This window comes from Anas acuta, chromosome 2 (assembly GCF_963932015.1).
Source record: "Anas acuta chromosome 2, bAnaAcu1.1, whole genome shotgun sequence".
NCBI classification, from domain to species: Eukaryota; Metazoa; Chordata; class Aves; order Anseriformes; family Anatidae; genus Anas; species Anas acuta.
Window position 1 is genome coordinate 150,936,591 of NC_088980.1, and position 144,179 is coordinate 151,080,769.

General features: G+C 39.2%; 1 protein-coding gene across 1 annotated transcript; it reads right to left on the bottom strand.

The window, feature by feature from the left end:
* Positions 1 to 26,242: 26,242 nt before the first annotated feature.
* Positions 26,243 to 118,159, bottom strand: ZFAT (zinc finger and AT-hook domain containing). Its single transcript, XM_068672699.1, has 16 exons — positions 117,833 to 118,159; positions 107,023 to 107,193; positions 99,707 to 99,967; positions 91,016 to 91,189; positions 77,446 to 77,596; positions 75,706 to 77,171; positions 74,291 to 74,523; positions 64,941 to 65,028; positions 61,134 to 61,283; positions 58,402 to 58,575; positions 53,929 to 54,017; positions 49,222 to 49,360; positions 44,102 to 44,220; positions 42,259 to 42,385; positions 40,706 to 40,836; positions 26,243 to 28,000 (listed from the first exon to the last, which is right to left on the bottom strand). Exons 1-16 carry the CDS (start codon positions 117,849 to 117,851, stop codon positions 27,761 to 27,763), a joined length of 3,732 nt encoding a protein of 1,243 aa, XP_068528800.1. The 5' UTR covers positions 117,852 to 118,159; the 3' UTR covers positions 26,243 to 27,760.
* Positions 118,160 to 144,179: the final 26,020 nt, after the last annotated feature.

The window sequence follows — 144,179 nt, forward strand, 5'->3', positions numbered from 1 at the left end:
GGTTACCTTTTATTTAAAATTACTTCCTTCTCTGTCCCTCTCTTTTTTTTTTTTTTAATTCTGGAGTAGGAAGATTAAATTAATGCAGGACAAAAAAAAAAAAAATGGACATGAATATATTTAAACAGAAACTGGGAGAAAATTTTCAAATCTCTGTGCATTGAAACCCTGGAACAACCCCAGCAAACACCGATAACAAAAGCAAAGTAGTTTTGAGACAGCTTACAGTCAGTTGATCACAGGGATAAGAAACTTAGTACCTGTAATAGCAGGAGGCGGAGTCTGATGATCCCTCTAGTCTGGCATTCCAGTGAAATAGCACAGTGTGATCTTCCAAGGTACCAAAGAACAGCAAACCCCGACTAAGGAGCTTGTTGTTATTTGTGAGTGACCTGAAAAATATACAGGAATTAAGTATCTGTTTAACTACTAGAGTGAGTTAGAGCTCTAAAAGGCACTGTAGGTTAATGTAGTTAATTAACAGGAACTACTTTCCATGATACTACATTGTGGTTTTAATAGAAAAAAAAAAAAAATAACCATCCTAAAGCAAACTGAATATACCACCTAAAATAAACTTAAATTTAAATTTAAGATTTAAATAATAGAATAATTGATGCAGTACTGATTTTATTATTCTTTTTCATTGTATTTTATTGATATTTAAAAATGAGCAGGCCATATCACGCTCTCTGTATTTAATCTGGTTGTGCGTTTTATTGGTTTTGTGTTTACCCCTGTTTTTAAGCATACATGTATACTGTTAAAATTGTATGCCACTTCCATGGTGCTGTACTGTTGAAAGCTAGCCCCTTATTAACACAGAAGATGAAGGGTTTAACCAAGTACATTACTACCAGCTCTTTAAAGGTTCATGAATATCTACTTGCCATGGATTTTGGTGGAAATAGAGACATTACTGCCTAGTATCAAAAACAGATTACCAAAACAGTAACTAAAGAAAAAAGAAAAGGGAAAAAGTTGGATGCAGTTAAGGAGGAAGGTCATTCTTTCCAGTCTCAAAGCACAGATTCCAGTGACCTAAAGAGTTATTAATACAGCCAGCACACTGATGATCAAAAGAAGAGCTTGAAAGATGTAAAGATTTTCAATATCATGCTGTTTTCATGGCCGCAGGCCTACAACCAACATAGTTATTTCTTCTGATTAAGTGCAAAGCAAGGTTAAAGCAATGAATTTTTTATGGAAGAATGTGCTTTCAGTTTTGGAGATGCAATGAAAACCAGTTTGCATTTGGCATTTCTGAACAGGTTGGAGCAGAGAACTTGGTTCAATTTAATTATTGCAACTACTTAGATATTCTTTTATAATGAAGTAATTTAAGTCAGTTCTAACCAGCTACGTGCTGATAATCTTCAACACTTCATTTTCATGATTTACTTGAAAAATCTGATTTATAACTGCCCCATGGCACTGTGCTGTCTATCGGGTGTACTGGATTGGAAATGAACACTCTTTTATTGCTGCCATTTTTCAGCAGAGAAGCCCTAGATGAGTTTACATAGAGACAGAAAGAATTGCCACAGACTTTGTATTTTGACTGAAGGAAATGAAAGGAGTGTTGGGTGTCCTCTGGTTTCCAAGGCATGTCTATCTGTTCTCAAAACAGCAGCTTTCTCTGAAATTCAGTGCTGTCTCAAACCCAAAATATTCACTCACTCTGTAGACACCTTTGGCATTCAGTCTTGAACAATCTCAGGTACACAGCCAGTAATATTTCATAGGAGATAAGTCTAAAAGAGAGAAAATCTGAGGATGATTGGCAGTTGCTTAGAGAAATTACAGCAAAAGTATAAATGATCCCTATGGAAAAGGAACATAGAAAATGGTCTCTCTGCAGAAGAACAGGAAACAGGTCTACACTAGAAGTAAAAGGAAGACTGAAGAAATTGAACACTTCTCAGTGGAGAGGGAAAACTGCTGACAAACAACGGTAAGAAAGTTAAAAGATGGTATTGCCTTTTTTGCTGAACACAGTGAGCATTTTATGCAAAGGAGAGAGAGCAGAAGGCAGGAACATACATCTGGCACTGGTGGCACTGCTTAGCCAGAGGTAGCTAGTGTTATTTTAGATGCTCTCCTCACCTCCAGCTGCTGGTACAGAAAGATGCAATATCCTCCACATATCATGCAGAACGTCAAATACTCAGGCATCCCAAATGGCACTCCATGTTTAAAAATATATATTCATTTGAGCCTCTGATATTCTCAAAGCTTGGCCTTATGAGGCTAAACTTGGGTTCCCTAAAAAAGCCATCTGAAAAGACTCAGATCTGTTGCTGGTGAGCTGAGAGAATTTGTAAAGGGTGAACTGACTACCAACAGAGTGTGAAGGTCAAAAGCACTGCCAGTCCTGAAAAGGTGGAATAGAAAGAAAAAAAAAAAAAAATGGGGAAAATGCAGACCTTTCAGCTTGGCTTACATCCATAGTGAACTTCTGGATAAAGTCATCAGACCAGCCACGTGTAAGAATCTGGAAGATAACACAAAGTTGAATAACAAATGCCAATGTGCCAAGAATCTAATCATGACCAAACCTAACTAATTTCCTTCCACCACCAGATAAAAGTTCACATGACAGCAAAGAAGTTTTGGATTTCATACAGTTTACTTGGCACCATTTTTGATACTAATTCCCATGACTATTTTATAAATAAGAAGGAACGCAGTCTGGATAAAATCATATTTAGAAGGTGCAAAACTAGTAGGACACCATATCGTGTTTCAGACCAGTGTTGTTCACACTATTGATAACAAGGCTGTTGTTAGTTGGTCTTTGTCATTTTGAGAAAATGTACTGGGTCAGGTGCCATTCTTCTGCTTGGTGTTTGCTTCAAAAATTGCAAATAGTGCAAAGGCCCTTCTGAGCCTCTTTGAGAACAAGGTCAAAATCCCAAACAATCGTGATGCTGTCTGCAACAGGGTGAAATTCAATATGAAAGCATGCAATGCAGGAAGAATCCATTGCACAAACACAAGGTACAGACTAACTCCCCAGGCAGTAGCTACTCAGAAAAGGAGGTGAGGGACACAGTGAGTCACAAGCTGGAGATGAGTTAAGAATGTGCTGGTATGTGAAAAAGCAAACATAATCCTGGGAAGGCTGAGAAGCAGCATTCAGCACAGGGAAGATGTGAAGCTGCAGACTGTACTGTAGACATTGATTAGTGTTTCCAGCCATATAAAGGTTCTGCTGATGCAGGAGTGAGAACACATTGCCCAGAAGATGTGATCATAGATAAACTGTTTGCCTAAGACAGTGCTAAGGAGTTCAGGAGGTTGTCGCAAGGTGAAAAGCTCCATAAAAATGGAGTAAGGGAGACAAATATGTTGAAATCAGTACATGGCATCCCTTGGCAGGACTGGAATCTGCACTTTTCTAGATTATACAGAATAACATAGGATCATTTAACCAGCATATAATATTAGGTTATATGATATAAAGTTCATCTTCACACAGATGTGAAGGAGCCCAGAGACACAAGGGCACTAGGGGAGCCCCAGTAACAAAGTCAGAGACATCAGTAACTTCCCCTGCTCCTGCCAGGCTGTCCTAGGAGAGTTCTGGCCCCATGAACCAGGGCTGTGGCCCAGCTGTGAGCATGTGTGTAAATGTGTGTGGGGTGTGTGTGGCTGTTAGGAACGTGCTATTTTTTCACTGCTGCTGGAGCAGGAAGCCGCAGCAATTTCTGTTGGGCTTCCAGATTCAGCAACCCCTGACTTACACAAAGGACACAGAAAGTTTGTTAACTTTGTGCTGGCTTCAGCGTGATGTGATCATAGCCTGTTGTACTATGTGTTGGTGCCCAGGTGCTGGCTTGGGGCTGCAGGGACTCCTGTGGTTGCTCCAGTGGCCCCATGGCAGGGCCCAGCTGAGTCCAGCACCGAGCTGGCGGCGCCTCGGGGAAAACAGATTTCCAAAAGGGGAGAGCGGGCACAGGCCGAGGAGGAGGCCCAGGACAAGGGAGAAGCAGCAGAAGGCCCAGGCCCCAGGAGGAGGAGGGCAGGAGGGGCTCCAGGCCCACAGGCAGCAGGGATTCCCCAGCAGCCCTGCAGAGCCCCAGCTGGAGCAGATCTCCACCCTGCAGCCCGGGGAGGGCCCACGCTGCAGCAGGGGGACATTTCCTGAGGGAGCTGCGGCTGTGGGGAGCCCCTGCAGGAGCAGGGCCACATGTGAGGAGGAAGGGGTGGCCAAGAGGGCCTGCGGGGCTGAGCACAGCCCTCATCCCATCCCATCCCTATGCTGCTGTGGGAGAGGCGGAGTGTTTGGACTGGGAAAAGGGACAGGGATTGGAAGGAGATACATTAAGAATGCATCTCTTTTAATTTCAGCATGAATGGTTCAGGCTGGAAGGGAGCCTACAAGAGCCATGAAGCCTATATTGCCTAGAGATGTCCACAAGCAGGTTAGATCTATTGCCAGGATAGTTTGACTAGAACTAATCATCTCTTCCTTTGGTGAGTCAAAATTCACTAAAAAGCTTTTAAGACTCCCAGTCACTGACAGATTACACTGGATAAAGACACCAGTTCCCTGCAACAAGCTTTCACAGAAAATGCTGATAGAAAAATAATCATGCAAAGAGCCAGGACTGACTCCTCCTGATGGGAAACATTCCTAATTATATCTGGTTTCAGACCTACCCTGCTTCATGAGGCAGGCTGCTTCCTTTGCCAAAAGCATTTTGAGAGCTACAGTAAATTAAAGCAAAAGTCTCTGAAGTTTAAACAAAGCAATTTACAAAACCATATTTTATGTACATCAAGCACTTTTCAAAATCAGTGACAACCATCTAAAGCAGACAAGGGATCATTCTAAAACTCACTAGTGACTGCAGTGGATTTATTAGCTCAAAAGCACATTGATAAGGAAATAACATTTGATGTGGTATAATATATTCTAGCAGTTTAATTTCTGAAGAAGTATATTATTTAAGTTCCAATTTCTAAATGTGAAAGAACAAAATACATAATAATAGATGTATCCCAATATTGAAACTAATCTGGCTTTTTGTCTAGGACTGGAAAGGCACATCAAAAGATGTGGTAAACGCTAGGGCAGCAGATCTTAATCACAACAAAGAATGGTCCTTTTCTTTAAAGAGTATTTTACGCATTTTAGAAGCAGAGTCCTGCTGCTACTTCTTTTTTAATCTTATATATTACAAGGAGAAAATGTTCAGTTCCAGCCTCAAGTGAAGTGATAGATGCAGCTCTAGAGACAGAAATATTAGTAAAATAGCATTACTGAGGTAGGCAGCAGGTAATCTATTTTTTACATAGTGAGTTAGTACCTTCCATCTTACAATGCAGTTACAGACTGATGAGGCTTGGAGTTGTCGAGAGGATTCTCTAGCCCTGTATCAGAAAGAAAAGGTTGTAGAGATGGACAATGAACTGTTGTAAAGGGGTTACTGTGAAATAGCCTGGAGTATCAGCTGCTGGAAGGGTCTCTGTAAGAGCGATCAGGACCCTGCCAGGTGTCTTTCACTTAATGTCACTGCATGAAGTAAGGCCTCCTGCTGTTTGCTGTCCCATGTGGCTCAGTGGCTTTAGTTGTGAGACAAGTGACTTTTACTGAAAATGCCACATCCACGTGATGAGGATGCAGGTTTGATTCCTCTCAGTCTGGGAAAGGAATTGAATGGAGGTCTCCCAGCCCCTGGATGTGCTGTGCAAAAGATAGTCAACGTTATTCCTACATAGGTATCATCTCTGAGATACCTGTGCAGGAAACCCAAATACTCTGAGCAGGCAGCAGACTAAGGAAATGTAACATACAACACTGTGCCAAGCACTTGTATTTCTTCTGTTTGCCTCCAGGCTGCTCCCACTCAATGAGAAAAACACCCTGCATTATTTACAAGAGATGCCCACCTTGTTTCACCTCTCAGGCAGGAGCCTACTCCCAGAAGCTGTATTTTGTAGTGTCAGAGAGTGATCCCTACCCCCTGGCCATACAGATCTTAACAAATCTCTAACTATCCCATCCCTGGAGGTGTTCAAGGACAGGCTGGATGGGGCTTTGGCCAACCTGATCTAATGGGCATGGGAGTTGGAGTTAAATGATCTTTAAGGTCACTTCCAACCCAAGCCATTCCATGATTAATGGAATCATTAATCATTCATAAGGATCATTCCATGATCCTTAAAGTGGCTAATCACCACAGATGAGGAAAAATCTAGTAGGCAGGTAGTGAGGATGGGGATGGGTCAGAACCTGGAGTGAAAAGAGACATATGCCAAAGCAGCAAAGCAGGCACATCCCGAATTGCACTTTGGAAATAACCTGCTTTCATGTGAACTTGGGTGTTTTTTACATAAGTCATTTGCCCAAGGTAACATAGAAGCTGTGTTGCAGAGCAAGGATGGACACAGTGGAGCGAGGCCCTGTAAAAAATATATATTTGTTAAACAAGGTCCATCTCAATTTTGCTTATGGGTTTTGCTTGTGTTAATATTCCACTGCAGCCATCCGAAGCCAGGCACAACACACAGGTTACCGAGCTTCAGGAAATAAACCTTTTTAGCAATGCCTGGCAGCAAGTTAGGATAAATGAAAGTTCATCCTCTGTTCTCACCCACCCAGCAGAGAGAAATGGTGGAAATACAAAACAAAACACATACATGCTAAAAATTGAGATTTTTAAAATATCAGTACACTTTTAGTAATCCCAGGTGTTATTAATAGCATCAGTAGAGGCATTTATTTTCCCCGCACTAAAACTAGAGTTTTAATCCCCTATTGATTGAAGCCGAAGTGCAGGACACACTGCAATTTACGTGATTGATTCGTGTACCTTGAGGGAATCAAGTCATCTGTAAACCAAATTTTTTCTTCCCTTAGAGATCCCTGTTAGATAAATGTCTCTGTAAGCAAAATATGTTCTTTAAATTAAGGGCAAGAGGTCAAATATACTGCTCGGAAAAGCAGGCAGAACTTCACTGAAGTCCAGATGGAATACTTAACATGACAAACATATTTCCATAATTTATGAGAAGGAACTTGGATTAGGAAAAATAATTTTTTTTAAGACTAGGAATGTATATAATTCCATATAGAACATACATTTACCCAGAAAGTGGTATTTACTTGTTTATGTATATTAAGAATGCGTTTTTTCCAAAAGGAACACATTGTTGTGGAAGTCTAGTCTAGTGTCCAATTCAAACACACAGGATGTGTTCTGATTTTCAGACAGCACCAAACATTTTCCATATTAAAACTGCTCGTCTTCACTCAGGTGTAAAATGACAAGCTGGAATATCCCCGTTACTTCATGAAAGGAAAACTGCAAACCTCTTCAGAAACCACAGATAAATCACCTTAGGAAGAAAGTCAGGAGGAGACAGCCCTGGACGTCTCTGGTGCATGTGCTCCTGATTGACGCCTCCTTAAGCATTCTCTTTAAAAGCTTCATGTCAAAGTTTCTCCAGTCTCTTGACAAACAGAATTTTTGCTACATTCATCCCAGCGGGGGAAAGTGTGATAACTTAGAAGGATGAAACTCAAAAGTATTTCTAGCTCATTTGAAATATCAGCAACCATGAATAAAAGCAAAAGCAAAGCTTTTTAGATATTGTCATTGCTGTGGATCTATATGATGCCATCTCAGACAGCAACAATAACATTTGATTTTTCTTCTACATTTGTCTTGCAGGGACGAAGTGCCTTGGGGAGGGAATGAAACAACAACTCAGAATTTGTACATGCAAATATTTATTTATATGCTGAAAGACACAGCTAAGGAGTTGAGGATGTACACATTAGCTTTCGGATACCCAGCATTCAAAGCCAAGAGCTAAGTAGTTCGCTAAGGCAAGGTGTTAGATGTGGTTTGTGTAAAAAACTAATTAATATTTTCTGATTTCTTTATTTTGGGGTGACATTCAGTCTGGACACTGCATGTTTAGGTTGGGAGGAAGCTACTGTGGCCACATTTCTTTCATACCAATGGTTGAAATGGGTCGTTTTGAGTTGGCTGCTATGTAAGCATCACAGAAAGCCTGGGAGAATCACAACTGAGATGAGCCTGCTGCCTTCTCCACACAGGTAGGAGCTAATAGCCGGGATGTCCTTGCACTGCTTATCCCTTGTTCACCTCCATCATCCTTAGCTGGTAAAAGCAGCGTATCGGCTCTCAAACCAACATGTTCAGGTCTCTGGGGTGAGTGTGAGTGGGTTACCACCACCAGCCCCAGGAGTGGCAGCTTGCCTTGTCCTAACAGGTTGGCCTGTTACCATCCTGCAACCAATACACCACTTCAAATCGATGAAGTATGCTGTCCTATTATAGAGACACCTCTCTGAAAGCTGCATAAGGTTGGTATGAGTAAAATGTTTGTTATTATGGGCTTTTTTTCCCCTTTGTTTTGTATTATTGATGGCAGAGGTAGAGAGATTCACATCTCCCCTGTGCACACTGTCTTCCCAACAGGGTAAGTTGTAAGGAAATTATTATTGGAAGACACCTCTGTAAAACAAGGTAAATGAATCACTTCTTCCCCACAGAGAATGGCTTTTACTCATTAGGCTATTACAAAGCTCTCATCAAATTTAGCTCAGGCAAAACAATGAAGAGCATGAACTCTCCTTACACAGGGCCAGCAGGGAGGTTTGTGATGCAGTGTTTGGAAAACTACTTCTGTTTCCAAAACTGCAGTGAGCTGTTGGAATGAACCTGGATATTTAGTTCAATACCTTCCTTGTTGGCTTCCTAAATACGTTTTTGTTTTCATGCATTCCTGTGCAGCCACATCTCAGCTGGATCTAATAGCTCCACCAATTTGAAAGGAAAATTGCTTTTGGTTTCTTACGATATTTCATGCATAAAGCAACACTCACAAACAGAAGATGCAATTGCTCAGCCTATGAAGAGCAGGGATAGTTACTGAAGCCTCAGCAAACGGATGGGCTGAGGTCTTCTCTGGTTTTCCAGTCTCCAAACAAGCCCAATCCATGATCCCTCATGTCATGACCAGGGACTCCAGACTACACGGACACAGGAGACGACCAAGGAAAAGCACAACTATATTTCCAGATTTGCTTTCCAGACTGAGGACACATCAGATTTTAAAATTATTTGGAAAAACAAACAAACAAACAAACAAAAGGTTTCTGCAAATCTAGTGCAGTGAAAACTAAGGTGTCAGATGTTTCCACAGTTAGCTGCAGTGTTTGTACATTCCTGCTTGTTTGCCAGTCAGATATATGCAAGGAAAGGTTTATTATCTTCTACCCAGAATAGTTTATTGTATCTGTTTAAACGGCTATGAAAGAGCGTTTGGAGGAGCAAGAAGCTCTATTTATGGGCTGCATTGCGGTAGCTGAAGACATATTTCTATTCACTTGTGGGAGGTGAGGATTTTATTTTTCCTTTTAAGACGTGTTTGTACATAATGCTGTCGGAAGGTGCCAGACACCACCACAAACACCAGTCCTCTGTTCGTCTGTCCTTAAAACAACTTGTTCAGTGCCCCATGCATAAGGGACTGCTCCTCCTGGGCTCCTAGACCTGGGGACTGGCAGCGGGAGGGCTGTAGGGCATCATGTCCTCTGACACCGAGAGCCTGTGATGCTATTCCACCATGTATCTCGCTCTGTGCATCGCACTGTGAGGTACAGCCGCTGCCAGCTGCTCTTTTGTTAACGCGGATATTTAGCTCACATTTAACCTCGCTCAGATTTATCACAGCCTTTCTTGAAACCGGTGGGAAGTTTATCTTCGCTGTTTCTAAGGGAAATTAATCAAAGCCCAGTAAAGAAAAAAAAAAAAAAAAAAAAAAAGAAAAAAAAAAAAAGCCTCAGAAGACTACTTAGTTATGAACCTAATAGTGAAGCATCACACCCAGCACTTCACTACGATCTCAGGTAGTGACACCAATGTCCTTTTTCCCATCTTTTTTTCCCATTATGTTACACGAAGGATGGGCTCAGCTGCCTATTGATGTACAGGGTACGAGGTAGAAGGAGTTGGAGCCAGCAAATTGTTTAGTAAATTGAGGACCAGATAGGGCCAGGAGCAAACAAGAGCTTGTCAGAAGAACAGCATGAACCAGGACACGTGAACACAAAGCCCCAAACCTTTTGCACCCCAGAAGGGTCCCAGCAGCTTCTCATGTCCTACAAAGCCACGTTTATGGGAACGGTGATTCAGAACTTCCATTTCCCAGTGCTTTGCCGGTAGCCCGCTTACAAATCATCTCCAGCTCTAGAAGTGCATCTCACACACAAAGGAGGTGGAAACGGGGACTAATTTTAACCCATCAGGAATGTGTCCAGGCTGTCAAACCCAAGTTGTGTGTCTTTGTGAGGGGGGAAATAAAAGGAAGGGACCTAAGAGCACTTGAGAAAAAATTAAAGGCTAGCAGGAGCACATCACTAATTCACAGAAATCGTGCAGACAGGTTTTAGAAGAGCACTGGTACAAAGTAATAGGGTATAAACCCTTGATTCCTTTAAAAATGCTAGTGCCAATCATCTCAAGTTTGTTATTTACTGCCTCTCTGTAGAGCGGCCTTTCATTTTGAACACTGAATGAGAAATTTCTCTGGACAACAGGCCAGCAGCGATTAAACTTTAAAATCCAATTCATTACCTTAACCCCACTGCCTCTTGTGTTTTGGGAAAGGAAAAATAGATTTTCCACCTAAAATTAAACAATGGAGTAGACCCCATCTTGCGACTTTGCATGAGGATATGAACTTTTCATGGGAAGGGAAAGGAAGGGAAGGGAAGGGAAGGGAAGGGAAGGGAAGGGAAGGGAAGGGAAGGGAAGGGAAGGGAAGGGAAGGGAAGGGAAGGGAAGGGAAGGGAAGGGAAGGGAAGGGAAGGGAAGGGAAGGGAAGGGAAGGGAAGGGAAGGGAAGGGAAGGGAAGGGAAGGGAAGGGAAGGGAAGGGAAGGGAAGGGAAGGGAAGGGAAGGGAAGGGAAGGGAAGGGAAGGGAAGGGAAGGGAAGGGAAGGGAAGGGAAGGGAAGGGAAGGGAAGGGAAGGGAAGGGAAGGGAAGGGAAGGGAAGGGAAGGGAAGGGAAGGGAAGGGAAGGGAAGGGAAGGGAAGGGAAGGACCTACATGACTTTGAGGAAATGGGGAAATAGAAACTTCACCTTTAGCATTCAGGGATTTATTTAAAGAGTTCTGTAAAGGGAAGAAGACATGTCTGAAATATTTACTGGGAAAGAAAACATGCAGGCTCTCCTCAGAGTCCATGCCGTGTCACTCCAACCCTGCTCGCTTATTAAATGGAAATAGAAGCAACCAACCCCAAATGCTCCATCTTCTGATTAAAAAGAGGAAAGAAGAGGGGAGGGAATTGTTATCACTGTATTTGCAGCATGGCACACCGGTGATTTTTTTTTTTAAACTTACTTTTACAAGCGCTCCATTAATAATTCATGCTGTTCCTAAAGGGCAGGGCAGCCGCTGGTTCTTTGTGGCTTCTCACAATGGCTGAGTGACAACGGTGGCTCTGGCTCCAGGCTGCTATCTCTGACTATCTGCCGGAGAGACACAGCGCTGTCCTTCCTTTGTCATTCAATCTCTGACAAGGCTGTGACAAATGCTGCCGTGCCCTGCCATTCCCTTCACCCTCCGATAACAGAAATCTGCCACTTCTCAATGTGCGCTCTGTGCTCCCGTCCCCCAAAGAAGAAGCTGGATGTTAATGACGCCTGGCGATGTGCAGGTCAGCTTCTGCTGGGTGCTTTTCCTCTGGTATATCTTTGGCTTAACCGTGCTTCAAAGAGCACGGCTTTTAAAGGCTGCTCTGGGACCAGCACCCAGCTAAAGCTCGTGTGGTAATGTTGTCTCCATGGGAAAAAACACAGGCTGTCTTTTTTAGCTACAGAAACAAGAGGCAAAGCCAGATTTTAGGGCAGACAGTAGAAGACCACGGATGGAAAGAAGTGCATCTGTTGGTGCTAAGGAGTTTTGGGGCCTGAGCTAGCAGAGTACGGGGTAACCCCCAGCATTGCGACACCTGCATGGGAGAGTGCATGCGGGACATGCCGCGTATCTTGCTTCTGTGCTGAAGCATCACGCGCTGCTTTGCAGAGGTTCCTAAAAGAAAACACCCCTGCTTCCCACCTCGGGTGCTTTGGGAGCAGTGGGTTTGTTCCTGACGGGCAGCACGAAGGAGTCTTGGGCTCGCTCAGGCTCTGACAGCAGCCTGCAGCCCCCTTCCTCCTCCTCCTCCTCTGCAGGAGGGGGCCACACATGCCACAACGACCCTATTTGCTTAACATGCAATATCCATCACAGCACATCCAAGCACCTGCTCAGGTTGCTGATTCCGGGAAGGGGCTGGGAGCCTTGATGAGTTTCCTGTTGCCCAGCCCTTTGATCTTCCCAGATAAACGTGTGTAGGTAAGTGCAAAACAAGTATTAAGCCATCAAAGCTGGAGACGCCAATAGCAGCCTAATGAGTCCCCCCTGCCCTAGGAGCAGGCTGCAGGGCCTTAATTCAGCCATTGTACCCTCCAAAAACATTCGCTACATGTTGTTATTACAAACACAGGGGACAAAGATGTTACAAGGGCTTTCTTTTTTTCCCATAGAGGCACTGAAAGCCGCTTCCTTCATCCGTAGCTACGGCAGCGCTGCTACCGATGGCAGTCGCTAAAGGAGAGCAGCTGGCACTTGTTAGAACAGAGCACTCTCTCCAAAGTCCACTGAAGCCGATGGAAAAAAAGATCTCCTTTCTTTCATTGGATTTTGGATCACGCTCAAAGAGACCTGGTGGTTTAGAAAACAGCCTTTTTTGTGAGGTTTTGGGTGTTTTTTATTTTATTTTTTTTCATTTCTTTGTTACTTCTCCATCTCATGTTTGCGACTAGTAAACATTTCTTCCAAGCCATACATCCAGTGACAGGAGGTTGAGTCAGCGTTACACCCACCATTTGTGTAAAATAAGAGATGTTAATTAAAAAGCTGCACAGCAGGGCTGGAACTATTAGAAACTAGAAAGGGAGAAAGAAAGAGGCAGAGCAGCAAACAGGAGCAGACTTTTGATGTCCTTTGCACATGATGTTTTTTTCCCATTAAAGCACTTTCATGGCTGTTCCACACACTTCTCAAAGCTCGATTCGTCTTGCGTGCAGGCTTTGCTGAAAGGTAATAAGCAACTCCTAACAAGAGAATCAATTAACATGTAATCTTTGACATTTTGAATCATCAGCAGCTGCCAAATGGTTTCTCCCTTATACAGAATAAAACCTATTGCTGGAGTGCTGAAAATTTGATTTTATGTTACATTTTTCCCTATTCAACCAGGCTGCTCGGCTTTCCAGTCCCATGGTGCAAAAGTGCTCTGAGTTGGTCCAACCCTTTTGATACTGAAGTTGTCAACAAAACTCTTATTGATCTCAGGCTGGTTATCAGGAAAAAAAATCTTTACTGTGAGGGTGGTCAGGCACTGACACAGACTTCCTAGAGAGGTTGTCGATGCCCCATGCCTGCCAGTGTTCAGGAGGCATTTGGGTAATGCCCTCTTTAACATGCTTTTACTTTTGTTTTGCCCTGAAGTGGTCAGGCAGTTGGGCTAGATGATTTTGGAAGGTCCCTTCCAGCTGAACTACTCTATTCTGTTTTATATCTGTCAACTAATAATGTGCATATATCTAAATATAGTAGCTGCAATAAGCTCCATCTAGCTCACCTTTCTGCCATACCGTTGGATCCCCACCAGTCTCAATGAGGCTGAGATTCTGTGCCAGTTCAAACAGTTGTAATTATCTGTGCTTGAAAGATTAACAAGGGAACAGGAGTAGATAAAAGGCTTAAACATGCATGTAAAAGTAACAGATTCAGTCAGGTAAGAAAAATTGCAGGTAGACTAATCTCTAAATCACCTGTGAAGGCTGAAAAGTTGTAAATTTGCCCTCTCAAAGAGCTGCATGTATTTTACTTCTTGATAAGCTATGTAGAGCTACAGAAATAAACTCTGTCACCTGTAGCCAGATGAAAGGCTACAACAAGGTTATAATTCTAACATCAATTATTCTGGTCCACTTGCTATAAACAGTCACAGCTCTGAAGGTTTTTCAGTTCATCTGAAAGCCATGCATATATATATATATATATATATGATGTCTTTGCTGTCTTCTCTTACCTCTTCTTAAAACCAGGCAAGATAACAGCAACACTGCCATCAGCGTGTGATTATCATCACTGTACTAACAATGGCTAAGGAAGAAAGGCTCGTGTGAGCTCTGAACTGGAAATGACTTTTGCCAAAGAGGTAAGAAAGCATCTGGAACCAAAATCCATGAGGAAGTGATTTTGTGCAAAGTTCTGTGGACTACATAATCTAAGTAGAACAAAACTCAAGCCTTTTAACAGAGATCTTTGCCACACTACAGGGGGCAGCATCACCAGCTCAGAGTCGTTCTTCCCACTGGAATACACTGATCCCAGTCAGATGAAATAGTTCACACCTCAAGGTCACTAGACAGTTAAATCAGGCTGATGAAGCAGATGAATTCAGCCGAAGCACAGATTAAGCAGCACACCACTGGTGAGGCCACACCTCGAGTGCTGTGTTCAGCTTTGGGCCCCTCACTACAAGAAGGACATCGAAGCCCTGGAGCATACGAAGCTGGTGAAGGACCTGGAGCACAAGTCCTGTGAGGAGCGGCTGAGGGAGCTGGGGGTGGTTGGTCTGGGGAAGAGGAGGCTCAGTGGAGACCTCATTGCTCTCTGCAACTACCTCAGAGGAGGCTGTAGTGGAGCGGGGGTCAGCTACTTCTCACAGGTAACTAGTGATAGAGGAAGAGGGAAGGGCACCAAGGGGACGCTTAGGTCAGATATTAGGAAAAAATTCTTTACTGAAAGGATTGTGGAGCATTGGAACAGGCTGCTGAGCCACCATCCCTGGAGGTATTCAAAAGACTTGCGGATGTGGTGCTTAGAGAGTTTAGTGGTAGACTGAGCAGTACTAGGCTATAGGTTGGACTTGATGATCCCAGAGGTCTTTTCCAATCTAAATTAGCAATTCTGTGACTCTGTGATCATTTTAATGTTAAAAACTTAATGTGGAGCTTAGAATTGAAGTTCTAGCTTTGCATGACAAACCTAAAAATTGTTTTGGAAAACAACATTCAAATGATTTACAAATACACATAACAAAGTTGGGATAGATGTGCTTGGCTTGACTTGCATTTGTGCTTTACAGCTCCATAAAGGCCACAGAGAGCATGCTTATATGATCAAAATGATTACTCCTAAATATTCATATTGCAGAAGCACTCACAAGCTCCAGTCACACACTAAGTCCATCTGATTTATTCAATTTGATAAAGTTGGATTCTAACATTAAGAGGCCATAAAGCCTCTCCTTTTTCCTCAGAGAAGGATCAACAGCACTTGAGTTGTCTAGCTTGTTTTTGAATTCCTGCACTGATGAAACCCTTTCCCAAAAAAATTACTTCTGTGAAGCTTTTCTTATGTCTGTTCTGCATCTTTCTTCCTGATATTTAAGCTCATTTCTCCTTGTCCCTTTCATCGCTTATATGCAAACTGCACTGATACCTTCTTCTTTATAGGAACCTCACTGCTTTGTGGGAAGCTCTTACATGAAAAATGTGCCCAGTTGTTCTCTTCTTTGTATTAAACAACCCCTCGCCTTCCAGTGGTCTTTTCTTAAAGGAAATATTTACTGCACCTTCAAAGATCAGTTCTCCCCTGGATTCTTCCAGGCAGTGCACAGCAATGTCCAAGTGCACTCCCTAGGACTGGACACACAACGCCGAGCACTCAGAAGGATCACATTGTGGCTTTTACAAGTTACCAGTGAGTGGGTCTGAGGTGGAAGCCAAGTGAGACCCCAGCTCTGGTGGTGCCTTTATCAGTGTGCAGTCCCACAGAATCTCAGCAGTGGAGGAGAAGCTGAGTACTGACAAAAGGGTCCATCAGCTGTCCCAGACAAGGCAGGTGATGAATATAGGGAGTCCTGTGTTCATCTAGGAATGCCATGAGGAACAACAGACAAGGCTAGAAGGTCCAGACTAGTAGGTCTGAGGTACATCCAGACGACAGGGATGTAGGCAGGTCTGGAAACAAGCTACCTGCATAAGAGGTCCAAAGTCTTTTCAGGAAATAAGGTCAAAGACAGAGCTCTACCTACAGTAGATCCATGGGCAATGAGTGTGGGTGAGGGTCCCAGGTAAGGCTTGTTGGGGACATTAAGGCCTAGCAGTGCCCTCAGGACACCAAAAAACATACATCTTGGGATGACTTCTGCCTTTTTTCAGACCAATTTTCTAGCAGTGCTTTCTGATTCAATACCATATACAGATCCTCTGCTGTATGACTTCTACCTAGCACATTTGCCCCTAACCAAAGATGTCGTACAGATGACTCCTTCTTCCTTGCACTTGATTGTTTTGAATCGTATGCTATTTATTTTGGAGACATCAGAAATATTTTGGAAGCTGGGGTCAACATTCAAAATGTCATCCAAACATGCCTCCAAAATACACATGGCATTTTTAGCGTTGATCCCAGCTTCCAAAATACTTGTTATGTAGATTTAATAAGCATGCTGTTATAGCAGTCACGATGTCAGCATGTACTCTGATACCCATGTTAAGAAAGGGGAAACTAAAACTCGTTGAGGCCACCATCCTGAAGCAATAACTTTGGATTCTGTCATTGGTGGAAGCCCAGGTTGTTACATACTGCTTGATTTTCAAAATACTTCATAATATTCAAAAACCTCAGAGGACATGCCAAATACTACTCACCTCTGAAGACCAGCCCTGGACATCTCACTCTGCTTAATCTTCAAAATCATCGTCCTCTGAATTTCATTTTTAAGATTACTGAAAATTCATCTATCTATCTAAAGGAATTGCAAAATTGCAACCTTATTAAAGCTGTAGTTGCCTGTCACCAGCTAGAGAATGATATTGGTTTCACCTGTACTATTTTTATCCTACAAATGACAAAGAAGGATGGCAAGAGTAACCCAGAAGGACTGTAACACTATTTCCAGTCAGCAGATAAGCTTTGCAAGTTTCATGTAACTGAATGTAAAAGACAGTTACGTCTAGGGAGAAATGCTGTATTACCAGCTGCGGATTTCTGCTAGATGATGTACGTGTTACTGGTGAAAGTTTTCACCTGCATCTTTCGCTGGACTGACTTCCTAGAAGCTCAGCCCCTGCCCACGACACCATGAAAACGGCAATCACGAGGGCAGCCAGCTCAAAACTCACTGCAGCTCTCTGGGATCCCGGTGGGCTGCGACCTGCACTGAGAGCTGCTGCGATGCTCTGCCTTATGCTAAGCAGACTTGACCTTTGGACGCCAAGAAACTGGCAGTGCAGCTCTTCAGCAAGTCCTGAGAAACTGCTCTGCGTCTATTTATACAGCAGCTTCATCTCCTGTGCCAGACAGTGCCAGAGTCCTCCAGTCACCCGGTGTGCCAGGAGTGCAGGAATTACTGCCCAGCTCCCACCTGAAGGCACGGAGCCGTTGAGCACTCAATTAGCGGCGATGAGCTCCTAAATTCCTTGGCATTGGAGAATTAGTCCTGTTGTTTAGGTGCTGATGCCTTAAAATCTCTAGCTATGCATAGCTAATTTTGTTTTTAACCACTCTAGCTGTTCCTCGCCATCTCTTAAGCCTCCCGAGGAGCAGTATAACCCCATTGGTTCCCATTTCCATGATACATGCTCCTAACACGTGCAATTACCACATCCATAATTGCCAGTGCACATAGGCTCAATTATTAGTTTCTAAATCAGGTATTTAACTAGTCCTTTTAAATCACCGGGAGGGTGATTTAAGCACAATTTCGTATACCCTTGTGGTGTCAGCCTTAGTGAAATGGTTTGAGCACGCAGTAAATCACCCAGTATCTAAGTCTTAGCACCTTCTGTTTTATAAGCAGGATCTATCATCTCAGAACAAGTGAAGTCCTTCAATACAGAGAATCCTTTCCCATTTCTGAGTATCTGGATAAAGCTGTCTTGAACAGAGGTTGAAGAGCAGACCAACATATTCAGCATAACAAAAGAGCACCAAGAGCTCTGAGCACATAGCGAAAGCGGTAAGCACGTTCTGCCGAATATATAGCACAAGGGAGTAAGCACAAATGTCCAGTTCGGACGGATCTTGGCTCAAGGAGGAAATATGCAATTACATGACAATCTGGCTTTACTCTGAGCTCTGATATAGGACATTCTGACATCTAGTGTAGAAACCTTACTGATGCCTCGCAGCACTCAACGCCCTCAAGTCTTTCAGGAACAACTTAAGCATAAAGTACCAGCACTAACAGCTAATGAATGGGGCTGTGAAAAGACAGAATAAAGTAAAAAGCAAACCTTGTAGCTTAAGACAAAACACTTTGATTCCTTTGAAGAATGGGCATGGGGACAGGAGTTTGGTGGCTTACCCATAGGATAGTGTAAATTCAGAATTTTGCTGCTAAACACATAACTCTTTTTAAAAGAAAGACTTGCTTTTCCTTCTTGTGATGCTACAAGTCTGGGCTTTTTGAAAGTATTGTGTCTTTTATATGTGGCTTTGCAGGCTGTGTTCATGCTTACCTTGGTGTTACACTCCTGTCTTGGTATCTGCTAAGGCTTGACAACAGAAGCTAGACTAGCCTCCAGCGGTAAGCCAATAAATAAATAAATAAATAAAATAAAATTAGAAAATAGTGTATCTTGCTTAGTATGCAGTATCAGGAATAGATTTCACCCTGCCTCCTTTTTTTAACATATGGCTAAATAAACACTAAGTTTTCTCAGAAGTAACATCTTGTATCTTTGTAGTTTAATGTACTGCAGGGAAAGCTGGAAGTTCTGCTGCAGCTTCAGGAAAAAGCAATATAAAATACAGTACTAGACTAAACACCAAAAGCATAACACTGTGGCAGTCCCTCTGTTATTTACTTTCTGCTAAAAGTCCATATGCATTTAAATTTATTGTCAGCTAGCATATTTTTTATTTTTTCCTATTCTGAACCAGGCAAATTAAAGCACTGAGACTGGTTAAGGACATTATCTAGAGCTTTGTCCATGTTTTTTGTTTGTTTGTTTTTGCTTTTGTTTTCTGGTTTATTTTTTTAATCACGCCTTAAGAAAGAGAGCTATAGTGGATCACATTCCTAATGTAGATGCTGTTAAGTCAGCATAAGTCATTTTGCCAGGAAAAAAGAAATATATTATTCAGGCAGATGGGAAAAGAACTTTTTCAGCATAAAAATTATTTTAAGTAATACAGAACTCTGAAACATTTTACCATGGCACTCCCACCCTTAGTTATATGGTGCAGAGTTTCTCCTGTCCCCATTGCAATTTTTCCACAGCTAACCATAGGGATTGATAATAGTGAAGTTCCTAGATGCTCATAATCACCAGCCTCCTTGATGCTGCCCAACAGCTCTGTGAGCAGAGGGATGAGGCGAAACCCTCAAGTATGACCCAAGGAGAGGGTATGGGGTTAGATTAATGCTCCTGTTTCCTTGGAGATGAGAGAGCTCCTAGGAAAGCACCTCTGGTGCTGAAGTAGCCTCCAGCAAATGGAAGAGAGCAGCACCCAAGGCCCATGCTGTCTTGAACACCACTAAAAGTGAAGCTCAAAAGTGAACCTTGTGTAGTGCCTCAGGAAGTCAGCGTGGATGTTTCAAGTGTTACCGTCCCCCAGCCTCTCCTGACCTCACAGAACAACACAGCTAAGACAGCAGGACATACAAGGTGTAGGAGCAAGTTCTTGCACCATGGTAGTGCCCAGAAGTTCAACTCAACACCTGAGGTGCTGGAAGCATCAAAGAGGAAAGGAAAGCTCCAGAGGGACTGAACTCTAAGCAGACATGGCTCCACATGCAATTCATTGTTTAAAGGTTTCAGATGTGACCTGAATCCGAATAACTAAAACCAAATTTTAAATAGAACATCACTGTCTTGGCTACATTTATGGCAAGGGAAGGGTGGCTGCTTTAGCTGGATAAACTAACTGAGCTTTGATCAAGGGATAAGGCATGTGTACCAAATAAGTAAATAATCAAAAAAAAAAATCCAGAGTTAAAGATAGGGGATTGATCATGCAGGCTTTTTTACATGAGAGGATTACAATTTGCTGGTATTTCTGAATATCCATCATGTCATAAGTAGAGGACTGGTTAGCATTAGGTCAGAGGTTGGACTAGGTGATCTTGGAGGTCTCATCCAACCTAGATGATTCTGTGATTCTGTCCTTTACTTCTCTTGAGCCATGAACAGGCACCTGTTGTGATGAAACAACACAAGCCACAAATTGAAATCAGCAATGATTTTATTTTCCCCTTGAAATTCAGGTGTGTATTGCAACTCCTGAGGTTGTTTCATGATGAAAACTGACATGACGACAACAAATTTAATTTTTTGATTTGACTTCCATTCTTTCTCCAGTCTGAAATTGTAAAATTGCCCTGGCATTATTGACCTCCCACTCAGACTCCAGTTACACCAGTGAACTCTTATCAGCAAAATGTTCTCTTACTTATTTTTTCCCTAAATTCTAATTCTGGCAGCTTGGGTTGGTTGGTCCTAACACAAAATATCTCTCTACAGGGGGGTAGCTTTCAGACCAAATAAACTAAAAAGCCAATACCTGACACTTGTGTCATCACCAAAATTGCAAATCATATATTCAAAGAAAAGAAGTGTCACAGAACTTGCATCACAACAGCCAGAGAAACTTTCCCACTTACTTACTAATGTATTTTTCAAGTGCTCTGGAGATGACCTAAATTCAGGCCCCACATGGCTGTTAGAAATATTGCTGTTTCAGCAAAAACTGATGTTACTTCATTTCCAATGACATGGTGAATTTTTGACCTGGACCTTTTCTATCAGATCTTGAAACTTATTTAATTACCATTAGATGATCATATCTTGAAACTTATTTAATTACCATTAGATGAAGGGAATACTCAATTACAACCATTTGAAGATGGATTTTAATAAGCTGTGTAGCACCCAAAAAAAGGTCTGTATGTTGTTATTAAAACAGCATCCAGCTTTCAGGTTCCAGAAAGTATTTTCAGTCCCAATGATAGCAGAAAACTAAATGCTCTCAAAGCCTAAAAAAAAGGTGGGGGGAGGTATTTCCAAAACAAATTGTACACATATTGACTAGCTCTGTAATCTATGACAATATTTTGTCCTGTATTTCATTACTAGCCCATAAAGAATATTGAATATTATGATTTAAGCAGCTCCTATAGTTTCAGTGTTGTAGATCTTAAGTAATTCTGTAAAATATATTTACACTACATTTTGTTCTGGGTGCACAACACAAAATGACCCCTTATTTTCCAGAAGATTCCTTGAACTGAAAGAAAAAAAAATATAACGAAGCTTGCTCTATAAATTTCTGGTTGATTTCATTCCAAATCACTGAAGATCTTTTGGTCCTTTCTTATTTTACCTAGGCTGATAAAGTTATTTTCAGCTTTTCAGAAAAATTCACAGCATTGGAAAAATCAAGCCAAACTCTGTGTGATGTTTTGACTCCAGTTTCCCTCTTCATCCACATTTAGCAAAGAGGACTGTAAAATATTTTATAGAGAATAAAAAAACTCATTTATAGCATTGCCAGAACTGTTTATTTTGTGTTTTAATATTTTATTGGTAACCACTACTCATTTCAAGCCCTGCACTGGACTTTTCATAAGTGGCATAAGAAAATGTAAGCTGCAATCTTGCTCTTATTTAACAGCCCACCGATGCCCATCCCATCAATTACTTCAGAGTAAGCTCTCTAAAGCATCCTTGTTAGGTGTAGCTCGGAATATAAAACAGGTCATTTTGTTCTCCTTTGTTGTTATTAAATGTCTAGAAATCTGAAGTGTAAGAGAAACCTTTGAGGTCAGCTGCCCTACCCTTCCCACCAGGACCAGTCCCACTGTCTGGCTTTATTTCAAGTCAGGGCAATAATAAAGGAACCCAAGAAGGAACCTCAAGTGTGGAGGAAGGAGCAGCCGAGAGGGGCTGGGCTGGGCTGATCACCCCAGCCCCTGTGTCACAGGAGGAAAGCAGTCGAGTTTGGGATCAATCAGCATACAGGAGAAAGACTCTTTAAATAACTAGGATAACTATTGTCATTGCTTTCCTTCATCCTCACAGACGTGAGCTTACAGATTTAAGATGTATTAGGAACCTTAAACTTCATTTAGAGAGAGGTGAGAGGAAAATATGTAGCTGCTCTAAAGCAGCTCGAATTCTTCATCTGGAGTCCCTGCCTGCAGACAGTGCGGTCAGAGCAGGAATTCACTGCCTTCCTGGAGTTACTTGCTGACCAGATGCTGCCGCAGCAGCAGTGGTTTCCTTCTAGCATTCTTACGTCGAGCTTTTGCTCCTCTGTAAATGAGGGCTGAGTCTGTACCCCTTGAGAAACACATCGCAGCTGATGGCTTTGTATCAATCTGGCTCGTCATTCCCGTAAGCATCAACAGGCTCCATGGGCTAAAACCTCTGGCTGGTTAATTGGGTTGGTCATTGGTATCTCTTTCTCAGAAAGAAGCCATTCTGGGACGGCGAGTCTGCGGTGATCTGCTTCATATAGGACTGAGACGAATTATGTTCACTTACAAGCAGTGCATTTTTATCCCTTTGTGTTTAGCAAGAGAGAAACTGGCATTGCTTTCCTTTTTCTCTGCCTCATCCACCTCGAGGAGTGACTGTGGAGAACATAACAGACTCCAACAGAAGCTTTTGTTAGGAACCTACAACAATGGCTCTGCAATTTGTGCTGCCCTTTGAAATGTGTGGTGCTGCTTGTAATCACTAAAGCCCAACATAGGCAATTTGAGCAGGGACACATGAAAGATCACCTAACCAATTACCTGTACCTTGTGGAATTATTCCCGAGATGAATATGATGCTACATATTCATGTCATAATATCAAGTTTGATGCTCTCAGGATGTGCCAAAATATAACTCTAAGTGAACATGAAAGTCTTCCAGGATGAAAAGTTGTCCTCATTTCAAGGAAGAAAAAAAAGACAAATGCAGTCGCACTGCTATTGATGGAAATGATGTCTGCTAATGATGTGAAAGCTGGAAATGCAAATTGAGAAGCTGTCAAGTCATGTGCGGTACAACTCAGTAACCTCCCTGTGATCAGATTATAAAAGGGAAAGGAACATCTGCAGTTTGTCATGTTAGGAGCAAAGACTGTATTAGCAGCCTTTTAGCAGCATTACCTAAAGAAAGTTCATTTTTGCTAATGATGCCGTCTGCAAACAAGCTCATGTCTAAAATTTCACATACAGCTCAAACACGCCTACAAAAGGCAGAAGCTGTACTGTGGCATCAAAAAAAAACATAAACCAAGGAAAAACAATCTCTGTAATTTTGTGTACAGCATCTGCTTCACTCTACTCTACTACATGCACTCTGATAGCAACCATCGTTATTCTCACATCAAAAGAACAGCAAAATAAAAATCAATATTCTTTCCAATTCAGTACTAGTTGCAGAGGTCTCAGTTGAACATCACTATTCTTACAGAAATAAAACCCCACATTTAGGCAGGGCTTGCTGTCTTTCAAGGCATGAGTGGTTGACAGTCCTACCTCCATGAATTAGGTGCAACTTTGAGAAAAAAGTTCTCCTGAAGTGAGACTTGGGTGTTCAGTATGGTTTTATCCCTAGAGTTTGATGTTCAGAAAGGCCAAGTACTTAAAACTTCCTCCTGGGTCAATTTCCACATCTCCATGGACCTCACTGAAGCTTCAACAAGCCGGTGCAGCAAATGACAAAACTTTTCCATGGGCAGGCACAAAGAGCTCAGGCCAAAAGTCAAATCCTGATTTTGCAGTTGAACACAGCTTCAAAAAGATCCCTTACATACCAAATTCTCTGTCCACTAAGAGTTCATTTCTTTGAAAATTTGAGTATTTTGCAATACTATTTCCTGTACTTTCTTTCTTTCTCTACTGTGGTAACAATACTTGCTTATTCTTGAGATGCAGGTTTGGTTTGTTTGACATTTGTAAAGTACACATCCATATGGTGAGCAAATTTATTGCAACGTGAAAGCATTTTCATTTTCATATAGACTAAATTCTACATGGCATTGCCAGGGTACTGTGAGAACTCAAAACTTAATAACTTTAGGAGATTATTCTGAAGAAATTCATTAAAACATTTTGAAAATCTCAAACTTGCAGCAATGTCATTTCCGTAAACTTGTTTAAAAACATGACACAAAAAGCATTTATTTCAAGTACATTTACATAAGGAGTGTTATTCCTTAACATTGTAGGAGCAATTTCCAGGTAAGTGATAAAGATTCAGCAAAAAGCCTGTATTGGTACAGTTCCATGTAAGCCAGGATGCTACAAAAGCTGGTTAAAAGCTCGATCACTAATATCCAGCCATGGTGCTGGGATCAAGGGGCACCACAACTGGCCACAGAAAACAAACCATCTGCCAACGAATGGCAGATCCCATCCTCTTTCTCTACTAAGGAAAGACAAACTAGTCTCTATGGATATAACTAATTAGAAAGGGATGAAAAAGAAAACAAACAAACAAACAACAAAAAAAACCCTTGGAACACCCAATTCCCAAGCCTTCTCCTCTGGCTTTTGTCCTTGCAGGGCTCACATTTTCCCCTCTGTGTACAGATGGTTATTCCATTCTGTAACACAAGCAGAGATTAGCTTCAAGCATCACCCTTACCTTTCATTGAATAAGACCTCGATGCCACTAAAATTATTTGTAGTTTCCTTCTTCCATTTTTTAAAATCTTTGCACGATTCCAAGACCTATCTCCCCTGTGCTCAACACCTTCCCGGAACCATTTGATGTGTTCTTAGCCCTGCACATCAGTTAGCCCAGTTGCTCGATTTGCGCATGCATAAACTTTTAAAGAGCAATACTTGCTAAGTGTTAGCCTAAAGCTAGGATAACTCCTCAGTTGTCAAAAAGGAAAACCAGAAGACTGCATAGAGTAGCAAATGCTAATAAAAATTAGTAGTGTGGGGAAGAATGTATAATTTTCAGGAGCTACTCAACTAAAAGCCGTAACTCCTCGTCTCCCCTGAACAGGAAAGGTCATCTAATCCTCACAAAAGGAACTGGATAAAAGGATTTGAACCTACATTGAAAACAATCTGTGCTGTTTAGGTGATAACAGAAGCAGATCTTGTCATGCAAAAGAGTTAATTCTTACCTTCTTAGTGGTTCCCAGTTCAGACAAAAGACAATTGGAACAGCTGGGGCCTCTCCAAACAAACGACTGGTATGGACAAAGCTCTCTGTTTTCTTCCCTCCAGCAACCTGCTTCTGAAAGATAATTCTTTGGATATTCACTTTGTGAAGTGCAGTGACTTACATTCAAGAAGAATGTAAGTCACTCCTCATAGTATTACCACTGCATATCCTAGAAAGATGAAATCATTCTAATTATGGCAACAAGAATTTGTACTCAACACAGTCCAAAATCTTTCCTAATTTAGAATCATAGAATCATCTAGGTTGGAAAAGACCTTCAGAATAATCATGTTCAGCCATCAGCCTGACCTACCAAGTCCCATCACTAAACCATGTCCCTTTGTGCCACAATCACACGTCTCTTAAATACCTCCAGGAATGAGGACACCATTTTTCTGGGCACCCTGTTCCAATACTTGGCTGCCCTCTCTCCATGAGGAAATTGTTCCTACACATCATATGTTACTTTTCAATTCAGGTGCTTAAGTTATTTCTAAAACAAAAAGGTTATAGAAAATTAACACAAATATTTATGCTTTAAAGTCAGAATACGTAAAATTTAGTAAAATGAACTGAAGTTTCTTCCTCTAACACAGCAGGAAGTATGGTACTTCCAGTGCTGTATAACAAAAGCAAGTCAAGCCTTAAATTACAGTAGGTATGCATGGCTATGACTTAGTGGAATTAAAATAAAGAACAAAACAAATTAAAAAAACACCCTAACCCTTCCTCTGGAAATTATTTACTTCAGAATTCTTGGATGATATATAGCAAAATACTTTTCCATTTTCCCCTCACAGTCAGGTAATAATACAATACGTTGCTGAATTGACTCAGAAAGGTTTTATGTTAAGAACACAGCTGTTACTACATACAATCACAATGCTTTTCTGATGCTTTTCCAAATGTAGTTGAATAGCAAATGGTCTATTTTCAATAAATTCTAAGAAAAGCATTTGAGACTGTTTTCTTCTCTTTTAGATATTAGAAAATTGTTATTGCATATCGACACTAAATGTTAAGCAGTAATTACAAAACCAAGTTTCTGTTGCAGATTAATCAAGTTGGTATGTTTGGTGCATTATTCTCTATGTTACAATTATTATTGAACACTTCACGGCTCATTTTATATAAGTTTAGTGAAATCAACACTGATATTTGTGACCAGGCCCAGAGTAAATGGCAAAAAGGTCTCTGTCCTACAAACCAAATGTCCTCGGGACATATAAATTTATTATCACCACAGATAAGGGAGAAACTAACACTAAATGTTTGCACTCTGATTTTGTATAACATTGATAAAGAATGGCAGAATTACAAGAGGTAGGCAACCAACTCACTGCATTTCATCAATGCATTTAAAAGCTTTTCTTCACTTGTCCACTCAAAATGCCCATAAATAAGCTCAGTCACAAAAAATTCCTCCTAGATTTCTTTACACTACTTTCTTGATTAGAAACTACTGAGTGCAGGAATAATTTGTCAGAGCAAATGCAAATGCGAAACAGCATTCTCTACTTAGCTTTGAAAGGGAAGTCAACACTTAAAAGAAAACAAGACAATTTTGTTATTAATTAATAACTTTTATACCTCAAATTTAAAAATATTAAATCAGAAACAATTCAAGATTCATGGAGAAAAAATCTGGAACTATATACATGCATAATTAAGAATATCTAAATTTTTGTCAATATTAATTTTTGTACAAGTTCTTTCACACAGTCATATTTACAAACATCTGTTTAAAACATATGAACATACATCTTTAATAGAATTTACAAATCATTTGAATATATTTTTTTCTTAAAAACAGAAGACCATTTCACTGAGTTGACAAACATTTGGTTTCATCATATGGTGGGATGGAAAGTTATCATTATCCAATCATTTAAAAAATAATTATGCTATTGGTACCCGAAATTATCATATATGGCTTTAAATATCTCCCAAATGATCAACTCACGAACACAAATGAAACTCTATCTGTGGAATATTTCTAAGTGTTGAGCCTTTCTTTGGGTTAGGTCCACAACTCTGCAAACACATTCTAAGCATATACTCAAAAATAAGAAGTCCTTCTAATTTTACAAAAATAAAAAAATTAAAAAATCCCTGCTTCCAGTAAAGTCAAACACATACTTAGTATCTGTAAGATGGGATGAATGGGAATGAGTTTTCTAGACATTCTAGATTCCCATATAGATATATATTTTTTTTATTATGGTATAACACTTTTGAACAGACAATATTTTGGGATATTTACAGGAATCAAATGACAGATTTCTTAAATAAGGATGAATATTTATTCCTCAAAATATGTACTTTTTCCAGAGGAAAAAAAAATCCAAGGAAGTTTTGTCCATAATGTCTAAATTACTGATGCAGTCCAACGAGACCTAGTAGTATGGTCTCACCTCACACATAATCTGAAAATTTGGCAGCTTGATTGTTTTTGGTCTTGTTAGGAAAAGAAATGAAAGTTTTGGCTTTGGCAAATCAGTCAGCTGTCTCCTTTGAACACCATTCTCTAGAGCTCCTGCACAGATTGTTCCACAGTTTGTTCTTCTATGGGCTGCATCGCTTCCTGAACGTAAACTATGAATTCTGAAGCCTCTCCACCCTGTGTATAGACAGTCACTGTCTCAATCCCCTCCACTTCATCTGAAGAGACTACCAGGTGATGCTGTTCAGACAGCTCCACTGAAGCCTGCTGCAGAGTCTCTTGTATCATCAAAGTGTGATTGGCTGACTGCTCCTCTTCTTTTACCTAAGAAGAAATTGAAGAGGTTACAGAAGTTTCACCTTTCCAGGAAATAACTGGTACTGTGATGATTAATGCACACACAGCACAGAAATTAGAAATCAGACAGTTTTGAAAGAAAATATCAGTTTTACACAAAATTTGTAATGATCACTTTGAACAAGTGTATAGCCATACAAAATACTGAAAGCAGTAACTCAGAGTCTCATTTACATGCATGGAGAGCTATGAAGCTACAGAAACACAGGACTTTGGGAACAGCTTTAATCTCTCACCAGTCATTCACTCAAAACCAATCTCATTTAAATAAATCGGAAGTCAAACAGCTCCTCCAGTATCACTGATGTGAGAATATGTCTAAAACCACATGAAAAGACACTTAGAACCCCCGTTTTTTAATTTATTTTAAAGCTCGTTAAACTACAAAATTCATTGTAACACTACTCATTGTAACCTAAACTTAATGGACTTTTATTTAAAAAAAAAAAAAAAGTGAAATGCATTAATGAAATACCTCCCTAACACTGGTTTACAAGGCAGCAATTTTTACATGATTGAAAGGATATTTACAGTAGCAACTGAAAATAACAGACTTTTTAATAAACATTTTTCCTGTCAAAAAATGTAATGCAACATATTTTGGTATCAAATTTAAAATAACTATTAGTGAATTATCAGACTACAGTACTCACTAGGATTCAAGAACAGATCTTAATTCTTCACCCCATCCAGACAACATTTCTGTGCACAGTGCTCCAGGCCAACAACAGCACACTCAAAAACTAAGTCATGTGTAGGAAATGCATTCTTACAAATATTAATGATAAAATAAGGTTCTTTTGGGTAAAGAATGGGATTGCTATTTTTACACATGCAAGAATATGGGAAGGCATTTGTTGAGTGTTTTCAGTACACCACCACTCTCTTTGTTCATTGAAGCTATTTTATTTGCTTGAGCATAAAAGCCGACCCACTTGCATCTGCACCACATGGTTAATCAGATCCTCTCTTCCTTTCCCATTTGGAAAACAGGTAGTTTTTATTAAGGCCTATTTCCCTTTCATTTAGGCTTAGCAAACGTTCTATGAAGTGAGCTTGCAGACATAAATCATGTTCATTTCTCACCGTAAGAAAGTAACTTACTGAATTTGCAGGACGTCATATTCACTACAGAAGTGCTTTATTTCACATCATCCAGTGTATCTATAAATCACCAGCTTACACAAACAACAGGGCACGAAGACAGCATCGGTGGCTCACCGACATACCTTCACAGAAAGCAAACCTCCACAGTACTTCCAATAACCACACAAGGGGTAATATGAGGAGAACAGAGAATCAATAAATTATCGGTTTACTAGATTTCTGTGTAAACCTTGTATTTCAGGGCAGCGTATGTTGTGTTCCTGGCAGCACTGAAGTTGTAAGTGATTTTGAAAAAACAGGTCAAACATGGTAGATTCCAAAGCGTGGAAGTCTACTATATTACATAGATTAGTAACTTTAATTTCTATGAAATATTTCTATGTAGTAGATCATTTCTATGTGCTGCTTTCTAAGCAGTATTATTAGAACAATCAAGTCCAAAAAAATACACTGAAGTTCAGTATTGGTGCTTAGAAGGGGTATGGGAACAGTAGGGAAAATTACAGAGAAGTGTCCAAGCACGCATTTGACTCCTTGAAGACTTGGAAGGAGAAAAAGAAGTTCTGCAAGTTTATTTTCTAGGTGCTCTTTTTTTAACTTCATTTTTTTCCCTCCAAGCAAGCATTCCCGTTGCTGTACACTGACTTTCCTTATAACGTTTTTCTTCCACGTTTAAAATATCTGTCAGATCAAGAAGATTACAGAGATGCACAAACCCCATAGGACTCCATATCACTTTGAACTTTCACTCAATTCATCAGGCTATACAAAGCTTTTTCTTGAACAATAACAAGCCTGTTCAGGTGTTAAATTATTCAGAGGTCCCAAAGTCAGTATGTCTGTGGTACATTGATGAAATATAAGTGGATTTTAACTGGCGAAAGATTTAACTTCTAAAGAGAATCTTACCATTGTCATTGACCTTACTGCAACAGCACAGTTGTACCTACTGATGCTGACTCTGGCTTTGTTGCACAGGATTTAGATGATACGGATAAAACTATGGGAAAGGGATAAAGCCCTTTCCATGTTCTGTTTCTTTTACCAAGTGTACCTGAACATTTTAATTTGAAGTTATTTTAAACAGCGCCTGCTGGAATTCAAGCTCAATATCCTACAAAATTGGGCGATGCAGGTTGCTTTGTCTTGACACTAGAAAATTTGCAACCACACTCTGAAAAACAAATTTCTGTTAACACAAAATATGGGTAGCCCCAAAATTATCCTTTACTAATGGAAGCTTTGAGTTTCTGTTCAAGATGCAACAGGCTAAACCATAAAAAGAAACATAACACACCTTTCTTCTCTTGATGACATACCTTTTAGGATTTTTTTTTTTCTTATAGTGGGGGGGAAATTTTGTTAATTCAGGCAGAACTCCCCCTTTTTTAATTGCACCCTCCTCTTTCCTGAGGCTACTTGCTGAAGTGGCAGCTCCTGTTCAAAATGGAAGGATCCATACAAGATCTACTAATATAGGTTACAAAAAGTGGACAGAAGGTTCATCTCTGGTGGATTTAGGTAGGTAGCTGCAGTTAAAAATGTCAGGTAATTATTATCTTACAGTCCTTGATCCTGGGGATCTTCAAACATACACAGATACGAGTCTTCTAATATCATTTGGCCTTTCAATTATGTCGTGTACAGTAACTCTTGTGTTAGTGCATGATACATAATCCTCTGACAATGTGCCTCAGGCCAGAAAAATTACACTAAATTTACTAAGAGCAGCAAGAATGCACAACACAGTCTGAAAAGAATCTTGTACAGTCTCACTTTAGTCACTTTAAATCAAAACCCATAAATAATTTCAAATATAGTTCTTTGAGTGTACATAAATAATGAACAAAGGAAGATAAATAAAGCACAGTTGACATGAAAATGAAATGAAACCAGAATCTCATTCAATTCAATAGCAGCAATCTAATACTTATTCAGTTTTATATGCTTTTGAAATGAAAATGGCCAATAAAGAAAGTTAATTTAACCTCCCTACCTACCTTTATCGATATGGTTTTATTACCCTTGTCATACAGGGTAAAGAAGACTAATGCCCCTATTTCTAGGGATTCTAGTTTCCAGTACCTTTTTTTTGGACAGCTATCTGTAATCCTTTTAGTTTGACAAATTACCACATTATTTTGGATATTTACATTTCAAATCAGTTCAATGTTTACATGCTTCTGCTTGGTTCCTATTAGATCGTTCCACAGGGAATCATCTCAAAACGCTAATTTACATCCCTCAATTTGATGAAACAGTGGGACAGCTGCCATCAGAATGAATGAAGTTACTACACTCAATTCTTTTTATTGGCATCTCAAATCTTTTGAAGAGTAGCATCCATGACCTCTTTTCTGTTTGAGAGCCAGCTGAAAAGCATCTGGCAGCTTATCCTTTGCTAAAGAATGGCAGCAAGAATCTGAAGCCATACACAGCTGGCATACTAAACCAATTCATTACCTGCATAAATATTTTTTACTGGCTTAATGTGCCTCTCATGAAAGTTAATGGATCCTCTGCCTTCATGTCTTTATAAAAAGCTCAGAATTTCTAAATTATCTAAAGTTCTAAATGCAAATATCTGAGGGCCATCCAAATGACACAAAAAGTGGGTACCTCTTACAGGAACCTCTTCCTCTAAAACCAAGCAAGTCATTTTTATTTTGAGATAAATTAATTTAAGCCATTGAGGAAAATAATGCTTCTTCCCTTCCCTGAAAAGTAGAAAAATGAAATATGTACAGTAAATTGCTGCTAAAGCTACTTCTTTATTCTGGAGCTCATCCTCAGAAATAATGATTATCTTCAATTTTCTTTGAAGTCAGCAGGAGTACCAGAGCCATCGTGTTTAAAACAGCCTTGTTAGGCTTGACCCCAAATCCTCTGCGGAATCTCTCCCTTGATTTCAGACTGAATGCTGCCTTTCAGGTTGCCACGAAGAAAAAAAAAAGTTAATCACACAGATTTTGCAGGAATTCAAAACCTTACACTAGGTTACAGTTGCTTCTATTTATATTGTAAGACACCACAGTAAGAAAATTTACATATTAGCTACACAAAAGCTGAAAAGGAAAAGTGAATATAAGCTTTCTAGATCCCAGTGAGCACCTGGATATGTGATGTGCCAGCTTACATCGCTGCCTACAGGACTCTCTCATTTTGTTTGGTGACGCTTGGTAACTTGAACTCCATCCTTTCTTATTCAAGTTTACGTATAGATATATGAAAAATACACACAGACATGCACAGAAAAACGCTGTAATTTGATCACATGAATCTCTATAGAGAGCTACAAAACAAAGACAAGCTGGCACACCATAGTTTCAGAACAATAGGAGAATTCAATATGCAAGACTCGCTTTGCATAAAATAAAAAAATGCAAAGTGGCAAACAAATCTTCCTACTGGTGATTTTTAAGAATCTTTAGCCACTGGCTGGTCGAATACACCCTGACAGAGGGGCTGTGACTGGCTGTGTCCCCTGTCTGGCAGAACTCTGTATCACTATAGATTTCCTTCTGAGGAAATAAGGCAACGTTGCCACCATTTCAAGAGCTCTAACAGAGGGCAGTAATGTTCACAGGAGATTTTAGCTGGATGTTATACAGATGACAAGAACTCCACAGAAGCTAAGAAAGCAGGGACATCCTTCCCAAATAAAACTTCCCCTTACTGGCACCATCAAGTTAAACAATAAAGTGCTCTGTGTTCTAAAAGAACATCAGTCTTGATTATCAACCCATAGAGAACTGCATGTACTGGCAAATTTTCTGGACGAACCCAGCATCAAGTAGGCACAAATCAGAGCCAGGTTAAAATACAAAGAGTGTTGCTGAGGTACAATATGCAGGAGCCCTTGACATGACAGCCATGCTAATATTATTAGGTGCTTATTTTTGAAGGTGTGTTATACTATAAAATTCTGTTCTGTGATCATCTTCAAGCTGATGTGTAATCTTTGCTGTGTGTTGCTTCTGCTGTCACTTTGAAGAAAGTGGCTGTTGCCATGGTAGGGTTTTACCAGAGCCTGAAGAGATCACAGAATAAAATGATGAAAGGAACTAAAATAAAGGCTGAAATGCATGAAATTCCAGTGTTTTCCTAAGCTTGATAAAGATCTGCTTGGTTAGTGAAAGAGTTGATATATTTATTCTGCAGAGCAAGTTATTTAGAAATCCAGGTTGAAAACAGGTTACCATGCTTTTCAGGAATACACTTCATCCTAATCCTGCAACTCGAAGCTACAGAGACAGTAAGGTCAGTGTTGTTTTTGAATGGGAAAAAACAAGAAAGCGTTCAACAGCCAATTGCTCTTCTTTATTGGTAATATTAGTGTAGTGTTTTAGACCAGGACTTGGACTGTATCAGGTGTTCTACCTGAAAAAAGGTATTTTGTGCCCCAAAGGACTTATATTTTCAATATAAAACATGAAGACAGTAAGCAGATGCAGAAGAAGGGAAATGGGTGAGTACAGTATGAGGCAGCAATACCTTTGTGTAACAAGCAGCAGTATCAACAGACCAGTTGCCTAACTAGAGATAATTGGCGTCATCGTATTTCTGAAGACTAATTGAGAGAAGACAATGAGGTACAAATTGTTCTTCATTAAATATCCACATAACTAAGCACAATATGAAAGAAGGCGTTAAGAAACTTGTTTGGAAAAAATAATGAGCAATTAAATCTTCATGGACTGATCAAAGGTGAGAGTCAAAATCTCAACAGCTAACGAGAGACAGGACACTAGGTCGGAAAGGAGTACAAAGTCTTGGAAATGAAAATAAGGCTTTGTTGGATGTGGCAAAAAAGAAAGGAAGATCACGTGGACATCCTGTAAGACAGGCAGACTAGAGAGAAGTAATATTTAAATTGTTCTGAGTGTATACAAAGGGGCAAAGCAGCACCTGTGAATGTCAGAAAGAAGGAATATCAAAGTAACTGTAGCATAAAATAATGACAGCTTGGTCAGCCATTTTAGCAGAGCGGATAAAATGAGAACCCAAATAAAAATGAGCATGCACAACAAGTCAGCACCATTTAGCCCATCACCTGGATGCCCGAGCATCCTACCTGAAGAGGACACTAGCTTTCTGGCTTGATAAAAGGAAGGACTTACATCCCATCGGATTGAACTAGAGGCAATTAATAATGACCAGTTGTGCAGAAAGACTGGTATAATCACCTTAGTGACTAATAATATTAATTAGTGATTAATGCAATCACCTTAGTGATCATCAGAGTGAGCTTGAAGTGATTCCTCTACAGCCACAGGAAACAATTAGGTGATAGATGCAATCTCTAGACTGTGTAGAGTAGCCATGTAGTTTTGCAAAATGTCCACACAGACAAAGATCCTGCAAGTCAAATGTGTGCTGTATATTACCTAGGACATGAAGCCCTAAGTTTTTGACTAAAGCTTTTACATGCCAATGTGCTACAAAGAAAAGAGGCAGAAACAATTCTGTTAGTAGTGGCCACCCAGGTATATTATTGAGAAGAATAAGAAAATAAGGAAAAGTACAGGGATTTGAGGTGGTGATCAATACCTTTGTCATAGGTTTGTTGGATTTTTTCAGGGGTGTTTTGTTTGTTGTTGTTTTTGTTTTGTTTGGTTTGGTTGTTTTCCTCTCTGAGAGAACAAAGTGTGCTGCTCTGCTCTAGCTGTTTTGTTTCCATATATCAGACAGGCAGGATTTGTTCTGAATGAAGATGGATCTCCATAGATTGTTCAGACAGGAAAAATAATATTGAAAACAAGATTTAAAGCTTTAAACACTTATTTGTTGATAAGTTTCTTAAACCAGGACAATAACCTCTGCTCTAGTAGGACATACAAAACATATTGTGGGTCTAAAACCAGCAAATTAGCAGAACACTTGTTTACCCATATCTATGTGAAAATAGTTCAAAACATAGATAACACACAACTAAATTTAAATGGATCTTATGGTATACTTTGAGACTATCTGCTGCTCTGCTCAATAAACTGAGGCAAAAAGAAAAAAAATAAATTTGGACAAAGAACCCTACATAGAACCCTCTGTTTTAAAGAGGTTTGGTAAAAATAATATACCCTGCAGTTAAGCAAAATAAATTAAAACAAAACGTATCTTGTTACTGTTACACATTTCTGCTAACAAGCACTGGAAATGGACAAGCAACAACTCTAACAAAAAACAAAGATGCTGGACACTGTCCAAAAAGGAACAACTCTCTGATGTTGCTGTCAAGACAGAGTGATTCGAGAAACAAGCATTCAAAGACATTCATATTATGAAACCGAGAAAATGCACCTTGAATCTTGTCTCTCCAGAGAATAATTTACAGTTTGTTCTGCAAAAATAACAAGAGTGCTCATTTCTGAGGGAAATGTTTCTTCAAAAGAAGCTCAGTGTTTAAAACAAACAAATGCTTAGCTTATCGTAGAATCATGAAGGTTGGAAGAACTTTCAAGATCATCTGGTCCAACCATCACCCTACTGCCAATATTGCCCTCTAAATTATTCTGCCTGGGAGCTAGGAAAATAGGTCTCCTATGTAAATAATGGACTGAACTATGGACTGGCTCTGCTAGCAAAACAAACAAAAACACAAACAATTCAGTCTCCACCCTATGGAGTGAGGACAAAAGTGCATCTGTAATAGGTCACAAGTCAAATCCACATGAAGTGAAGTAACTTGTTTTACCATGCTTGTCCCTCCTCCTCCCTGCTATGTGCTCTGTTCCTACAGAAGTGCTTTTCCCCCAGTTTCTTGTCCATTTTTACTATCCACTATGAATGAGATTTCCTGTCTTTTTAAGCATTTATTACCCTCTTTCATAGTTATTCTTCAAACTTACAATTCGGTGCTTTCACATTTTCCCTACCTTGTTACATTTTTTTCTTTAAGCAGTGCAGAACAACTCAAATTCTATGCCATAAATAAATACCACCACTAGTTGTAGTGATCCAGACTGAATTACTATTAACTAAAATGGATTCAAACTGACAAGATTACACTTTTTGTGTCGTGCTGCAATCAAAGCTTCAACGTGGATTTTTGCCAATCTCAGCCCATACTGGCAGAACTTCACACTTGGATCCTGGTATTCACTCAGGCATGTGCAGTACTTTCCTTAGTGGCAGCATGTTTGCATGGCTGTCACACAACAGGATTTCTCCCAAATTAGATACCTAAAAGTTTAATCTTGATAATAGGGTAATATACTGGCTCTCAGGCAAGGAGGAGCTAAAGTCATTTCAAGTTCCAGACAGAACCTTTGAAAAGCCTCAAATACATGGCATGGTCATAGCCAACACCAATTCCCATTTCCCAGTCATAACGCAAATTTAATAAGACTACTTTACTTTTTTTTTTTTTTTTAAGTTTAAAATCATAATGATGAATCCTGATTCATCCTGAGATGTTTTATTGTTACACTGTCAAAGGATTTTCTTTTATAATATCATTCCTATGAAAAACAAATATAAGGTTTCCAAAGCCAAAATTGAATATGAATATATATATATATATATATATGTATATACATACACATATATACACACACACACGTATATTATTTCAACACAATTCAGGAGCTGGGAGCTTCAAATGGAAAATCTGATCTTGAGTTCAGCTCAATAATAATTTGTATTCATGATCTAATAAACATGCCTTATAAAGGCGTACATCTCAGGGAAATAATTTAATAGAACACTGTAAACATGATAATGTTTCTGTCTTGTGACTTAACAGAAAGAAATTAAAAAAGGAGATATCAGTCAGAGCCAGCAAATGCACTCAACTTATAGCAGTGTACTGAGAAGGACTTACAGACAAAAACAAAGCTTGTTTCTGCAGGCAGAAGTCTTGCACTGCCATGAAATACTCCAAGTACTGCACACAGAAGACACTTCCCCTAACCCGTGTGCTCAAGGTGAAGATGGCTGTGTTACTGATAGGTACATCTAGATTCATGCACAATTTTAGGAATCAAGGGTCAACAGCACTTTTATAGGTGAAAGTAAGGACAAAGTTGGAGGGAAGAAAAGGTAGACAAAGACAGTAAGGATGTAGTGTGACATACAGAGCAAAAAATACTTTGAAAATATATAGTAATTTAGGATTTAGAAGAAATTTCTTGGTGCAAATACAGAAATATGAAGATAACTTGTAAAGGCAGCTAAAAATGAGAGATGAAGGTGAGAAATGATGGGTTATGTATGTCCTTACAGGAAAGAAAAAAAACACATAACAGCATAAAAACCAGAACAATAAATGTTGTTAAGAAAAAAAATGGAGCCAAGCTGCTAAGCAAGGACTCGGGGAGGCCACTGAAGAACAAGAGTGGAAATTTAGTGACAGATGATGCTGATATATTGCTGACACCCGGAATGATTTTTTTTTGTCTCACAATCCACAAGTGAAGCTGAAGGTCACAGAATAGAGTGTGGAATAAATTTTCCAGTGGGAAAGTGAAATATGAACATGTCTTACGATCACCTCAAGGTTAACAATTAGGAACTCAGCATAATTAAAACCTGACAAAGTAGTAGGTACAAGTGAGTGATACCCATAGAAAGCAACCTGGTGTTAAAGAAAAAAAAGAAAAGCTGTCAGTTCTAAATAGGAGAGGATTACAGTCATGTTAACTCCATTTAAAAACATTTTCCCTGAAGTTAAAAAAAAAAAAAAAAAAAAAAAGGATGTGGCTATAATTCTGAAGCCATCTTCTGGTGGGAAGAGAACTGGAAACAGTAACTAGAGCTGTGTAATAGGTCAAATGTTTGATAAAATGTCAGTAGAAATATAAAAAATAAATAATAATAAAAAAGTGAAATGATAATAATTAAAAAAAATCTACAAAACTCCCTTCCTCTACTTCAATGAAGCCCACTCAAGGTAACTAGGAAGCCAGTCAGGTGTCAGTAGGCCTCCTGCCTCATGATACCCCTCTGGAAAAATCACAGATCTGCATACTTCTGCACACACAAACTGACAAGTCGCAAAGGCCACAGCCATTCCAGTAGCCACAAGAAGCAAGTTGGCAGAGGAACAATGCCCAGAGCATCTAAGTAAGGCATTAGTAAAACCTGATGTAAGCAGAGGTAGCACACAATCGCTCAGCATGAGATATACTTCAGTTCTGCACCGACTGATTTTGCTTCTCTGCAACTTCAAATTGGGGAAAAACGGCATTTTATAGCAACAGGACTCAAAGCGGGAAAAGAAAATGCAGCAAAGAGATTCTGTGCTCTGAGGATTTGATATTTGATTTGACATAGGAGTGGAGCTTATACCGGGCTTATGTTAGACCAATGAAAGTCATTAACGTATACAAAGCAAGGGAAAAAGCAGTGATCAATGCTTAGCAGCTTGCAAATTCAAAGTCAGAAATACGGATTTAAAAGTGACAGACAATTAATTTGTAATATGAATATTTACTTGCAAAATGCTATCCACAAATTCAGATGGTCTAACAAAGAAGAGGATAGATTTTAAGATGAATCAGAAATTGATCTGATTCCATACTTGAAAGATGAAAAACTGCTGAATGTTTTAAATTATGTTGTGTTGTTGCTGTTGTTTGTTTTTTTAAGCTTAACATTCCAGTATCACAAATGTAATTTCTTCTTCACTGCTGCCACTTACCTACGTTCCACTTTCTCCTAGACTGTTAGTAGAGGGGCCTCAAAAGACACATTTTTAAGAACAGTTTTCAGTAATACTGACAGATAGCACAAACACCAATGGCTGATGCTGCATTCAACCTTTGAAACAGGTCATATATGGAAGTACAGCATACACATTGGCAATGACTACAGTTAAAGTTGCTTTGAAATTTGCACATAAAAAGGACTGGAACATCTCTCCTCTTTAATGACTGAATTTACTTTCCAAATTTGTATCTGTTTTTCTACATTAGAGAAAAATCCCCTAAACTCTTACATAGTTTCTAAGCAAAATACCTGCTAAGTATTGCAAAGTAACATTTCAAAATGCTTTTCCTTAAAATTCTGCCTTGTCTCCCCCACATCTGGGTGGAAATCATCTAAACACTGTCTTCACAGACTATGGACTTTCCACTTCTGGGGAGTTATGACGAATTTAATATCTACAATACTGAAAAAAATAAATAAATACTGAACTCAGAAGTTAGTTCTGGCATTCATCACAATCACACTTTTGGTTCATTTAAATAACAAGAGCTACTTAAACCCTTCAGGAGTTTAAGAATTCTCATGTACTTTCCTTCCCTGATGCATCAACCACATTGAGTGCGGGGACCCTGAGAAATCAAAGAATGTAAACAGAATGTAGAAAGGGATAATAAACTAGGGAAGTATAATGAAACTGGCAGAACAAACATAGCTTGGAGAACACAATGGGAAGAAACATAAGATGTCAGCATCAAAATTAGCAGACACCTGTGAGGAAGAAATACTGGGCTTGATGTTCATACTCAACAGCCATCTCAAATTGAAAATGATTCACCTTCACTTGGTAATTATGTGTATCTTTCCGTTCTTAATTTCTAAAATGCTTTAGTAACACTGTACATTGCAAATATCCTTAGTAAAACCTGTGCAGTACACATATATATTAAAGTTACTGCTACCAGTATCTTGTAAGGTTTGTCTCATTTTAAAAGGAACTATATTGCCTACCATAATTTCTGTCACTTAATTCTTTATCAGTTGAATCCAGCATGTTTCCCACAAACAGAACCCTTGCAAAAGCCTGAAATTAACAAGCCTTTTTTTTTTTTTTTTTTTTTTTTTTTTAGAATATTGACCTATATCATCTGGTCTCGCACAATTTCCCTGGGAACAACAAAATCAATTATGTATCTGCTCATGTATCTGCTCAACCAACTACAGTTCACTTGATTTTTTCTTTATCTTTCCCCAGTGTGGGTGATCACACTGACTTCTCACATAAGCAACTGCTGTTAAGGAGCATCTGTAAATCCTCTTCTCAGAGCTGTTTCATGCCTGCAAACTGCTTGTGTTGCAACCCTCATTAGAAAGACAGGAGGAACTCAAATTTAGTATAAGTTTTGTTTGCTTGACTTTAGCCCCATATTACTTGACTTTAGTACCCCGAAAGTCTCTCTGGCCACAGGACAGCACTACAAAGTGATAGTGGCTCATCACTGGATATGGTCGCATAGTTGTACACAAGCTGTAACCCTCCACACTCTTCTGTTTCTGGCAAAAGTCTGTCCCAAGGATCTCCTGACTCTTGACAGTGGGACTAAGTGATGACCCACAATACAGGTATGCTATTTTAAAAAGTCTGAAAATGCTTATATATATATATCCAGTCACATTTTATGTATTTATGCTGATGATTGTGTAATTTATACACATAAACACACAGGGGTATAGGTGTATAAATGTCTGTGCGTGTGCATATAAACATAAGTACACACAACACAGAGCCAAAATTAGTTGAGAAGAAATTCTGTACACATTTTTCACACTCATTCACAATTTAGTCCTTGCAGAACAATACGCATTTTACAACAAATATACAAAAATAAACACCGTTGTTTTGGAGAAGAGAAGAGCTCTTACCTGCTTCACCACCGTCACAGTTCCAGGTGCCATGGTAACTACAGAAGCAACTGCAGTGGCATCGTGGGTTTCTGAACCCAACTCAATGATTTGCTGCAGGATGTTTACAGCCGTTGGATCAAGTCTTTCACCTTATCAGAAAGACAGCAAGCATAAGATCATTACCGTAAAACAGCTCTGAGGGGATGTGAATCTATGTGCCAGAGACACTCTTTCCCCTCATGCTTTAACCCTGATTCACAGTTCTGTCTATAAATTTCAAACGGCTCAATAACCTGACACTTTAATAATAGATCTATGGGAGGAAAGTGTTCACAAAACAAATTTGCCAGAGGAATGCATGAATCAGCAAGTGAAACCACACCGCTCATTTTTATGCCTATTTGAAAAAGATCTAAAGGAATACATTGATTAAACAAACAACGGGTACAACTCATAGCAGGAACTGTGAGTTAGGAAGCTGAGAGACTTCCTAACTGAAATTGAGAACTGAAGGATGTTTGCTTGCTTTATTTTTTTCCTATGTAACTGCCTTCAGACAATCTACTACTGTTTTTTATGCCTCAAGGGAATATACCAGAAGACTGTCCTAAGTTGGATGAATTAAAGTAAATTGTTCTACTTTTAAAATTACAGCCTCATGTTTAAAGTCAAAACTGTTATGTACGGCACATACCAGGATCTTGCTTACATTAATTTAAATATTAATAACTTAACAAAATTTTCTCCAGATATTTTTACTCATTTGGAATTCTCACTGATTAAAGTAAAATAATACACACAACTTGTCAGTAGCATAACTGAACTGCAATGTGCTTGGAAATTCTGATAAAAATGGGAGCTTGCGAAACTTATCTGTAGTATGAACGATACAGTTCACAATTATAAAATGCAATCTTCTGATAGCCACTGCATTTATTCATACATTCAAAATATATGAACTCTGATTCTAGTCTTTGATGTTTTAACACTCTCAGAAACGTGAACATTTTTTTTTCTTTTCGTCTAGTTTTTCTTATTCCCGACTTAGTAATCATGATCTAAATCCTCTCTTGTTCTTATTCAATGTGATACTGAAACAGCTTACTCTGTTTTCTGCATCATTACAATTAAGTTTGTTAGGACTGTCCTAGGAACACGGTAAATGAGCTATTCCACTGTGTCACTTCTGCAGGCTGGCTGACTTAAGCAGGAAGAAAAATGATAGCAAGGGAATTGCCATTAGATACACACCATCTACTTCGCCAAGACAGCTGATTTCACAATATATTCAATAATACAGGCAGGAAATTCCACACATCTAATAATAAAGTGCAAAGTAGAGTGTGATAAGTATTAATGACTTAAGGACACAGAAATTCATAAGCAATGGTCACTTCTCATTACTTACCCTTGAAGAAAAAATATAAAACCCCCAGAAATAAGTTCTGGATGACAAATTTCATCTGTTTTAATAGTTTCACAGAATATCACATATTGCCCAGTATATTGAAATGGATATTTATGAAAAAAATACATATTTGGTATTCCAACCCCCCAAAAAGGTAATTTACCATTTTCAGAAGTATATCTAAGGTTCTGCAATGCAGCTACAGCAGCTTGAGTGCCTTGAACGTCTTCTCCAGCCTCTGTGATATGGAGATACTGAGTGGATGCTTCTTCAGAAACTTCGGCAGTTAACTTGAAAACAAAACCAAGTCAATGCATGGATAATCAGAGAATCATAGAATTGCAATTTTGTTAGCAAATTAGAGAAGAACTGAAGTTATGAGCTTAAAGGAATGAATTTTGGACAATAATTATTTTAACAAGAGTTACAGAAATCAGGGGTAAACAATTCATGAGAAATATTACCTAGAAGTTGGGATATCATCTTAAAGTTTTATTCTTCAAGATTTTCCCCCCAAGAGTTGTTTTCAACACATTAAATGATCTTGAATTCATTTCTGTTGCATAGTTATTTTATACTTAACAGATTTCTGATGTGTCATGGTCTAGTAAAGACATTTTGGGCAAAATTAGGCTGTAATTCTTGTCTTTGACTTGTCTTTGCAGATCTGGTAAAATGCTTCTTACGTTTGAAAATGGCATTTTATTTTAGAAAAAAAATATCTTTTCCATAACCATTTTTTTTTTCAAGACAAGCTGTTAACATGTACTTCTCCCCCGACGGGACTTTTTTATTTATAGCAGTTCCAATAGCAGAGACAGGCTCGAATCCTTAGGGCCCTCTTACTTTTTCATGTTTGGGCATCAACTGGGAGTGTGGATGTAGAACAGTTTGTGAAATGCAAATGGATACATTTTAAAATACTTGCCCTTTCATCTTTGAATAAATGTCCATACAGAATCTACTGTGATAGTTTTGAGGATTTTACCCTCTGTTCACGGATACTGAAGAGCTGTTGAACACAAACTTGCAGGATGGCCCTTCCCAATCAGGAATTATGCTTATGCTTAGGGTTAGACAGCCTGAAATCCAGAATGGGTCTTAAACTGTGGAGATCAGACAACTGCAACTCCTGGATTTCCCTGTCACTGGACACCAACAATAGCCTAATCAAGCATACTCAGCATGCTAACTGGGATTTTTAATATAAGATCTAGATAATTCTGTGTTTTTGTCACAGCTTCTTTATCTACGGTCAACCTTGCTTTATTAGAGTAACAGTTTTCATTTTAAAACTAATTGCTACCCATTTTACAGCTTAAAATTTTATGGCTGATTAAGGTAGCTGAACTACCCCACCCAAACTGAGAAAATCCAGGTGGTGGTTTGATTGTTTTATTTGTTTGCTTTGTTTTCCTGACCTAACTTCTAAGGTCTAATTTAAATTTTTTAAGCTCTGATCTTAATCATTGATATTGTGACTCCAACATGCTTTGGACTGAAACTAGAAACACAGAATAAATGGTGGAAGACTTTACTCTCTATAATACCATTTAATATAATTAAATATTTCATATAATACCATCTTTTAGCCAATTAACTTACAAATTCAGGTCTAACCTTCCATATTCCAACATTGTCTGGACCGAGTCATAAGTTTCTTTCATTAATTCAGTATAACCTCACAGCTTCATGCATCTTTGAACTAACATCAATGAATATTTGGCATATGGTAAAGACACTGAGTTTTTTCAGTTTTGTGATTTTTTGCTAAAACTTTTGCTCTTTGTGCAGCAGAGGACTATAGCCCTCCAACATTGTTACTCCTACCAGTTATGAAAGCAGTCAAGATTAAGTGACAGGAGTGTATGCATTCAAAATGGAAATGAGACACCATATGACCTCCTGATGTTATAGAGTCAAGAACACATTTTTGAATATTTCTTAACTTTTTCTACATAACTTTTTAAAATCTTAAGGCCAAAGCCATGGCAACTGTGCTTTACCTCCCATTTTGTCTCCCCATCATGTTCCACCAGCTTCATGCCATGCTTGTTCTTAAGATGTCTGTTGAACTCCCATTTTGTACCATATACAAAACTGCAAACAGGACACTTAATGCCACCTACAAGGAAACAAAAATAAATCCTTTGATTATTTTTATATCAAGTATTTTTCAAGGCAGTAAAGACCCCTTTGTAAAGGAAAAAAAAACAAAAACAAAGTAGGTGTACTCTTACAGAGCTTAAAAGACAACTTTGGATGATGGAATTTTGGTAATAGAGTCTGGAGCAATTCAACTACCTGGATAGTTTTAGCAATCCTGCTTCCCTGCCTGCATGCTTCCCTGTGATGGATGCAATGTTGCAGGAATGCTCTTCCCCCATCTTTCCCTCCCTCTACAACTCTCTCCCTAGGAAACCTCTACTACAGACCAAATAGAAAGGAGCAGGAACATGCAGCTACCTGCATCTGTCTGAGATATTGTCTCATTTCTATAATTAGGTCCACATAGAAGGTATTGATTTTAAAGTCTATGGAACTAGATATTAAAGGATGCTAGGCTGCAACAGAGAGAACTTAAATTGCAAAGTAAATAACAACTTATCTCCTGGGCAAGAACTTGTGCTTGCTAGCTGTTGCTCTGCTAACAAAAGCCATTTTCCAAGGGAAAAGTTTTTCCAGTGAATGACAGAGTACTTAAGTTTGATCGACCTCAGCCCATTCTTTGGTTTGGCCACAAGCAAGCTCACTGTAAAAACTAGGGGATGTTTCAGCCTGTGCAGAATCATTCCCACACTCGTGATTCTGCTTGAAACTCAGACTAAACAGCACTCACAGAGATGACTCCAAGTTTCCAACGAAAATGTCTTTAAAGACCAAGGGTGCCTATGACTTATGTTCTGCTTCAGGCCCAACACAAACAACACCTATCACATGTATTAAATAAATATAAACAAATACTTTGGTACTCTGCATACTCTTATTTCAAATCATAGAGTTCCTTAGAGACTGTTTTTAATATTTGCTCCATTACACATCACTGCAGCTTCAAATGTAAATTGTATGCATATTCAAAAAATCTAGAGGACTGGGGTCTTGAAGCTTTAGGTTTAAATATCGTTTCCCTGGTGTCTTAAAAAGCCCTGGTCTGCTGGCCTTCAGGATCCAACCCCAAACCATAGCACCATTGTACTCTTTCAGTAAGTTCTGGTAGTTGTTTTCTTTTGCAAGTGCTTATAAACAACAGTGAAATCTTAATATTTAACATGCACAGCAGAGAAATATTTTCATGATTTTGAAAAAAAAAAGTATCTCCTTGAAGACCATTGTTCTAGCTTTCTCAAGTTTCAAGCAAACGTTATTAAGTTTTCTGGCACGTTGTTAAAGCAAACCAGGAAGAGTTAACAACATGCCATCTGCACCCAACTACCTTTGCTTTTTAGGGTTTCTGCTGTTTACATTAACATACAGAACTGTAAACCTAGACTTTCTGCTTACCTACAAAGTGATAAATAGCATGAATTTAGCACAATGGTTAGTAAGTATGCATCATTACTGGTTAAAGGACAAAAGAAAAACAAAAACTGAGCATGATGAAACCATAAGTGTTCAGATTTATACACTAGATTTAAAAGCCTCTACTTCTTTTTCTTATGGAAGTCATTTGGTCAAATGTCAGATCTTGGTTTCTTCACCAGATGGCAAGTGATGGCTCTTACCCGTCACATTCAAATGCTTCAAACATACTCGCATAAGCTGGTTATAAACTGAGTTCTCATTGCACATAGTCTTTTATGAATAAGGCGATTAGAAAAATCATTTGGTTTTACAGTAATGGAAATTTACCATTTGGCATTCTACCGGGTGAAAAGAAACTTTCTATTTTGGTAAAACAGAAGATAACTACACTCTGTTACAAGCGTGTTTCCACTGACACTTATTATTCCTCTAGGATTTCCCGCCTTTGCTCTCCATCTAGTGCAAGTCTTCACCAGACTTCACTGTTACAGCAGATGTTCAATACTCGGTCTCTGAACAATACTAAAAAAGTTTCTCTGTTAGTGGGCATAAAATTCTGCAGATCACAAAAGCTAAATACCTTGGTTCAGATTAGGACAAAGATACTATCGGTTAGACAAAATGAAGTGAAATACTCATTCCATGATAATCTGTATTATTAGAAAAAACACCATTGTAAAAGAGAGGACTTGCCCACATTATTTGATACTGCAACTGTTATAACAATACACCAGATTAATTAAAGCTGCCACTTTTGTTACTGTGACTTCAATTAAAGAACAACTCTGGAAGCATAGAATCAAACTGATAATACGTGACTCTATATCAGCGAACTGGTATCAAAGCTCAGGAAAATTAATTTTCACACAATTCTTTAAAATTAATTGGCAATGTATAGAGAGCCGATAAATGACACACCTTATCTACATTTCGTACCAAATCTGATGTGTACATTACTGTGTTGCAGACAAATATTATACAGCTTATGCCTAACATTTTCTTAAGACAGCTGCTACTGTCTGCTAGAGTGGTGGCAGTGGCATAATAGAACACAGGGGCCACAAATGGATCATGCATACATGCTGCACAAGTTGCTACATGAACAAAAGCATAAAAAAACATCTTCCAGAGAATGTAAAGCAAGTGATGGCAGAGAAAATAAGTAACAAGAAAATAAACAATTTGTAGAAAAAAAATGTATGTGACTGTCCCGGTACTAGAGAGCAAATTAAACTAAAAAAGGAATCTATCAAATGAGCAAGTAGGCAGGACCTTGCAAAACAAATTAGCAAGGGAATACCTGCATAACGGTTATCCCCTATGCAGACTGCATCAAATTCTTACAGTATATATTTTTCTTTGTTATTTTAAAATACCAAAATAAATGTCATTTTCATGTTATTTTCATTTCATGTGAAATAAAATTTCACATTTTCATTTAAGTGAAATGTCATTTCACTTAAACAAAACAAAACACCACCCCACCAAGGAATTTCTCTGATCCTGACTGATCCTAATCTCCAAGATAACCCAGAAATGCTGCTGCCTGTCCCTGGCAAGACGGTTGCTCATAGGAGCCTGTTTCTTCTATTCTTTGAGCACTTTACGAATCTAGAGCAGAAGCGAGCAGTTTACACTCCTGCAGGTGTTTCCAATAGAGGTATTTGGAATGTCTGCAATGCAGTCAGTCATATACCAGGTGATGAGAGTGGAAAATAAAAGATGAGCACATCTGAGATAATTCACTCTGGGCTCAGTAATTCAGAAGAGGCAGAACACAAGAAGATGAATAGGGATAGACAGTTTTCATTAGGTGCTAATCTTTGTTAGTTTCCCTTCTCAATTTGTTTCCAAACCCATCCATTCGCAGGTTCTCCTGCCTTTTCTTGTTTGTCTACAGTCCTTTAATTTCAAAGGACTTGTTTAATACTGGGTCTGAATGGTCTTTTTCCCTTATATGAATACATGAATAATTTTCTAAAATTGCTTTCAGGTCTATGAATATGGTAAATTGAAACTTGATAGAGGCTAGTTAGGTGGCAGGTTGCAACTGCTGAACCAAGCAGCTCAGAAACACGTACCTTGTCATTCTGCATAATACATCCACATTGATCTGTTTGTGCTGTGACCCAGATTCAGAAGATATTATCCCAAAATTAGGAAAAATTTTATTAACTTCAGTTGCATTCGTGTATATCAACTCCAAATGCAAATCCTAATTACCTCAGTCTCCCAAAAGGAACATTCTTTTCCCCAGTGTGATACCACAACATTTTAGAAGAAATGTCATCTTTTTGCATTCTGATAACAAATCTGCAGGTCTCCCATTTTTATTTTTAGTCCACAGGTAAGACTCCACACAATGGGTCACATATTAGGAAATGGAGCTGGCAAGGGTGGTTGGATGGAAGAAAAGTGCAGCCACTAGCATGGCTTTCTTCATGATAGAGCTACGGTAAGAAGCAAAGGCCTGGTAGCTACTACATAGGCTTGAAGCCCCTTTACTGTCCTTATACCCTACACAGCAGGTCAGTATCTGGAAAGCAAGCACTGAACTAGTGGTAGTACAAGAAATATGAATACTCTGTAGGGAAAGGAAGAGAAAGAAGGATGCAAAGTCAAAGATGACAATGTCTACCACAGAAAAAAATTAAAGGCTGTTCCCTTTAATCTCATTCCAATGTCTTCATTATCAGAAAACTCCTGCATTCTCAACTTTAATTATTTTCCACTGAAATGTAAAAACTGTATTTTCAGAAGAGCAGTTATCTGGCTCCCAAAAGGGAAAAGGAAACTTAATAAATGATTAATTTTATTTGTTCAAAAACATTGTTAATACAAAATTAAGGATCATATTTATAGAATTCAATCTATGGACAAATAATTCCTTTCACTGCTCAGAAATTTGATTAAGTTAAACAAAGTTCTGGAAATTCTGCTTTTGCCAACCCTACTACAGAACAGTGACTTTGCACACTGACCAAGTAGATATTACATCTTTGAAACAACTGCAGGTTCTCTGATGACCTTCTCCATCTGTGAAAATAATTGCGAAATTCTACAACACATTTCTGCTCAGAAAGTAACAGACAAAGATGTACTATAAGTTAATTCTGATTTCAGAATTCCTGAAAATTTCTCTTTTTTTTTTTTTGATTAAAAGGAAAAAGAAAAACACCTTCCAAAGAAGCAAAGTAATAAAATCAACTCTACCAAACACTAAAATATTTTCAACACAATTTTATATTTAATTTGGCTTTCCATCTTCACCACCAGGCATGAGAACTGAAGAAGTTTTGTGCTTCATGAACTGCTAAGTATATTTTACACTCAAAAAAGTATCTGACTGCAGAGTCAATCGTTTGCTTTGGTTCACCTGCCCAGTGAAAAGCAACAAAACTACTTAAGGGAATCGGACAACCAGCACATTTTCTTTACCTGCACTCAGACACTGCAAGGAATGAGTTTCAGAATTACTAGAAAGTAGTAATGATTTATAGCATAACACCCAATAAAGAGGAACACATATCCTGCAAAAGCTTGTATTTAAATCAAGTTTGCTTCAGCAAAAAACAATAACAAGTCCTATATAGGGGAGCTATACCTTGTTGGAGAAGGGCTTCTGCTGCAGGTTCCCCAGAACCTATGTTTACATACTCCTCATTAGGATGCTTTCTGTTGTAATGCCTCTTCAAGGACCCAGATATGTTGCAGGAATAGTGGCAGTGTGCACAACGGAAAGGCTAGGAGCAAAAAGGAAAACATTAGAAAGCATTTCTTGACTTCTTCAGGAACAAGGTCTAAGCCACAATGTTTAGATCCAAAGAAACCCTGCTGAGTTCCAGATTGGGCATTTTCCAAGGAGACCTTCCAAAATTCAACGTAAATGGAAGTTGTAAAATCTTACCTAGAATTTAGTACTTGTCATTATATGCAGAGCACCACATATTGTCAGGATTATAAGATTAGTATTTACTTTTCATAATTCAGTAAACTACATATTTTCATAATTGACGATCTGACCATGCAGAGACTTTTGACTACAAGTAAATGACTCAGCTGCCGTGAGCAAAGTAACTCTTGTCTGAAAAAGGGAAGTGAGAAACCTAAAATAAATGAAGGTACAACGTGACTGTACACCCAAACTAATTTAACAGACACCCACAGCTGACAAAGCTGATCGCTTCCCTTTCCTTTCCTGCTCTCTTCAACATGCTCGCAACTACTTCCCTTTCACTGGCACTCACATTCATACTATTTAGAACCAGAGAAGCACAGAATCACTCAGGTTGGAAAAGCCCTCTGAGACCAGCTGGTCCAACCTCTAACCTAGCACTGACAAGCAGTACTGACTTAGTGGTATGAATTAAGTTTGGGGATCTAAATTAATTAATTTTTAAGAACATGTCTCCCTCCAGCTGACAGCAACAGACATTGCTAAAGAAAACATTTAGGAAAACAAGCTCTTGTGCCTAAAGCTAGTCTTTGAGGAGCTACTGAGTGAAATAGGTAACTGTTACAGGGGGCTGGGCAGAACCATTTTAGGCCTGAAACAGGTCAAGGACATTGACTGAAGTCCTTCAGGGAAAGTAACATTCCTCACAATGGGATGCAAAATGCTTCATGCACAGCAACCAGACCCACCCAAATGTAGTCATCAGGAAACAGCTGGTACAGGAATGCTTATTAAGAAGCTGAATTTAAAGCTGTGAAGTGTCTGCTGTGTGGGCCTACTGGCCAGAATGTTCTGCTGAGGTTATTGCTCGTGAACTTCCTTCAGGCTCCAAGCAGCAGGAATACAGAAGAAAACTGGTGTTCATATTCCCTTAACCTTAAAATTCAGAGTGTACTGTAACACTCAGCTATTCATTTTTTCAGAATCATCCAGATGCACTGGTTTGCTCTTGTACCAGTTGTAACTCACTTGCATGTACCATGTGTTATCTGCTACTGGACAGTGTGCCTGCAAATTCCTGGCACAGTAGGGACGGGCAGCATTTTTTTCTTTAATCTGTTTTTGTAGAGTTGAAGGCACAATCCCTATAGCTTTGTGCAAACAGAATCCTTTAGTACACATAATGCACACAATAAACATGAAGAATATATTGAATTGTATTAATTCTAGCAGTGGATGTGGTCTCACTGGTCTTAAAGATGATGAAATAAGTACAGAAAAACTTGCTTTGGGACAAGTTGTACCATGGATATATATCTGTTTGTGTTGGCTAATGATTCTAATTATTTCTTTAGAAGTATTCAGAATAATCATCCTTTTAAATTCAATTCAGTTATTTCAAACATGTCTAATGGTAATGAAAGGTCTGAACAACACGCAGTCTTTTATCCTATCTGGAAGGCAACTAATTATGATTACTTCACACAGTTCACATAAGTACAGAGTAAGAAATATGACAAGAAACAAACAAACATGGGGAAATCTCATCTGTGGCAGAGAAATCTTTCTCAGACTTCTATTGTTGCCCATGACTATTCCAGTTTCACCACTTTCTGCAACTTTCGTAAGTGTCTCCAAGCCCTGATGGAAAAGGGCTGTTTTCTGAATGTCCTGTTGATTCCTTTGAGCTGTATGATACTGGAGCAACAGCAGCAACTTCACTGCACTACTGCTATCTGCAGTGCAAACTGATGGAGCTTGATAGAAAAAATTGCTAAAATGTCAAATGACAATATTCTTGACAATAAAAATTATCTGAATGTATCTTACAAAGCTGCCCAATATTGATATTGCAATAAATCTGTCTAAAAGAATGAGTGCCAGAATTTGAGAACAGTAAAAAAAAAAAAAAAAAGAAGCACATGCACGTATCACTGCTAAAGTTTTCAGCAGCTACAATGCATCTACATAGAGAGAAATTAATGAATGATACTTCTGAGTGGATGTACTCTGAAACACTGTCTACAATTTTAATATTTGTGAGAATACACTAAATGATGAAGCATATGTTGATTAGAAATGCTCTTTTCAAAAGAGGTTTTAAAAAAACACTCGACTAAAGGTCCACTAAATGCTGAGAGCCATGCCAAACAAATTGCATTTTTTTTTAACTAACCAAAAAAATACACTGAAGTCGTGTAACAGCAGCACTTTTAATAATGTGGCAAGCATTAGTAAATGGTACGTATGAGCAACAAAAAAGAAAAGGTAATATTACCAAATCTTTAAATTGTTTTATATTAATGCAGCATTTTTTATTTTGATCTATTCTTCCCTTGTAGCATTTAGCTGCTTCTGAATATCTTTTAACTCACTTAGTCTCCGTTGCCTTTCATTTTCATGTACCATAACCCAAATACATTCTTAACCTTTAATTTGTTTTCTCTCTGGTTATCCACATCTACTCTACTACTTTCTATGTCATCCTGCATCTGAATATTTTTCTATCTACATCAAGATGTCATTTTTTCTTCAGATTCTATGTAAGTACTGACTGGTTGTTCACCAGAATAATGTTTGAGCATTTCCTTTCCTGTGTAAAGGAAAATCTCTCGTGACCTGCTTTGGTTTAACTGAAATGAAATCAAAAAGTTCTATACAACATGACGATCTGCAGACTAGAAAAGCAGCAGAACAATAGTCACCAAGATCTCATCTATCTTTAAATGTACATATAAAGAAAACCCAAAACCCAATCCATTTCAATTCCTCAGATACCTAAATTTAAATTGAACCAATCAAATGCTGATAACTGCTTTTTTAATACACATTCTTTTTCTTCTAGTACATCTTGAAGTAACCAGAAACGTGAGTTCGTGTGCTACTTGGCATTCTGAACTCCAGCTATCAGCAGTAAGTCGCTGTCCAGTTAGAAGAAACAATGCTCAGACAATTAACAAACTAACTTTTGTCTCTGCAGCTCTGGAATTCACTTTTGAAAGTGTCCTGATATCCAGATTCTCTATAGGTACCTGTGAATCAGCAGGGCATTGTGACTCTAGTGACACACAGCTTGGAAATAGGCTGGATTAAATTATTATTAGGTCACATGACTACTGATATACATTTTTGAGTTTGATATGCATGCAAGCAACTATCCCAGAAGGAGGCAAAATGTTACTGAGAGACGCAGTTTTTGAATTCCTTTTCAGCGTTTTGCAGTTCTCTTAATAATGCATTGAATAGACACATTTTAATGCTGCAAAAAGGTGATGGGTCAACAGTTCTAAAACCTATCCCGAGGTCAGAATCATCAGCGTTTCAAGACCTGCATTATGAGTACTTTCTTCTCATCAGCCATTAAAAAAAGCTAATGCATATGTCCATCTATGAGAAAATATTTTAAATAAAGGATATAATTATACAATAAAACCACGTACTTAAGAACGAAAAATTATTTGTTCAAAGTTTGTTATCTCTCTGAATGACTTGCTTCATTTTCTTATTTGTTTTGTCTTCCAAAATTCAAGTCATGATTCAAAAGACTGTCTTCCTTTCTGCCTTATGGAGGAACGGTTGAAGGGTACTCTCTACAGAAGCAAACTAATTTGTCAGATAATGAAAAATGTTGCCTATCAAAATAATATGACATTTTCTATAAGAAATATGTTCATTGCCAAGATAAAATGTTACATTAAAATGAACATTTTCATATCTACAAAATACTGGATTTTTCTGGAAAAGAAACTAGGATCATTTCTATTTTCTGAATATAACATTTCACAATTCATTACATCAAGACCTATCATGCTGAGAACCAATATGAAATATGGGAGTAAAACCATACTACAGTTTATTAATAAAAAACATATCTCTCATCTAAACACTTCACAGAAACATTAACAATCTTCAAAACTCTTTCCAAGACACATTTCAGATAAATGAGGTGTTTTAAAATTAATTCTGTTCAATTTTCTTCAAGTATATGAACTCATCTACAGCACATGAGACTGGCAAATTTTCAGAGATTAAGGTGTGCAATGAACAGTGATGGATGGGATTTACTTTCCTGCTTCCCTAGGACACTTTTTAGGTACATATGAAGTTAGATATCTCAAGGAATGACAGTCAGGAAAAAAAAATAGTGATACTTGTTTTATATTGCAAAACTTACATAAGTTTGGCAAGATTCTAAATATAAATTGTCTATGAACAGAACAAATCTATCTCAGAAGCCTGAACTAAAAGGCAAAATTCCTAAAATATTAAATGCATATGTATTTAATTAATAAATTACATGGTAATTGCATTAGTAATGGTGAGAAGGAAGGAAAATGTGTTATATTTAAAACTGTTGTCTGAATTTCCATATAGTTCCAAATGTTATCAATAACCATGATTAATATGTTTGGTTACCTTGAAAGAGACATGTTGTTCCATATGACGTAGGAGCTGTGGCTTTTGGGCAGCTGTATAGTCACACACTGTACATTTAAACTGCTTTCCTGAAATGGGAGTAGAAAAAAAACAGAATCAATTTATTTCTATTTAATTTCCAAAAACTCCTGGTAATATTTCCTCATAAAGATGATTTCCAAAAGATTTCCAAAATGGTAACAATGAACACTATAAGTCTGGCAGCTGTTCTCCAAAATTTTGGTTATATTTTGGGCTAAGAGCAGTAAGGAAGAAAAAAGGCTTAAGTGTCATCTTTAAATTATAGGCATTAATTAGTCCAGATGCTCCTGGAACAGTCTCTTGGGCGGAAAAAAAGAAAGAATCACTACAGTAGAGCCTAAATGGAAGAAGGAAATGGAGGATTTACAACTGCAGGCACCTTTATTTTGCTACTCTTAAAGCAGATTTGTAAATCTTTAAAACACCAATGTGTGGTCATGTGTTTACCCTACTTCTGTCTCCGACACTGAGTTGTTACGATTCAAATACACTTAAATTTTCTCAGTTTTCTCTGCATGTTTTCTTGGTGTATTTCTGGTAGGGTATGACATGATGTAATATTTTTACCACAAGATTTCCTTTCATATTTAGCTCTACTCTTCCAATAATGATTCAAATGACTTTAGAAGCGATTTCTACAGAGGCTTAAGGAGAAATAAAACGTGTCATAGAATGAAATAGGATTAACACAGCAAATAATACAGAAGCCTTGTGTTCCCACCTTTCACTTTTGCTTACACAGTTTTAAAAACAATGAGCACAAGTTGTTCCATCAGCAGCAGATTGAATGATGCCTGCTTGCCTTGTTCATTATGACTTTTTGTCCTTTCTCATCTAAATCTCTGCAGTAACCCTCAGTCTCACATACAGTCCTACAAGGCAAGAGGGAGCACATACTGGGATTAGCTCATATCTCCTATGTGGTGACTTGCAGCTAACAAACAGAAGGGAGAACAGTCAGATTCTGTCACCTGTCCTTGCAGTGCTGATTCATATTTTTTTATTTTACAAGGTGCATATTTCCTTAAAATGTATGGATTTAAAATAATGATGGAAGTTCTTCTCTACTGAATAAATCAATTAAAAAGCAGTGGACAGGAAGTCCAAAGACAAGTGGTTCACATTTGCACACGCTGCTCCCACAGATACCAAGCTACAAAGTCACAGAAAGATTTGAGATGCTGTTTCTCGAGTACTTTGCAGATGGGAAGTCTGAGCTGTAAGCAGGTCTTCCACACAACACAACACAAATAGTCAATGTAGTTTGAAGGTTGCTTCTTGAAAAAAATATTAACTCGGTTCAGAAGTGTTACCCAAAGAAAGGTGCTTCTTTACATTCTATAGAGAAGAAGAGAAGACTACTATTGACTGAAGACTACATGTTGCATTCACAGTATATTTTAAATTTGTTTAAGACCTGCTAAGTCAGGCCTCAGTACTGCAGGTAGTGCCCTCCAACCTGAAACAGCAGCAACAAAAAGGAAGAACAAGAATTGGAATTTCAGCTACTGAAAACTGATGGTCAGAGGACTGAGTCTAAAATAAAGTCAACATTTTTAACAGGGGGCATGATTAACATCAAAGAGAATTTCCTCAAAATCAGATGGATGCCCTGTCACATGAAGTCTTTCAATCAAGTCTGCTAAACTATTCCTAATAAAATGTATTACAATCCAGCTGAAATGAGACGCAAAATTATTAGATTAAATTATGGCCTGTATTCTGCAAGATATCAGACTGTGTGATCATAAGAGATGACTTTTGGCCATGAGAACATTACTCTAACAGGAAAGAATTCTGACTTTTTCAAGAACCATCTGTTGCTGCTTGTGGCTCTGCGAAGAGTGAAACTCACAAACTTAAAACCATGCTGTAGGTTCCCCTTACATTCCCACCCAAATCTTTCCCTTTTGATTTAAAATAAAATCTCTCTCCTTTTACCGTCTTGCTTTCATACTCTTTCTCTGTGTTTTAAGATTGTATCAGTCCTGCTATGTCCAGCCAAATTGGAAGCTGTACGAAATACAAACAGACTGCATTCTTTTCTTAAATGTCCATGGATGGCAAACTCTATTTGATCAAAGCAGAACAAGTGTGTGTTAAAGCTAGCCAAAAAATAAAAGAAGCAAAAGGAAGGACTGAGGAAGTATTGCCTTGCAGAGCTCAGGTTTCTTTAAATTCTGAATCTCACTCAAAAAATTCAAAGTGTTTTACACTGAGCGTGAAAGCTTCCATAAACATAGCTAAGAAAAACCTTGATACAATTTCTGATATCTAATTAAAATAATGAAAACCACTTTTTCTGGTTTATTTTTAATCACAACCAGTAATAAACCTGGACTGCAGAATTGTTTTCTATCATGTCACCCTTGAGTGAAATAAAATAGACAGAAAACTACTTTATATTCCACCGGTTAAATTGACTTTGCAGGGCTGATATTTGAACAAAAATTGCCTAGACTCGTAAGTCAGGAAGACAAGACTCGTAAACAGCAGAAACATCTTTCAAATTCATTTATTTGTGAAATAACTGAAGAACACTAGATGCGTGCTAACAAGAAGTTTTGAAGTGCTGTCACTGTGCAAGGAGACTCTGGGCAAAGAGAAACTGTCAGCATTCGAGCGTCTGAAATTCACTTGACAAATCATACAGTACATTCCTGGTGACAAAGGTTACCTTATTTTTAAAAAGTGTTTGAAATACACAAAGAGTTCACTAGGGTGAGCTTAGTGTAGAAAATGACTCTAGAGTTCCATAGTGAAATCTGTCCTCACTTGGAGCCAGTGCAAAATGCGTTTTCCAAAGGTAAGAGGGATTCCTGGAGCACTGCATTTGTACCAGTCAAAGAGGGAGGTGCAGCAATAAGGACCATGCACTCACCTCAGCCATTACAGCCGATGATGGGCTGAAGCCAGATTAAAAAAGCTCGAGAGTCAAGGCTTCAGCCTGACTTGGTAGTAAATGATAGGAGAATATAGCTCCTTGCACACCAGTGTTGGAAACCAGCTTCACACCTCTCAAGCTAATCCCGACAAGACTAACTCCTGCACTACTACAGAGCTAAAATTTCCAAAATTCCACAGTGCCAAATTTCCAAAGCAGCCTCAGCTGAACTGCAGTACTTACTTACACACCTATATACTTGTTGAAGAAACAGAACTAACAGGTAAAACAAATTCAATGTTCATTGCCAAATTTCACTATCTGGACATGAGAGATGGAGAAAACGAAACAGAAGGGTTTTGAGATGAAACTCCATGTGGGGATTTTTTTTTTTATGGCACCATAGGAAGAGATCTTTGTCTGATTGTGCTCCAGCTTCCCGTTTTTATTCAAATACAGCTTGCTCTCTCCTCCTGCCAGGAACCAGCGAAAGATTCAATAACTGAACCCACTGATTCCTGCATATGTGATTTATACAATATGTGCGACATCTGCATGCCACGGACCAAGTTACTTGAAAATATTGGAAAGTGCTTTCTGAATAAGAAAGGATTTACTGACTTGGTAATACTATATATGCTTCCTAAAATATGTACCACTGTAATTTCAACAGAAACGTCTCTTCCGCTAGTAATATATACATTGATGTAAGTGTATATAAAAATAAATAAGTATTATTGGAGCAAAAACTTCAAATAAATTCTAAAGATGTAACAGGGAACATGTGTGCTTATGAGAAAGGACAGTGCTAGTGAACAGGCAAATATTTTATGAAAAAGAATTTAAATGACACGGTCAATAAAGAGTGGAATTAGGTTTTAAAAGGTTGCATGAGTAACAAAGATTAAGGTACAAAGTCATAATGAAGGTCAGCACAACTTCCCCTGCTAAATCATTTAGTTCAGTTTGAAAATCACAGTGGAATGCAGTACTGTTGTGGCCCAAATTCTGAAATAAAGGACAAAGCTTTCTTCGGGATTTGCATCTCATTTTTTTCTGTTATTATAACAAAAATATTAAAGTCACTGAGCAAATGCATACGCTGTGCATGTATCTCTTAGAAATATATGCCCGAACTTGCCACTCACTAGACCTGGGAACACAGAGCTGCAGGAGCCTTGCCTCTTTTGGGCTACTGGATTTGGCAACTCCTACCAATATTCTCCCAGAAGACAGTAAAACTAACCATGGAATTATTTGTATTTTCAAATGTATTTTCGAATATTGAGATCAACAGTTCTCTGAAAGGATCCAGAAAGATGTAAAGCCATCACAAAAATTTCAGAAAATTCCAGAGACAGTCAGCTTTCACAGAAATTAATTTTGAAAACTTTTTGGATTGTGGCACGAACGGAAGTATCTCCTGGGAATAAACAAACTTTTAAAGTAGTGCTCAGTGTTCAAATGAAGAAAGCTTATAAGGTCCTATAGTACAGACAGTATTTATTGCCCTAAAACAAACTTGGGTTTATTAAATATGCACTTACCATCAGCGGTATGAAGGAGTTTGTGGCTCTTCAAAGTGCCTTTTGATTTGAACTTTTTCCCACACATATCACAAAGGTGCGTTTTCTCAGTGCTGTGACGATTCATGTGTGCTTTCAAGTTACTCTTGCTGCGAGTGGCGTACTCGCAGAGAGAACATTTGAAGGGTTTGACACCTAAAGAGAAAAAGCGTGCTATGAAACAAGCTATACATTTTGATGAGAGGGTAGACATTGCCCTGAAAAAGAAATAGAGACATTTCAAACTGCGTGAGCAACATAGGCAATGAGGTCAACAGTTTAAAATTTGAATGTTGACATTTTACACTTTGGATGTTGACAAGGGGTTCCATCCTGAAGGACCCTGTCAGGCTTAAGTAGTGTGCCTGTGCAAACCTCGTAAGGGTCAACAAGGCCAAGCATGAAGTCCTGCATCTGGGCCAGGGCAATCCCAAGCACAAATACAGGCTGGGCAGAGAATGGATTGAGAGCAGCCCTGGGGAGAAGGACGTGGGGCTGTTGGTTGATGAGAAACTCAAAACAGAATCATAGCATCATTCATGTTGGAAAAAGACCTCTAAGATCATCTAGTCCAACCTTTAACCTTGTACTACAGTCCACTGCTATTCGATGCTACTTAGTTCTAAATCTGCACATTTCTTGAAGACCTCCAGGGATGGTGACATGAGCCAGCAATGTGCACTTGCAGCCCGGAAAGCCAACCGTATCCTGGGCTGAAGCAAAAGCAGCGAGGCCAGCAGGGCAAGGAAGGGGATAGTCCCCTCGACTTCACTCCTGTGAGACTCACCTGGAGGCCTGCATTCAGCTCTGGGGCCCCCAGCACAGGAAGGACATGCATGGACATATCAGAACAAGTCTGGAGGAGAGCCATGAAGATGATCAAGAGCACCCCTCCTATGAAGACAGGCTGAGGGAGTTGGGGTTGTTCAGCCTGGAGAAGAGAAGGCTCCAGGGAGACCTTACAGCGGCCTGCCATTACCTAAACGGGGCTACAGGAGAGCTGGGGAGGGACTCCTTGTCGGGGAGTGCTGTGATAGGACAAGGGGGAATGGCTTTAAACTAAAAGAGGGTAGGTTTAGATTAGACACCAGGAAGAAATTCTTCACTCAGAGGGTGGTGAGGCCCTGGCACGGGCTGCCCAGAGGAGCTGTGGATGCCCCATCCCTGGAGGTGTTCAAGACCAGGCTGGATGGGGCTTTGGGCAACCTGGGCTGGTGGGAGGTGTCCCTGCCCATGGAAGGGGGGTTGAAATTAAATGTTTTGTGAGGTCCCTTCCAACCCAACCCATTCTATGATATAAGAAATTTAATCTGTATCTTCTAAGTAAATGATACTGAGCTCTTGAGAGAATCATTTAACTTACTAAGAGACTGGGGTGTTAGGCTGGTCCTTTTTTGAATGAAATACTTCTCTACTGAATGGCAGTACTGAGTTTAGACTCAAATATGAATATTTTGGTTTTGACATGCTCATCCTTCACTTAAAAGTAGAATCTAGTCTGCCTAACCAATTAGTCAAGAATAGTCATGACTACCTGACAATGAAATATACCTCTAAAAGTTTTCTGATAACTCTAATTCTCTATTTACTGCAATAAAGAATGTCCTTCTTTTAGGACCAGTTCATTAAGTACTTAATATATAAGCAAAGGTTGAATGTTCAAAGCTGTGTTTTATTGTTATTTATCATCAAGTTTGCTAGTGGCTCACACAGTGGTACCTTTTCTCCAGTCTAAGATGCAAGCACTTAGAATTTCACCTCTTTCAAACCATCCAAACCACGTAACAGAGAGAGACAGACAGTATCTCATCTAGCAAAGGTATATAAGGACAAAGTAAATCCTTCAAAGAAAAGCTGGATATATCAGAACTAGCGGAGTAGTTCAACAGTTTCGTGAGGCTCTGGCAGTTTTAGGTTGATATTCATGATCTTAAAACTAGATTTATAAGCAGGAGGAATTATAGCCTACTTTTAAGCAGACTTGATTGCATGCTTTGATTTTGGAATAAATGTTTCTTCACCTCTCTCTCCTGCTAGTTACGATGAGATGGGTAGCAAGCTTTCTTGGCAGCATAAACTCTATCTACGGAATCCATAAGCAATTATTCTGAGCTTACAATTTGCATTACCTCAGCTCTTTAATGGAGTGAAAGCTATTGGAGACCACTACTGCAGTACTCAGGCAGGTAAGCTCACAGATAAGGCTTTCAAACAAATACACAGTTCTAGTATAAACATCAAAACTATCTGCATGGACAAAAACACTTTGGAACCAAAATACCAGCTCAAGCCCACCAAATTCCATTATCTGCTTTATGAAAAAGAATGGATGAAGAATCCAAAATAGTGCTCAATGGTCACACACAATCTGTTGCATAGATTAGCTGAAGAGCATATGAACAGTCTTCCACCTGTTAGAATCTTAGATTGGGTAAACAAGATTTTAAGTCCCAGGGATTTTTAAACTTTGTGCTACCATCTTACTATTTTTTTTTCCTTAAGAAGTCATATACATTATATATGATCAGCATTGCCTTATGGGTTTTTCATCACTGTTTATGTCCCCATCAGCTAGATGCCACACTGATGATGTAATTAAAATACACTCAGAAATTGTATGTACACATCAAAACAACAGGATTTCAGTTTTATGCCACTGAAGCTTGTGAGGAATATGAGACTGAAATGGCTGAAACTTAAAACCAGAGTTTTACCTTCATGAGCCCAAATGTGACGCTGAAGGTCTGAGCCATTCTTCATAAAATAAAAATCACAATAGGGACATTTCACAGCTCGTTTTCCAATAAGTCCTTTCAGCTGAACTCTTCTGCCAAGAATCTCTGAAATTGTAGTCACTGAAACCTCTGAGAGAAAAGTAATAGATAATAAAAATCAGAAGGACATCAGGGAATTTGTTCTCTGTTATATAACTAAAACTGAAGAGCTAGATCCTGAAGTGTATCCTGATACACTTCAAATTTTTAAAAGCTTTACTTTCCCTCCTGTCACTCAGATAAAACCTAAGCAAAGAACACAGCACTTCAAATTTAGGACTTTTTCTTTTAACGTTTTTAGTGTATTTTCACCTTTCTCTCCTGATCTGTGTACTCAATGTTCCCACTGCCTGATTAAAACAAGTAACAGTTTGGGTGTGCCACTGGCTTACAAACTATTTTCCATCAATGAACCTCCACAACAAACCAATTTGGTGCCTTTTTCTTTGGTATTTTCAGAAGGCTTTATTCAGATTTCACCTTGGATTTCCAGGGATGTCAAGGATCTCCAGACTCCATTCACTTCAGTCACTGCTATGCTCTTCAGAACGCCTGAATATCGGAAGGAGACTTGTGGAATAAATATGATTGGAAGACCTCTAAGGTCACCTGCTCCAAACAGGGCCAACTTAAGAGATCCAATATCAAAGGTAAACCAAACTGCTTGGGGTCACATCCAATCCTGTTCTGAACATATTCAAGAACAGTCAGTCCACAACCACCCTATTCCAGTGCTTGTCCACCTTCACAGTCAAAGTTATTCTCCTAATATCTGATCAGAATCTCGATGTTTTAACTCATGTCCCTTCACTGTGCGGTTCCAAAAAGATTCTGGCTCTATCACCTTCTTACCCTTATACCAAATAGCTCAGGACAGCAATTAAGATTCTTCTCCTAGCCTTGTTTTATTCAGGCTAAATACACATAACTCTATGTTTCTACTCTATATGATTTAATATTTTAGGTGCCACTGTGAAAAAGCTTGAAATAAGGAAGATTAAATTAAAACATCCCAAATACACATAAAGAAAACATTGCCAAATGCTTCTAAAAATAAAACCAATTTTTCCATGTATTTCAAAAGAATCAAAGTGACTCAATGAAACTATAACACTCTCTCATGCCATCTAAACGTTAAGGCACAGAGTCTTATAGTCAGAAAATGACTTATCATGCTACACACACACCAAAAAAAAAAATGAAAATTTGAAATTTACAATCTAAGCACAGATTTTTGCCAAATATGAACTGCCATGACTAGTGCCCTAGTAACTGCTTCCACAGTGAAAACAAAAATCCTGCCTGAACTCATTTTGTACAAGGAAGACAGACTCAAAAAGGAAATACGTAAGCCTGTGGACTGAGCAAGGTTATGTTTTAAAGCACTCAAACAAGAAAAATCACAGACAAGTCTGAACCCTGACATACCTTCCATGGCTTAGATCCTTGATTCACGACTTCAGGCTAGTGTCTGCTCAGTAGGCATCTATGAATGTTGATACCTCTCACATCTCAGGACTATTAAATTTCATGTTAAATCAGACAGTGGGTGAAAAGGCAGGTACTTCTGACATGGGGCCAAAATCCAAGACTCCTTCACTGCTGAGCTCCCTAATCATTTGGCAATAAAGCCAAACTCTCTCTCTCTCTTTGGTTTGAAATACTGCTCTACAAAAGTCTGAAGATATAGATTTTTGTCCCCCTGCTTTCATGGGACTGGAATTCAACTCCTATTCTGTGTAAACCTAGTAGAGGAAGGAGTATTGGAGTACTGGTTAATAACATGTTTTCTACTTGATGAAAATGGAAGAGATGGAAGTGTGTGTGCTGAATGTTATTAAGAGAGGAAGAGTAAGGGAGCTACAGAAATAGCATTTTAATGATAAATATGTAATGACTTCATTTTAAATTAATTTTTGATGTGCCATTTTAAAATTCAATTCCTTTTAACAGTATCCATTGTTTTCTTCCATCTTTATTATTTTCCATTTACATTTTTAAAAACAATTGCACTCATTCTGTTGCAGTACTTGACAGTTTATACCAACAGATCCCTTACATTTACTTGGCTTGTAATTAAATAGGTTGTAAGAATAAAGGATTTCCTCCTGATTACAAGGACAGTGTGCACAGGGGAAAGATCTGTGCATTAATGATGCTCCATATATTAAAACAGTTGTTGCATAACTACTGCACAGACATAACTTAGACGTATTTCTTTAGCAACACGGAGATAAGGCAGGAAAATACCAGATTTATTAGATAAGTTCTATTCACATATATGAATTAGAAATGAGGATACAAGATAATAGGCTGTGCTTTTTTTTTTTTTTTTCTTTTTTTTCTTTTAACCTTAGTTCTATTATAATCCAGAGTTTTTTAAAAAAAAACCCTTTGCCGGATCAAAAAAATTTATGCTATGCTTTTAGAGGGATTCAGATATGAAATAAATTGTTCATTGTATTTAAATTCATGAGTTTAGCACAGCAGGGCGCCGTGCACAGTACAGAGAGTACTGCTAGTTCGCAGACTACATTATTTAGCGAGACCTTGTACATTCCCCGGATGAGGCAGCACAATAGCTTTACAGGCACAGCTCTTGAGCTTTAATTTCTATGCCTACCCACTGACTACAGCACAGCAGAGAAACCTTTCCTCACCTCAGTTTGGTGCACTGGACATTTCCTGGATGTATGACAAGCCCTCCACCAATCATACTGCTGTAGAGTGATCTCCAAATAAAGAGGTTTGGAAACAAGACAGCTGAAGTGGGAGCTAGTCTGAACTCAGAGTAAAAGATAATGTTAAAAAACACGGGCCTAGCACTATCTAGTGGCAGTAGGAAGATAAGGAACTACTGCTTTACACATTATGTTATATTTCAGAAACAAAAAAAGATATTTTAATTGGATTTTTCCTTTCCAAACTCAGTTTGAGCATGGCTGGTATTTTTCTTCTTAATATCAAATTATATTGGGTGGTAAGTATGACTGTAAAATGAGCTAATTAACGTATGTTACCCAATACAGTCATCTCTCCATCATCCACAGCAGCAGTGAGCCTTTCTATCCAACATCACACAAATACTGAGAGGGAAAGTATGGACATTGTGCTTGAACAAAATCAGGGCACTGTAAAGCAAGGTGTAAACAGAGTTTGAATGAATTCTAGTGGTCAGCTTGGATCCAGCTATGTTTGTCCAACCCAGCTTAATACTGGCTGTAGAATATGATGGCAGATTCTAGTCTGAGCCCTTCTGAAGACTCCACTTGCCCCTGGAGTTTAGCCCAGCCACATCCCAACTGATTCAGCCTGGGGACATCACATGAATTAGCCTACAATCACAACAACCTACTTACAGACTCAGTAATGTGCAATACACTCATTTCTGTCAGTTTACATATGGCCAATACAAATGTTATGTCTCATGTGCTGTTACACGATGTCTGGGGGTCTAATTCCAGACATCCCAATACTTAATTTTGAATTCACCTTCCTATTTTGCTACCGATTTTGGATTGACATTAACTCTTTGCAAGGTGATGACAGACTGCTTAGCACAATTACCTGATTTACTACACAACACACAAGCTAGAACAATAACTCCTTCACTCTAACACCTGCAAACCCAATAGTTAGATTATAATAGATTTTTTTTTCCTTCAATGTAATCACATTACACTGCTCACTCTAAACTTTATACTTTTATTGTGAAAGACTGAGAAATTTTCCCTGATTTTTTCTTACCAGGGTGATTTGTCTTGATGTGTGATTTTATAAGTCGATCTTCAGAAAATGACTTCTCGCACACAGGACAGGAATAACTCTTTTTATCCTTAAGCAAGCAAGAAAGAAAGAGATTGCATTATCAGTCCACTAGTGTAATCACTGCAGCCATTATTCAGTAATACGTAGTTCTCAACAAAGTTATAATTGACAGTTCTGTTTTTTAACAAAAAAAATAAGATATTTATAGTGAAATAATTGAAGGAGAAATATGGAAGAATTCTAAGCACATCATTAATCCTCATGAATGTAGGGTTCCAAGTTACAGCACATGACAAAATGCACAATAAATGTAAGCATTATCTTCTGGCTGACTCTTTAGGGAATCAGGAGTTGAAAGATAAAGTCACATAACAGAGGAAAACTTATTTGATAGAAGCAGGAATATTCAGGTTTTTTTCAGTGATTTCACAAATCCACCCTTCTGAAACCTAAGGATCAGATCTCATTATTCTGAAGACATCCACCAGTATATGAATTTGTAATACTGCTTAATGGCCTGGAATTGAGCAGAAGAGTTAACAATGACAGATGCCATTACTTATTGGCTACATTTTTAACGTTTTATAAATATTCAGCATTTCACATATTACCAATAAAGCATTATTCTACTATATTGATTTAAAGACTTCCAGACTCCTCTGGCTTTTATCAGTGTCACCGATGTTATAAAAGCGTTAACACCGTCCAAGAAGTTGAACTAGAGAGCTTTGATGCAATTCTATCTATATGCAATTTTAATGTAATATCTATTGTAATCTTAGTGTTATTCCAGAAGCACCTGGCTCCACACAAAAATGCAGAACTTTTCTCCATTAATTGGAGAATTACCCAATTTAAAATATTTTTTGCTGCTGATATAAATTGAAGAGAGTGCTCTTTCCAGAAGCAACTGCTGACACAACAGATAGACACTCTATCAAATACATGGGTCACCTACTCACCTCTGCACTGATCAGATTAATATATGAGAGAAGTATCAAATAACAAATAGAGTGAAGAAAGTCTAGCAAGTCTTGACAACTAGGCAGATAACCAGATAACGTACTACCTTGTGGGAGATGTGTATCTACAAACCACTCACTGGGAAAGATGACTTGAAGCTACAGAACAGATATTTCACTGGTTATTTCAGGAAGACAAATAACTTATTGAAGAGCGCAGGAGATTACTGTACCAAAAAGAGAATGACTTCTGTGTTATAAAAAAGAAATCTGGAAGTAAAAGGATAATAAGAATTCTGGACTCTACCAGTTTCTCACCTGCGACCACAGAGCATCTCTGAATATTAAGGAAAATAAGACAAGGAGATTAGCATTGTCTGTATGTTACGGTTATACGTTTACAAATGGACTTCTCTCTTAAAAGAAATGCAAAAAATGAAGAATTCTCATGGTAAATGGGTTTTGGAACATTATGCAGGTATTTGCATTCAGTATCACATACAGAGCTCTAAGGAAGAAATAACTCATTGGCTGAAACAGCGATAAATAATTTCCTGATAGTAGGATATGGGACATGAAGCTCTTGCTGCAGTTAATATGGCAATGGCACAACAAGAATTCTGCCTGCACTGTTAGAAAGTCGCCTGCTCCTGTGAGAAAATCATGCCCAGGGACTGGAGATGGCAGCTTCTGAAAGATTAACACCTTGAGTAGTATAAGTAGAGCATCTCGCTAAGACAGAGTTGGGGCAGTCACCATTTTGAGCCCTGAGAATCTCAAGTGAAGGTGGAACAACAGAGACCACTAGCTGGTTTCTGGAGGAAGAGATTCAAGAAGCCTGCAATGCTGCCAAAATGCTCCCAAGAAAGAGCTGTTAATTGAGGAAATAGTATCTCTCAAATTACGTTATCTATTATCCCCAACCTGCTAGTGATGATTTTGGACTTCTACATGAATACATTACTCAAATGAAAATTGACAGATGAATTCTACTTAAACTCTTTAGCAATATTTGTACTTTCTCAGAGGCTGGGTTGCATGATCACGTTAATAATTTGACAGGTGTAAGAAAAGCATAAGCACAGTATCCTTTAGGGGTTAGGTTAACTTTATGTTTACAGATCCCGGTCTATTCCTCAGACTTGCTATGTAACTGGTTTCAAAAATATATTCTAAAACAACAAAAAAAAATCAACATAAATTTAATTTATAGTTATGCATTGATGGTCTTTTTAAAATTCTTCTGATTGTGCCCAGAATAAGAGGACAAATACACCTTGCCTCACAGAGTTAGATAACAAAAGATAAATCCACTCCACATACTACTTTAATGCTGTAATTGTGACAACTTTACTTTCTTGCTATACTCTTCTGGAGCAACACAACATTACAGGCACCAAGAAACATATATTTCCACATGATGATGGTGTAATCTCAGAGCTCATGATGAGGGTGTAATCTCAGAGCTCATTCAGCTCTGAGGCCTCTAGCACAAGAAGGACATGGACATACTAGAAAAGCCCAGAGGAGGGCTGCAAGGATGACGAAAGGGCTGGAGCACCTCTCCTGTGAAGAGAGGCTGAGGGAGCTGGGGTTGTTCAACCTGGAGAAGAGAAGGTTCCAGGGAGACCTTACAGCAGCCTACCAGGGTCTAAAGGAGAGCTGGGGAGGGACTCTTTGTCAGGGAGTGCAGTGATAGGACAAGGGGGAATGGCTTTAAACTAAAACATAGCAGATTTAGATTAGATATAAGAAATTTTTTCCTCAGACGATGGCGAGGCACTGACACAGGCTGCCCAAAGAAGCTGTGGATGCCCCATCCCTGTCAGTGCTCAAGGCCAGGCTGGATGGGGCTTTGGGCAACCTGGGCTGGCGGGAGATGTCCCTGCCCATGGCAGGGGGTTGGAATTAGGTGGTCTTTAAGGCCCATTCCAACCCAACCCTCATGACTCTATGATCTTCACAACACATCCTTTGCAGCGTAACAGCCTGCACTTCGGAGCAGAGCCAAGCTCCAGCGTCTCACAGAATGCATACAGCTGCAGTCAAACCTTTCACAGTTGTTTGTCCAGGTCAGTGTCACAGACTTTCAGGGCTTAAGTTACTAGTTGTTGACTGTTTAAGCGTACTTCTGTCACTGCCCTGAGAGCTTGTTACAGCACTAGTCCTTCAGTGTAAGCCCATCACTCCCAAAGCTGGCTTGTAAGAAATCCTCTCTTGCAAATTGAGTATTTCAGAGCTCTCCCAGGTCACAACACAGGGTCCCAAAGAAGGTCCCCCTAGCACAGCTTGAGCTCTTCAGAGTGCCCTTGTCACAGGCAACGACAGAGGCACTTCGAAGGACTTAGACCGAGGTTGTAGTAATACCTTCATCACATTCTCAGCATGCAAGTTTTCCTTTGCTATGAATAAAGTTATTTATTCTGTGCCTTATGAGACTGCCTGCCTTTTAAATGCCTTTGAGGGTTTGTTTTCTATGAAATAAAGTAACAAGTGGGATGGATCTAGCTTTGTTAGAGCCAGCTGCATAATCTAATCAAGCACTTCCATTTCAGAGTCACATCCATACTTCCTGAGGTTTGCTTAATCCCCCTATTAGCCACCTTGAGAATATACAAGAAGCTAAAATAATTCCAAAGTAGTTAGCTTTCTGACTGAAATACTGTTCAAATTCCACAAATCAAGAATTAATCGGGCCCATAACTATTTTTAAACCCAGTGAAAAAGTACTCTGCTCTTATCACCGAATTTTCTTGTTTGTGCTACGGTTCATTATGAAATAAGGCCACTTACACAGGAAACACAATGCCTTTCTCTTCATGTAAATGAATTGTACTAAGAAAGGGCAGCAATATCTATGTATCTTATAACATACGGCTCTCTGAAGAGAGTTCTGCTTCTCTGAGGCACATGTTTCAAGATAACTCCATGGGTAGCTGTACACCCAAAACAACCAACAACGCAAACAAATCCCACAACCCTCTGGCTATTTAAAACAACTGGCCACTATGAAGTTAATATTTAATGAACCAAGCAGTGCCAAACACAACCAACACGGTAAAACATCATAAATGTTAGCAGGTGATTAGTACGCACTCACCCATAAAGTGACGTTCTGAATGACACAACTACCTTATCCTATGAACATACACAGAGCAACAGATGATAGTGAAATTATATTGATATATAGCACCATCTATATGGCAGTACTGCCACTAATTTCAAAAGGGACTGTGTGAACTCTTAACTGCTTTGTAAACAGGTTCATTAGTAGTGCAAAATGAAGATCACAGACATTCTAAAATTGTTCAAGCCCAAATGAGACAGATGTGATACGGAAATCAACAATACACTCTAGTCCTTTTAGTTGTACTGATGTTATTTCATGAGCGGGAAATGAAACAAAGCTCTACCAGATCTTGGTGCTCACTGCCAAAACTGAATGCTTCTCATCTGCTCGAGGCCTCTGAACTTGACGGCCAGGTGAGCACAGTACTTGGGCCAAATGCACCACACTGGCTTACAAAACAGCTCTTGGCCATCACCACTCCCCTTCCTTAAACAGCTTCTGTGGAGCTAACAGTTAGAGGAATTTTCTCCTGATGCCAGGCACACTGTGTTGGTGAACAAACTAGGAAAAAGAGATGTTTAGCATCACTTTCTCCCCATACTGCAGTATTTGCCTGTTTCAACTCTTCCTGCTTTTTATATCGCACATATATTAAAAAACAAAAACTACTGAACAAAACAAAGGCAACAAGATCTTACAGAAGATGCTGCGAGGAATGCTGAAGAAGATGAAACAAGGCATAATTGCTTTACACAAGCAATAGCATATACATGTCAGAGAAGCATAATAATAAAAAAGGAGAAAAAAAAAAGAGGCATGAAAAGCAAGGTACTACACAGAAACTGATGACAGAAGAAAGACAAATTACAGGAAGTGTCTAAGCTAGCATGACAGTAATATTATTTGCCTCAGGACCAAGTTAGAATACTGTGAAGAGCAAACCAGTACCTACAGTACATAAATATTCCTAAAACTGCTTTCTCCGTGTTTAACTCTCCTCCCACACTGTTTTCTCTTTTCTTCCTAGTATTTCAATCTCAGTGCATTTTGATAGTTTGATACTTGAAAATACTTGAATGTTTTGTGTTTTTCTTTTATTTTTTTCCATAGCTGATACAATTAATCTTTAACGTGGAGGAAAACACATGATGAGCTTTTGGAAGCTAGCCATAGTCCTGCAAATCGCAAACACTGTCAGGCACCTGTCGGGGTTATTATATGCTCAGCTAAAAATCCTGCAATTATAGCTCCAGGTCTTACTCAGACATACAATTGCAGGCCTTCTTGTAGTAAGGAACAAGCTAAACTGAACTCATGCACATCTTCCCTTGACTAAGAGTATTTCTAGCAAAAGTTTCCACAATATGTTAATTAACAAAAAAAAATCACTATGTAATTTTGTAAAGTAATATAGAGACAGAGCCTGCTTCTGCACCTGTGGAATCGACAGAAGTTTTAAATACTAACATTTGGCAGAACAAAACTGGGCTTGTGGGTTATACTTTTGAGGAGTGAAAAAGTTCAGAAATCCTCACTGCAGTTGTTGTGATGCTCAAATAAAATTAAAAATATATATATATCAAGAAAGGTTTCTGAATTCAGCTGATGTTACTATCAAAATGCAACTTTGTTAAGCTGGTCTGATGTACCCAGAAAGTGGTTAAGCAACAGGAAAGAAGGAAGCTACAGACAACTTTGTAAATGGCTAGACAGACTTCTTAGTCTGTCAAGTGGCAGAAATCACAACTCAACAAACGTTAAGCAACTGCATAGAGTACTTTAAAAGCAATTTTCTTTAAATAACTCCTAGTAAAAATTAATGGCTAACTGACATTTATTTTGGAAGCCAGGTCCAAAACCAAAAGCCATTTTCCAGCTGAGTGCCCATTTTTCAGTTAATTCTTTCCCTGTCAAGTATCTTGCGCTCTTTACTTTGCAGTGACAACACCCCAGAGGTAGAGGTATCACAGCCAGATCAGTGACAGTGTAAAAAAGACACTGCTCAGGAAGGGGAAATAAGCAATCAGAGCTCAAGTGTCTCACTTCCTACCCAAAGCTCTAACCACACTCTTACACAAAAGGTCAGCAGCATAATGAATTTTCTAAGCATCCTTCCAAAGAACAGAATCATTTGCATCCAGAAACGTATGTGAATGCACGGAGGCACCAAAGAGCAAGGAGCTGTTCCGGGTCTGCACTCATTTTATAGAGGTGCTTATCTTCAAGTATCACTTATGTATAGATTTAAAATGATTTCAGACAAACCGTTCCGTGATGTTTGCCTGCTCAGAGCAGATGATTGGTGCAACATACTGAGGGACAGGGATGAACGGAAAGCTGCTTTTTAACAACCATCATTTAATTTACCCTGTTCACCAAATATGACAGGAATCCAGTTGAAGAGCAGTCAGGAACATCATAATAAAATATGTTCATTTGTATAAGGAGCTGAGATTTTTATATTGACTCTCACTGGGGACGCTTTATTTTTAATATGTATTAATAATTTTTCAAATGAAAATTAACATTAAAGTAGCTTTCCATATTTAATTATGCCTAGTTTGTTAAAGTTCTGTATTTTGGAATGAGCATCTCTGTTTACTAAAGGTAGGCGTTAAGTAAATATAGCAAGCAGAGGGCACAGAGACCAAGAGAGCTGCCAAGGTTCGTTACTGAGTAAATGCCAATACATGAATTTTTCAATCCATTTGAATACTCAAATATAGATGACAGTAAGCATCAGTAAGCATAATTCTGAAAGATCTCACTTTCACACTAATTATGAAATGAATTTTCTCAATTCTGTTTAGGATCATGAAAATGATCCTCCTGATGGGAGCTGGCAGACGTTTATCACACTTGAAAAGCAGGTACTTACGCAAGGACATGGGATGTCTCATTTCGGCCTCTTTCTTCTAACATGCTCTCACACATCATCTACACAGATTTCTTACACGATTAGGAAGAATGTGCACATATATGGTGTGTTCTACATTGGGTTTATGTGCCAGTATTTTGGTCACAGGGGGGCAAGTAGGGGTGGCCTCTGTGAGCAGAGCCCAGCAACTGCCCCATGTCAGATCAGAGCCAGCTCCGGCCAGTTCCAAAAGGGACCTGCTGCTGGCCAGAGCTGTGCCATAAGCAATGCTGGTTGGGCCTCTGGGAAAGCAGACTGAAAAAGGGGAGACGTGGGTGGCAGAAACTGTAGTGCAACGGTAGCTTGGAGAGAGAAGAGTGAGAACCATCCCTGCAGCCCCCCACATGAGTGCAGCAGGAGGCAGGAGGAGCTGCAGGCACGCAGCAGCAGTTCCCCTGCAACCTGTGGAGAGGCCCCTGGTGGAGCAGGCTGTCCCCCTGCAGCCCATGGGTCCCACATGGAGCAGATCTCCACGCTGCAGCCCCCCCATGGGTGGAGGAGCCCCCGGCGGAGCAGGTGGATGTGGCCTGGAGGAGGCTGCAGCCCATGGAGAGCCCCTGCAGGAGCAGGACCCGGGCCGCAGCTGCAGCCTGTGGAGAGAAGCCCACGCTGGTGGATGGGGGGGAAGGTGGTTTTCATTTGCTTTTCGTTCTTACTGCTCTGGTTTCCTAGTGACAGACAATACATTTCATTAATCCCCCTATGCTGACTCTGTTTTGCCCGTGACAATAATTGCTGAGTGCTCTCCCTGTCCTTATCTCAACCCTTGAGCCCTTTTCATTGTATGTTCTCCCTCTTTCCCTCTGAGGAGGGAGAGTGAGAAAGTGGTTGTGGTGGAGCTCAGCTGCCCAGCAGGGTAAAACCACCACAATATCAAAGGTGTGTAAGATTTATTTACAAGACAATGCCAGTGAAAACTACAATGTTGTGTAAAGAAGAGAGGACTACCTCTGCAGGTGTTTCCTTGTTCTTACAAGACAGAAGAGTGAGTGTTGTTATTAAATAACTGTTTTTGTTTGTCTATTTGCTTTCCCTCTGAAGAGTAAATTAACCTTTGGAGGCATTTTACTGCATGAACTATTAAAAAGCTAAATTGCAATGACATAGCCCATACTAATTTTCAGGTATTATAGTCAAGAAAGTTTAATTACAAACAGCTAATGGGCTTTATGAAATCCTCAACTGTACTTTACTCAATATCAGTATCTTCATATAAAATTATAGAAGACAATACGCTCCACCCAAGCAGACAGCCTCCAGGACTGACTACAGTCAAAAGTGGGCTAAATTCATTATTCCAAGGAAGCAGGCTTCTGCCAAACACCCTTTTCTAGAGGTCAGTTTGGAACTGGAAGGCACACCAGTGTTCATACAGGGTGTAAGTGTGTTATAAGCTTGGTATACACAGGTCTAGCACGCACCTGAGCACTTGACCTTGCAAGCAAACATGATCCTGCTACGTGGTATGAAAAGTCAGCCATGGTACACAGACCTTTCCTGACAGCTGCTAAACCTATTTGGCCCAGCCATGCGATGTAATAAAACAAGAAAACCCCAGGCAACACTGATGTAAAGAAATGAATTGTTTTTGCTTAATCTTACAAGAAAAAAAAAAAACATCCAAATGATTTCAGCTGTAAAAACCCACCATCAATAACAATGAAAAATAAAAATCTCGTTCCTTAGACGGTTTTAAATTCCTTCCTATTCTGAACACCACGATCTGTTTTTGAAACATACACAAGCAGGGTTGATGTAAAAAACTTTTTTTTTCCTTAAAATATTATTTATCTGATAATGTTGAATCAGAGAAACATCACAAAGCAGTGTCTTACTGAAAGAGGGCTTCCAGTCTGGCATGAAGTCCGTTACACACTCTCAAAGAAAACATGTAACAGGGCACTAGAAAACAGATCTGGTACCCTTCTAACACAAGAAGCAACTGCAATGGGCATTCAGAGCTGGAAGGCTTACCCAGTAAGATCAGAGACTTTAAAACTAGAATTCTTTATCTTTGTAACCATTACAGGAAATGGAAAATGGATGGTAAATGAGCAACAATTAGTTCCATGGAATGAAGTGAAATAAACAGTACTAGACATCATTTTACTCTATCGAGATTCAAAGAATCTGAGAATATTGGGAAAACTGAAGGAAAAAAATGGATGCAGCCATACCCTACTGGATGCAGCACACCCTACTGAATCTACAATGAGAGAGATCAAATGTATAGTTGCTCTAACTCATGTATTCACTTCAGAGAAGTCTGTAGAACATGCTCAGGACTCTCATCTACGTCTTCAAGCATTGCCACACAATTCCAAACATTAAAAATATGACACTGAATTGAGACAAACACAGTATTTCATTCATTACTTACCAGCTCTGTATGAACTTTAAGATGTGCCTGGAGCCTGTATTTATCTGGAGTAGAGTAGTCACAGTGTTCTGTAGGGCATTTCAGCAAAATATTACTGTGTTTCTGAATGACGTGACGCTTAAGGCAGTTTTTGGTGATGGAAGAGTAATTGCACTGGGAGCAGTAATATAAATGTTCTCGAGTGTGAGTACGAACATGCATGTCATAATGCACTTGGTACCAAAATAACTTGCCTGAAAATAAAATCAGACAGGGAGAAAGCAATTTCTAAGCAGTTGTTAGTGAAAATTCCAATGCATACCCAGTTTTCTTTTAAGGCAAAGCATGCTGCTTGAAATCTGCTCCTTTTTTCTGTAATGAAAACTTAGCCTAAAGACTCTTCACTAATGAAAACGTTTACAAATATGCTTTTGTCTAAAAAGGTCATGTTACATGCCCTGAAACAGCCTAAAAAGGGCAACTTTATTACATATCAATGATCTTTTTTTCCTAATGAGGAAGTCCTTTCAATCTCTTTTCCTACACAAAGGCTCTGAATCCAACTACACAAGTAAAAGCAGTTATCAGAAATCTTTGTAGTTACTTCCTTTCATGTTACTCCTTCCGAAAGCCTTTTCTGACATAATGACACCAAAAAAAAGTAAAATATATATAAATATACAACATTACGATGTTTCAAAACCAACAATTTTTAACTTTGACTCCTTTCCTTTCTCAAGAAGGGGGACTACAAGATAAATCCCAAGTTGTTTCATCCCAGTTATATAAGCACAAAAAATTACAGCTGAAATAAGTGGGGATGGTATATTCTTTCCGCTTCCATAAATTCAAGAAACAATTAGAACCAGAACAGTCTTAATCTTAAAATTAAGTAATGGAAATTTTCATCTCACAGGAACTGGTTCAAAACAAGTCACAAAAATATACCAGTACATGTATCCGCTGTGCAAGATCCTGCACAGCGGATCCTGCTATGCTATAGGAGAAACACTGATTCTTACACTAAGCTGATAATGAATGTAAGCATTAAAGCACAAACGGGTTCATCGCAGATGCCTAAATCTGATGAGCTTGGCCTCACTGAAAGTTCTGAGGTGGGGAGAGGCAGGTGGACAGCAAGAATCTGTCCAATTCTATCAAGTTTGATATCAACAGAAAATTGAGCAGGGCAAAGCTTTGCTTTGCTATATTTTACTAGTGGTTTTTGAGACTTGAATTATTTCATACTGTTTATACAACACAAAGTGAACCTCCCTGAATCCATACTGAACTGCAAAAAATAGTACTGCTGCAAAGATACAAAAGCATACCAAAAACTATAAGCCAGAGGAGCAGGAAAAAAGATAGCCCACAATATAACATTAAAAAGAAAAAACACAAAGCAAAAAATCCGACATCATTGTACTGCTCCTTACCACAATATTCACATTCCAAATCTCCATAAACCTTCCTTATCCTCTCACACAACTCCGTGTTCATTTGTCTCTTCTGTAAGCTATCCAAGATCTGCATAAAGGCAACAGCTCCACTCCGATTATCTGATGGATCTGCATTAGAAGAGGCTGCCTGTGGGCTGACAGCTGCGTTAGAATCTGGTGCTAGCAGAGGGGTGGCGGTTTCTGCTGAGTTCTGAACTGACTGATTGCTTGTTTCTGATTCACTAGAAGGAACAGACTGACTTTGCTCTTCAGAACCTGAAAGCTTCTCAGTCACTGCATTGTTCTGATTTAAACTTTTGTCTTCAGAGAGCAAAAGCTGCATTTCTTCACCCTGCTCATTTACAGAACTGGAGTGGTTAATTTCCTCGTCGTTTGCAGGAGAAACTTTCAGCTCATCAGAAGGAGAGGTACCATTTTTCAGCAGAAAGCAATCTGATGCTACACAGGACTGAACGTTTGGGGCAGGTGTGTCCGTTGACGCCTGACACAGAGTCTCTCTTACATTCTCCACCAGAGGATTTTCAAATTCTAAAGAAGGGACAGTATCAATTTTTAAGTCACCATTAGGCTGACCATTATGGTTTACATCTGCAGCTGTTGCTTCACCCATACAGGTAGGTGTTTTTGGTGTGTTAATAACATTACTACTCATGATTGTCAATTCATCTGTAGTTTGTGGAAGCTGTTCACCAAGGGCTTCCGGCTGGATATCACCTCCTGGCTCAAGCAGGCAGAAGCTTTGATTGATAGAACTGTTAAAAACCGAAGTTTCCTGCATATCTGCATGTACATCTTTGATGTGAGCACGGAGCCTTACAGAACTGACGAATTTCTTCAGGCACACAGAACACACATAGACAAATGGGTGCTTTCGAACATGAAGCTCGAGAGCTTGGTACTTGGTGGCTCCATGACCACAGAGCTCACAAGCAAAGGGCCTTTCATCACCGTGAACAAGCATGTGACGGTCTCGATCAAGCTCGTTTTTGAATTTGCGCTCACAAATATGGCAGTCATAAAGAAGTTGTCTTTTGCCCTCTCGTGTCATCAAGCGGAGCTCGTCAAAAACATCTTTCACCTTTTTATCTTGAAGGTCATGTGTTTCCTTGATATGCTTGATCAAGTTTTTAACATCTGAGTATTTCTTTTTGCAGAAGCGACAGTGCTGCTTGATTTTCTTGTGAACTCTTTCAATGTGGACTTTGAGATGGCCTTTGCTGAGACAAGTGAATGTACAATAATCGCAGCTAAACTTCTCCCCTGTATGTTTCCGCATGTGAACATTGAGGTTGGCTTTGATCGCACTGGCGTAACTGCAGTATGAACACTTGTAAGGTTTCTCATTTGTATGAATCCTCAAATGTGCTTGGAGGGAGTGTTTGAATTTGAATACCTTGTTACAGTATTCACATGTAAAGATCTTCAGCTGAGTTGGACCCAACCTAAAAGGAAAGAAAACCATCTGCATTTACAATATTGAAACTCAGTGACATAACGTGTCAAAAGCTTTGTAGATATTCATAATGGACTTACCTATATTTATTATACAAAGATATTGCCCATGGCTTTTTTTTAATTTTGCAACCTATGCACAGAATATTTTCAGCTGTTCCTTTATTAAAAAGGCTCAGAAAACATGAATGAAATGCTTCTATATTGATTTTAATGAAAGTGAATTACTTTGCATGAACATAAAGGTAAATATTTCAAAATTACCTGCTGGATTTCATTGCCTGTTCATACGGTGTTTGCTGAATTGCATATTCTTGATATCCTCGTCGTTGTGATGGGTCTTGAACTGTTGTCTCTGGAGTTGTGGGTTCAGTTTCTTGGGGAGCAGCCTCAACTGGAACAATTTTTGTGGCTCCTATAAACAAAGACAATATATGTTCATTAAAAATATTTTATTAAAATGTGCATTGTCTGTAATAAAAACAGAGTAAATCATAGAATACTTTAGCTTGGATGAGGCATCTAAAGATTGTGTAGTTGTAACCCCTTCCTGACCTGGGCAGGGACATCTCCCCCCCGCCCAGGTTGCCCCAGGCCCCATCCAGCCTGGCCTTGAACACCTCCAGGGAAGGGGCATCCACAGCTTCTCTGGGCAGCCTGTGCCACTGCCTCACCACCCTCTGAGAGAAGAATTTCTTCCTGATGTCTAATCTAAATCTACCCTCTTTCTATTTAAAACCACTAGCCCTTGTCCTATTGCCACAGCCCCTGACAAATAAAACATTAAACTCCGTAATCATTAGTTCAGCTATTTTAGTTTCATTTTTTAAATTCATGTGCATAAAATGATAGATACAATTCCAGAAGGCATCAGTACTCAAACCAAACATCTGTTTAAATATCATTACAGAAGTGATGGTTACACAGAGTAATAAAAATGCTTGATGCCTACTACTGTGAGATCCTATATCCAATTACTTCCACCTTTAAAAACTAAGTTTTAGAAATGAAATTTTGATTTTTCTGTTTCTGCTCCATGCTTCTGCTGAAAACTTCAGCTGAGCTATTTAATCAATTCTACAGTGAGGCTGGGGAAAAAAAGACACTTTTTTCTATATTTAAAAGTCTGGACATCTTTTCCTTGAACAAATCTTTTACATTTTTTGTTTTGGGGCTTGTTGCCATCTCCTCATAATAAGAGAATATGCTCCATGTGCACATCTCAATTTCCCTTAGTAGCAGAAGTAAAAGGGCTGTGCAGAAAACAAAAAGATCAGATTCTATCCCACAGAGCTTTACAGTTAATTGAGGCAAAACTAAGCACATTCTGAGATGTGATTGAGTTGAGATTGTTTAGCTGAGTGCTCTTTTTTCCCCCCCTGAACAGTTGACAGTAGTCAGGAAGAATTTATTGCCAAGCCTCTATAGTTAGCACTGAGGGTAATTACAAATCACATAAATATTAATTTATACTGGAAAAAAAAAATCCAAGTATCCATTATTGACTGATCCCCTTTTTAATTTCTTAGTCCAACCATAACTCATCTACCTATGTGTTAAACAAGGGAGTTACTGTGCTCAAAAGCTGTAATAAATTTATATGAACATTTATTAATTCACATATATATTACAAAGATATACGTATGTATTTGTGAAATCTTCATATTGTACTAGCACGTACTATAGAAGAATCTCTGAAAAAAAACTGCTTTCGGAGCAGTATTTCAGGGTATTGAAAAATGAACAGTAAACAAGGGACCAGGGTATTGAAAAATGAACAGTAAACAAGGGACCATACACTGAATAACAGAAGAAAACAAAAAAGCATTAAATATGTAGTAATACATAACTACCCACACCTCCTAGGAAAAAAAGGAAAAAAAAAAAAAAGAAAAAGAAAAAGCCAGACTTGTAAAAAAAGACTGTTCTGTGGGACAAGCGAGCAAGCAAGGTTGCACATGAAAATAGTTTTGAATTAAATAATGAGTAACAATTTCAGGTAAAACTGGAATCCAGTATGTTCTACTTTGTTTTCTTTTTCTTAGATATTACATTAGTATTCGATCTCATTTCAATTCACCTGATTAAAATAAAAGTAAAATTTTAAAAAAAGTACCATATGCCTTTGTGACAGAGAAAAGAAATTATAGTAAGAATCAAAGTAATTTTACAAAAAGACATGGGAACCTAGAAAGCAAAAGACAGAATCAATACATTTTTAACAGGTTCTCACCGTTTAATCACGGACATCTTTTCCAACCTAAATGATTCTATGATAAAAATGACACCCATGAATAGCAAAAAAAGTTTGAGGAATGAAACAAGCTACTTCTTTAACATGGGGATGAAATTAAAATCCTTCTTGTTCCATCCAGAGAGCAGGTTTCTGAAGATATTATGTACAAAATACAAGAGGTATAAACACAAACCCTAAGAAACAACAATTATAAGGAGAAGAAAGCTAAAAAACAGAGACAGTCCAAAGGTTTACACAGTCCAAAGCTAGATGGAGAATATATTGCAAAATCTCACTTCTAAAAACAAAACAAAACAAACTAAACCCACGCCAATGGTATACAGGAAAAACAGTAACAGGTGGGGGTTGCCCAACAGCATGCTTGAAAGCCTTATGGGCATTGCAACTGAGGAGAGCAGAGTCATAAAAGAGACAAAGGGGAAAGCCAGAGATCCCTTGGGTCCCTCGTTAATGATTTAAAGTGGGAACTGAAGATATTTTGAGAAGAGGCACTTTGGGAGTATGTAAGCTTTGATATCAGATGGGGCACCAGCAAGCCCTGTAGATAAAGAGACTGTATTTAGCTCTGTTGCTCACCGTACAGACTGCATATAAAAATGGCCTTTTTGACTACTGATTTTTTAATGTTTTCTTTTCTGTAGCAAAGATTCTGCCAGTTGATCAGAATTCAACTTCCAGGTTTTCAAATGGAATGTCACCAGAACATTTTAGGTGCTGTTCTTCCCGTCCCCACCTCTCCTCTCTTCCAGATGCCCAGGCTGCTCCTCCTGGCTCACACCATCATGGCCCTGGGAGATGGGAGCTCGGCATGACAGTGCAGGGGATGTGCTTCAATCAGTGGGTTTGGCGTAAGAAAGATAACACTGATATTAAACACCAGACCAATATCGCCTTACTTTATTATTTCAGAAATAGAACCAAAGTTTTCTTTATTTAGAGCAATTCAGATGAAAGAATAGATCTTAAACTGCTCTATAAGCTTGGCTATCTCTTTCCAGCCTCCTATTTCCTGCACACAAGACAAGGATCCTCATTAAACGCTCTTCACTGAACCTCCTCTGTGCCCTTCTGCCTTTCAGGATGTTTGATGGTTTCCTGAACAGGCTGTTGAACTGTTTAATAGACTTTTGTGCTACCAGTGTAAAATGTTAATCACTTAAATTAGGCAAGCTAGTTAAGTACTGCCTTGCCAGCATTTTGCATACTTGGAGTGGACAGAACACTCCAGGTCATCCTAGCACTAAATTCCCTACGTGGTTAACAGAGTCCACAAACACAGATGATGTCGAGATGATTCTATGATCCTTTGATCATAACCAAATGACAAAGATGCTTACCCAGCAAGTGAAACTTGATTTCCAGGCTCTACCCAATGTAAGATGTACTGAACCCACTACCCATTAAACCCATTGAAAATATTACATGCTAACAACTAAGGCAAAAGTTTTCATAACTGCTCCCTGAACAATCATTTTAAATTGTTAAGAGCATACAGATATAAAAAAAAAAAATAAAATAAAAAGTCAACTGCTCTGAACATACCTTTCCAAAACTCCTTCCTGTAGTTCCAACCACCTCGTATCTATTTTATTTTAAACTCAGAATTAACTTTAATTTACTAGACTTCATTTATGTCTCTTGCTTTCTTCTTTTCAGATGGTATCACCTAAGTAAACTTGTTTTAAGAGTAGTAAGGTTTGAGTTCCTCGTGACATTCTGACAGCTACTTCTACAAACAAGTGTTATCCAGCATGCCTTCCCATGGCTCAAACACAGCAATGATGGGCTCTAATCTCTGACACTGTCCCTTAGAAAAAGCCAGCTTGGCCTTGCTACAGAGTTCTCCTATAACAAGGCTCATCAACAGATTACAAGGTAAGCTAGTGGAAGGGATTATTAGAAAGGAGCAGAAGTAAAACAGGAGATGACATTAACTAAATTCGTGCTACCGAACAACTAAGTTCTTTGAACCTTCTACAATTTTACATACAGACAAAAAAAACAAAACAACACAAAGCTATAGAAGAACAATAAACAAAATCAAAATTGGAAGAATTTCCCTTGGAAAAGGGATAAATAGCTCTGAGACCTCCAACTTGGAAGTGACATAACTGGAAGAGGAATATCAGAAAGACCTTTAAAATTAGGAATACCATGAAAAAAGTGTGAATAATCCTCTGTCTCATAAACCATGCACAAAAAGCATTTCAAAGATATAAGCAGTCAGCAGGCTTAACATGGAACAAAAGAACGTATGGTTTCACCCGGTATGTAATTAAATTATGGAACAACTACTGCAGGATCTTACAGAGACTGAAAATACAAATATATTCACAAAGGGATTTAGACAAATTAATAGATGTGTATTAAATATGATGATCTAGAAGCAACTCCCAGCTCTTGGAGGCCATGCACCGTAAGGTTCTCACTTCTTTCCTGTGGGAATACTGCAAGCTGCCTTGTCTGACTAGACCTGCCTTTAAGCTATGACTTTTTTTTCGTTTTTCATTTTGAGTTTTAAAAAAAAAATCATAGTGTAGGTACCTGTGTATATTAAATAACTGAAGTGGATGAAGTGAGTACCTTCTTACAATCTTTTTGAATGAACGTATTTCTTTCTGTTTCTGTAATATCCTAAGGAACGTGTTCCAAATGTACACTGACCCCTGGTAAGACAATTCTGAAAATGAAACCAAGAGAAACTAACCCTAAGTTCCACTGTTCCCCATGAAAACCTACCTTCCACCTCCAAAATAAAGCATAAAAAAGGCAAAATCATCTTTAATCGTTCTAATAATAAGGAGATTAAACACATTTTAACTTTCAAAAATAAATAGAAACACAGAGCTACATATGTGGGGATGAAGATTGTCCCTTTCAACACAACTGGCCACTAGCTGACCACATAACTAAATCCATTCATACAAGATACCTGCAAATACACTGAGGTCAAAGTGTAAATTTTCTTAACCTTGCTTAATTTCACATTTGCTTTAAATCAACATAAGGCTTGTTTCTTTTCTCTAGCCCTTCACTCAGCTCCATGTTCTTGACACTTTGAATGTGCCAGCACAGGGGTTCATGAAGATGCAGAAGAGCAGAGAAGGGATCTGGCTGAAATTTAAACCATCTCTCCCCTCCTGCAAACAACTGGGTTACTGACTTGGTCTAGCTCACAAATACATAAACATGTATAATGGTCCAAAGAACAGGAATCTGTGGCCAGGGGCTGGGGAGGGAGAGAAAGATAGCACTGCCTTGGTGACAGCAGTCTACACATACTGGGCTTAATGACTTAAGGGCCTGACCCAGCTACTTTACAAAAGGGTGGTCCCAAGCCTAGCCTTACCCCTGGAAGACCCATTTTGTCACCACTGTCCTTCTTCATACTTGTGACACCTTCATGGCTCCAGTGTGCAATGGCCCACTAAGCAGAACTGGTAGAAAAACAAAAATATTTTGATAGAGAAAAATGAATATGTGTGTGTGTATGTTCATGTTTGTATATTTATTTTAGCAGCTTCTGAATTGGCTTGCTGCTGGTTGACACAAGAACTAGTACCAGTACCAGAAAGAAGTGAACTAGGAAATAAGAGTGATGAAAAGGAAAGCTCCTTTGGCAACAGTAGGATATTTAAACCATGCAAATGTGTCATAAGCCTAAAGCCATAGTTCTGTGAGCTGAAAAGCCATTTACAACAAAAAGCACCATTACTAGTTTAAAGGGAAGTGTTTACATTGTCACTTGGTCCCAAAATACTAAGCAAAAATCCATTCTTCTGCTTCTTCCCACTTTACAACACCTTCACAGGAGAAGGATCCAAGCATCTGTAAGATTACAGCACAAGGAGAATGCAGTTGGCCTTTCACAGTTGTTCATCAGCTGAAGTTCGGGAGACAAGAACCTGCACAGCCTTGTGTTAAGAATTTGCAGGAGAAAAAAGTCAACTCCTTTAGAAATCAAGTTGCTAATGAGCCAAAAGTTTAATGGAATTGGCAAAGAGAGCCTTACCAAAAAATGCTACCATTTTCCATCTTTACAGAATCATAAGACATCTCTCTGAGTAACAACCTGAACTTTTAAAATATTACAGGACTTGAACAAAACAAGAAAGTAAACATTAAAAGTAGAATCACTTCTGAATCACACTAATTGAGCATGAATAATAAAATTGGTTTCAGATGCCTACAGAATTTATATATGGTAAATTAAATACATAAGATTGAATATTTGGCACTGAGTTTACTCGCTGGTTCTTAAAAACAGGCTATGAACATGAGTATCTGTTATTCAAAACAAAGTATTTTTAGACATGTGTAGAATTATACTTATTTATCCTCATTCTTTATTGCAGTACTTAAAAACAAAACCCACCTGCACTCCATTTAACCTGATACACAGCCTACACGTTCATAAGCACAACTTTCTCTCTCTTCAAGGATTTATGGTCCCTTCAGTGATGGCTGAAGGTAATTCAGTGCCTGCACAGGGAGAAATACCTACTACTTCTACACAGACTGTACTTGGTGGGCTAATGCAAGCTTTCCAATTCCGAAGGCTGTAAACCTGCTACCTTTCATGTGCCTCCCAAGAAAACACTACAGAAAAGGAGCATGGGGAAAAAAAAAAATCAATCTTGTCTGAGTGTATTTTCTGAATTGTTAGAAGATTTTGAAGAGATCAATTTAGTCACAACCTATTGAACACATGATGTGGAGCAGTGTCCCAAACCTAAATAATGTAAAGTGAAATTAAAGCAAACAGGTAATGTAATACTCCTAAAAACATCTTTAAGTTAAGAAAGAGAGACATACAGTCTGAGTAGGATTTCCTCTGTGCTGTGGATAAAATCCAACTAATTCTTAAAGGCTTCTTAATTTATCTATTTGATAGAATGTTTACAGATCTTCAGCAAGATCTTAGTGTACTATGCATGAAAAGGGGATTTCTAAGTGACTTTAATGCTAGGTAACAGGTGGCTACAGAATGCTACGGCTTGCTGGAAGTTGTGCATTTTTAATTTTATTTTCAACCTACTTTTACAGATGATTAACACACAGAAAGCAGGGGAGAGGTGGGAAGTGTTTTATCTATTCATGTTCATTAAAAGCAGTGTAAAGAAATAATTCAACTCTTCAGCAGGTGATAAATCTCCAGGGAAAAGAAATGGAATGGAAGGGTATGAAATGTCTTCTGGAAGTCAAATTTCAGACATAAGAGCACTAGTGAGGAAGGGGATCAGCCCAGGAATTATGACAACACAGTAGTTAGACTATCACAGAATGGTGATTAATGGAAATTAATGACAAAATTAATGACAAAAACAGAAGGGTAATCAATTAAAAACAAAGTAAAAATAATTACAGTAAATTAAACACTTTTCTCTGAGTCTTCAAAGAATTATCCATTTGGCTAATATCACAGAATCACAGAATTTCTAGGTTGGAAGAGACCTCAAGATCATCGAGTCCAACCTCTGACCTAACGTTAACAGTCCCCACTAAACCATATCCCTAAGCTCTACATCTAAACGTCTTTCCCTTCAAGCCTCTTTCCTTTCCCTTGCGGTTAAGGGCACAATTCTGACGAAGCCGACTTCCAGAATGTACAAGTGCTGAAGACCTGGATGATAATTCGTAACTGCTGTAACAGCAATGATTTTTTTATTGTAAAAGGGCGGAGAGCAACCCCCTCCCATACGAGCACCTGTTAACGACAGCCGTTAGCTAGGTGATAATGGTCTCCACCAGGCACGGAGCGCTCTGCAGGAGGTCGGTACACACCCAGACCGACTGCCCGTTAAAGAATGCAGCGGTTCAGGTCACCGGATGCAGGGAGTGTCAGAGCCTGCTGCTGCCATCGGCGGGAGGCAGAGACACTGAGTGCGTGAGGTGCGAGCAAGTGGATGACCTGATCCGCATGGTGGCGGAGCTCAAGGAGGAGGTAGAGAGGTTGAGGGCCATCAGGGAGTGTGAGCGGGAGATAGACTTGTGGAGTAACTCCCTGCAGGGCCTCAAGGAGAGGTACCGGGGTGAGACACCCCAAATGGGGGGTGGACCCCCTGCCCTGTCGCCGTCGGGCAGAGGGAGGGGACCTGGGAGTTGAGGAGGAGTGGAGACAGGTCCCTGCTCGACATGGCAGGCGATGCCCTCCCCTTCCGGCCCCACCTTCCCAGGTGCCCTTACACAACAGGTTTGAGGCCCTGGAGATTGAGAGACCAGCAACTGAGGAAGAGATAGAAAGTGTTCCCAGGAGGATGCCTAGGGCGAGGAGGTCGACTCCACGCATCAGGACTGCCTCCACCAAGAAAGACAGGAGGGTGATTGTTGTGGGAGACTCTGTCCTTAGGGGAACAGAGGGCCCTATTTGTCGGCCTGACCCTACCCGTAGGGAAGTCTGCTGCCTCCCTGGGGCCAGGGTCAGGGACGTTGCCAAGGAAGTCAAGCGCCTGGTATGGCCCACTGACTACTACCTGCTACTGGTCTTTCAGGCTGGTAGCGATGAAGTAGCAAAGAGAAGTCCGAAGGCGATCCAAAGAGACTTTAGGGATTTGGGGCGACTACTTAGAGGATCAGGCGCGCAGGTTGTGTTTGCCTCTGTCCTTCCGATAGGGGGGATCGAAGCTGAAAGGTGCGCTGTTCGCATAAACTCGTGGCTTCGAGACTGGTGTGACCGGCACAACTTTGGGTTCTTTGATCACGGGAAGGTCTATGCTACACCGGGCCTGATGGCACAGAATGGGATGGACCTCTCTCGGAGAGGGGTAAGGATCTTTGGTCAGGAGTTGGCAGGGCTGATAGATAGGGCTTTAAACTAGAGTCGAAGGGGGAAGGGGCTAAAACAAGGCGCGCCGGTGAAGACCTAAGGGATGGTACGCTAGAATCAGAGGGGCTGTGTGCCAGTGAGGTCCTTCGGTTAGATCCACAAGGTGCTGAGTGTAAGGAGACGCACCTGAAGTGCTTCTACACGAACGCACGCAGTATGAGGAATAAAATGGATGAGCTAGAAGTACTGGCCCAGTCCCGCAACTACGACATCATCGGCATAAGCGAAACCTGGTGGGATGAGTCCTGTGACTGGGGTGTTGCGATAGATGGTTACAGGCTCTTCAGGAGGGACAGGCAGGGTAGGCGAGGTGGTGGGGTGGTGATGTATGTGAAGCAGGGGCTGGACTGTGTGGAACTTCAGGTCGGCAATGGCAAAGTTGAGAGCCTCTGGGTAAGGATCAAGGGACGAACGAATAAAGGGGATGTCGTTGTGGGAGTCTATTACAGACCGCCTGGCCAGGACGATAGCGCCGATAAATTATTCTTTACAGAACTAAGAGAGGCCTCGAGATTAACTCCCCTTGTCCTTATGGGGGACTTCAACTTGCCAGACGTTAACTGGGAGTGCCACACGGCTGACACGAGCAAGTCCAGGAGGTTCATGAAGCACCTAGATGATAACTTCTTGGTGCAGGTGCTAACGGAGCCAACTAGGAAAGGTGCCCTCCTAGACCTGTTGCTAGAAAACAGAGAGGGTCTGGTGGGAGATGTGGTGATTGGTGGCCGCCTCGGTCATAGCGACCATGAAGTGGTTGAGTTCAAAATTTACGGTGACAGAAGGAAAAGTGCCACCAAAACCTCATCCCTAGATATGGGGAAGGCGGACTTCAGGCTGCTCGGGGAACTAGTCAGCAAGGTCCCCTGGGAAGCTGCTCTTGAAGGCCTCGATGTCCACCAGTGCTGGTCATTCTTTAAGCGACGCCTCCTAGAAGCACAAGAACAGGCAGTTCCTAAATATCGCAAGTCAGACAGGCGCGGCAGGAGGCCGGCGTGGCTGACCAGGAACATTCTTATGGAGATTAGGCGGAAACAGAGAGTGTTTCGCTACTGGAAGGAGGGCCAGGTGACATGGAAAGAATACAGGGATGCTGTTCGTGTTTGTAGGAAGAAAATTCGTGTGGCTAAAGCACACCTAGAGTTGAAGCTGGCTGTGTCTGTGAGAGAAAATAAAAAGGGTTTTTTTAGATATGTGAATGGAAAAAGGAGAACTAAAGAATACATAGGGCCGCTCCTTGATAGGGAAGGTCTTCTCACAGACGATGACATAGGCAAAGCAGAGACGCTTAACGCCTTCTTTGCCTCTGTCTTCAATGCCGATGATGGGCTTCGGGACCCAGGGTGCCCTGAGCTGGAGGACCGGGACGGTGGGGATGACAAACTCCCAACCGACCCTGAACGTGTGCGGGATTTGCTACTCCACCTGGATCCCTACAAGTCCATGGGTCTGGATGGGATTCATCCCCGGGTGCTAAAAGAGCTGGCAGACGTCATCGCGGAACCTCTCTCAATTATTTTTCAACGATCCTGGGAGTCTGGAGAGGTCCCGGTAGACTGGAAGCTGGCAAATGTTGTGCCGATTTTCAAGAAGGGTCAGAAAGAAGACCCTAGCAATTACAGGCCTGTCAGTCTCACGTCAGTGCCTGGTAAAATCATGGAGAAGATGGTTCTCGAACGTATTGAGGCGCACCTGGGGGACAAAGCAGTCATTGGTCCCAGCCAGCATGGGTTTGTGAAGGGTAGGTCCTGCCTAACTAACCTGATTTCCTTTTATGATAAGATCACCCGTATGGTGGACCAAGGGAAACCAGCTGATGTGATTTTTTTGGACTTCAGCAAGGCTTTTGACACGGTTTCCCATAGGATCCTACTGGACAAAATGTCCACCATACAGCTAAATAAAAACATCATACGATGGGTGAGCAATTGGCTAACGGGCAGGGCCCAAAGGGTTATGGTGAATGGGGCTGCGTCAGGCTGGCGGGCGGTCACCAGTGGGGTCCCTCAAGGCTCCATTTTAGGGCTGGTACTTTTCAATATTTTTATAAACGATCTGGATGTAGGAATAGAAGGTATTTTGAGCAAGTTTGCTGATGACACCAAACTTGGAGGAGTTGTGGACTCGAATGAGGGTGGAAAGGCCTTGCAGAGGGATCTGGATAGGTTGGAGAGCTGGGCGATCGCCAACCGCATGAAGTTCAATAAGAGCAAGTGCCGGGTCCTGCACCTGGGACGGGGAAACCCTGGCTGCACGTACAGACTGGGCGATGAGACGCTGGAGAGCAGCCTAGAAGAGAGGGATCTGGGGGTCGTGGTAGACAACAAGTTGAATATGAGCCGGCAGTGTGCCCTGGCAGCCAGGAGGGCCAACCGTGTCCTGGGGTGCATCAAGCACGGCATCGCTAGTAGGTCAAGGGAGGTGATTGTCCCGCTCTACTCTGCGCTGGTGCGGCCTCACCTCGAGTACTGTGTGCAGTTCTGGGCACCACAGTATAAAAAGGACATGAAACTGTTGGAGAGTGTCCAGAGGAGGGCTACGAAGATGGTGAAAGGCCTGGAGGGGAAGACGTACGAGGAACGGCTGAGGGCACTGGGCCTGTTCAGCCTGGAGAAGAGGAGGCTGAGCTCATCGCAGTCTACAACTTCCTCGTAAGGGGGTGTCGAGAGGCAGGAGACCTTTTCTCCATTAACACCAGCGACAGGACCCGCGGGAACGGGGTTAAGCTGAGGCAGGGGAAGTTTAGGCTTGACATCAGGAGGGGGTTCTTCACAGAGAGAGTGGTTGCACACTGGAACAGGCTCCTCAGGGAAGTGGTCACTGCACTGAGCCTGTCTGAATTTAAGAAGAGATTGGACTGTGCACTTAGTCACATGGTCTGAACTTTTGGGTAGACCTGTGCGGTGTCAAGAGTTGGACTTGATGATCCTTAAGGGTCCCTTCCAACTCAGGATATTCTATGATTCTATGATATTCTATGAAATTAGTCGGATTACTGATTGTCAATCACATAAATTAAAGGACTTTCAAAAAGAGCCGCAAATTCACATCTGACTGTCAATTTCCCTTCAATCCAGTACAGCCTTTTGAATGCAACATGTACTATGCACAAACGGCCCCAAAGCTGAAGTTGTTTTTAATATTTTGAGCCATTCAAAAAGTATACGTGTAAGGAAAAGACAAACTTTTTGTTGTCCAAAGAAAAATTTTATGAGGTAGCAATTAAGGTAACCATCATCCCTAAATTTTCATTTCCCTACTCTCTGCATATGCTTACTGTATTTTCTTCACTGTCTGTATTTACCATTATTTCATTTGCCTCTTTGGGCACTGCCTGCCATGTCTTTCCTTCTCCTCTTGAAACATCGTTCTAGTCCTTGACAGAAAGGTAGAGATCTCAAAGATAAAAATTCTTACTGTGTTCATAAAATGTAGGACCTGGATAGAGAAGATTGAAATTACAGCTCTTCCCAAAAGCCCTGTCGAAGTGCATGTACAACTCCATTAACCAAGTAAGCCCCTTAACGAACCATCACAAGAGGATGCCTCACGGGTGGCAGTGATGGGAATGGGCCCAGGATGGAAGAAGCTGAATGCAGTGGGTAAGAGGCAAAAGAGGTGAGAAATGAGCATTTAGCAACAGTTGGTGATGTCTAGGGTTACATCACACAAGAGGAACAGGCCTGTGGTTAGCAAAACCAAACCACCACAAAGCCAGGTTTCCATGGTTCCAGTGCCCTCAGGTTCTCCTCTAGCTGTCCCCATATTTACAATATTGCAAGACCAATTTTTTTTTTTAATTTGAAAGTGATTCTTACTTCCCTTCTAAGCACACAGGACATCTGTAGCTCATCCAGCATCCTCTACCATTGCTATGAGAAACGAATCTTAAAAAATAAGGCCCAAACATATCACAGATATCATTATCAAAAGACAAAGAACATAGAAAATCCAGGGATGTTCCAACCCACAACATTAAAAGAAATAAATGCATTCCAGTTGCTCTGAGATCTGTAAGCAAAACAACTATCCAGAACTGTTAGCAACAAAGAAGAGAACGCCAAAGGCTACAAAGCTGAAAATAATGCACAAAACTATTAAAAAGGCATTTTGTCAGTCAGGTGAGTACCTGGTTTATATTAAGAGACAAAACAAATCTAGGTTTAAAATGAGAACTTTGAAATTGCTCCAAAATCGTTTGATTAAAAAGCTCTAGAGGAAGTTAGGAAAAATCCTTTAATCATTACACTTGAACTTGATTTGATTTTCAAATATAGGTACATATTTTGTCAATCTGTTTCTATGCATAAACATTAAGTTATGTATACACTAGGCTGTTCGTGTTTTCATAATCAAATTAATATTTACCATAAAAAGATATATAAATCAAGAGCTGAAATAAAGATATTACAGGAAAGAACTATTTTCCCTTTCTTTGCTCACTGATATTTCAATTTCTTCTCTAAAACCATTCACAGCCTAAGCATAACTGATGTTAATGCAGATAAATACACCCAGGTCCACAAAGTTCTTTCTTTTCCAGCATTTCTCACACCTATGAAGAAATGTAATGGTAGTTCTAAAATCATGTAGGTGCCAGATGCAGAGATTCTGAATCAAGATGACCAAATAATACTAAATACATGATTTTTTCACGTAATGTACACTCTAAGCAGTTCAGTCTTAGACTGATGACTATTTTATATAGTATCAGCATTAAATAAATAAATAAACGGATTGGTGATTCTGATTACCTGGTATAGCTTCATGGGCTGTCAAAACCACGCTTATAATAGGATTTTTAGGGCCTGGAACCTGTTCAGTCTCCTTAGTTGATGGAGTTCTCTCTGTCTTCTGTACTCTGGGCCTCTTTGGAGTTTTTTCTCGCTCATCTTCCTTCCTGTCAATGTCAACGTCAGAATCATTACCTAAAGAGCAAACACCAAAAAAATACATATATAACTACGTACAAAAGCAATGCAGGTACACAGTCACTACTGCTACAAAAAAAAAAAAAAAAAAAAAAAAGATGAGAAATTAATGCTGCTGTAGAAAGAACTGTATGTGATCAAAACAAGGTGTGCTGCATGAACTCCTAAAGGGAAACTTCTTTTCCTCTCCTTAATGAACCCAGGGTGATACTTACACAAACAGAGAACAAAGGGAAAAACAAAAATTGGACTCTCAGAAACACTTGCGTTCCTAAATGATCCTTAAATTGTCACAGATTTTTGTGGAAATTCTACAAACTTGGTATAATGTCTTGTGATTTCATCATGAAATAACAAATTGGTTTTCTTCTTTCTGTACATCGCTGTAACACAGACTTTAGGATTATTTCTCCTAATACCTGATTCATTATGCATCCTATTTAACAGAAAAGTGTTTCAACAATCTCTTAGGATTAGGCTTTTTCCCCACAGTTGTACTAAATCAATAACCAGAAAAGTACTTTTATTTTTCAGTGTTGATCTGAGAAAAACTAAGGTTAAAAAACTGTTTATTTGGTTCTGTGTAACACTTAGAAGTGCAGGCCCTTAAAAGTCAGACTTTTATGAGTATACTCATAAAAAAAAGTCTGACTTTTAAGGGCCTGCACTTCTAAGTTATCCCCTATTTTTTGCTATTCAGAATGTCTTCATCTTCTTAAATTGGATAACTTTTGGACCTGTTATCCAAAAGGCAACACAATAGTTGTACTCAAAATCCTCATCTGAAATAACAAATATTTAGAAATTAACTCAGTTCTTCCCTGTCTTCTTCCTTACAGTAAATGAGGCTTTCCTTACTCAAATTTTTAAACTGCTTATAAATAAGGAATTACCAAATAAAGAATAAAAAAAGAGAGGGTTGCAAGTTTATACCCAGAACTTTCTTTCTATCAGATGAAGTGGTAGGAAATGCAGGCTAAAGAAAACTCTCATGGCAAATTAAGGCCTTATGCAAATATTCCAGAGGTAATGAGTAAGGAAAGCAAAAACTGATTGAAGAAAGAAAATTATAAATGAACTCAGTGAATTTCGGAAGGGTTTTTTTTTTTCTGCACCTGAAGCAGCTGACACAATCTCCAGCGTAAGTCATTCAATGTATATTCATAACATGCTGTAGCTGCTCTGCTGAGATAGGGAAATGGTATATAAATATACAGCAGTAACGGCAGAAGCTGTAGTGTGTTGACTTGTTTATGACATGCAAATAGCAAAAGCAGCGGCAAGATATGATGCATGGAAATGGCTGTGTTTTAATTTTGTATTCTGTTAATGCTCGACTGAGATTCTGGACACCCATTGGTCTTGAAACAAGGGATTAGGCGAAGATGACAGTTAAAAACAAAGAACAAAAAGGGCTAAGCACAAACCAAAGTAGCATAGTTAGGACCACACCTGTAAACAGTGTTTGGCTAAACTACAAGTCCTCTAAGCAGATTTAAAAACAAACAAACACACACCCCATGGAATAACACAAGGTGCATAAGAGTTAGCTTAGAGTTCTTTAGAAAAATTCCTTGATACGTTCCTCTCCTCAACTACCTTTTTCTCTGTAGATTTTCATGGTTTTAGAAGATATTCCTGCTTTGGTGGGAAGGGTCTCCATTTAGATCCTTAATATAGTTATTGACTGATACTGAAACCAAGAAATTCTGACAGCAGTATTTGACAGCAAAACTTGAAAGGGATATTTGGATATAAAGAAATAACCCCTTTATATTTGAGTATAAAGAAATAAGCCAGAAACTGCTTGTGTAGTGTTTTCGTTTGGTGGCATGTAAGCGGGGTGGGGGCAAACAACATTTTTCCACATTTCCTTTGTGAAACAGTCTCCATTAGTTTACTATCAACAACAGACCCTCACAGATTTCAGAGCAGGACTGGGCCACCAGCAGAAGAATGTACTCTCATAGAGAATCACAACACACATGAGTGTACGCTGCCTGTTGAACTGTGTTTTCTTAGGGCTATTTTATGTCCTAGTGAACAACCAATACAGAGATTGATTAGGTTAATTACATTGCTTATATTCAGTGGACAGCAAGTTAGTGACAATTTTTGAAAAAAAATGTTTTGATATTTTGCATGTTTAGCTAACAAAAATCCAGAACTATTGACTGAAGGGAAAGGTGCAATTAGGACAGCAGAAATTTCCCCATTTTGCTTCACATACTGAATTCATTGTAGGAATATGAACAGATTCCAAACGCCCTACTCATAAGTTGTCTTTTCTAACCATTACAAAGGAAGAGTTAATCAGTTTAGTGAGAGAACAAAAACATTTTATGTACTTTTCATGCTTAACTTGTAACTCTATTAACTTTAGAATATCAAGATTCTACTAGAAAATCGAAAAGGAATAAAAGAGTTAAGTGTGTCAGTGATAAACACTAATGAGTAACTATTACCACATTAACAGCTAACAACAATTTCATGCTGGTTTTCTTCCTATGTCCCTCTATCAGGCACAACAGTTTTCTAGTTGCTTGAGGTCAACCAAGGGTACGAGCTGCGGGAAAGACCAGGCCTGTTACAACAGAGTTGACGATGACTCCCTGCCTTCGAAAAAGAACTCCAAAAATGCTATTACAAAGTGTTTTTATAATGATATGCAGAATTGCAACATAAAGTTCTGATAGTCAAACTTTAAAATCTATCCACTAATCCAATGCATGTTGACACAAGTAGCCCGATTCCTTCCCTTTCTGAAAGCAACAAGCATCTTCCAGAAGTGATTTGTTGATAAGGAGCTTAAGGAGCTTGGGCTGCATGCACGGGCAATACTTTTTCCTACACGCACAACAATTTCACAGTTTGTGCATAAACTGAAAGAGATTGAAAACAAAAACAAATGAAAAAAACAAGCAACCACCCTCCATCAAACCATCTTACCTCCCAATGACACCTGCTTTCTTCCTGAACTCTTTGTAAAAAAAAAAAAAAAAAAAAAAAAAGACTTATGAAAGGACAGAGGGAGAGGAAAGAATGTTTTAATGAAAAAGATAAGCTTCAGCTTTGACTCCTGGGCTCACAGTGCATTGCCACAATACAGGATGCTTTTCCATCTCAGTAATTTAGGTGTCTTCAAGGAAAAAAAAAATTACTTGACTGTTCCCACTGGTTTGGAGTCAAATACCCGTGTGTTATCTTTCACAACTAGTACAATTCACCTGTTACTGTTCTTAGTGTATTATAAAGGAGCATCCATCAAATAAGAAGATTTAGGAGCAAATGAAGTTATACACAACTCAGAATAGCTAAGCAAACTTCCTCCAAGTGGAAGGAAGTCTTTTGCTTGCTCATAAACAGATTTATTTAGACAAACTGCCTCACTGTGTCTCTCTTGGTAAGCAGTCAGCTTAGCACCTCGTCAGCTGGCACTTCAACAGACTAATAAACTGACCTTCCCCAGCTAGCAACAGGCATTTTTAATGTCGGTTGTGCTTGTGCAAGAAACATAACACGGTGCCTGCGCCTTCTGACATGTTTAAGGAATGGCTGTGTCTGCATCGATGAGGAAAACTCCTGTCAACTCTGAACGAACTAGTACCTTCACAGTCCAGTCAACTTAGGCTGTTCATCTGTCCCCTGCCTCAGTCTGAGCCCTGAACTGCGAGTACTGCTCGCTGCCTTCATAATTGGATGTACGACACTGTGCAGGCACAGCTACACATTCCTAATTGGTATGTTTTTAAACTGCTCTTCATTCGAATTATTCTTCTCCCTAAAGCATACCGGTATTTCATAGCAGCAAGAGTGCAGTATGAGGAGAAAAAAAAAGTAGTGAACTGGTCATTCAAAATGAACACATAAAATTGTTTCTCCTGCACAGGTTGACATGCTACAGACAGAACAAAGTCATGTAAATAAGAATCCAGTTGATGGCAAAAATATTTTAAACTAAGTTTTAAAGTGACACTTCTTAAGAATTACATAGGCTCCTAATTCACTATGAATCTCTTCAAAGTGTCTAAAAGAATATCTGGACTGTCTGCAATAAGATCTGAGCAGCAGAAGAACCACCTGGAGTCAATTTTACGAGGTCAGAAAAACTTATGAAGGGTGTTAAGATGTACAATGGAGAGGTGGTAATCAGAGGAATTCTTAAACTGCTTGAATATGCTAATTATTTAATACTAAAAGTTGTGCTGTTTGACATAAACTGCTTTAAATAATGAACTTGAACTGATGCAAGCCTCTCTGCTTTGACACAAAACTGATCTGAATCAGGTACTTGTTTAATCAAGATTAAAAATCCTTTTTGTTAGCTCAAGGTGGTTTATTCCAGAGAAGAGAATCTAGCCTGACCACGTGCAATCCATCTACCACCCAAATCCCATTCCCCAGCCATCAAATGTTCACTCTGGTACCTGCCAGAGATTCACGTGTGCTGCACGTTGAAAGGGAGACAGGTTAAATTAATGACCTGTTGCCTCTCTCAAAAAAAAAAGAGCGTAGAGGCAGCTGCTGGGGAACTGATCCAATCCAGCAACAGCCAAAACACTCAAACCCATCCCATCCTGGAGGCACAAGCGCTGGTAGCTGCATTTTTTTGACTATTCAGGCAGATTCTCAACTCATCCAGTTTTGTTTTAGGACAAAAAGAATGGATGGCAGTCCCTCCTGCCAGCCCATTAACCAAACCATCAATTTGGCTTAATCAATAGGAACAAAAACAAGCGTGCAAACAGCTCTGCTTAAATAATCGGCAGAGAAACCCGCTAGGAAATTTGTGTATATACACATGTACATTTACTGAGTGTGTATATGGGACATTTGAGAAAAAAAAGGCATTTTTTAATTCTGTGCAAATAAACAAACACACTTTTTTTCTTGCTGTTCCACTGAACGGGACCACAAGGTGAAGGCAACCCATACTCATCAAGGCAGTAAATTAGCTGCCCAGAGGATGTCAGTAACCAGTAAGGCTTGGTGACTCCTGAAAAAGAGGGGAGACCACCTCAGCAAGAAACTGATCTCACAGAAGTCATGTGGCTCGCTGGTCCCAGAAACAAAACAACAGCAGAGGCCAATTACATTCACCAGTTATTTCTGGTGAAATGGTATTCAGCCCAATACGTGCTGTTGTTTCCATACAGTTTTATAGTTGTTTATCCATTGCAATTTTAGACATCCATTATCATAAGTGTTTCAATACCTCCCTTAGGGATCTATAAAAAGCAACAAATTTTATTATTTGGAAACCTGATCTCTTAACTTCACCTTCAGGTCAATACGCTTATTATGTTTCTCTCAGTGAAGAATATCACAGAGAATATCAATATGCACCGTCTCAATATTTAGCCTATTTTTGCAATATTTAAAACATTAGTGTATTATCAGCGTTATTTTGGTCACAAATCTAAAATGCTGCACCATATAAAGAAAACCAATTCCGTCCCAGCCAAACCCAGTACTTTATTTTTAATCGGATACCCATACAGTGATAGACTCTGCACGAAATTAAAAACATGAAACAGCAGATGAAAACAGAAAAAAAAAAATCAAGAAACAGTGGAGAAAATGATAAAACTAATTTAAAGTTGGAATGGCAAAAGCTTAAACATTGGATATAAAAGTGGAAGAACAACCAATACGGATTAGGCAAGAGGTCAAAAATTACGGAAGAACTTGCTGTCAGAGATCCTTATGATTTTAGCCATCTATTCTTAACTGCTGTGTCAGAAATGAGAGAGGATATTTTAATTCTGAACACTTCAAAGAGCCTCAGCAAAATTCTCCATCCAGCTCTTAGAATTCCAGCAACAGAGAAATATCATATCAGAAGTTTCAGTCCTGCTTTTCTCATACACACCAAAACATGTGTGATTTTTAAGAAGTTTTTGTCTCAGACACTTTAGTCCAGAAAATGTTGGTGTCAATCACATCTATTCAAGTAACTGAAATATTTTTTGAACGTTATACACACAAAAAAAACACAAGCAACATAAATACGTTTATGCCACTGCCTAAACCAAGGATGTTCTTGCTTTTTGAACACCCCTTGTATTTGTAGTCCTCTATCTCCAAACAGATACAGCAGAGCTGCTGAGAGGAATGATATGACTGCCTAGATATATAAGCAATTTCCATATCGTCTAGTTAGTCTGCTACTTAAGACTCATACCAAATAAGAATAATCTGATTGCAAACATGAAGATTTCTAAATTATGAACCTTATGCAAGAGGTCAATGAGAATTATTAATAACCATTTATCAGAAGTATACAGCAAGATGGCAGCCAAGGAAAACCAGGATCAGGTTTGAGAAACAATCCGAAGAAGCACCATTTCACAAACAGTGCAACAATGCTCCAAAACTCACCAACACAGAACATACTGACAAGTAGAAAACCAGACAGCTCTATAACCCACTTAGATAAATTAATGAGCTCAGCAGCTGTCATTGTGACTGATCTGGGTGAAATCTCTAGCTCACAGGCTCTGCCAACAACTTCGGATCTTGGCAAGTTTGTGCAAGTATTTTTAAGTATGAACGGGTCCCCATGAAATTACATGAACAGATAAAAAAAAAAAAAGGCATTTACAACTACATTATTTGTTTGCCTGTTTAATTTTAGGCTTTTTTTCGTTCACTTTTACAAGTTTCACCCATTACCCTCAAAACTTTCTTTGTAATAAAAATTGAGTCTGATAATAATACAACTCCAAAAGCCCCAAGTTTGAAGAACGTATGATCTGAGCTGGTAAAGCAACAAATCTATGACCAACAATTGGTCTTGTACACTCATAAGAAGTTTTGAGCTACTCAATGTGATCACATTTTCTTAAAGGATAACAACAACATGCACGCTATGTTTATCTACACATTCAGAAGTTGGAAAGTTTTGCCAAAGCAGTTCACATGGCAAAACCAGAGATGAGAAGTTTCCCTCCGATGGGTTGGTTATCAGCAGATGGCTGAAGACAGAATTTTCCAGGTGTAATCCAAGAACAATTATCCCTTCAGGATAAAAGCCAGCTGCCAGTAGCATTACAGTTAGCCACCAAAGTACAAAGTTTTAGGCTGGAGACATTCTAGCTGCACTAATCAACAACTGAAAGCCCTCATTATTTGCTCTGCAAGAATGACATTTTTCTTGATTGTTTTGCTTTTGCCAGAAAGTAAATAAAAAATATTCCATTCACATGAAATTGTGGTTGGTTTCTTTTTTAAAGGAAAAGACTGAGCAATTTACTTTGAAAAATCTGGCAGTGGGTTTTCTAGCGTAACCGATCTAGATAAAATTTAGCAGCTCTAATGAGCTAACAGGTAATGGACAGCTAATTTGAGCTTATATTCTGATTTCAGATTATATTTTAAAAGGATGCTTAGGAAAGGCAACACTGACAAAATAATGCAAATGCTAACATGGTACCTAGCACAGACAAACAGCAAAGGGTCCTGACACTTGTGATGCCAGAGAAAAGACTGCTGGAGTGAAAGTCTCTACATGTAGCTGAAAAATCCAACCAATGATGACAGTAAAAGAAAAAAAAGATCAGGTAATTTATGAAAGCAAGAGTTTCTGTGCTCTGTCAACATATTCTAAGCCCATTTTATTGTTAGCTGCAGAAGTTAAATTCTACAACACACTGGAAGCAAAATGAACTCGGACTAGTTGTGCAGCATAATGATAGAGTGGACAAAAAACAGTAATGGAAAACAGGAGAAAAATCAATGGCAAATTTTTGTGTAAGTAGAACCAACCAGATAACATGCAATGTAACTACAGCTGAAGAAAAAAAAAAAAACAGACTTCATTTTAACATAAACACAAAGCTCATATACGTTTAGATAACTTGAGCTACTGTATTATTTTGTATTCACATGACATTCACCTTGGAGAAAAATTAAATGAATTTTCAACATTTTCTTTTTAAAACTTTTGAGAGGTTGAATATATTTAAACCCATCTTAAAGCTGACAGTGAACTCTCATACTTCAAAGACAATAAACCGTATGAACTTCGGTGAAATAGAAATGTGAGTTTTGAGTTATTTTTCACACAGTAAAACAAGCCACCCTGGAAGGCACTTATAGATTTATCAAAAGAAAAGAACTGAATTCAGGTTTCCCAGGGCGCACAACAGAAACATCTCTAAGGAATCATCCTTCTTCACCAATGGATGATTGTCCCTATCACTTCTCATTTGAAAAGTGTAATCCTCTGAGAAACAGAATAGTTTCTTATCTAAAATAAGCATTTCAGTGAGTTTAAGACAACTTTAATGCAAGTGCAATAAACCTTTTGACCTTTACGGGAAAAAAAAAAAATAGAATTATCTTGTCTAATTATATTCTCAGTTGTGCTTTGACAGGGTTTTTCTGTTAAAAGAAACAGACGACTCCTTTCAATTGAAAATTAACACTAGGGCTTACAGGTTGTTATCAATCAAGCTACAGGACAGAAACACGCTGATTCACTTTGCGTCTTTTTATTGGATATTTTCTTACCTCCATCTCCTTCTTCTTCTCCTTCATTTAGCACAATAATGCAGATATGCTTCCTCAGCTGTCGGGTGTTAGAGAACTTCCGATTGCATTTCCTACATTCCAAGCTGCCTGGTGAGACTTCAGCTGGTTCTGGTCCTTCTTCTGTCCCCGGCTGAGTTTCTTCATTTGGAGTAGAGTTACTGTCTGCCACATCCTCGTCTGCACAGAACTTCTTAGTAGACCCTTTGGGCCTGCCCCTTTTCCTCTTCACTGCAAGGAGCTCTAGAAACAGAAAGTTAAAAAGAAGCTATAATGAAATTTCACGGGGTTACTCTGGTAATTAGCTAATATCCATCAGATCTTTGAAAGCTACGAATATTAAATAAAGTTTCAGAGCCTAAAGCTTAAGAAAATGTTAGCTTCACACAGCCTTATTTTTAAGCAATGACATTTGTTGGCATTTCTGCTAGCCACAAAGCAATAACCAAAGCAATAATGTGTGTTATTGAGATCGACAGATATCAGAGTGCTACAGTTTTACGGAAATTACACTGCAAGCATTATTTTAGATTACTGCATAATTGTATCAGCATGCAAATTCTACAGAGTTGCTCTGCTGTGTTCTGACACTCCAACAACAACAAAAAAAAATCATTTAAATTAAAATCAAAGAAATTGCTTAAGTATTTGAGATACATTCTGAAAAAAAAATGAGTTTATATTTTAAAACAAAAATTTATCTTTTAAACCTCATTGTCCTTGTAATAATTTGAGCAATTACACTCTTAATAATTCAAAACAACTTGATCTAGTGGGAGGTGTTCCTGCTCGTGGCAGCAAGGCTGGAACCAAACCATTCATGTTTCTAAGATTCTGTAACTCACATGATTTCTTATTCCTAGCACTTTCTAGCTTCACATCCATATCTCTTCCTGGTGATCTCTCATCCTTACTCTGGTTACTTCAAAAGCAATCTTGCTATCAGCCTCTCACAGACAAAACTTTTGAGGATTGACTAAGCCAGTTAAACTAGCAGAAAACTTTTAGCTAACAAAAGAAAAAACTCAAAGGGGGACGAATTTTCCAGATGGTGACTGGGTACCTTTAGGAGACTTCATCCTAGCTCTCAGTTCCTCTCATCTGTTAGGTGATGCAATGAAAGGTATCGTTCACTTTCTTTTTAATCTCAGAGGTTCTCTGGTTTTTGTTTTGGTTTGGCTGTTTTTTGTTCTTTACTCTGAAGTACTTGAAGAATTATCTGGTTTTGTATACGTTTTGGTTTGAACCTGCTCTTCTGCAAGAAACTCAGGTCACCAAGAACAAAGCATGCTCACTTTTATAGTATCTTTTTGAGTCTGAGCAGACATCTGGTGAAAAAACAGATCTACTTCTGCAGAGCTCAGAGAGAAAAATCTGTGCGCATCTAGAAGAGTTTGCCTGATGGTGTATGGAGAAACAGGACAGAGTTAGGCTACTTCCATGCTTTTGGCATTCATTTTATCCAATGTTAGACACCTAAGCTCTGAAACTAGTCACTATTTGTCTTCTGTATTGAATGAACACAGAAAACACTCTCCAGAATGCAGTGCCCAAATCATTCTGGACCCCAGAGTGTCCAAAGTTCCAGTTTAAGAACTTTCAGCTGTGTGCAATGGATTTAAGCTTTCAAAATTAAAAGGCAAAATATCTTGATACAGTCATAGGAATGGCAAAAACAAACAAACAAAAAGAAAACAGCACTGTATAATATGCGTTAAAATGTAAAAAGTGAAATAGAACAGGTATGGAGTGCCTGTCAGCCATCACACTTGTAGTATGAGAGAAAAACAAAGGACTGGAAAATATTAAAAAATTGCCAACCACTCTGTTTTTGATGCTCTGGGAAGAAAAAAAAAAAAGTATCTCATACATTTCAGCTTATGGTACTCACATTTTTGAGGTCCCTTAAAGATTTCTTCAAGGGAAAATTAAATTGGTTGACTTAGAACATAAGGAAAAATAAATGACCCCAAGGAATCTTAAGGCGAGAGAACAGGAGGTGGTGGCAGCATCATTTCAGAATCTGTTAATCGCTTCCCTTATGTATTCCAGACAAACAAAAACCCACAAACAGAGACAGCAGTTTTGAGATAAATCACATAACTGGTATCAACTGAGCAAGAAAGCATTTTGTCTCGTTAGAGTAGTGACGGAGCACCTGCCTACTTAACCATGTCATAAGAACACTAAAAGCCTCATTGTGAATGGGAAAAAAAATAAATTAACTCTTTCACTAATCTTTTTGCAATTATTCAGGAGCAGTATTCTGAATTTCTTTGCTACTGCACTCCAGTGAAAGCAGTTTGGTGAGTTATCAGCCTGAAAGAGGAAGGTGATTTCAGTGCTCTCAAAACTTCTCTTTGCTACCATTCACATTATTTTGACATCCATCAACTGTGGCAAACAGTACCTGGTGCCTTGAGTTAATGAAATCAACATGAAATTAGAAAAAACAACATATCAATGTCAACCTGTAAGAAGGTCAGATTGCTGTGCATCAAGCATGGTATCAGGAAGACAGATGCTGCTCAAGTTGCCACGAAGCAATTAAATCTTAGGATTTAAAGAGTGGATACAACCACCACATTCTCTGTTTATGACGTTGTTTTCATTTGTTTGCAATTCCAACTCTACCAGAGTGCCCAGCATATTTTCCAAGAAGAAACTGAACAGAATCAGGTAAAAGAGGTTCGTTCACCTCTCGCTGACTGGTTTTAATGTAAACTTAATGAAAAATGGAACAGCATTTTTTCATTAAGACAAAAATGGAAGAAGTCCTGCATACAAGTGAAAATGTGAGAACTGCTCCTTTAGAAGGTTGGTGATAGGTCTTTTTCTGCGGGCTACCAAATAGTAGTTGTTACCAGAAAGATTTCTAATGGTGCAACCAGTACAAAGAATGTGTAAATTTACATCGGTTTGTAAATGAGTCTACCAGCAGCAGAACTGCCAGCAGCAGAATTACCAGCAGTTCTCAGACATTTTAAAAGGCTTAACAGCAAGTGCTGGGAAACAACATACATTGGAACAGGAGGCCTCCTGGATAACTGATGTATCACCAAAATTCCTTGCTTCTTTTTTCCCCTCTTTTTCCAGAGCCAAACATACCTCAAGCTACTTTGAATTAACAATGCCAGAATTCACTGTTTAATGATGCACAGGACTATAAATGCCAGCTGTCTCTCTGTACCCAGCTTGCCACCAGCTATCCATTCATTGTACTAACCACAGTTCAAAAAGCCACCTAAGAGTAACAACATGCAGTAATTGAACACTGTACTCATCTGTTCACACAGAAATAAGCCAATCAGAAACATCACCCCTTGCTAAAAGAAAGTATCAGACTAACAAGAAAAAAAAATACAAATAAAAAGCACTTATTTCAAGGATGATTAGCGGGAAGCTCAAGTTTTTAAATTTGTCATCAAAAAGATTTTAAAAGTGAAATCTTGTTCCCCCCAAGAACATCTTTGTGGTTTGTAGGGATTTTTACACCCATCACAGATTCACTAAAACTAACCTTTATGTTAACTGGCATTGGATGCACAATGGCAATATTCTAGGAAGACTTTCTCTGCTATGCTATGTATTATGTACTCAAAGGCATTAAAAAGGGCAGTTTAGAAAGAGAACAGTAAAAACAAACAAACAAACAAAAAACAACTACTATTTAAGTCTACTCCTGCACTGTTTCTCCACAGGAATTATTCACATAAGCTTCCTCAAATCAGCCCATTTAATAATCAATCATCTCAGAAATGTTCGGAATATGAGTAGCGTGCAACACTTCTATTTATGAGGCCTTCGTGTTATTATACAGCAGAATTAAATGCAATTATTCCCTTGAAATTTAACTAAGCAAAAACACACGCACACAGTTTTTAACTCTTTGTAGGTTAGAGTGAAGAAGATGGCAGCACTCCAGGACTTTGAATTTAGCTGGGTTCAGTGATCCTCAGTGAAGGGCTTGTGTATCTTGTATCAAAAATCAAATTTAACCAAAACTGGTTCACTAAAGGACAACACCCTTACAAAGTAGAATCTTCTAAAGTTAGTTGTTTTGGTTTTTTGTTTGGTTGTTTTTTTTCTTACTAAAATAGATTTTTCTCTGGTTTTCTAGTCCTAAGGTTTAACTCAATTGCATGGGTATTTAGAGCTAATGATGTAGAAAACAACTGTCACTAAACTATGTTAAAAGGCAAATATCTATGACTCTGGAAGAGTAGGAGACATAACAGATCCCTATCAAATGGCTCTTTTTCTCCCAGAAAAAAAAAAAAAAAAAAAAAAAAGGGGGGGAGCTGTAGCACAATTCAAACAAAAAGTTTGCCAGAAGTCACAAAACACTTGCGAAAGTGTTTGCATAAACATCCTGACTGAATGCTACTGGCTAGATGCGTTCTGCAACATGAACCCATCCTCATCTGTCTGATAAACAAACAAAAAGCTCATCTTCTTTTATGTAAATAATTCCAACGGTACATGGAAGTATTCAGGATTTGCTGCACAAGGCATCAGACAAAAATACACACACAAATTTTGTCTGCAGCTTCTTTATGCAGTTGTTGTTCCCTGTGCACATCACAGCACCTAGGCTCTTAGCCCTGAAGCTGTTCAGCCTGCTCTAGTTACAGCCCATCCTCAAGTCATGAGAAGGCTGATGCATCTGCTGCATTTTAAAGTGACCTTAATGAGTTAAAAATCTCTGGAAAAATTACCATAGGCAGACTGTAACTTCCTTCCAGGTCTTAAAATCAGTAGGTCTTAAAATCAGTGAGGCCTGGAGATTGTGTTGCAAGGAGCACGTATCCCATAATACAGATACAGGTTAAAAAATCCGTCATGGAATAATACAGACAGCTGTAAAGTTGGAAGTTAGGACCATGTACGCTGTTCCTCAAAGCATTACCAACGTAAACCAGAACATAGCTGTCTGTTCCCAAACAAAGATGCCACATCAGACAAGTCATAACCTATACAACAGCAACATCTGCCTGGTACCCCTGGTTCCACAATTCTAACATCATCCAATCAAATCAAAACGTTTTGAATGAATCAAGTCTAAATATATCATCCCTTAATTATTATGGGAAAGTGGCGTGACTAACTAAAATTCAGCAGAGTACTGCCAATAAAATAACTTCAGAGTAATAAACACTTATTACTTGCCTAGTGTTTTACTTTTTCACAGTACTTATAAAATCATTAATTTAGTATTCAGGCAGAACAGAGCCCCATTAACAACATTCACTCATCCATACTAATTCTGGAGGAACTACACCATTTACCTGTACTTGGAAGAGAAACTATGATTTCAAAAGACAGAAATATGTTCATCTATCAGCCAACAAGTACCAAAAGGAAGTTGTAATTTCCAGGCTGTCATTCATCAATCGCTTCTCCCTTACTGACAAGATTGAAATGCTACAAAGAAGTACAGAGGAGTTCACCAAGGGGAAAAAAAAAAAAGTATATTAAAAACTTTTGTGTTGCTGATTCTGTAACAGGAGGGAAAATTTTCAAATTCCTACATTCAGCTGTGAAGTCTCCTAATTTTTTTTAAGCAGAACATAGGAAAAATTCAATACGACTTCAGGACACACTCTCTTTACACACACTCTTTATCCAATCAACATGTGATAAGAAAGAAAAAAAAATAATTTCATTTCTATAATACAAGTTGAAATGATGAGAAAGTAATTCAACTTGACATTCCTACTAATAGTAGGTGTCAAAGAATTGGGCTTCATAATCTGAAAATGGTGGCACCACATGATCACGGCAGATATATTCACCAAGAACAATAAAAAAGGTAACTTCATATGACTTTTTTGCATAATTAATTTATGAAGTTATTCTCTTCAAAGCTGAATAAGTCTAATTTCTGCTCTTTCAGATCATAACCATAATTATATACTAGTCTGATAAATACAATGTTTGCTTAATGACATAATATAGTGCAGATAGTCCCTATCACAAATACAACAAGCACGCTACAGAAGAGTCTATTTACTTAAAGGAATACGAATATGTTACATGGTACCATTATCACAAGGCTCAGAGTGAAGTGCTAACATGAAACAAAATTTTAAGAAAGGAAGATATATTCCATACACCTGAAATACTCTTTCTTTACTATTAAAATAAAATGAGAATGGCATTTTAAAATTGGATGCAGATCTAAAATGTATTCATCTTCTAACGTACCATTAATTTTAGGCATTGTGTGAAATGATGGTCTGGCACAACTTTTTCCTGACCAGCCATCTGAGGAGATAACTATAAGTTGAATACTATATGACCATTATTAGAAATATCTTGTTATGTTGCTCAAGTCAATATAACTACTGAATTGTTCCTGGTAAGTAAAGGAAGAAATATCACACACATACAGTAATGATAAAATATGGTTTCAAGTACGATATTAAGAGCCTAGTTTTTTTTTTTTTTTGGTTGATTGTTTTTTGTTTGTTTGTTTTGCTTTGTTACGTATAAACATACACTTTTTAAAATCCAGCAACCACAATTATTAGGTACTTTGGAAATCCTCATAGGCATGTTGAAATAAGAGGTTTGCCAATAATATAAACCCATTGTTCAATAAGGGTCTAAAAGAAGACATAATTAGAAAGTCTGAATTATTTTGAACCCATTGCTGACATTACAAGGGATTGCAATTATAATCAGTTAAACATGGTCACAAATGTAACTGCTGCTGCTGCAGAGAAAAATTCTGCATAACTAACTCAACCTTTAACAATCAGATTTTTATTTATTTATTTATTTATTTACTAGTGCCAACACCAAAGCACAATTATAAATTATGAATCATGCCACTGCCTTTTTGGACTAGAACTAATTTATATTATCTAAAACCCAACAAGCAAGGAGTTAGATTACTCAAAGCATGCCACTCTTCCAAAACCTCCAGACCTCCCCCCAGTCCATGGTGCCCTGGCTGCTTGCCTAAGAAAACTTAATTGTCTAGCACTAACAACACTCTTCCCACTCTTGTTAGGGCTTCAAATTAAAGCTGTAGGAAGCAGCCTTTGCTATACTTGACATTTAAAATTAATGGAGCACTGTAATCATCCCCTGTCACCTGCTGAGTTTATCCACGTCCATCCCCTGATCTAATCTGCACTGACTGAAATTCAGGCTGGCAACGTACAGCGACCATCGCAGAAACAAGCTATGTAAATCATTCCACACAGTGAAAGCCCACCACGCCACAGGTTTCATTAAAAAAATGAAATGACTGTTAGAAAATGACACGTCATTCAATTTATCAAAAGTACCTTCTCCGTTTCTGTTTATGTTTGTTGGTGCTGTTAGAGGCTGGAGTGGAATAATGATGTCATTGACGTTAGTCCCTTCTTCTGTGTGCTTCTCAGAGACGTGAGACAATAGTTCTGACTGATTCGGTGAAAACAAGTTACAAAGCTTACACATGAAGATGGAATTGATCCCTGAAAAACAGGTTTAAAAAGAGAAGTTAATATCTCCAAATTTTAGTCATTTTTTCGTATTACCACTAGTTATTGAGATTTTGGTTAACACATTTAACAGGCAGTGAGTAGCTAAAACAAATAATATTGCATTATTAAATGAAAGCATTCACAATAAATCACAAACAGAATTGAAGAAATGATGAGACTTCCACCCAGATTTTCACAGGGCAAAACGTTTCACCTGACTCAAATCTTGGCAACAACAAGACCTAAAGGGAAGTGGGACAGACAAAGCCAGTTTTTGCCCTTTCAGCCTCAGAAAATGTTATGATTTCACACTTTTTTAAAACAGCTGATAAACAGAAAATTATACAAGATAAAGACATTGTCCGTTGTTGATGTGCATCCTGTTGGTACAAACACTGAACATTTTATCCTTTACAAAGCAGTTCTGCGATAGAGATGCTGGGCTCCATGTCTAATATCTGGTCCTTGACCTTGCTGTTCTTTAAGCAGCAGCCAACGAAGAACTACGTTAAAATATTTCTTGGTCAATGCTTTAACCTGAAATTTTACATATTTTTTCAGACAAAACTTTTGATTTTTTCAGTTCAGTTCCAAAGTAGTTGAGGTGTGATGTGAACACAAACACACAAGATAGTAAGTAATAAAGAAGGGTTACTATCAAATTAATAATTCAGAAAACTTAAACTAAAAAAAAAAACTTACAAACTTTTGGCACAGTTAATTTGAGGTTCTTTTTCTGCTTTCTAAGACTGCTGTCATTCACTTGAACGTTTTGATTTTTCAACATGTTTTTTCCACAGTCCCTGCTCCCTTCTGTTTCCAGTAAGAACTAGTAACAGCCAGGAACCAAATTTAACAACATGCCAGTTCCTCAGCTCTGTATATAAACCCCTGGCCCAAACATCAGTTTCAATTCCTCCTCTCCCTCTGTTCCACTAAGGAAAAGTGGGAACGTAACCTCACTGAAATCAAACCAAAACAGCCAATACTATTTAAGGTACAAACTAATCCACAGGTTAGCCGGGTAAGTACAGAAACAAAGTGATTTTCTGTGAGCCTTGGGATGAATCTGGGGTGAAAGAGAACAAGGAAGCTGTACTTTGGAACCTAGTCCCAAAACAATCCCAAACAAAGATCACTACCCCTATTTGACGTTCCTCTCCTCCCTCTGTGACACACTAATTGTATGGTTCACACCACTCCAGAAAACCTTTTGAATGTTCAGAATAGTGAAGCTGGCTCTCATTTACAGTTGTTTGCAATGAAACTGTCACAAAAGCAACCTAATCCTTAGAAATAATACAACTACTTCAAAAATAAAAGGCAGAGCATGCCTTCATCTCTTAAAATAGGTCTGAAAAGTAGTCGAAATACTATTCCTGCTGTACAGAATATGCTGTATCCTCTACACACACAGATATGTAAAACGTATAATATACTCAGCATGGTCTTTTGAGCTTGGTAGGGATCCTTTTCAGGCATTCTGTTGTCTCGAGCACACACGCATTTTTATTTTGGTTGCAGTAAGTTTATAATGGAAATGTTCCTTTGAATCATTTCTGCTCTAGTTATTTAGCAGTATTCTTTTTATTAAAAAAAGAATGATGCCTGTTATTAACACAGTGGATGATGATTCTTCTGTCTAAATATGTGTTTAATGTTCCCACTACAAGACCTACGAGCATCTATCAGAAAAGTTTAACCACAGCCGAATGCTGAAATCCCGCGATGCAGGGGACACTTCTGTTCTGAGGCTTTCTTTGCCGCTGTTTCTGCTTCCTGACCTTCCAGCTGCTTTCTCTGCAAGTTCATGCTCACTGCTTTGTGTCTCCTGTCTCCTCCTTCAACAACTGTGCTCATAAACCATTTTATTTATCGTTCCTACCAGTGAGGACCTGCAGAGGGGCTGAAAACCAGAATGCCCAAAAGCCAGTTTGTTTTTTCTCAAGTGCCTGATTATACAAACCTCATCTTAAGGCTTTTCTAAGAAATTTGTGAGATTAACACCAAGTAATAAAAACATGGGAAATAAACAGGAATAAAGCTGAAGACCAGAAGAGAACAGTGCAGGTGGCAGAGCACGGCGGGAGTGCTGGTGAAGGCACAGAGAAGATGCATGAGCTCTACTTAGAAGTGAGATTGAAACAAAACTGAGGAAAGAAATGATTTTAGGAAGAATAACTGGAAAAGGAGGTCAGAAACCAGAAGATAAACTGTGCTCAGTTTATCATGGGCCTAAACCACTAGATTAGGAATAAGCAAATGATAATTGATTACCTGTTTGCTAATTAGGTAGTATAGCAATAAAGCAATGAATTATAGGCAATTAACTGTAAAAATCAAATAAGCAATAAGTCAATTAACTATGCAGGGAATCAATGATTAAGTAGTGGATAATTAATTATGTGGGAAATCAACAGAGCAATTAATTAGACAGCAATTAAATATGCAGAGAATGAAAGGAACAGTAATCAAGTATGCAGGTAAACAAACAACAGGAATTTCAGCCAAAACCAATTTGGAGCATTCCAGTTACTGAGCTTGCCTCATGTTAATTCGTTATCTTCACTTTGCCCATGTAAACCCTGATAAACGTATCTTGAAATAAATATTACCAGTGACTTTCTTCTCACACGTAAAAGTGTCAAATTAAGCTACAATGTAAATAAAGCCATTTCCTTTTTTTTTTTTTCTCCATTCTTCCAAAAAATCTCAAGGTACTTCTTAAATAGACAAAAAAAAAAAAAAAAAAAGTTACACTGAGCCATGTAGACAGAGAAGGGAGTTTTATGAACAGATCATTGAAGACAAATAGGGAGCTGCAGACTAGGCTCACCTGTTCCCAATCCCCTTCCCAAAATATAAGAGTCCGCCCTCTTTTTCTCTAAAGCAGTAATATTAGAAGAATTACTGAAAATAGAATTATTTATGCAAATAGGTTATTATCTAATTGCCATATATGCTTTTGATCATTATATGACAATAACTTAAGAGTTAATTTTAACAAGTCACAAACTTTCCTTTAGCACAAAACACAGGCTGGAGGTTTATTTGTTGTTGGTGGTAGTTTTTTATTTGTTTTTAATATTCGTTTTCACAATGAACACAAAGCAGGTAAACAAAAGGGAGCTTTGCCACTTAATAGCTAGTTTTTGTTCACTTGATAGCTAGTGGCCCAAGGAATAAGAAATTTGACCAAGAATTTTCTGGACAAAAAAAAACAAAAATGAAAACTTATATTTAAGACGCTCAGTCGCATCACCCGATGTGCAGGTCCAAAATGCTGCTTCCTCTTTACCACTCAGCTTTCCCAATTCTGGAATAAGTCATGTCGTAGCACACAGGATTTGTGGCAAAATCAATTACTAGGTGAGTTATTTATTTTTTTAAAGGTCCTCTATATGAAACCTTTTAGAAGCAACTATATCAAAGTTCTTCTGTTGCCCATCAGCCAGGAAATAGAATATGGTAAGCCAAGAAACATCAATTTCTTAAAAAAAAGACCTCAGTCTTTTTTCAGTTTTAAGGACACGTGGGACGTGCGAGTCAGCTAAGGTCATCTGATCAGGGACATTTTCAGTGTAGGAGGTCAGTAAATTAATGGGAGAAATGATGAACAGGAACACAGAGACACAAACCTGGCAGCCAACGCACAACAGAGCTGATGCCAAGGACCAAAATACTCCAGTTACTAAACGATGGGCCACCAAGAAACTGCAGGCACAGCTGTGGAGAAGGCCTCCAGAACTTTGGAACTGGTAAGAAAAGGGAAAGGAGGGGCAGAAAGATTTGGGATATTTGAGGAGGGTCTGTGGGATGATGTTAAATGGATGAAGGGATGCTTACACGAAGGGGGAAGGAATGGAAAATGGCATAAAAGGGACCTGTTGTGTGTAAACTGTTACTGGAAAACATGCTTGTCTGACCAGGTCCTGGCCTGATCACTGCTGTCTGTCCTATTTCTCACTAAAACCTTCCATAAGAGCCCCTCCATGTAACCTCACTGTCCAGCCCACGTGTGAGTCCCATAGTCATTGTGCACCAAGTGAAAAAGCCACTGGATTGCAGGGCTGCCACCGGCAGCAGCTGCTCCTAACACCCCCTGACAACAGCAGTGTTGTTTCTGATCTTTTTCCAACAAGTTTAACTTCCTCAGATATTGTGCTACCCTCAAATCTCCAAGCCCATGCTTACAAAACCAGCTACACTTGTAGACTACGGAAAAATCGGTTCCCACCTAAATATATCTTGGCACTAGAGTATAGTCAGCGATAACCAACTGCCTAAAATCAGTGCCAACTTAAAAATATTTCTAAACTAATTATTATTATAAAAGAAAAACTCCTGATAACTAACAGCTGATCGATGTCTATATCGAGCTAACACAAATGTTACAATAAACTCAGAAACAAGTTGTAGCTTCATCTACTAGCAAAGCACAGCGCTACCTGGGGATACAAACAAGCTTATAAAAGACATTCATGGTCCTTCAGTGCCTGACCTGGTCACTATCTTGTCACTTCTCCCTGTCCTGGGCTATGTTCCGCCTTGAAACCTGCAAGCATTTGATCACGGCAATATTAACCACAAGCTGTCTTTACGTAATACAGTTACATTTTCCAGTAGAGTTAAATTTATGACACAAAACATTGTAATTACACACTAACATGAAAATTACTGAGAATATGTAAGGGTTTCTGCTCAAGTTTCAAATGCAATAAAAACAATACTGCCTACCATGTCAGAAGGGGGGCACAATTCTTCCCATAAAACGTTTTTATTAAAGATCTCTTCTTAAACAAATGCTGAGTACATAAGGTATCATAATGTCCCAGAAAAATACACAATCCTTTTCCTTGGTATTTTCTTTAGGGAGAAGTATTCATATAGTGAGGTAACAGTTAACATGAAAGCAACATGTAAAAAGCCAGTAATTTGTGTTTAACACAGGCAGAATTATTCCTCTGTATAAAAAATACTTTGAACCACATATAAAGGAATTGGCACAGCCAGTGCACTGAATTCTGATGCCTTTCCTATATTGACATTATTTTCCACAGGCATCAGAACCTATCACTCTGTGCATGTCACACGATATTTCAAATATATGAAATTTTGAAAAACATATTAGTAATATGTTTTTATTGCTTCACAAAAAGGACACTTTGGTTTTTAATTAAATTCTACTTTAATCTGTTTTAAAAAGAAAACAATTTTTTAAAATACTCTGAAATGCATGATTACATGTTCTTAATACCTTCAGGTAATCAGCACTATTTCATAATTCCTGTAAGAATGTAAATAACTCTCAGCTGCATTTTTCTATCTCATTAAAAAAAAAAAAAAAAAGATCTCTAAATGAATGCAAGTTTTGATTCCATATGCTTTAAATCCAAAAGGCTATAATTTAGCCACGGCTTTACTCCCTAGACCTCTTCCTCTACCTTATAATACTTCAGTTATCATTTTAATAAAGACAGTAGTATAGACTAATTTTATTTCTCTTCATTTGATGGAATTAGAAGAAAGATCAATACTTGTTTCCTGCTGTTTTCTGAATTATGATTCACCAAGAATCATTGGGTGGGGGGGTTATAGCACATCTCCAAATGAAAAGCAGGATCCTCACTAAGCATTTAAAAAAAAATAAAACCTGTATAAAACATCCCACTGCCTGCTACTGCTCGGGAGCTGTAGCATCCCCCAAATCCCCTCTATAATGGCTAAGTACACTCAGATCCACAACCAAGAATTCAACTGCACTGAGCGCAGCAGGCCAGAGAAAAGACGAAGTGGTTTTAGGGCTACCTTCACCTGAACCCACTCATGTTAGCGATTGGTTTTGTGCAATTCACCAGTGCAGGATGACCATGGAGGAAGAAACCTGCAGCACAGCACTTCTCTGGAAAAGGACACCTGGCCGTGTCTGTTTTCACTTCTAGCTGCTTAGGTGGGAATAATTCATTTAATTATTACACACCACAAACATTTTTCATTTTGATATAAAAGAGAGAAAGTTACAGAACTGTAGTTATAGAAGACATTGCTGTAAACAACCAAATCACACTAAAATCAATACAAATTAATATGATCTTAAGGTAAACCTAATCATGTGCAGTCACCACCTTTTCCCAAGACAACCAGAAATTTACTTTCCAAGGCAAATTATGTCTATAGAGAATCTCAGATGTTACAGAGAGGTACACAGTATAAGACTAAATTACACTGAAGTGTCTGAATATGTCTGGTTAATAAACAAGCTGCCTTTAAGAAAAAGATATAATACAAATATACCAAGGACAGAAAAAGCAAAAGCTGTGGGAAAAAATGCAGCAGTTATGGGGGATGCTATTAACCCCCTGGAACACGAGTGCTGTGAGCTGGGCTGACAGCTTCATCTCTGCCTACGGGAGCATTACAAGATGAGCAAAGAACACTGAGAGGTAACAGGCTACACCCAACCCAAAACTTATTATGGAAAAGTTTTGGAATTGAAGACTGAAGCAAGCACAACAGACCACAAAGATGAAAGAGATTCGCCTTGAAGTGGTAAAGTCAATTTTCAAATTAAGGATAACAGAGAAAAAAGACTTTAACAGGAAACAACAGAGAGCACAGAGTTGAGATAAACTGTTGTTTTTGTTTTCCATTTCTTTGTAGTTGTTTTAAAACAGGAATAAAGAAATCTACATGGTACCACAATAATGTGCTACACTTAGGAAGGTGTCAAAATCGGAACGCTGAGCTGTAAATGAGGATGTTGACAGATACACATCCAAAGTTTCTGATAAATATTCTTCTAACACCAGTGGGATACCACAGCCTGCAAATAAAAATTAAAGAGAAAAGAAAGTAGGAAAGTAGTTGGTTGTGAAGCAATGCCCTGTTATCCCAGCCTTAGCATCAGCCCCAGCTAACAGGCCATTTCAACAAGGAACACAATGTCTGCAGGTGGAAACAGCAGTGGCAGAACCACATCAACAACAGCCTGACCGTGAGGATAGGAAATGGCCCTGGCACACTGAAGGAGATAGAAGAAGTTACAGAGATGAGAAATAACGACGCACGTTAGGTTTCAATTATCCTTATGCAAATGTCAGGTCAGGACAGGAGACCAAGATTAAATATTTAGATACCGTGAACGGCTGCTTTGCTCAGCAGGGAAGCTGCAAGAGGAGACACAGTTTGGGATGCGTGACCCTCCTTGGGTCTGGAGCTTAAAGAAGGACTCTGAAATCCTGGGCAGGAGTGATAAAAAGCCAAACATTTAACTTCAACAATGTGAACCACATAAAGATTAAAAACATCCTTAACAGAACAAAAACAAAACACAAAAAGGGCTCCAAAAAGAGCTAAATCAGCATGAAGATTATTTAAAAGTATCGTACTTGATACTAATTATCAAAGGTTTTAGAAAGGCCAAGAAAAAAGAATATATATAATTTTAATTGCTGAGCATGGTACGTAGCAGTGAGAAGCTTTAGTAGAAGAAAACATTCTCAGAAAAAGAAATGAGGAAAACAAACAGACTGCAAATGGTGACGAATTAAGAAATAAAACCACAGTAACGCAGGTCAATAAAGATTATTTTAGCAATGTGAGAAATAAGAAAGCAGAATGCAGCCTTTTTTTTTTCCTAAACACCTCACCAGTAACAGGCCTGCCTGAGAGCCTCTGTAATACAGAAGTAATCTGTGTATGAAAGGAGCCTTCAAAGGAGGTAAGTCCCTAGCAAAATAAGCTTTTCAATTTACTTTCACTCCATAAGGGCTTGGAGAGGTTTCTGTGAAAGCTCTCTTGACAATGGCAAACAGTTTAAAGACAGCCTCAAAATAAAGGTAAGAAGTGCACTACTCTAAAACAAAAACTTCAGAGGTACAATACACAGCCCTACAACGAGATGGTCCTAAAACACAGACCAACAAAAAACACCACAGGTTATTGCTGCAGAAGTCCATCTTCAACTTAGAACTCTGAAGAACTTGAAAATCTAAAAGAAGGGGGAAAAAAAGTTCTTTTAAAGGTATAAACATAAGTACAGCCAACTACACAGCACAGTTCAGTAGCAGATGCAGATGAATGAATCAGAATCCTCCTAGCTGGGAAGGAGGGAATTGGAAGGTGGGGAAGAATGAAGAGTAAAACAGTTATGAAGGAGGAGGTGACCAGCAAGGGGCACTGATTAAATGTCTGACACCTGGTGGCACTAAGGGACAGGGCTTACTGAAGGGCTGCAGTAGGCCAGGTTGCTGTTGGATGTGGTGATCTTGAAGGTCTTTTCTGAGCTAGGGGATTCCAGGACCCTGCTGTCTGCTCACGTTAGTGGATCTGCCCCCAGTGCTGAGTTGGAAAAGGCAGAGAACAAACAAGGGGAGGCACTTCTTCGTATAACTCTGGGGCTGTAAGGTGAGTGAATGTCCGTAGTGATAGCAATGTGGTACACAAAGCCTTGGAAATATTTGACAACGATTTCACATCATCATCTCCAATAAAGAGGTAGAGAAAGAAAGGAGTAACAGGCTGCAGTACTGCCTTTTGACAGATGCATCAGCTTCAGGTGGTTAACGTGAGTTACAACAGACTGAGTATTCCAAATTACATTGACTTGCTTCAGAGCTGTCCAAGATATCACCAGAAAGCAGAACCTGCCTCGTTATGAAGCTGCCCCAACAGGGAAAAGGCACAAAGCTCTTACCTTTCTTCCTTTTCTGAAGCACATCCTCACAAAACCCAAAAGCACTGTATTTAACTTCTGCATTACTAGGTTTGTCAAAAGAAATCTGACTTTAAAACTACTGATGCTTAACCCATGAAGGCAGATACAAGCATATGGATTTTTATTAGTTTCTACACACGCTAGCTTTCTGTAACTTTTTTTTTTCCAGAAGTATTTGTAAAGTTCTTCAAAAGAAGACACCACCTACACACACTTATGTTGCCTAGAATACCAATTCAGGACTAGATTAAAAGGGATCTTCTATTAACAAGTTTAGACCACTAATAAAGGCAACAAGTTTTCTCCACAAATGGCTCTGTATAAAAACATAATAACGGAAGAATCTTACCTGAATAATCAATTTATCAAATATATAAACAAAATAGCTTTTCCATCATGTAAAAAGATACATATCCATAAAGACTTGGTCTTGTTTAACGTTCTAAGATCGCCCTCATGTGGTTAAATGCAAAACTGCAGGAATCCCAACAAAAACACTAGGGCATGGTACTGTAATACCCAAAACATGTGGAACCTCAGAGAATGAGCGAAGAGGATGCACTCGGCCATCACTTTCAGGATGCCCTGGCTGAAATGCTCTGAACCTGGCTTCTGGAAGCACACCCAAAGGAAATGCTCACTTTGGGTGCAGCACCTATTGGGCACTGGCCACTCACGGCAGTTCTGGGTTTAACTACTCTCACAACACTACTTTTATTAAGACAAATGTGCTTGAGTAAATGAAAAAATATTATTTTTAGTAATAGAATTAGTTTCCCATCTAAATCACAGAATCATAGAATAATTAAAGCTGGAAAACACCTTCAAGATCACCTGGTCCAGCCATCCCCCTACCACCAATATCACCACCAAACCCTGTCCCCAAGCACCACGTCCAACCTGTCCTTGAACACCCCCAGGGATGGTGACTCCATCACCTCCCTAGGCAACCCATCCCAGTTCCTGACTGCTCTTGCTGAGACAATATAAAGTGGTCCTGGAATGCTTTTACAAAATAGTACTTAGGCAACACAACACTTGTTGGGTATTTCACTGGTTAGATTCAAGTTATTCTCCTGTTCCCTCTCTGGCATAAAATTCTGAGCTATGCTGTCTATGAACACTGCCCAGGCGAGCCAGAAATAATTTGGGATTCTAAATATCAATTAAAAATTCATCTCAAGGAACGACAGCTGAAAGCCAAATGTCAGTCTACAGGGCAATTAACCGGGATTAAAGCATTGCGACATCACCTCACAAACCCATACAACAAACACAGGGTTGTGCAATGCAGACAGCACATACACAATATTATTTTGGCTGTCACGTCTGCGTAACTTCACTTCTAGGGAACACGGTTTATGGGCGATGCTGGTAGCAGGGGGATGGTTGCACCAGATGATCTCGGAGGTCTCGTAACGACTCCGTGATTCCGCACGTAAATTCCCCACAAACCCCTGACCAACACACGAAAGGCTGAGGTGACAGAACGCAGCTTTAACGATCACACCCCGCTGAATACGGGGGGCACAGCAGTTCCAAAGAGATGCCCAGCGCAGCCCCGGGCCGCTTCAGGACGCGCCGTGCCTCAGCCGCCCCTTCCCCCAGCGGCCCCCTCACAGCCGCAGCACCTCGGCAGCGCGTTATCCTTCCGCCGCCCCTCTGCTCCGCGCTGCACCCCGCTGCTCCCCGACCCTTCTCGAACATCCCCGGCCCCCCATTGCCCTCAGCGGCAACACGATGGCTGCTAAAAGTGGGTAAGGGGAGGGGGCTGCCCGCCTTTCTCGGGGAACTACTTTCTCACGCGGAGGGGTACGCGGCGGGACTACTTTCTTCCCCCTTCCCTCAGCGTTCGGCCCCTGTCAGCGGCTCCGTGCGCGCTCCCCCGCCCGGCCCGGCCCCGGCCCCGCTCACCTGCAGCCGCAGCCTCCATCACCGGGCGGGGAAAGGGGCTGGGGGCGGCGGGAGGTGAGGTAAGGGGGGGGGGGGCTGCGAGCTGACTGAAACCCCGACGCCGCGGCGGCCTCGTCGGAAAAGGGAAGAGCCCAAATAAAAATAATAAACAAAAATAAAAATCGCTCCGAGCCGCAGCCCCGCGGGCCTCCCTGCTTTAAAATAAATAAATAAATAAAATTATTTTGATGGATTTAGGGGCGGTGGGTGGTGGGGGGGGTGAGGCTTAGCCGAGCGGCGGGTTATGGCGAATCTGCGGCGCCCGACACGGCGGCTTCTTCCGCAGCGACGGCGGGCGGGGAGGGGGAGAGGGCGGGGCCCGAGGGAGGGGGGGGGGGGAAGGAGGGAGCGGGAGGGGGGGACGCGCGCGCGCCCCGCCCAACGGCTGAGCGGCGACCGTTGGGCGGGGCGCGCGCCGCGCCCTCCCCTCAGGCGGAGCGCGGGCTCCCGGCTCCCCTCAGTTCCCGTCTTTTAAACAATTTACTTCTAAAGCGGTGAAAAAAAAAAAACAAAACACAACAGTTTATAAGAACACGTGTGGCCCAACTGGAAATTCAGTGGCTGATAATACTGCCTCGTGTCTACTGGGGCGTAGTTGTACAAGTTTAACGTAAATGTCCACAATATTAAGTAAATAAACATTAGTTCTCAGGGATGTTTCACGTACTGTTGACTACCATGCTGTGTTTTTTAAGTTCATTTTTTTATGTAAGTGCACCTCAACACTTTTTTTATTATTATTATTTTCTGCATATGCCTTAGCCATGTGTTAGCTGTGGTGAATCACACACTTAATTTTTTTTTCACTCAGCTCCAAAGTTTTTATTCAGGTAGTAAGTTATTTCTTTAGCTTTTTATTCTTGAAAGGAGCCTGACGACAGATACTTCCATGAGGGAATGGCCTCAAGTTGCACCAGGGGAGGTTCAGATTGGAAATGAGGAGACATTTCTGCTCAGAAAGAGCATCAGGCACTGGGACGGGTTGCCCAGGGAGGTGGTGGAGTCTCCATCCTGGGGGTGTTCAAGGAAAGGTTGGACGTGGTGCTTGGGGACGTGGTTTAGTGGGTGACATTGGTGGTAGGGGGATGGTTGGCCCTCCTTGGAGCGCTTTTCCAACCTTAATGATTCTATGATTCCATGACAAAATGCAACAAATTCCGTCGGAGTACTCACAAACACACGCCTTATGTTTTTCTGTTTTGTTGCTTTTCTGCTTTGTTTCTACACTAATAATCACCGAATACCAGTTTTATCACCTTCACTCTTAAATCATCATAAATGTTGTATGCATTCAATATTAATTAATTTAGTATTGAACTCCATAGTGCCTGTCACTGTAATTAATTTCAGTGCAAACGTCTTCATATAAAATTGCATTATCTTTCCTAAACATTGATGATATTATATTTTCTATTTGATTTTTGTTGTTGTCATACTGCGGATGCATTCAATTAAGCATAGAGAGCAAAACTTGTGAAGATAAGAATTCATTTTGGCATTAACTCCTGTAATAAACCTAAATAATTTCCTGTTGTAAGAGAAATAATGCATACATATTTACTGAGAAGTTGTTTTTAAAATAACTTACAAATATCACTGCTTACATGGAGTTATGATGAGCAAAATTCAGCCACAGGTAGAAGGCCTCAAAACCTCTATGTTCCTTAGACCAATTTTTAATTAGAAAACAGCTCTACAACGATCCACATTTTCTACATATTCTTAAATATTCAAAAATTCTTAGTTGCAAGAGCGATCGGTCTCAGTGCTCTTGTCTTTGTGGACATAGCCCCTGTACTACCACCATGTCCTTAAAGATGGTGGGGCTGATGTCTGCAATTTTGCTCTTTGCATTGCATTTTTTTTTCCTAGCCTCCTCTGCCAGACATTGAAAGGATTAGGGTTTTTATCCTAACAACCAGCTTCACAATTTTACCCCATACTTTATTCTTGTAGGAGTCTTCTCTCTCAAAAGGAAAATCCCATCACGGATAAGGATTCATGGAAGCCAGTGTCCTTAGATTGCATCTAAAAAGTAGACAAAACAAGCTACAAGGCTGTACCCCAAAGGAAGAAGGGTCCCTGTGACTTAAGCCACCGGTGCATATGGAAAGTGCACTGTTCCTGATGATTTACAGCGGTGGGGCAGGATGAATGCACAAAAGATGAAAACTACGGGGAACCCCTAAACAACACAAAAGACACATCCAAACACCACATATGCCTGTCGGGCAAACTCAGGACACTCAGGACACGTGATGGGAACTTGTCCTCCGTGTTACAAGTAGTTTAAGCATCCTGGTGCTTGTGAATATGAGAAGGTAAGTGTGAGGAAATGAAATAATTATGGTGTAAAACAAAGTCACCTCTCCTAGCTGATGCCTCATTCTGTTTTGTTAAGCTGCTTGCAGCCTCACAGCGCACCGCACGCTGTCAGTCGCTACAGATGCCACATGAAAGGACAGGAGGGCTGCTGCCAAGGAGGGCTCGGACACAGCCAGAACGAGCCTTAGGCCCTAGCAGAAGGGCTTGGAGAAGCTGTACTGCACGAACGTTCACCCACAGATGCTTCTCTGGAATGACTTTCATAAGAGAGCTAATATAGAAACGAAGTGGTTTTGGGTGGGTGGGTGGGTGTTTACATCAGGTGCCCAAATACTAGGCATCAGAGAAGGAAAAGACAACTCTTTGTGAGCTGTGGTCCCATTCCTCTGCTAACTTATCTCCTCTGATCGGAACCACAGAGCAACATTTTAGCAGGATGGATATCCTGACCTGATGACAGGAGACATTTAGGATTATGCCATTGTCTTCAGCTGTCTTAATTCCCACTTTTCACTTCCTGGGCTCCAGCTTCACGTGCCCTTTTTTGTCCTTCCTGACATCCCTGCTTGTCAGTGTATCCACCAGCTTCTGGAGAATGTTTTCTGCTTGGAGCAATAAAGATCAAAGCACGTGCGTGCTCAGACACTCACCTCCCCTGAAAGGAAGGGCTTGTGCTCTTTTTAGGACATGAGTAATATTCATCCTTACCTTGGCATTGAAAGAACATTCTCTGGTCCTTGAGTCACCAAGCCTCACAACAGCAAGTAGGGTGGGCTCTCCTGCCAAGAAAAGCGCTTGTCCCAAATCTCTCACATAGTTGGAGCCACTGCTTGAGCATCAATACCGCACATGGTGTGTTGCTGCTTCCATGTGGTTGTTTCGTACAGCTCTGCTTTGCACGATCAGAAGCCTATGTTAATAAATGCTGCTTCTTTACCAAGGATGAAAGAGAAGGAAAAAATCAGAGCTGGAGCTTTGGTGTCTGGCCTAGTCAGAACATTTTGGGAGCTCTGTCAGAGGTCAGGAGCGAAAAGAGAGGCGCTGTGAGGATGCTTGGCCAGGTAGGTCACGGAGCCAGATTAAAGCAAAGTCTTCGCAGCTCTGACTCACAGCTCCACAGCCTAAGCAAGAATACCCTCGGGTGCTTCCAGAAATTCCACCGCATGCTGTCGCATTAAAACCAACATCACTCAAGTGTGTTTCAGTGGCACCCTCAGAAAACAGAGGAGCAGTGCAGTCTGTGCATCAGGTCACACCCTGCAAGGCACTACGGGCCCTGCGCCCTCATCCTGTCCCTCACCTCGTGAGGGAATCTGATCCTGGCCTGTTTGCTCAGCTCTTTCTGCCCTACTTTCCCTATTTACTAAACACACAATCCACTCTCTACCTGCTCATGCCTCACCTGCCTATCTCCTTGTCTGACCTCTGTTGCTACCTTTCTTCTCTCAGTCCCAGTTTTGTTCGCGGGTGTATTATTTTCTTTAAAGGCTTTTTCCAGGTACTTTCTGCAGTTACTCTCTTGCCCCAGCTCTTGTCTAGCTACTCTCAGGTAAGTTCCTGCATGCACCAACATTTCTCCAAGTACAGCTGCCAGCCTCCTTCAGTCCCTTGAGTGGTCTCCTGTTTTAGCCACCACGTCTAGCCCACAGCAGCTGATTTCCTCTTAAACAAATCTCTTAAAATAAAAGTGAGGGGGAAAAAAATAAAATAAATGGACGCAAAATTCCTGTGCAGAGGAGTTAAGTATCGCACAGGGCTTCAGCCTACTTCTGGAGCTGGGATCGATGAAGAGATGCCCCTTACCTGGGGCACAGGGCAGATGCTGACTCCTTTTCCCAGCTACAAGCTGGGCTTTACCACCAGGAAAAGGGCAAAGCACTTTACTGAAAAAGCGTTTTCAGACATGTGAAACCATGCTGCACCTTGCTAAGCTGTTCAATAGACTGGCCCCACAGAAATAAAGCTGTAAAAATCAATTACAAGTTAGAATTAATATTGCCCTGTACAGCTTTCATTTCCTTTTGGTTTTGCAGAAGTTCTTTCTGGGGATCTGTAACATCATGTATTGAATTTCTGCAGGATCTCTGACTCAGCACTGCAGATGGACCTGACCTAAACATGAATTAGGGCTACACAGAAAATGTGTTTGCTTGTAAAATAAAACTACCTCTTTGCTACAACAGCTGAAAACTACTGAGAGAGAAACATGAGCCTTGGCTATTCTGGAAAATCTATTTTTACTTTTCCCAAAGTTTATGATTTACACCCAAGTGATCATTAACTGTGTGTTCCTTCTCTTCTGATTGCTCACCACGGCATATTGTAATTTGCTTTAAAAGCATTATGTGCACGTAAAGCTGATTTTTTTTATTTTATTTTTTTTAGAATCTGTGCTTAAAAATGTGATGATTGCTTTTAAAAACCCTCATCTTAGATGTCTTAAATTGAACGTATACAACCAGAGAAACTTTTTACCCTAAATTCCAATGCGTCACTTTCCCTTTTTTCCCCACAAGTGTTTTGTGAAAACGTTTTGTTGAAGAAGCAAATCAATAAAAATGCCACATAAGCACCCACAAGAAAATTAATTAAGCCACAGGGAGGCTGCAAAACTCAGTATAGGACACAAACGAAGTGCTATTTAATTGCCTAAATGAAGCAGTAGTCCTTTGAGAGAAACCATAAATTGTGTTCACAGACCTAAGGCTCTGAACAAAAAATATTGGCAGGAGGATAAGAAGTACACTGAGTGTTGCCTTTAACACTTCCCAGCTCCCAGTGCTTGACTTTCAAACCTTGCTTATTTTTATTATATTATGAATATTGAAAAAAAATGTAAGCCAGGATGTCCTTGGCCTTGTTGACCACCTGGGCACACTGCTGGCTCATGTTCAGGTGAGCACTGACCAACACCCCCAGACCCTTTTCTTCTGCACAGCTTTCGAGCCACTCTGCCCCAAGCCTTTAGCGCTGCATGGGGCTGTAGCCAAAATGCAGGACCTGGCACTTTGCCATGTTGAACCTCATCTGAAAATTGAACATAGCTGATGTTCGATAGATTTCACATGCCTTCAAGATGATACTTTAATACTAATCAGAACATTTACTTCTTGAGCCTCCCCTTTGCATGCTCCCACTTTGAAATGCATCTCTATTACTGCTGAACTTGAAAAGTCTTCCAGAAAAATTTACTTTTTTTTTTTTCTTTCTAATTGCTAGAGGAAAAGGCACAGACACAATTCCAGGTTTAGCAGGAATTAGGGGGGGAGCACAGCTTCCTGGTGACAACACGGCTTAATGTTCTTCCCACTCCTTCCCTTGAGCTGCTCAGCCCTTGTCAGCAAGTTGGCTGCCACCTAACTCTGCCTGTTAAACTCCGTGCAGCCCAGTGTTCTATATTCATTTTGCAAACCCATCTAGATAGATGAATAAAAGGCTTGAATTCAGAGTTATTTGTAACCTGGATTAGTTATCTCAGGCAGCCTACTGGCAACGGTACCGAAACAAGTGAGTGGCTGGGGACAGGAGTTGTGCCAGTCATCGATCCGTAACCTCTGATCTGCATGTCTTCTGAACCACGTCTCAACAGTAAGGATCTGGGTAACGTTACCCAATTAAGCAATCAATGCAACTATCAGCGTTCAGGTTACACCACAGAGTCCATCGCCTTCGCCCCAGCTCAGAGACCTGCAGGAACTCACTTGGCAACAAATTTTATGTGCAGAGGTGCTTTGCTCGACCCCACTGGTGTGGGACGTGTGCGTGCACAGTCACCACCGTGTGACAAATTGTGGAGGAGAAGTAGAGATGGGAAAAGCAGAAAACTTGATTATGCAGCCTGTAAACTGAGGCAGAGCGGAGAGAAGAGCCAAGGGTGCTGGGGACAACACCCAAAGAAGTCCTTATTTACAGGAATGTACAGACTGCGTCCAGCAGACGTCATTTTTATTTTTTCCTATAACCAGAGGAGCCAAATGAGGCCCTGAATACTAACTATTTATTTTAAAAATCATTATTTCTATTTATTCCCATTTCATGTATTATCGCATAGGATACGTTTCTTCATTTTCAAGTAAAAATACCATTGTTTAATGAGAGACCAAGTTTAAGTTCTTGAACACCTTCTCCTCACACACACACCTCCCAGCCTTATGCTTTTAAGGGTATAACTTAAGGTATATGATTTATATTTTAAAAAACTAAGCATAGAGATGGATTCCTCCAAAAGCAATGCTCCAAAAAAAAAAAAAAGTTTTACCTTCACCCCATTTTCACCCCATTTACCTTCACCCTCTTGTGAATAATTCTGCCTGTTATCCGCATTCCATCAGTTAGATCAAATCTGGGGTTTACATGAGTCCACCACTACATAGGCTTAAGACGAAGTTTCGCAGACATTCAGCATTTGATTCTCACTTATTTTCCCACTGATTACTAAGAGGAAACCATTCCAGCTGATGCTGTGCACTTTTGAAAGTTGTACTTGAAAATTTCAAGGAGATTAACACTTGGAAATTATAGGAGGTTGTTTTGCAGCTAGTTCTGTGCTTAACAAAGAAATGTTGTTATTGCTTTACTGTAAAGGGCTCATTTTTTTATTCCATAGTATCTTTCTAGATTAACTGTATAAGCTTATTTTTATCTGCTATGTTTAATGTGGAATTCTCTGTTTAGGACTGCATAATTGCTCTTTTTTTGTTACAGAACATTAACTTTCTGCTTCCAGTAACATCTTTATAATGACAATGCTAATAAAAATGGGGCAGTGCAAACTGCACACTTAAAATCTCTCCAGAGCTTACTATGAGGTTTATCATAATTCCTGCCATCGCAGGATTGCATAGTCTACTGATATTGATTGCACTGCACAGTTAATTTAAATACATATATATATATACCTCCCGCAGGCCTGGAAGAAAGGCAACAATTATAAATAACTTAAAAAATATATATATACACACTGAAAATGTTTCTAATAAACAGATTGTAGTTTTCTCAGTATAGCAATATAATCACTGCAGGGCTTTGAAATACCCTGTATTAATCACATTTCTGCTCATAGGTTTATACTGTTTAATCCTATTACAACTGTGCAGCATGTTTTTCTTTGCTAGGTGATGTCAGACTATCTGGGGACAGCAGCACAGCTGGAGCTCTGTGCAGATTTAAACGGCGTTTTTCCTTCTTCTTTATAGACTTCTTAATCGGGGGTTGCCTTCTTACATAGGCTCCTATGAGACAAAAATTATATTTAAAAATAAAGGTTAAGAATAATCATACTATTTGATTAGTTTTTGTTTTGTTTTGTTTTGTTTTTTCCTCCACAGTTTAGTCCTGTTGTGGTTTAATCCAGCAGGCAGCTGAGCACTGCAGAGCCACTCGCTCACTGTCCCCGGGGAGAGAATTGGAAAGGTTAAAAGTGCGAGAACTCATGGGTTGAGGTAAGGACAGCTCACCAGGTAAAGCAAAAGCCACACACACAAGCAGAGCAAAACAAGGAATTTATTTGCTACTTCCTGTCGGCAGGCAGGTGTCAGCCACTTCCAGGAAAGCACGGCTCATCATGCGGAATGGTTTCTTGGGAAGACAAACGTCATCACTCTGAATGTCCCCCCTTCTTCCTCCTTTCCCCCAGCTTTTATTACTGAGCACAATGCCATGTGGTGTGGGACATCCCTTGGCCAGTCTGGGCCAGCTGTCCTGGTTCTGTCCCCTCCCAGCTCCCTGTGCACCCCCGGCCCCTTGCTGGCAGGGCAGCACGAGGAGCTGGAAAGCCCTTGGCTCTGGGTGAGCACTGCTCTGCAACTAAAACGTCAGTGTATTATCAACACTATTTTCATTTCAAATCCAAAACACAGCACCCTCTGAGCCTCTATGAAGAAAAAGTAACTCTATCCCAGCCAAAATCATGACAAGTACAAGAACAACACCACAGCTGGACTAGGATAGAAATGCACGCAAGAAAGCGAACTTTGCTAGTAGCTTTTCAGAATGTAATGCTGTCAAAATTAAGATTATTTATATATGTGAAAGTGTCTAAGAAACAGAGTGCAAGCCCCGATTTCATTCTCTTCACCTTTACTGTACTACGGGGAAATAGCTAATATATGTGTCAAACGGAAAAAGTAAATCCACAGTACGTGAAAGCTCATCCTCAGTAGTAAGAGCCAGCAGTACTGAAAAAGGCACAAAGACAGGTGTAGGAGACAGACATCTTTGTTATCATATCCCTGCTGGGAAAGCTGCCACAATTCTCACTGAAGAGCGAGCTATTTATAGGATAGCAGAGCAAAGAGAGAAACAGCACCAATTGTGCTGGGTTTGATTTATTAACTGTACAGTAGGAATTATGTACCCAAACTGCAAGCTGTACAAATCTAAAAGTTCATAGACAATACACAGGATTTTGACTTGATTTCTCTGCTTCAGCAGACCGCTGTTCTACTCCTAATCCCCATCAACACTCTGCAATATTAGCACATCATTAAATACTTCTTACTTGAGTTCCCTCCTAGGAAAGTAGGAACCACGACGACTACATATCTAAATAATTTTACTTCCTCCAATTAAATAATACATGTTTATAAATAGATAATACACACACAGGACCTACATTCTGTTTTCCACATGTACCTCATTATAAAATGCATGTCTTGGGTTCTATGAACCTTTGGTGCCTTTTTTTTTTATAAGCTTAAAAAAATATGATATGCTTTCATCTACGCATCAAGTTCAATGGTTAAGGCAACCATAAGTTTGTTCAGAACTTGTTGCTTCATTACAAAAAAAAAAAAAAAATACAAGAAACTGGGTGCATACATTACTATACCTTCAGGACTGTCACCCAAAAAGGGAGAGAAGTAATTGGGATTTAATGAGGATTTACATGTAAGCGAATAAAAAGTAGCTTGTTTCTTTTGTTTATTGAAAGCTCTCCTTTTCTGACTGTTAAAAAACAAACACCATCAATAACAAAATCCCACCAGTTAGTTGTGAACTCTGATGGTTGTCTTTCAAATGCACATAACTGAATGTTCTGAATGTTTTGAATCAAAGATCACTGCTCATTCTCATACAACATCACCACGGAATTCACAGAGCCTGATAGTGTAATATTCACTATCCCTATTCTGCTGATAACATTTTTTAACATTTTAACTTTGCATATACTTTGCATAACATTTTAACCTTGCGTATCACACTGCAAATTCCACATTAACAGCCCAGTAATTCACGCTTTGACAGAATAAATATCAATGACTGAAAACAATCCTTAAAAACAGATTGGAAAAAGCTGTAAATAAAATCCTTTTCAGACTAGTATTCCTCGATTACAAAAGGTTCCATCACCAACAGAGTATGGATAGGTTACAATGGGCCATATTTATACTACAGAAAGTTCATGCATACTTTCCATTTGTACTACAGAAAGTTCAGTCTCATTAAGGTCAACAGCAAAACTCCTGTAGATTTCCTGGGGGCCAGAAGCAACACAATTGTCTCTTTTGCCAGCTTATATTTCATACCCTGAGAAATGTAACAATTCTGTATTCCCGACTCTAAGACATTGCTATGTAGAACAAGCAGAATTCGGATCTCCAAAGTTTAATAATAAATACAGCTTGTTCTGACAGCATCCAGCAATCATAAAGCTGTTTCCTTTGGGACTCCAAATCTGAACATAATGAACATCTGTTTAGAATGGGGGGAAAAAAAAGGAGATAATTTAGACTGTTGTAATCACCCACGTGTCTGAATATGTTGGGCAACTCCTAGCAATGTTGTATGATGTGAGATATCCATCTATTCCTTCTTTGTGCCTTATGAGGAGGAAAACACATGCACTGCACTCTGTGGAAATTTTAACCCAAACCCCTCCATCTCTCTGACAGAATAATTTAATGCAGAGGTTCATTTACAATTTTTTTTTTTAATTGAATTTCCTAAATCACAGATGAACTCCTTAAATGGTATCAGCTCTCCAAACTTCCTTCTTTATTACTCCTTCAGTTTAAACTTCTATCTTCAGGCTTCATTCTGTGATATCCCCAAACTAAGCAACTGTGTGTTCCATCTAGGATTCTTTTGCTAGCCATGCTGGCAGGGTTTTCCTGGTCTTACAATGATTTTTTCCTCATACAAATTCAATGCACTGAACAAGTTTCTAACTCCAGTGCTGCAATGTGATAATTACTCAAATTAGATGGTAAAAGAGTAAGTTTTGTAGCTTGCACACCTGAATATTTATCCTATTTTTGGAATGTTCTTCACGTCTTTTTCTGTTCTGGCAATGAATGAAAAATAAGCTTTAAAGGTTTAGCTATATTTCTTTCTGCCTCATTTATCTTTCCCTGAAAGAACAGCACAGTTGCATAATACGTTTAGTACAACCCCTAAAAACCATCTGCTCAGTCTACTTTCATTAGTACATCACGTCAAGGGTTTTGGGTTGGGGTTTTATTTTTGTAACACAGACACCATTACTCAAACATCCAATAAAAATACACAACTTCAGTTTTCATGTTCGTACTGGGAAGCTATGCTAATAAATTAGTCATCCCTGTCATATCTTAGCTGTGAATTTTGTAAAACTTTATAGTTAAATCCACTTATGTAGTTATGTGCACACTCCATGTGCTTTTACATTTGCACATACTTAGTTTCTCCAGTTACATTCTGACCTAAGCCTGATTCTAGTCTCATTTACATTAATGAAAACTAAAAGAAGATACTTTAGGAATCAGTGAAGTCATCCAGACATAATGGAATCAGAATGTGGACTTCAGTCACAACAACTCCTCACTAAAGACTGTTTCATCAATCTGTGCTATTATTCTGCAGTAAAAACCACCACCAGATCTAATTAATGGTTGTGAGCCATCACTGAAAACAAGGTATTGGAAGCCATTAGTTCAGTGTGACTCCACTTACCTATTTTTCTAGCAGCTCAAACAAAAACTCAGGGAATGTCAGTACTATAGGATTTTCTAATATCCCATCTGGATGCACTAGAGGAAATCATTCTGAGGACCCAGCAAAACGTTCATGTATTTTATGGTTCCCATGCATGTAGAACATGGTTGAAATGGCTCCCGTACCAAAGCCATCAGTGAAGGGTCAGAGCTTGGCACAGTGCAAATCTCTACATGCCCACTGTCAGACAGAAACCTATGTTTTAGTCTTCTCCCTGACTCCTGAAAGACAAGGAAAGCTTCTCATCCCCACCATAGGGGAAGTCTTTTGGTAAAAAAAGCAAACTCAAGTCTGCCAACTATGGCTTTGGGGAACGCTTGAGGTTTCACAGTATCTCCCTCTCCCCTGCCCTCAAAAATCATAGAATATCCCAAGTTTGAAAAGACTCACAAGTCCAATCCCTGACTCCATGCAGGACCACTCAAAAGTCAGATTATGTCTGAGAGCGTTGTCCAAATGCTTCTTGAACTCCAGCAGGCTCGGTGCTGTGACCACTGCCCTGGGCAGCCGGTCCCAGTGCCTGCCCACCCTCTGGGTGCAGAACGTTTCCCTAACCCCCTGCCTGACCCTCCCCTGTCCCAGCTCCATGCCGTTCCCTCAGGTCCTGTCGCTGTCCCCAGAGAGCAGAGCTCAGCACCTGCCCCTCCGCTCCCCTCGTGAGGGAGCTGCAGGCCGCCATGAGGCCTCCCCTCAGCCTGCTCTGCTCAGGGCTGAGCAAACCAAGGGACCGCAGCTGCTCCTCATACACCTTGCCTTCCAGACCCTTCACCATTCTTGTAGCCCTCCTCTGGACACTCCCTAACAGCTTTATGTCCTTCTTGTACTGTGGTGCCCAAAAGCTCACACAGTACTCAAGGTGAGGTCGCACAAGCACAGAGCAGAGCGGGACAATCCCTTCCCTTAACCAGTTAGCAATGCTACGCTTGATGCACCCCGGGGTAAGGTTGGACTTTCTGACTGCCAGGGCACACTTGCTGATACCCCCAGGTATGGTGGTACAATGTCTATAACCATGGACAGACCCAAGTAGGATACACTGGTGACAAGAGAGCGGGTCTAAGTACACACCCATGTATTTGTCCTATGGCACTACAGCAGTGGTAGAGAAGATCCAAAGTCAAGCACTATGCAGTGCAGGTGCAGCCAGGCTAGAGGAGACAGCCCTAAGCATTGTGTGCAATCTTTTGGTGGTGGTAGGAAAAGAGATGGGAAGGAATCAGTCCCGAGAACAAGCATATTTCAGTATAGATGTAGCTTGTGCATTGGTCAGGCTAAAGTCCTAGCCTCTATCTCAGTCACAGGAGAATTTTTCCCTAAACCAAAAACCCTAACTCCTCCTGACTTCATACAACAGTTCGCAGATGCCCAGAATATAATTCCCTGCTTGTAAAACAAAATATAGTTATCTTAAAAAAAAGGTATGAGGCTTAATTAAAATGCTTCTGCATCAAAAGTACTTAACGTTACTTCAGCTGCAGAAGCTACAGTAAGTTAACCTTATCAGCGTAACCCTAGAAATACCTTCACTAGATCTTGATCTTTCTTACTACTACTATATATGCAGTCTTTCTGGTACAATATTTTAACTTTGTCCTTTAAGCAGTCTAAAAAGAATAGGTAGATGAAGATCTGCATGGAAATTAGCCATGGAGACAGGGCTCTGTCCTACCTGACACTTGTTATGACAACTTGTCAGAGATGAACAGAATATCTTCAGAATACCAAGCAAGCCTTTTGGCCTTCATGGAAGTATTTTCTGAATTAGAGGATCTGGTGAAGCAGACCTCTTTGCACTGAAGATATTACCTGCAATACCTGGCCGGTATCTTTCCACACCAAATAAAATGCCGTCTTGTGAATGCACCAAGAGATACCCCAGGGAAATATTTGTAGTTGCACCTTGTCCTGATAAATTAAAAAAATAAAACAGCATGGTATATCCTACTCCATGCATTTACATTTACAGGACTGAGAACAGGCTCTTTTCCAAAGAGTGAAAAAAATATATACCTGTTCCTGGTATTAGATCTAAGCAAAGGGAGCCTGAACTTGCTCCATGCCTTAGAGATCGAGGCATCCTTACAATAACCCTTGTTAGGCCACAGCAGCTCTTCAAAACGCCACTCAGGTGCACCAAACAAACATAACCATCAGTCAAAAAGCTATCCCCTATAAAAAAAAAAATAAAAAAAGATATGGAACCTCACAGACATTGCTGGACTTGTGTCTTCTGTATATTAAAATATCTCAGTTCGTGGGATAATCCCTTCTTCTGCTTACTGTCTATAAATAAGGTTTGTGTACTGAGGAAACTTTGGAAGAAGAAAAAAAAAGCTCCCTTTTATAGCTCTTTGTTCAACTTCCAGCATTCCTTCCTCCCTTTCCTTTCCTGTATTTTCAAACTAAGGCCATCAAACACAGTATATTTGGTTTTGCCTTATCAGCACTTGCTTCCCCGTGTTCTTTCCTCAGGAGGGAGAACTCTTCCCTTCTTTCTGAGGGGAGACGAGGAAGAATGAAAGGCAAAGAATTCCTGTACTGCCATGGAAGGAGCTCTTCATTCCCTTTTTCTCTAAAAGGAATCAACTAAAGTGCTCTAGGATTTCTAAATCTCAATAAAACTCAAGTTTATTTTTTGTGAGTAGATTAAAATCTTAAGAATCGATATTATACCCTGCAACATAAGAATGTTTGCCATAAAAATGTTTTTCCATTTGCTTTAAAGCTGTCTTTTTAGAATGGCAATCTGGGGATTCCCAAAACATCCTTTCCTAGCAATGGAAACGTCAAAGTGTTCTTATTCTGGGAAAAAGAAAAAAAGACAGGGTACAGTTTTAAAAAAATAATCCTTCACTGCCAGTACAGCAGGATATTCACAAGCCTAGCAATTCTCATTTTCTGTTACACAGACATACACAGCAGGGACCACAAGTTCAGGAAAAAAAAAAAAGCCGAAGTATGACATGCCAATATTTCTTAGACAGATAGATGGGGCAAATAGGCAGATCTATGTGTGATTAAGTGATTTAATACTGTGGGCTTTATTAATCTGTCTTTATAGAAATACATCAAACTGAAACAGCCGTCCTGAATTCCTGCAAGTAAATTCACTCTACAGTGATCTTGAGCTGTGAGGAACACCACCGCTGCTTGGGACCATGCTAAACTGTGCTCTGCTTTACTGCTACTTTTATTTTTAATGTTCCTTATAAGATAACTAGCCCTTCTGGCTACTGGGGTAACCTTCACGAAGGAAAATCAGTGATGGTTACCCCAAAGCAGTTTTGTTCTGATGATGCAGCTAGCTGGCACAATCCTGCATGCTAGCAAAGCTCTGAACTGCACCCAAAAGCCTGGATATCTCTGTACAAGTGGGTGAAGACTGAGACTGCTCCTCAGTCCCACTGTTTTGCTCTGTATAAGCTCAAACACAAGATGAGGACCCTGTCACATTGCTATAATGTCTCGCCACAACAGGGAAAAGACAGTTTTCAAAAACCCATTCCTTCATTTAAGTAACCTTACTTTAAATAGATTTTGTATGAACGTAAACTGTCTTGTTTCCATTTAGAAAACTCTTTCATTTATTCTGCCATAAGTACACACAAAATTTATCTGGAGCTATTTTAGGACCCAAAATTCAGTGTAAAGCAGGACGTACATGGAAGATGATGATGTTCTGCCAACCATTTACTCTCTAGCAGCAAACTGCAAATATCACCCGTTGTCATATTCACATGTTAAGAATGAGAAAGAAAGCTTATACGGCAAAATTCAGTAAAACCAAAGCTACCTCCGCATTTTAATATCACCCCAAGAAGTTTAAATAAAACTAGAAGTCCTGTTCTCCCTGGAGTTTGAACTGGCTTCAACAGCTTTGTTTATGTATATAGCAAGTATAAACCCCATTTATGCACATCTCCCCTGTAGACAACAGGAGTTTATCCATCTATTGAAAATATGGAACAGGTGTATCAGCCAGCATTAAACATCTGAATGCTTCTTGATTGCTGTTATAAACAACTTATTTGATTCTTAAAAAGGGGAAGTTTATTAACGTTGCCCCAAAATAGCATTAAAACCTTATCATACCTAATGCACATCCAGCACTTTAAGGAGTAGCCATTAAAACCTCTTGTTATATGGTTTAACTACACATGTGCAGTGGCAAACAGTCATGTATGAAACTTGGTATCTGAAGTTGAGCTCCTGTAACTACTATACAGCCATCATTTGAAGACTGCTACTTAGTGGTTAAGAGTCGATTGAACCTTGAAGAGCTTAGTCCTGAATTTTAGAGCTTGTCCTTCCCTAGGTCTCCTATCTGGAAGGAAATTTTTTAGAGAACAAGTCTCTACGCATTTAAAGATACCTATTTATTTTTCCTTTAATTAATTTTAGCAAATAAAAATGGGAAGAAGCAATGCATCCAAGACATGAAGCAGAACATCTCAGTTCTTTGAAGGATAGGTTACATCAGTTAAAAGAGCCATTTTTGGATTACCTCTTTTCTTCTTGTACATCTTTTCAAAGGAAAAAAAAACAAAACCAAAAAAACATGAAGTGATTTTCCTGAGCTTGTATCTGAGCCATACCTGCAGCTTTCACTTGAAAGCAGAAACCAACGGATGTTCTCTTGGTCTTGGCCTCTAGCACCAACAGTACACACGTACACAAGTACATCTGATCTGAAAACTCTGTATTAAATTACTTTTATCATCCCCATGCTCACAAGGAGACCTCCTTCTGCTATGATCCAGTCTGTTTCCCATTTCACTGTCTCTATCCTGTAACACCAACTTTTCTGGAAGACTGCAAATTATGCAAGCATGTGTGAGGGGCTCTTGATTGAGGAGAAGCAAAGTTTCATCAACACCTCTGTCAAGGCGCCTGTACAAGGTTTGTACCTCCTAGCTGACAGAGCGGGACCAGTAGGGCTTGGTGATGGAGAAGCGCCTACGCCTGGAGAACCAGAATAGCTTTGAAAGTGGAGACACCGGGTATGTGGTGCATCTCCACCGCGCTCAGGAGTAAGGGTGTAACCTACGATGGCTACAGCAGGCAGTTTAATGGTATAGAAAAGACCTTGTCTAGTCTGCAGAACTGTCATATTTCGTGAAATTGCATTCAACCACAGCGTTTCTGTTGACTATTTAATTCTAAACTGGAATCCAGGTTAAGAAGAGATTTGCCAGCTTATCAATTCCTTACATTGTAAGTGTGAAACATCTCCCCCAAAAGATAATTAATGCACCACATTTCCTACTAACTGGTAGTTAGCCAATTCTACCCTTCATTAGTGTTTGGGAAAATGCATTAAAAAAAAACGTAGTAAGCTATGCATTTAATGGGTACATTTTCTGCGTGTTTTCCATAACCTTAAGTAAACACAGCTCAGTTCACAAAGCATCTTTCATCCCTGCCACCTCCCTTTCTTCCTGTCAGAGAAAGATAAGGCTTGTGTAAAGTTTGGAAAAATAATTTTTCACTTTATTAAAACGGCAGATTCCTATGCTAGATAAAGCCATATTGTTTACAGGAAATTATTTCTCTACCGAGAAAGAGATGTTATCAGGCAACAAATGATCCCGACTGACACAAACTACATTTCCTTCATGGTGCATAGAGCCCATGCATTGTCCCTTGGGTTGGGCTTTCCTGCTTTAAACAGACACATTGGGGGGGCTGCTGTTCCCTAATGGAGAAGGACCAAGCTTACCCCATGTGTTCCTGGACTGCCTGAATGGGCTTCAACATCAGAGCTAAGACCCACATTACTGATACTCAGCCCCTGTAGAATCGTGGAAGATTTAAGAATTTTACTTATGCCCTTTGCACAGAACCCCCAGAAAACATCAACCAAGCTGGATGTACCTGGCGTAGTTGGTTAGGAGGAGCACGCAAGTATCGGAAGAAAAATTTAATGAACAAAGCAGACAAGAAAAATGGGTACCAATGTACTTTTATTTAAATAAGTTTGGATTTTTGTCATAAACAAAACAAAAACAGGAAGAATTAAACAGAAGAGTAAATGCCTGTTTTCAAAAATGCCCCCCACCCCCCAAAATACATTAACTGTGCCTGCGTGTTTTTCTAAGAGAAATTTAGTTTTTGACTAATGTTAAGGGACTTACCTTTGCCACCATATCTATGTAAAACTTCCGGACAATCTTATAAATCATACACATTGCAGCCTTTTCCCAGCTATTTTCCAGCTTTGTTTTATGCCGTCACTGGCGCCACGGGATTATGACTTATCTGTTTAGAAAGCACCAACACAATGGAAGAAAAACGATCTACATGACCTAATACATTTCCAAATTGTGCAATGTTATTTTACGCTTAGAACCTTTAAACATACTCTAGGTTAAGTTTGACGTTTTGTTTTACTTTAGCACAAATTAGAATGGTGAGAATTAACCAATTAATATGGCTAAGGAGAAACAGAATTAGTCTATTTAACTCTCAAATTAGGATTTTCAGATAGTAAATGTTAGCACTTTTAACACCAGCACTTGCAACCAAGCACAAGCAAGGATGCACACATGCACAGTACACAGTACTCATTCTCTTATCACATCCTCACTTTAACACAAAACCAAACAGCAGCTTGGCTTACCTTCAGAAATTTCTTCTCAAGACACTTTTTAGTGGGTTGTCTCCCTTAGGATCCGCCAAACTACTTGGAGTACTTGAACAACAGTACCATTGTGATCTGCTCCCTCGTGGGTTTATCCAAGGAGTAGCCAAACTTTAAGCCCCCAAACCTGAGACCACGATAGAACTCAAACTCCTGCAAGTCCCAAATACTCAAAAGATAGCCTGAACTGAAATACAAGCATCAATAGGCTCTTTGGTTTTTACCAAATTTAACTTTTTCTACTGCTTATCTTCTAATAGCCATATCAAAAAGTCAACTTTTTTTTTCCTGTAATAAAAAAGACTGCAGTTTTGTTCATACATTTCTGCAGCATGAATTTTACATCTCGAATGCACTTACACCTGCCAAAACACCAAATATCCACCCCTATCTGATTTGCTCAGATCACTTACTTGCTATCCGTAGTACCAACTAGTTCCAGACAAAGGCACTTGCCAAAAGGATGACTCCCTATGCTTTGTGAGCAGTGGCAATGCTGATCTAAGGAATCCTTCTGGCTGCAAATTCCTTGGCTACATGAGCACGAGCGCCTGTGGGGCCACACAGTGCACCAAGCCAGGGACCTGATCTGCACTGAGCAGGAAGAGTAGTGCGCTATGCTGCGCTCTGTGGTGTGGTATAAAGATGTGTAGTGCAAACTCCTTGTGTTCCTTTATATAAGAAGCAAGAGGAGAAATCACCAGTGACCTAGCTCAAGAGCATCCACCAACATGAATCACCGCGTAATGCAAGAAGCTGCAAGATGCGGTGTTACAGGTAAATCCTCTTGCCTCTGTCCTGCTCTCAACATCCACCAGTCCCAGAGCAGGGCGACTTTCCAGAGTGGAAAACAGAGCTGCACTAGTAACAATGAAGATCCCTCATACTTAGCAATGCCACGGGGCATTTAACTCTAGGAAATACAATAGAGAAACATTCTGCAGTTAAGCTTTTTACCCCCATTACATTATCTCTTCTGAAGAGGACGACTGCTGTCCCTAATACTTCCTTAGTTCACCACAATTTGAAAATCCAGGTTTGCATCAACTGAACAGATGCATTTGATCAAGACCTCATAGAGCTTTTTTTTTTTTTTTTAATGTGCATGCACCTGTCCATAGTAAAAACATGGTTGCACTGTAGTGTTCACAAAGTTCTATGCAAATACTGAACTTCTGATGCATTTTTGTGTGTGCCAGTGTTTGCAGTGCTATGTATTTTATAAAGCGTGCCCAGGACAAAAATACTTCTTCAGCTTAAAAATAAGAAGACCAGCAGTGTTTAACTGTAACAAAAAAAGTGCTTGTATATGTGAACTTAAATGAGAAAAACCCTCTTGATAATTTTCATGTTCACCTTAAGTGGTTAGATCTAAGGAGGCACTACCTTTCTAATACTAAAATTTTGTATTTTATAATAATTCCATGAAACGTGATCCTCAAGAAACTGAGTTGTATTTCATAATGGTGATGAATCCCAGGCCCTTCATCCTTCAGGTCTGAAGAAAAATGTTTTTGAACTTTTTTTGAACAGTTAGACCTAATATTTAATATTGTCCAATGCTGGAGCTGTATTTCATTGAATACACCCATCAGTATGAGATCAGTATTTAATTCATCATTAGGAATGAGATTCTAGCACATAAGATGTGATGTAAAAAGAGTTAAATGCAAAGATAGAGTAGCTCCTTTGTTCTGCTATACAATTCTTCCCTATCAAAATGAGATGCTTTTGATTTTGATACAAAGGGCAACAGAAACGGTTAAATGAGTGATTTTTTACCACTTTAATGTTTCATATATTTATTTCTCTTTATTTACTGTTACCCAGTATCATCCCTTCTTCCTTTAATAATGAAGAAGTAGATGACAAATAACAAATCGCTGCTGCAATTGAGAACTGAACATCCAATATTAGATTTTAGGTATCTCCCTATCACCAGCATATCTTGGGTGAACTAAGGACACCAGAAGTTTACTTTTCAAGACAAGGAAATAGGAGCACAGTTTATTCACAATCAGAAAAAAAAAAAAAAGATACACATTTTTGCAGTTAAAGACTGACTTACAATAAACACATATGTATTTACACACTCAAATTAAGGTTTATATTGCCTATTAAGACATGTATAGAAATACATTGCTTCCACAAAAGAGTATTTACAGTACAATGAACTTATTTGAATACTACTGGAAAATAGTATTCCGTTCTTGCCAATATGTCACTTGATCATTCAGGAAAGCTGCCTTTCCAAGTCAGTTGAAGTAAACATCCACCCCCCAGCCCTACCACTTGTTATAGCTGAGTGTAGGATGTTTACAGGAACTAAAAGTTAGCTTAACAATATAAATACAGCATTGGCTTTCAAGATATCCAAAAATGAATCGGCACAGACATACTGCGATACATTGTGTGAGCTACAACTTACGCAATTTGTAAGGCGCATGCAAATTACTAAGCTTTACTGATGTAAGAAAGTTGGAACACTTAATATATATTTTTTTAACATTTAACCTTATAAATATCAGAACAGGAATATTCATGTACAGTCCCTAATATTGTAGAGGTATCAGAGAAAAAGTAGGAAGAAAAAGAGTTTCTCACAGACCATGGCTATCAGCGTTCTCTGTTGCACTTACCTGCCAAGACTCCTGATGCTCAAAGTAGGCACCTTCTAGAAATCTCAAATTCAAACCATTTTCAAAATCCATACCCAGCACCAAGACACACACTGAACATCCACAGGGCAGTATAAATTGGGTAACTGTCCTCAGAAATATCCATCTCAAATGGTTTGTGCAAAAATTCAACTCCTGTAGTATTAAAAATTTCCAGTTTCCTTTATGGGCTAAGTTTTATTGCTTCATTTGAACATCTTCCTATTTGTATTGCATTTTCTTAAGTTAATTCCCATTCCAAAACTTTTTCAAGGTACTCTTCTTGTTATTTCAATCTTCTTAATTCTTATTTTCCTCCACACAGATTTAGTTACTCAGAAATGAGTCATTTTAACAGCAAGGGAACACGACGCTTACTTAAGCTTCAACATCTTATTTTAAATGTGTGTCTAACTTAGCATCTACAGTCTTGAACAAACAAAATATTAGCAGTCCAGGAAAAAAAAAAATTACTTCTACAATATCAACCAAGAGGCCAAGTCTCAACCTTCTCAAAGCTCTTTGCCAAGCAGGTGTTTTACAGATTTACTGGGAAAAAGGCACCACAGATGCAGATTATTTCATACATAAAAGCTGGGAGAAGCCTTCCAAACATTAACAATTGGCTCACTGAATTAGAAAGAAAACAAAACATAAAATCAAGCATTTCTACTGAATGCATCTGTGAGTTCACAGCAAGGGGAGAGTGCTTCATGCACTACTGAGGACTTTGATGTATTGCTTTTAAGTGGTCAGAGAAAACACCCAGAAGAAAACCACAGGCAACTAATCCAGACCCCAAACACTCAGCTTCACAGGCATTCTACTTGCTCAGCAAACAAGGGCCATGGTATTCACCCTAGCTTCTATTTCTGAACATTGCACCTGCACTGCGTATGACAGTCACCTGGAATTAGTAGTTGCACATTCACAATTTCACCACTGGCCTCTGGAGCACCAGCCTCCATTTCTTCCCTTAGATATCTGCCTTCACTCTCATATTAGCAGACTGTAAAATATTAGAAACTTATTTATGTTTTCTAACATAAGCAATAGTTACAGCCTTCATATTAACAAGATGCAGTAATTTGCTTTGCTGAGGACTAGGCCAGTATGTAAAACCCGCCTCTTCCATTCCTAAAATCCATTGATCCAGCAGTGCCAGTACTACAAGTCCACCTTGTATCACTGCATCAACATGCATTTGGCCAACAGCTTTTAAGAAGTTCCACTTTATTCATAAACAAGAGCCATGTTTGAGACACGTTAAGATGTTCAGTAGTTTGTATTTCACGTACAGAAAACAGAGATCCTTGTATTTCCCTTAGCAAGAAAACCCCAAAGAGAACCGCAGTGTGGGTTTTTTATTTATTTCCTACAGTCACACACCACTTCAGTTTGTTTTCGTGTGAAGACATGATAGCTGTCTTTGAGTACATGTATTAATACTATTACATAAATAAAGTTCCATGGGACTGGACTGATAAACTACATGTAAACTAATGGCGTGTTTTTCCTCTACACTTATCTGGCATGGGGAAAGACAGCGCTAAAAATGACTATTAGATTAACAAAGAGATAACATTTACTTTGATCATTCAGTGAAGAATGTTAACAGGCAACACTTCATTTCTTTTAACTTCAAATACTATACAGAGCTAGGAAATGCTAAATATTTACAGTAAAGAAGGCTTGGAAAATGACTATCAGCACTTGTGTTTTTCTTTGAAAAAAGAAAACTGAGATTTGTAGATCCTTCTTCAAAGTATTTTTTTTTTTTTAAATAAGTACACAAACCAAACATCATATTTTAAAAAAGATTTTAGCTGAGTCTGCTGTACATGCATTGCTTTGAAAAGAAGTCTTTGTAGCAGTGCTATCTTCTATATTGATATAGAAGCTCAGAACCTTCTATAACCACATGGTACTGTTACTGGACAGATGAAGCTCAATATTTATGCTCATGGGACCACCATAGAAGAATGGCTGTCCTTGGTTCACAAGTGCCCATTCACTACCTGCTTCAAAATCATTACCATTCCAATGCTTGCTGTCTAGCTTTTCCAGGACTAAAAGAAAAAAAAAAAAAGGGATTTCTTAAAGTATTTTTACCTTTGGATGTAATCTTCTACAGAATCCCTATGCTGAAATTAAACAATACTCAAGGTATTACTATAATCACTAGAATAATACTATCAAATGACTAAATAAAGTTTGTCTTTCATATGTCAAGGAATATCAAGTTAATATTTTTTCAGAGGGGGAGGAGTGTAGAATTAAAGCAGAACAAGAATACTTTCTGCCTGAACAGCACAGTTTACTCGTACATGCAATTCCCCTCCCCATCTGTTACAAGTAAAGGACTAAAGTGAAACAAAGGAGAAAAATCCCAGACAAAAATCCAGGAAACAGCATTTGCAGGTCTCCCTTCCTAGTGGAGAGAAAAGTGAAGAGTGGTGAAGCTGTTTTGCAGTTGTTCTTGTTGAAATGATTGCTTTAAGGCAACAACTAGTGAAGAGTTAATTTTGAAGTACTTTCAAAATGTGTTTTTTTTGTGTGAAGAATAATCCTTTGTAAATGCCATGGTGAGAGGGTAGCACAAACCAAAATGACCATACCACAAGCAAGTGTATACGTTATGCATTGTTACTACAAAAATACATCCTGTGTTTTTCTTTTTTTTTTTAAACCTTTATTTTGGCCTTGGGTTACATCCAGCTTGCAAACAATAAGAGCACCACCCACTCATAGACCCAGAACATGGAATTTCAGAAAGAACAACAAGAAGCAGTGCACATCCGATGAAACGCCTGCTAAGTACTTGACAGCATATTATTTTTTCGTAAGAGTCGCAAGTAACAGAAGCTGTTAAAACAGACAATTTATAGAAGTCTGGTTTATGGATAGCTGTACATGAAATCAAGCCCCCCTCGCTGTCACATCCCAGTGAGGCGTAATTCCGTAGCTCGCACCACAACGCAGCAGAGACTCACTTCTGAGTGACACAAGTGCAGTAACTTTGCATCTCCATTTCTAACAGATTAGATTTCAATGGATCATAGCAGCACCATTACCAACAACCAGGTTAACTTGCTTGAAGGCAGCTCAGCTGTGTCTATAGAAACTAACAGCTAGGTATCTATGCATGTGTTGTTACAGCACCTTTTCTGTCACACGCTGCTCAGGAGTAGCCGGGTGCAGCAAACATCTGACTGAAAGCTAGAGCTGCTACAGCTTCCAGTCGGGGATGTTTACAGCAACAGACTACGACACATCACTGCCACTGTCTAACTGTACAAAGCAGCTGGTGACCTTTAGAGGAGGGGAGATAAAAAAAAAAAAAGAGATTTAAGACATGGTTCTGTAACATTCCAACAAATTGCTGTTCAACTAATTCCAAAGAAAATCTCATTTTCACTTTGTTAAAACAAACCAACCAACACAATTCTAGATCAACATATACTTAACCAAGTTTCTAAATGCAACATATGAAAAAAATACATGTACTCAGTTTTAATACACATTAAGACCTCATTAGGTTCATATTTTTTATACAGAAATTTATACTTTTCTTTCCTGTACCTGCGTTTCGAGAGCTCTTAAAATATAAGGAGAATATAAATACATATATAATATATATAAATAAAGCTATATGCAAAATTGAGCACACAAGCAAAACAAGTCATACTCATAATGAAGACAGTATTAGAAACAAATCTGGCAGAACTGTGAAAGTATGTTTTTTCCCCAGTGTTAGAATGACTGATCAGTTTATGGCTCTGTTAAAAGCAACCAAATAAAAAATATAAACAGCTATCTTTGAGTTAAGCATTAAAGGAGAAGGACAGGGTGGGAAGGAAACAAAAGAACTCATTAAAAATATCTACAATTCAAGGTACTATTAAAGAGAATTTAAATTACTTTGGTTTATTAAGTGTGTTAGAGTTGCTTCATGTTCTATAATGCTTTGATTCTCATTTTCTGCACAGAAGAAATTCAAAGTCCAAAGGACTTTAGTGGTGCTCCTGACGATGCAAATGTGATAGACCTGGAGGGTCTGAAATGCCTGTCAGCAGATTTAGATTTTTTTTTTTTTTAAACCATATCATTCTGGCTTGATCATATTCATGTGCCTTTATTATTAAAGGCCTTTATTTTATGGTTTATAGTGGAAAACCTTCCTTTAACTAACAGATGAAAACACAGTAACATTCTCATTTAATATTCTTTAATCATTTAGAAAGAAGACTGCAAGTAAGAAGTTTTCTATGGCCAGACTATATGTAGACTCCTGCAATTTAAGCTTGCTTGTTCTGGGGCTCTGTTAAGGCCTCCAAAGCAAGCCAGAAAGTAGAAATTATGACAAGTAGTTTAAAAATGAAGAAAGACTACATATTGAAGATTTCTTAGTTACAGAAACTAAATCACAGCCTGTTTTCAAATAAAGGTTTCCTTCTGAAACGTGAAAAGTTGTTAGTAGTAAGAGAATTTGGTTATTACATGAGTATGCCAAGATTAATGAGGAAGCTGCATGCAGTCACTATGGATACCATGCTGACCTTCATTATTTGAGAATAAATAGTTAAAAAGTCAGTGGTCATTTGTAACAAAAGCCTCTTCAGGCTGTTCCAAAACTGAAAATTCCTATTTTACCTTGGAAAGAAATGGGTTATTTCATGCAGAGGTAGGCACATGGTATTTGGCTAATTAGGCTGCTGAGCATTAAGTTGCAATGAACCATTTCTTCCACTGCTCTCCTTTAACACTTGCTTCTTAAGGAAGTAATAAAGGTTACTGCAATGTCACTTAAAGAGAACAAACTCCCTTCAGCCTCCTTTTGTTTTAACACGCAAATCACCACAAACCAGACACTATAGAAGACAACGAAGTCTCCTACTGCTTTATCAAACTCACTGTCAGCTACAGATATTTGCACAGCATCTTACAATGTGATTATATTTGTATAAAGGAGTTAGATTTTCTGTTCCATCCAGGTATGGTATTAAAAGGCATATACAGTACAGATCATTCTGTGCAGCTATATGCTTGAGGGATTCAACTTCTGTAAAAGCTCGATGAAAACTGAAGCCAAGTATTCATAAAGAAACTTCTTAAGGTGTTCTCCCATACACTTGTGATAAAAGATAACTGACAGCATACTCCAGCTTCTGTTAAAGGCACCATCCTTTAATTTCAGTAAAGCTTACAAGCACTGAAAACAAGGAGAAATTATTCTAATGTTATTGCAAGCTGAAGAATATTAATTGCCATCTTTGAAAATTCTGTTAACAGCTTTTGTTAAAAACAGCAATAAAGATAACATTACCTGTACTATGAAATCTACACTACTATTCTTTGAAGTGTCAGTTGGCACACAAATAATTAACTGAAAAAGGAATTAAAGGAGTCTATGTATGCATGCTCATGTGTGTTTTGGAGTCAAGGTCTCGTCCATCAGTCTACCTGTCAAAGCAGTTTAGCCACAGATGCTTGATGCAAGCAAAATAAAAAAGTCACTGCTGACAAAAGAATACAGATCTTTACTACTACTCTGATTATTTTAAGTCATGCTCATTGACCAGAACAGAATTGAGAATTAAACATTAAATCCTAAATATAAAGGAACACTTGAACTGCATGTAAGTTAGAGAAAATGGTAGAACTTCACAATGAAAATCAACAGACAGCATACACCAGTTTTCTAGTAGTAAAG

Excerpts from the sequence above, each read along its gene's own strand:
- ZFAT (XM_068672699.1), bottom strand. Across the intron at positions 91,190-99,706 it reads AGAAGAAGAAGGAGATGGAG|GTAATGATTCTGACGTTGAC; the intron begins GTAAGAAAATAT and ends TTTGCTCTTTAG. Across the intron at positions 42,386-44,101 it reads ATGGGGAGACAAAATGGGAG|TTAACTGCCGAAGTTTCTGA; the intron begins GTAAAGCACAGT and ends TTTGTTTTCAAG.